We start from the raw sequence: 144,179 nt of genomic DNA, 5'->3' as shown, positions 1-144,179 counted from the left end.
CTTTTATAATCTTGATAGTTTTATGATCTGATAATATGGTTTCTTTTTTTTTTTTTTTTTTTTTTTTTTTTTTTTTTTTTTTTTTTTTTTTTCACGTGGTACCACTGACCGTGTATTTCATGTTTAAAGAGCTATATTCTTGCCCCTGGTTCCTGCCCACATATTCTTGCAGCAAGACTGCTGGCTGGAGTGAGCTAGCACCCCCTCCCAAGCAGGTCTCCAGTGAGACAATTGGGTCACTCCTCGTAAAACTGGGTGAGAGCCAAGGGAGCAAAGGTCACTCCAGGGTCGCGAGTTCCTGCCAACTTCTGAGCAGCTGCTTTGTTAGCTGTGGCAGAAGGGTCAGACTGTGCCATAATTGTTGTTAAAAACAAAACACGACCACCTTTCCCTCTGCCCTGCTGGCTGTTGTTCGTCGAGTTTTATCGACGCATGATAATATGGTTTCTAATCTTCATCCATCTAAACTGGACAGAGCTACTTTTTAGACCCCAGGCATTTGAAGGTGAAAGTCAGGCTTTTTATTGAAAACAGAATGATTAAATAAGTTTCTGCATACTGCAAAAGAAACCTGCTCCCTTACCCGAGGCCTTTCCAGGACACAACCTCTGCAGCCAAAACCCTGGCTGCCAGTCTGATGCACACATCCCCACCACCAGGCAGCTGAGGGATTCTTTCTGAGACGGCTGATAAGCCCAAGAGATAAGACTCAAAGAGAACTGGCATTTGGGGTTCCCTAAAGAACCAGATGGACCAGTGTACTGAAAGACCTACCTTTTGATAAACCTACACCCTAGGCACACAGGAGAAAAAGGAAGATGATATTCAACAGATAAACAGAGGTTATCAGGAATTCCTAGGATGGGACTGCATGAAGTCCTGGGATAATAACTCTTCAGCAAACCGGAATGAGAAGATGGATACTCCAAGAAGGATGTCTCCAGGAGGAAAAAAATAGAATGTAGAATTTACCGACTAGGTTTGATCATATTGAAGGACATTTTAAAGACCTGAATGGAGGGCTCCGGGATGACCTATGGATAGATAAATAAAAAACTGAAAATATAAGATTGAATCAGCTCCTGTAAAATTTGAAAGTTAACCAAGAAAAGAAATTCACAGTAATCCACATGACAGCAGAGAACAATATTTACATGATTGTAAAAAGGTAAACACTATGTATGTCAATGTAATCAAAAACTGTGGGAGATTTTTGTTGGGAGGAGAAAGGTAAGAAAGTAGTGTCAAGGTCTGGTGGTGATAAAAGAGCTCAATTCTCATCTAACAGAGAAAATCAGGTCTAAGTAAAGAAGTTGCAGTATAGCCTGTTTCTTTAAAAAATGGAATTGAAAATCAAAAGAAAAAGCCTAAAATCTTAAAAGTATGTAGTAAAACTTCAGAATGGGCAGTGTTGGAGAAGTTTAACTTATTTTTCATTGTAAACCTTATAGATTTATAGACTTAACATTTCATACATGTTTTGCCTCAAATTACTTCAATAAAAATAAAAGTTAATAAGTCAAAGATGTTTTGCTTTCGAAATAGATGAGTCTGAATACAGAACCAGACTTTTCTTGCCTACCACTTTCTGGTAAACCACACTGAATTTTCCTGCAGGAACAGGAAGCAGCCACATGTCTGCCCTCCCTGACCCCCTTCTCTTATCAGAAAGGACATGTCATGTGTCATCTCTTCTCAAATTCTGTCCTTGTATAGTCAATTGAATTAAGACTTTGGTTTAACTGCTTTACCAACCTGATTTGCCTGCCATATCGTATATGACCAAATCCCTCTGCTCAGATTGGGTGTCTTCTTGAAGCTTGATTATGCCAAAATTATCCTCTGCACCTTCCCCCAGCTTTACATATCAAACTTCCAGCAATAGGTTAAATCCCAATTCTGTGTGGAATCTTTCTTGACCACTTTAGTTGGAAGTGAGCTACATAGACATTATCTGGTTTTTAACTTTTTTTGTTATTCTAATTAGTTATGCATGACAGTAGGATGCACTTATACATTTTGATAGAGCATACATACATGAAGTATAATCTCATTTTTCTGATTATACAAATTATAGGATCACATGGGTCATGCAGAATTATCTTAGATACAAAAAGCATGCATCATTTAGCTGTACAATTTAGAATAAAAGAACATCCAATAACTCACCTCCCAGCTTAAGAATAGAACATTAATGTCCATGACTGTGTATCCCTACCTCTGCCCCACAGGAAACTGCTGTCCTGCTGTCTCTTACTGATACCTTTTTATGAGGTTATTCATTTTGGGTTTTGGGGATATTTTTTGTTTGTTTGTTTTTCTTTATGATTTCATCATAACTAGATACATCCCTAAATAATATCTTAATTGGTTTTACCTTGAATTTTAAATGAATGAAATTCTACTTTATATATTTTCCTCACATTTTCTTTCATTCAAACATTATTTTTAATATTATTGTTTTTTTTTTTTAATTTTTTTATTGTGAGATAGGGTCTTGCTAAGTTGTTAAGGCTGATCTTAAACTTGAAATCCTCCTGCCTCAGCCTTCCAAGTCACTGGGATTACAGGCATGTGCCACTGTATCCGAACATTAATTTTGAGAATTACTTACATCATATCTACAGTTCATTCCTTGTCATCCTCACTGTATAGCATCCAATTGTCTGAATGTACTATGAGTTATTGATAGTTTCTGTTGTGGAATGCCACAATGAGTCCTTGTCAATACTTTTCTATGATGACCAGTGCTACTATAAACTACACAGAGCTCTTCCCTAGAACATTGCCTCTGATGGTGTGTGGTCCTTGGACCAACATCAGTTGTGATCAGGCCTAACCACAGACCTACTGCTTCAGAAACTGTCAGTGGGACCAGAAAGCTGTGTTTCAACAAGCTTTCCAGTGATACTGACACACACTCAAGTTGAAGAACTGCATCTCTGGTGTGATGACCCATTTGTCAGTTTTACATTGTAGTCCTTTTCATATTTATTCTATATGCTTAACTATGTTATTAGACCATATGAATTAAAGTTGCTACATCATCCCAGCCAATCAAAACTTTTATAAAGTAACACTTTATTTCTGATAATGTTTTTAACCTTAAAGCCCATTATGTCCAAAATTAAAACAGTTCTTGCTAACTTTTCTCTGTTACCTATCTAATGTCTAGCTTTCCATCTATTGATTTTTAATCTTTTTCTGTACTTAAGTTTTGGTTGAATGTGGCTCCTGTAAAACAGCATATTACTTTTTTATTTAATTTTTAATTTGTTCTAATTAGTTGTACATGACCATAGGGTGCATTGATGCATTTTGATAAATCATACATAAATGGAGAATAATTTCTCATTTTTCTGATTATACATGTTGTAGGATCACATCGGTCATGCAGTCATGTATGTACTTGAAGTAATATTGCTTTAAAAGTCCAGTCTGATAGACTTGTCATTGAGACCTTAGTTCACCTACATTGAAAACTGGTCCTTTTGAATTCATTTCTACCTTCTTACTTTTATATCCTACTTGCTCCAAGTCTTGTTTTGTTTAGTTTTTCCCATTTTATTTTTCTTTGGGTTGTTCAAGATTTACTTTTTCCTCCTTTCATTTTTTTTCCTCTGCTTGTTTTATAGTTTGAGTATATCCTAGTAATTTTATCATAAGTACTTAAGTTTTAAAAGTATGAATTTAATCAACATTTCTACTCCAAAGAGAAGTTCATGATGTTCTAAAATTAAATGACATTCCTTCAGATGTGTTTTCTTAATCAAGAATTTCATTTTTAATTTGTTTTCGCACTCATAAGTGGAACATTGTTGTTATATTCCATTGTTGACATTTAGATACCAACACACTCTTATTTTTGTTGGTAATTATTTTTCCATGAAATTCAGGTCTTCTGAGGTTCTTTTTTCTTCACATTTGTCATGTAGGAGTTCTTTTAGTAAAGGTCTGGTCGCGGTCAATTCCCTTAGTTTTTTATGGAAGTTCTTTATCTCATCCTATTTTTAAATGGTATTTTACTGTGAGAACAATTCTATGGTGACAGTTATTTTCTCTCTTGTAATTTAAAAATAGTATCCCACTATCCTCCTTTCCATGTTGCTGAGAGATCAACTGTCAAATCCATTGTTCCTTCATAGTAAAACAGCATTTCTCTGTAACACAAATTCATAGACATTGTTCCTTTTTTGCTTTGCCTCTCTAAGTGTCAGAACATGTCTGGGATTTGCTAGGATGCCTGAATATAATAATCAGTCTTTAAATATAGATACCAATTCAATTCCACAATTTTTACATAACTTAAAATCTATTAAATTTTCAATCACTTTCTTTTCAAACATTGTTTCTCCTTCATTCTTCCTATTATCTTTTCTAGCAATCTGATCACATCAGATAATCGCACCTCATCTTCAACATCTCTTGGCCTCCTTTATATTTTCATTCCTTTTCAAGTTCTTCTATTTTCCTAAAACTGTACTTTTCTTTATACTTTTATCTGATAATTCCAATAGGTCTATTTCTATATTTTTTGTTTTGCTGATTCTTATTCATGATGACTTGTTTGCTCATGTTAGTATATGTGGTGAGGGGGGTGAGTGTGTGTTTGTGTAGAGAAAGAAAATACCAATGCCAGATGTTCCATGAAATTTTACACATAGGAATCTGTTTGAGGCCTGCGTTTAAGAAGGATTTGTGTTTGCTTCTGCCAGGCATTTGAGGGCAATATCACTTTAGGGTCTTTTAGAATACTGTCCATATATTTGTAATTATGGCCCCAAGTCCATGTGGTTAGAAATTCTCAGAAGAAATATTTAAGAATATTTTTCCATCTTTATATCTTATTTGTATTTTACTACATCGGTTGGCAGTGTATTTTACTGCAAGCTATTCTGTCCTCTTTGATAACACTTTAAATTGTAACTACAAAATGAAAGGAATAAATCAAAGAAAATCTAAAGGCTGGTTGATGTTGCATTATTTTTAAATGAAACTTTGCTAGGATCTCAGGGAACACAGTTCAGTGTGTTCTGCTTTTAAAGGAAGTTTCAGGGCATTGCCTAGGGCAATGCTAGCAGAATGAATTGATTTTGGAGTGCTTAGGCAGCCTCAAAATCTGAGCAAGGAAAACTGAAAGTTCCAATTCCACATTAAATATTGACATGGCAGTTACGATTTAAAGACTTAGGAACTCAGACCTGGATGTGCTTGCCAAAGTGAATGGGCAAGATGGAGCCATTGGGTTCTGTGTAACAGAGAATGATACAGTTCTAAACTATATTAAGTACAAAACCAAACCAAGTGCAGGACAATGAGTCTAGAATGTTGCCTTCCTTAGAAGGCCTAGGATTTGCATTTGCTCATATAACATATGCTCTCTCTGCAGGAAAAACTCAGAACACTGAAAATATTGGTCCACACTGGGAGCAGGAACTGCGCAATAGGGAAGGGAGGCGATAAAGATTTTTTTCCGTGTGCACCTTTTAGAACCTCTTGAATTTTGAGCCATGAAAATATGTTCTCATAAATAAAAATATTGATGCATATATTAATAGATTTAGACAGATGAAGAATCAGTGATAAAGTAAGTGAATAAGTGAGTGCATTCCCTGACCAAATGCACCACTCTCCGGCTGTTGCCTAGCCTCACCGTTCCTTCATTTCCTGCCTGTAAAATGGGGATAATAGCACCTCCTCACTGGGTGGTGGTGGGAATTAAATGAGTTAAGGCAAGTAATCAGAACAAAGTTTAGCTCATAGTAAGTACTTGAAAAATGTTAGCTATCCTTATTTTTATCATAAACCTTGTGATCTTGGGGGCTCACTTACCTAACTAACATGGGCTTTGTATTCCACTGTATCTGGATTTTAATTCAGATTCTCCCACTTACCCTCTGTGAGATACTGTGCAGGGTTTTGGGACTTTTCATGCCCTCACTTTCTGCATTTACAAAATGTAGAGAAGAATGATACAAGAATAACAACCATAATCAACTCTGCCACCTCTCTGATTTGATATTGACATTAGGTACTCTTAATTCTTTAGGTATACTAATGATACTGTATTTAGTTTTAATGAAACTTTATATCTCATAAATGCATACTAAAATATTTGGGGGTAAAAAATCTCTTAAACATGCTTCAAATTAATAGAGAGAGGATTGGGTAGGGAAATGAATAAGATAGGAGTGGCCCTGAGTGAATGCTTGTCATAACTGAATGACGGGGGCAAGGGGCTCATTACAGTGCTCTTTTGTATATGTTTGCACTTGTCCCTAATAATGTTTTTTTTCAAAGAGACTATGGTTAAGTGAGAAAAAAAAATTGTACAGTATTGCTACTGCTTTATGCAGTAATGACATAGTACCTGACTGCTGGTAGCCTTTTGCAGAGCTGGTGATATAGCTAGTGTAGTAACTTCATTATTTTTATTAGCTTCAGGTAAATGGTAAGGAACAAAAGCTGGTAGACCAGGGAGTAGATTAACCCATACATGTGAGGAAACCATCACTTTTTTTTTACGTTCTCCTGATGAAGATGTCAAGTTTCTGATATTTGGGAAGACACTAACCTCCACAGGTGACTGAAGGCCCAGATGTCCGACACAATAACATTCACACTGTTCAGTCAAAAACCAGACCCTGGAAAATGGCAAAATTATCTCTCTATGCTTCAGTCAGCAGTCATTTTGCCTTCATTTCAAGCTTCAATTCAAAAGTCTCAAACAGGGCAGGTACTATCTTTTATCTCTACAATTGTATCTTTATGACCGAATACCTTATTGTCATCATTTAACTTGAAAGAAAGTGAATTTCAGTGATTAACGTGTGGCCCGTTTTAACTTGGACAGTCATTAATTAGTACTGGAGGAGTGGGAATTTGGAAATGCTGTCTTAAAAAAAGTTTCCTCCTCTACTTATTTTTTACCCTTCCCACCTCTGTCTCCATGGAAATGGGGTCAGAGGCCACAGGGAGCTCACAGGGAGCCAGCAGCTGAGAATGAGAATTCCCACTTAGAGATTTCAGCTGAAAGCCATAAACTCCTTTACAAAGACCAGCTGAGTCTTGGCCTCTTCAGTCTCTGCTTTTTACACTGATGAATAGGTGGTTTTTTTGTTTGTTTGTTTTTCTTTTAGTGTGTACGTGGAGGAAGAAGAGGTACTACTAAGTAAAATTCATTTTTTACAATGGCACTTGATTTTTGTGCAATAAATCAAGCATGGAGACATTCCTTAAGAAGTTACTTTCAATTTAATATTGTTAAATGATAGTGTACAGTGGAATGAAGCAATTATCACTAGTTTGATCTTTTTCCTTTCAAATTTATGACAATACCAGCCATTTGAAGGAAAGCATATGTGAAGTTATCTATTGCATGCAATCAGTTATAATGATTCCATCCAATAGAATGCCACCATAATACAATTCAAAATCACTTGGATAAAAAAGAAAATCTCAAGATATGGGTAGCTGATACCATATCATAAAATGTTTTATGAACTTAAATATAATTTACTATAGGGTCTTTGTTTTTCTTGAACTATTAACACCATTTAAAATTTTTTGCCCTTTAAGTAGTCAGCTTACTTTCTCAGAAAACATTTGAAAATACTTGAGGTGTGACTACTCAAATATGCCAAATTTTTTAAGTTATTCTTATATATTCTACTTTATCATTTTATTCATTAGTATCCAAATACTAACTTAAATCCTGTGAAATAAAAACGTAGGTTTGAAAAAGCCCTAGCAGGTTCTAGTTAAATTTGGAGCTAAAGGACTGAGCTTCAAACTTCAATATTCTTTTTATTTTCTGTTTGCTATGCATTTTCATGGTTCAAAGTTTATAGACTCAGCATTATTCCCAAGTACTTTCACAAAATGTCATCATTACTCTTACATAAAACATTCAGTTATTACTTTTAATTAGCACAAAACTGCTCTGAATTTTCCAAAAAGTAGTTTCAGCAAACATCAGTACCACAGTACCTCTCAGGGGCTTTACCACTCTCTCTTTTCATTTTGTGGTCAGCAGTCTAACGATGTAGCTTTTATTCCTTAGTGTTTTCTTTGTCTTTCAGCCTTTTTCATGTCTGTGCTGAGACCTCTGTCCTGGGTTGAGCCCTTATTCCACTTTCCTCTGCTCTCAGAAGTGAAACAGAACATCGTGTTCCGAAGCTGCCCCGGCACACATGCCTTAGGATGCTGCCAAGTCTGCAGCTGACCAATTGGCCTACTTTAGAGGACTTGCATTTATAAAATTTACAACCCTTTATTTCCACCACCCCATCCTCACTGCTTTCCCCCCGCCAGTATGATAAAGAGTATGCCAAACATACTGATAAATCAAGAGCCCTTTGGTTTTGTTGCAACAAAATGGGCAGCCCTTTCTTTTCCCTTCATTGGCTTTCAGCCTGTCCATTCCCTCCTGAATAAATGGAAAATGTTCGTTGATGTGGTGTACAAAGACATTTGAAATTGGCCGTCTCCATATTAATAACTATTTCCAAAGAAATATACTAACAAAATGATATGCTTTTCAATTTTGGGAGATTTGAATTTTTAAAGTAATTCCCTTCCAAAACTTGATCCAGGCAAACCCTCCTTCTTCCAAATTAGGAAGTCAGTGATGCCCAACTTTTCAGTAAGATCAGGGCAGGCAGGTATCAAGGTGTAGGTATTTTAAAGACTCCTTATTGACATGGGAATCTTCTAGGTTTTTAAGTAGACTCAAGACCAACTAGGAAAGGGTGAGGACTTTGAACAAAGAGAAGCTGTGGGAATTGATTTCTCATGATTTGAATAATTATTCTGACTCCAACCCCATTTCTCAGGAAAAGGATCTCTGCTAAATGCAGATCCAGAATTTTCCAAAACTGATAAAACATTGTACTCTTTATGGAACAGAATATAAAATTAGGTCCAAGAGTAAATATCTATTTAGAATGAGAAAAGAAACCACGGAAATTAAATTTTTTTTAAATATCCAGAAAATAGATTATCCTTTGTATTAGTTAATACTTATCGTTATTTACTACTAAGCTGTTTGACCCACCTATATAACTTTTTTTTTTTTTTTTTTAATGTCATCCTCTTTGGTTCTTCCTCATCTGGCAAAAACTTTGGAATGCCATTCTGCATAAAGAGAACAGAAAAATAACATTGTCCTTCTTCTGGCATAGTAGACAGAAATATGTTTTTTGTTATTGATGGATTTGAAAAGATTCCTTAGCTTCAGAACTTATTGGTCACAGCCAAAACACTTTCTTGCTCCAGAGGTGCTTCATGAGAAAAGTCCCTGGAGACTCCCCTTTGATTTCCCAGGGCAGCATGTCAGCTGGTCCTTCGATTGGTCCAGCGCCCTGTTTGTTGTCCTGGCCAGGGAGGACCTGTCCTCTGCTCAGGGAAGGCCCTGAGCAGAGAGTGGTGCATCATATCATTCCAAATTCCTTCTTGGTGCCAAAGTTAGATTCCAGATTCTTAGGGAAGCCCCATGTGGCACACTGTGTGTCACTGCAGGCGGGCAACTAGAGAAAGTACTGGGAACCCACTGGCCCCACCCACAGGCTCAGGAGAGGATGTAGAGGTTGACCCCCTGGCTAGGATAGTGTTCCCTGCAGCCAGCTACACCCCAAATCCCTGAAAAGGGCATACAGGACCTCAGATAGAGTCTGTGGATATAAATAGGTATGAGAATTGAAGATCTTTAATGTCTTAAAAATCCACCTCCCTGTTCAGTGCTGGTCATTTCGTGGGCATTTATGAAAATGAAAAGGAAATTGAATCCCCTAACCAAAGTGACCTCTACTTAGTATTCTTAATATTTTAATCTCATGTGGCATGGATTTTATCTGCTTGGTTCACCACTATATTTTCAACATTTCAGCAAATGAGAAGTCTCTTCCTTTGAATATTTTTCTGTTCAAGGAGGGCAGCAAAATCAGTTACGAATGCATTTTAAATCCTGGGTTAAAATGGCCTAGTCAACTGGAAGCCCTGGCTGTTACTCACTTCAGATGCCTTCATCTACCCTCGAGATGCTTGTTTTGACGTCATCCAAGCTCCCCCTTCATTGGGGGAGGACTATAAAGCATAGTTCAAGCATCAAGTCATTCTCCTCTTACTTGGAGTACAGGCTCTATTGTGCCGGGAAGGCAAATGTCAAGCCTTTTAGGTTGGGACCCTTCCCGCCAGGGTGCAATGCTTGAATTTTATCAGAGTCTAAAAGCTACTTACCCTCTTTTACAACCTCAGTTTAAGATGTTAGAAGAATCTTGAAAATATACAGTTTACTTATTCAAGGACTCTGAGATGTTCCTTTTGACCTATGGGGAGAAAATAACACAGTGTGTTAGATGTATAAATTATTTGGGGCCACTTCACTTCTTGAACCTGCAAAACACAATGTGGCCATCCATACACACAGAGAGGGACTAGGGCTGCAGGGCACTCCAGATCGTAGATTACTCAATGCTAGAGCTGGGCGCATGCCACAATGTATTCTCTCCTGTTACTTGAGAAGAAATAGACCTGCAACGAGATGAACTGAGTTGCCCAAAGTTCTCATCATGAGTATCTTCAATCAGAAGTTCTGTAAAGGAAGCATATTGAAGTTATTTCTCAAAATGAGTCTTAGTCCATTGGAGCTGCTATAATAAAATGGCAGATTGGGTAATTAATACATAGTAAAGCTTATAAATAACAAATTTATTTCTCACAGTTCTAGAAGTTACAGATTGGGAATTCCAAGATACTAGCAGATTCCATGTCTGGTAAGGGCTATTTCCCGGTTCACAGAGGGCATCTTCTTACTGTGTCCTCACATTAACCCCATTCACAAGAGCTTCATGGTCATGAGATAATCACCTCTCAAAGACCCCACCTCCTTATACCTTATTAAGGGTGAGGATTTTAACATATGAATTTTGGTGGGGACACAAAATGCAGAACATGTGTTCTTATCTCTTATTTTTATTTCTCCATCAGCTCCAATCTCTAGTAGCATAGCTGTAATTAACTATCAGAGTCAGTAACATTTGAAAACCCTATATTTTATGGTAAAACACACTGGGAGGTCTAGAGAATTAGAGAAATTATTATGGATGAACTTGACAAGGGCATTTGAAGAACACTTAGTGAAATAAATTGAGTGCATTTGATCCTCATCTCTAATTGCCTATACAGTACTGCAAACTGCAAAGGTACTATTCTTTTATTAATCTATTAAATAAGAGACACATATTAGGCCATTGCTCTGAGTCAGGTACTTTGTTTAGAGGGGTCTGCATATGGTGATCAATAAAACATGGACACTACCTTCCAGGAGATCATAATTCAGTGGAGAGGACAAATGTATGATATACTTGTTTCTGTAGCTACGTAACCAATGATCACAAATCACTGTAATCATTAGCAGCTAGAAACAGCATTTATTTTTAGTTCATAGTTCCATGAGTCAAAACTCTAGGTAAAGCACAAGTACGCTGTCTGCTCAGGGTCTCACTGTGCTAAAGTAGTGAGGTGTGAGATAGTCTTCATTTTCATCTGAAGCTGGCATTCCATTCCAAGGTCATGTGGCTGGGGCACAATTCAGTTCCTTGAGATTGTAGGACTGAATTTCCTTGTTGGCTGTCAGCCAGGGGTCGCTTTCAGATCCTAGAAGCTGCTTGCATTCCTTGCCTTATGGATTCCTCCATGTCCAAGCAAACAACTAGGTATCTCCTTTGTACCAAATCCTCTCACACTTCCACCCTCCTTTCAAGAACCTCATTGCTTGGAAAAGCTGCCTTCATTAGGCCTGTCTAACCACGGTAATCTCACTATCTTAAAGCCCACAGATTTTGTCCCTTAATTCCATCTGCAGAACCCTCTTTGCCATCTGCTGACTGGGGAGAAACTCATCATAGTTCCAGCGGCGATCACAATCAGTGGGAGGGATCATTGGAGGTCATCTAGAATTCTGCCTACTGCACATAGCAAAATGCTGCCATTTATCAGTGTAGACGATACATTGAAGGTGCCTACAAAGAACTGTGAAAACTCAGAGAAGGGAAAGAAGCAACTCCATCTAGGAGAATAGATATAGTTCAGGTGAGAGAAGCTGTAGGAATGAGCAGGAGTGCAACAGAGGGGGAAAGGGCTGTCTCGTGTACTTTACTGCTAGCTGTTTGTTTTATCTACCAGTATAGCTAAGGTCCTTGAGCACATGGAGCATGCCACCTCTGAGGATTCCCACCTCTAACCCTGATTTACCAAACAGAACCATGGACTCAGTGGTAATGTTTAAGAAAGATTTGGGGCTGATTCAATATCCAACTGATTTCTGATGGTCATGTAACCTTGAACCTCTCACCTTGCTTACTCAGCAGAAGTTTTAAAAAATAAAAAGTGAATTTTGTAAAAAGTTTTGACATACACGCACACTTTGAAAAAAAGCTTTGCAGATCCAGAGGAAATAAGTAATTATTGGTTATTAACCTGACATCTATTAACCTCTCCTGTCATTTTCTTCTGCTCATTTTACAAGCTTTGCCCATTTTGTCTCAGCTCAGTCAACCCTGCTGCTGTTGTTTTAGGGTTCTTCAAAGAAACAAAACCAATAGGAGATTAGATAGATAGATGATAGATAGATAGATAGATAGATAGATAGATAGATAGATAGATAGACAGACAGATAGATGATAAAGATTTATTTTAAGGAATCGATTCATGCAGTTATATGGAAAGGCAAATTCCAAATCTGAAATGCTTGGGAGCTGGAAGCAGTTTCAAAACTCAGGCAAGAGTTGCTGCAGATTTAATTTCCCGAATAACCTCATTTTTTGCCCTCAGGGCTTTCCAACTGATAGGATAAGGCATACCCACATTATCTAAGGTGACCCCTTTTACATACAATCAACTAAGAGTGGATGCTAATCACATTTACAAAATACTTTCATAGCAGCACCTAGATTAGCATTTGATTAAATAGCTGGGTAATGTAGCCTAGCCAAGGTGACATTTAAAACTACCTGTTAAGGATGTGTTAAGCCAGTCTTGGACCTTCTGGAGCAGCCAATTCCCCCAGGTGTTGACCCTTCAGCCAATATCACATAAAGCAGTATTACCCAGCTAAACCCAGTCAACCTGGAATTATGTGAAATAATAAAATGGTTGTGGTTTTAAGCTGCTAAGATTGGGGTAGTTTGTTAGGTAGTCATAGAAAAGAGGAACACAACAGATTAAAAGGAGGAAATAAACAAACAAGCCGGAGTACATCATAAAGCAGAGCAGCTCTGGAAAACAGCAGTAAGATTTTGAGACCCATCTTCTGGAACAAGGCCATAACTGTGACTCAGCTCCCGTGACCCCAGAACTATGCCTTTCCCTTCAAAGTTCTTCAGGCACCCACCAGATATTTATTACCTTACCCCTTCTCAAGAACACCTGGTTTCTATTTGGGGATCAAAGAAATATGACTCTTTCCTCCCTGCAAAGAAATGAAGCACATGACCTTGGCCAAGCTCATCAACAGATACCTAGACATAGTGATTGAGTCAAAGAAGCACACGCGACCTAAACCAGTCCAATCAGGGTTTATGCTGATAACTACTGCAAAGACATTATTTCTGCCTTGCTGGGTGTCAGTGAAAAAGCATGTGGCTCCTTCCAGGAGCTGCTGCCAGCCAGTGGATGACATTCAGGGGAGTCAAATATTAACCCAACAGCACAGAAAGCAGAATGGAGACAGACAGCTGCTCCTTACTACTGTCACTGCCCTGCTGGAGTAAGACTCACCTGCAGCTTACATTCTGTTGACTGTTCAAGTCGATGAACCAGCTAATTTCCTTTCTTACTTAAACCTATTTAAATTGTACTTTTTGTTATTTGGATCTGAAAGCCTCTGTGTGGCTAGGGATGTTCCTAAATAAGAGAAGTTAGGCAAGTAATTCAAAATGTATCTACAAAAAGGAAGTAGATACACAAAGGGAATAGGAGGTGGCAGGATATACCTACTGTCCTCCCAACTCTGGATTCTGCATGTCACCTGTTAGGAAGGGAAAATGATAGAAAGTGGAACTGGAACTAACATTTACTGAGCACTATGTACCAGGCACAGAATTGGGTTCTTTACATACATTATCTCTACAAAAGCTCTTGGAGTTGCTATTCTAGCCCCCATGAATGTGGAAGCCAAAGCTCAGAGAAGACGACTTGACCAAATTGATGCTGGTATTCAGTTCTACCTGACTCCATGCGCATTTCTTCCCCACTCCCTCTGTATCTCAGAAGCACCCTCTCATATCAGTTGTGTTATCATCATGATGGAGAGTAACTCTCAGGGGAGATAAGGAAAAAGGAATAAAAGCAACTCCATGCACATTAGTCCTTGAGGTAAGTACCGGGAGGTGGGAAGGATGAAACCCACCCTCAGTCTTGCTCCATTAGTTGCACAGGTGGTCAAGAATGCACTTCACATAGAATCCCCACATGTTGGAGCAGGGTCCTCTACTCCAATCTCTTTTTACAGTTGATGGAATTAAGGCCACAAAAGTCAAATGACATGCCCTAAGGTCCCACAGCTAGGAGTCAACACTCAAATTGAAACCAGAGTGTGTTTTGGCTCCATTTCATTGGTCCATATCATAGAATGTTAAGTTTGAGATTTAGATTCATCCTAGGTTCATCACCTGGCCCCAACACTTACTAAGTGGGTTAGGCAAATTATTTAATCATTTTGGATCTTGATTTCCTCTCCTATTAAAAAGGGGGAATTAAATTACCTCTCTTGGCTATAAATCACATAGCACAGCCCTGGAACACAGTGAGTGCTAAGTATTAGCCACTGTTGACTGGCTTGCATCTCACTACCTCAATGGTACTAATGTTCTTCCATCCTGGGCCCATCTTGTGTACCTATCAGGACTTGTTTTCCACTCTGATTATTTCCAGTGTGATCTAAATTAAAGTCTTCAGAAATTTGCCTATATCTGCTATAGAAAGGAACTTTTAATTACTAATTACTATATTCTGAAATAATAGATAGGGTAAAAACCCTAATTTTAATTTTAATTTGTCTAACCTTGGGTTTTCCTTTTTACTTCTCCTACTGGTGGAAGTAGGAAGAGGAAGTTTCCCAGTTCTTTTTCAATCTTCACACTGTTGAAATCTGCCACCATAAAAGCATCTTATGAGCTTATTCAGTGGTCACTTACTGATATGTGTGGCTTAACAATGACCTCTGCTCATGAGGATATTTGCAGTTTCACCAAAGGTCAAAGCTGAAATTAAAAGTTCTCTACTATTTAGGTGTTAGTCAACAGTGGGATAGGTTTGTTTTTGCTTGTGTGGGGTCAGGAAGCTGAGGGAAGAAGAAACCCCAGGTTCTACTCTCTAGAGTGGGGGTTAGTTGATCAGGAGGGCAGGTAGGGAAAAAGGAGGTGTTGGCTATTTCCTGAGACAGCCCAACTGGAGTAGAAAATCAGAATTGCCTTCAGAGAAACCAAAGGGTTGGGGTGGAGGACATTTCCACTAAGAACCAAGCCCTTTACTGAGAACAAAAATGCATTATACCCAAGAAGCCAGAATAGGACAGGGTGACCCATGAACAACTTCAGAGTGAGTCAGAACTCTGAGCTCACACACCCTTTTTCACTTGGCTGACTTTGTGCTGTGACAGGGGCAGGTTCAGGGTATCAAGATGGCTGATGCTGTACCACTACAGCACACTCTCACTATCCTTGAGATCAGTACATCTTCCAAAGAGTTGGGAGTAGGGACCGGAGGAGGCAACCACCAATGTCACCAAGAGATGCTGGAACTCTGGAAGAGCATCAGAACTCCAGTCAAGTTAAATCCAGCCCACAGGGAGTTCCTTCTCAGTCTTCTACGGAGATATGAGGAGGAAGGGAAATTCTTAGAAACTGGAAGTCCAGGCAGAACACCTCCTCCACTAGAAAAGAAGACCTAGATTAGGACCAGAGAGGTGAGCAGGGGTCAGGTGAAGCAGGGGCCTGTGATTTCCTGACTAGGGGACCCAGAGGTCTTAGGGCTCATTGCAAGGCTTTTTGCAGCAAGCACTATGTGGTCTTAATAGACACATATCTTCATACATATATGCCTCTGATTTTGCAAATGTGTATGGAAGTTGCAGTGAGAATATGTGATTCGCATCATTCCCAGCTTATGGTTCAGTTCAACAATGAATGGATAGTAAGATTCACTTACTCTCATATGGGAACATGGGAACCTACACACCTCTTTTGACTTCCAAAGGAGATTCTCACTCTTGAAAAGGTTGGATACATTGGGCTACATCAGTGCCTGCATCTCCTCATTGCCACTGCATGTATTTCAAAGACAGTTTTGTGAATACTGCTTTTATTACCAGAAAACATGCTTGTTGTCCTCTGAGAAATAGTGGATAAAATAAATCAAACAAGTATGTTAGGTACTTCCTTTAAAAAAACCCTCAGTGTATTCCACTGAGAAACAACTTTCCCATTCTTCTCTGGGGTGAATTTTTAGCCTCCTCTACCTTGCCTGCCAGTTTCTTCCAATGTGGAGAATTGGGGACAGATTCTTTGGGAGGAAATTGAACTTTGCTTTCTGAATCTTCCCATTCACAAAGAAAATTTAGGTAAAATTGACCTACAGGTAAGATATGTGATAATCCAGGCCCTCGCTAACACACTAAGAAGTGTGGCCCTCAGACAGATAGTTACCAGCAGTTCAAGGTCAAAGGTACACTGCTAACTTTGCTTCATTTTCTTTCCACTGAATAAGTCAACTACCAGACAATATTTAGTTATATTTCTAACATAACTTGTCAATTTTTTTCTTTATATGTTTTGTTTTAAATTTTTTGATTTACAAAAATACACATTAAGCATTTAAAGCAGAAGCATAAGATGACAAAGTGCCCTTATTAGCTCAAAGACAGAAGTGAAGAAATTTTGAAATGTTTAGGAAGATAACTGGTGTACCAACATGTAAAGGCTACTTTAAAATTGTTCAGTTTTCTTTTTCCTTGCAATATTGTAGTAGTCCAACCAAATACTTGGGTGTGAATCATTGATAAAATGATACTACCTCCATTTCAAACTTCTTCCTTCCTCATCATCTCTGTCCTCCTCCTCCTCACCATCAAAGAACCAGCTGCCCTTTGTGTTTGATTGGGAAATCTGTGTTCACAACAGAGGTTAGTTCCTACTTGTAGCAGGCGGATCTTGTTTCCTTACAGTTGAACCATCCACCTCTATGACCTGGGACAACTCACTTCACCTCTCTAACTTCTCTTGAAAAGATGAGGGGTCCTTAGGACCTGGATACTGTAAAGATTATACTCACCTTTTATGTTATTCAAAATCAAATCAGGACACCCCCAAATTTCTGACTTTCCCCAGGATAACTACTTCCTTTCTTTCAAGAAATAATAAATAAGAAATTCTTTCAATACACATATGGATTTTCTGCTTCATCTGGCTTTGCCAATCCAATTCGAAAAGGACAAGGTACATAATATACACTCTGAGCTTTGAAAATCTACAATTTGTCAGTTTCAATTTGGAGAATAGGGCAGAAGTGGAGAAGCTGATTTAAAAAATTGATATAAAATAAGGCTAAATAAGAATAAATTATTCTGAGAGGCTGGGAGAAATAAATAGGACTATTTTAAAAGTTAATGAGTACCACTAGTGGTAGGAACTGTGCATAGTGACTTTCAAAGAATACGGTGTACAAAAGGGGGCAGGAGTAATTTACAGTGGAGAAACTGAAGAACACCGCTTCAGCCAGGTGATCAGTGTCAACATCAGAAGTTATTCATCATGATGAATTCTCAACATACCTGGGTATGAGGTGATAACCTAGCATTTTACCTCTATGGTATTCTCCCCCAAACCCACTATCCCTAGTCTAGTCAGGAGAAGAACATTAGATAACAGTAGAGGAACATCCTCTTATCTCTTACAAAATCAGTTACCAGTGCTCTCAAAACTGTCAAGGTAATCCAAACCAACTAAGTCTGAAAAACTCTTAAGACCAAGTGGAGCCCAAAGGAGACATGACAACTAAAAGCAATGTGGTGTCCTGAACAGAACCATGGTGTAGAGAAAGAAATTAGGTTAACACTAAGGAAATTTGAATAAACTATGTTCTTTGGTTAATGTGTCACTATTGGCTTATTATGACAACTGTATGTCATTAATGTACATTAAAAATGTTAATGGAGAAACTAGGTGAAGGGCTATGGAAACTCTGCACTATCTTTTCAATTTTTATTTAAACTTCAAACTGTTCAAAAATGAAGTCTTTTTTGATCAATGAACAATTATTTAAAATAAGATTATGATGGCCTGCTGCTATTAAAAATTTGTATACAGCATCACCAAGCCCAGATGGGGAAGTATCAAGTAATGGAGAGGGATGCTTTTTCAACTGGGCCCACTGATTCTATTTATCTGAATGTTCCTGGAATTCTTTACAATGAAAAGAGTAGATACTGCGGTATATCTGAATTAACTTACTCTGCCTTCCCACTGCTAACTCCCTTAGCCCATAGCCACCTGGTGCCTTCAGCTTGGAATTTGCAAGGCAAACGTTGTGAATTTCCCCATAGAATGAGTCAAAGTTACTTTATGGTTGTTGAGAGATTGGATCTTTGGCTGCATCACTTATATGCTACAAAATAATGGACAATTTACTAACCTTTCTGAAATCCTATTTTCTCTTTTGTTGAAAGAAAAGAAAATCAACAACAACACCACTTTGAAGGGTTGTGCAGGTAAGAAAATGAATATAAAGTACCCAATTCCGTGCCTGGCACATATAAGTTCTCAGTAAATGACAGTTAATAATAAGCAGGGTTATCAATCCAAATCAAGAGAAGATAATCTCCTTTGGTGGTAAGGAAATATGACTTACAGTTCTTTCCTCCAAATGTCCCTTCCCATTTTAACCACATCAAGCATCTAGGAGGCTGTCTGCCAACAGCAGAGCGGGTCTGTTATCTAAGTGAGTCTTGGTCATTAAGCAAAGTCAGAGTCTTTGTTAATGTTTTCATCATCACTGGCTGAGCAGAGAAAGCCCAAGCCACAGGGTACATCTCTGCCTGCCAATGCTCTGTGTTCTCCAAACAAAAACGCAATAAAAAACACGACAGTTAGTGTCAGACCCCGAGCCCAGGCCTGGGGGCGGGTGGGGAGGGCTCCTTTTTCTCCTTGTTCCGCCGCACCTGTCACGGAGACGGGGAAGGCCAGGCCGGCGCAGTCCCGCTTCCTCCTGCCCCCGCCGCGCTCGGCGGGCGGCTCCAGACCGTCCGCTCCCAGCAACGCGGCGGCGCAGCCCGCTCGGGACTAGAAAGCGCCCATTGAGGGCCTGCAGCTGCCGGTCCCGCTTGCCCAAAAACTAAATAAAGCCTCAACTTCAGTTCCAGTGAAGAAGACACTACTGTGTTCTTCCCGAGCCCCAGTCACGGCTATAAAACATTAAAAGCAAACTGGCGATTGTTAAACACTGCATTTGTTTACACCCCGAATCTTGAATCACAATGGGGCGGCTCGGGCTGCCAAGGCCCGGCCAGGCCCGGCTTTTTCCTGGACACTGGAGTCTGTTCTCTGACCCACCAGACAGAAGAAAAGTTGAGTAAATACCATATCGCTTTGCTTTTGATAGATGTTTGCTCACAGGGACTTCAATGGGAGTTTTCTGGAGGCAGGGTCGAAGGGCACCTACTCGCAGAAGCAAGATGCTCTATCACATTCGTGGGTGTTCTGAAGGCTCGCGGCTTTGCCAAGCGTCCCCCAAAGAGAAAACCCAGGCTGTAGAAAACAAAATATACCCAAACAAATTAAAGGATAACCGAGCTCCTTTTAAAGTACTGCATGGAATAAAAAGTGGTGGTGGGGAATAGATGGAGGATGGCAGCGTGGTTAACTGCTTAAGCTGACTGATGGATGCTTGGAGCATGATCTCACTGTTCTCTGCGCTCGTGAATTTAAAATGCATTTCATTTAAAAATATTACAATAAAAGTTTCTTTGCTCTTCCCCTTTCTCAGCCTATACTATGTAAAATAGTTTTCTTTTAAAAATCTTAGTCTAGTCCCTTTTTAAGTTTTCCAGATTTTTTTTTTCCTTTAAATATCATATTAGGGTTTCATTAGAAAAGTACATGAGCATCATGGTAAATTGAGAAAATTCAGAAAAGAAGTTATTACAAGTTCCACATCTTTCAAGTATGTGTTTATATTTTTATGTTGTTACTTTCAATCTGTATATACACCCATGGAAAAAGAAAAAAAAATTAACATACCTAAATGGAATTTAATTCCGTTCAGTTTCACATACAGTGCCTTTTTTCATTTCTGGTGACCATTCCCCATGCCATTAGATGTTCTTAAAACCGTAATTTGTACTGAGTCTAGAATTGTTCTAGCCTGTTTTTTTCTTTTGTTTTGGTTTTTGGTTTCTTTTTTTTTATAATGCAAGAAAAATCTTAGAGCAGAGTTTTGCTTACATCAGAATACACTTAAAAACTAGAAGTCTTCTTATAGTTAAAATTGCAAAGAAGTTTATTTTGTAATAGAAAGATATGACTTTCTCCAGAATAACTGAAGAATCGCAACAGGATTCAGCATAGTCTTTGGCAAGTACAAATATAATATTAAGATGAGGTTTTCTCACCTTTAGATGCACTTCAAAAGGGAAATGAGAGGAAGAAATGAAAATAGAGCATCTAATGCAGTCTGGATGTGAGGGAGAAGCCAGAAATGGGAGAAAATGAGTCAGTTCACACACACACCCTGGTTTCTGCAGGTCTTCCATCCGTCGCCAAGATCTTTATTTCATAGTTAAGAACTTCAGAATCAAAACTAGTGAGAACCACAAAAATTGAGGGGGAAAATGCACAGAAATGCAGATCTCAGAAATGCAGAGTCAGGCAAAGCGGTGGCAGACAGATCCAAGGACAGCTTTCAGCACAGACTGAACACCTGTTTCACACAGAGCTGTACACTGGCCATGGAAACAGAAAGGAATAAAGAAGACTCAGTCCTTGGTCCCATGGAGCTCACGGTCTAATGGGAAAAGAGGATATAAGCAAGTCATTTGAGTACAACTTTGGAATTATATGTACAGAGGCGTGAATGAAGGGCTGTGAAAGCCCAGCAGAAGAGACAAGGACTCAGAGGAACAAGATTGGAAGACCTTAAGAGCAACCTTGGAGCCAAGATGAGAAGGAACGAGACCTTACAAACAGGAAATAATGAGAAGTTTTGACAGGTTAGCAAAAAAAAGCAACTGTTGTGTCTTTTTTACATGGGCTTGGGAACCATATTATGAGATGTAGACTTGCCCTTTTTTTCTATAATAGAGGCATTCCCAAAAGATTTTACAAAGCACTAACTTTGATATTTTTCTTCATATTCCAAAAAAGAATGGACTCGCCATCCAAAAGAACCATGCTGTGAATTTGTTATATGGATAACATCTCATTTGTCTTTTTTTAAACATGAACTTTATGTATGACCTGTAATTAGTGCAATTGTGAAAACAGGTGTTTTCCAGCTTGTTCCATTCATTAGTTTCAAACCCAAAAGGATCTTGAGTGAGTTTTATATTTATTTGCTAATGCTACTACCTACCACCCCCACACACATTCACTTACTCATACGGTAATTATTACCATTTGGATAGCAAAAGGCAGGTAACAGCACAGGCAAATGGGGCCAGGGTGAATGCAAATTTTAAAGGTTAACATTTTTTAAAAAGCAAACTTAATAATTTTAAAAACTCCCAGTTTTGCAAAGACGACTTAATATTTTTAATTCTCAGACTTTTTTTTTTTTTTTTTTTTTTTTTTTTTTAACCAGTTTGTAGCCTCCCCCAACCTACACAGTGACTATTAAGGTAGGTCAGGACTGTAATTACAACTTTGCAAATAAAGAAACCAAAATGAAGAGGCAAGTTTAGTTGCTTTCCCAGGGTAGGCCCTTAAATTGTCACTTGTTAAAACAGAAATATTTTCTGCAGCAACTGGAGTCTGCATCTTCAGGCAAGAGTTTGGCCCATGGAGTCCTGAGGCTGTTGTTCTTAGGAGGTGGGTCCTGCTCCACCTTCAACTGATGGTATTGAAAATATCTATGAATTTACAATGAGAGGATCATGTGTCACCCAGTCTAGCTGAAGTGGGGGAGGGGTAGGGAGAAGGAGTCTATTCTTATCTTCCAGTATTTTTCCTCTGATCACCAGACCAGAATGATGTGTTTCACTGTGGTTAGAGTAAATAAAGATTCAGGATGACTTTTTTTTTTTTTTTTTTTCCAAACAAAAACAAAAAATTCAGTTGTCCTGAAGAACACTGATAATGTCAAAGGAAACCAGTAATTATTATTTACAAGGTCATCTATGTTTTATTTTTCTTAAATTGAATTTTATCAGAATATTCATGTTTCATGGCTATATTTCAAGTTTGAGGAAACTTAAGCTATAATTCAAGGCTATAATTTAAACAGTATAAGGCCTTTAATAATATTGCATCATTCTGTTTATTGAGATTTTAGGTCAGTTCTATCATTGTTATCTTTCTCTTCATGTGCATGTGCTATACCCTCTGGAAAAAAATTCATTATCTTACAAATGTTTCTATGGTAACTTTGATTCTGGATTATTTTAAGAATAATATTGGTGAAGGTATTATTCTAGTTACTATTGCTGCATAATAATTACCCCAAAACTAGTAGCTTAAACTCAACATTTTATATTGTTCCTAGCCTTATGGGTTGGAAATTCAGGAATAGCTCAAATTAGGCAAGTCTCTCTTGGGACCTCCCATGCAGTGGGAATCAGATGTTGGCTGTGGCTCCCAGTCATGGAAGGTTCCACAGTGCTCTCTCACAGGTCTGGCAATTGAGGTAATTTCCTGGAGTTCAGAGGGGCCATTAAGGAGCATATCCATGCCAGCATGGTGTCTCAGGGTAGTCGGACTTCCTACTTGGTGGATGGTTTCCCCTCCTCAGAATGTCACAAGAAAACCAGGCAGAAGCCTTTTCTCATCAGCCTTTAACCAACACGACTCTTGGTTTGGATGCAGGCATTGAGGTTGGCCCCCTCTTGATGGGAGAGATATCAAAAAAATCGCAGACATATTTGAAAGCTGTCACATGTATGTTTTTGTGCTTTTTTTTCTTTCAAAAACAACAATGTAGTTTATATTCTCTTAAACTAGCAATATGGAGCTTACTGAATTGTGAATTTATCTTATGCTTCTAGAACCTACAGCAGGGAATCTGTGCTATTGCAAGTGCCACAAAACATTTGTTAACCTGAACTCAACGGAAGGCTGAGGAACTGAGAACCCCTGTCATGCATGTGAGAAAGAAGGGACTTTGGGACAGCCAAACTTTTACTTTTGATAAGTTGGAGGTGTTTTAGTCAGCTTCTTCACTACTGCGACTGAAAGACCTGACTAGAACAACTGTAGAGGAGGAAAGTTTTATTGAGGGACTCACAGTTTCAGAGGTCTCAAGCCAGAGACAGCAGGCTCCATTCCCCAGGGCTAGAAGTGAGGTAAAACATCATGGTAGGAGAGTGTGGCAGGGGGAACCAGCTCACCTGATGAGCAGAATGCAGAAAAAGAGAGAGAGAGAGAGAGAGAGAAACCCCGCTTGCCAGTTACAAATATATACCCCAAAGTCATGTCCCCAGTGTTCCCCCTCCTCCAGCCACACCCTATCTTCTTCCAGTTACCACTCAGTTAATCCCATCAGGTACTAATTCACTGATTGGGCTAAGGCTATTATAACCCAATCATTTCTCCTCAAAACCTATATGCATTATCACACGTGATCTTTTGGGGAATACCATATCTAAACCATAACCCAAGGCTTATCTTACTGATAATATCACTCTAAAGAAACATAACAGAAAATCTTGGAGTTTTTGTTACTGTTTTTGTTTGCTTGTGTTTTTCAGTATGAGGGACTGAACCCAGGGACACTTTACCACTGAGTTATATCCTCAGTCCTTTTAATTTTTTATTTTGAGACAGGGTCTTACTAAATTGCTGAGGCCAAACTTGAACTTGGAATTCTGGCATGAACCATTGCCACCTGTCAAAACCTTGTTTTTTGTTTTGTTTTTTAAAGTAAGAGTTTCAGTAATCCTATATAGTTCAGGCCTAGGGAAGTTAAGTGACACAACCAAGTGACAAAGGCAGGGTCTCTGATCATCAATTGCTTCTTGTCCATTCAAAGCATTGTTTTGTCAGTTACTATTTGAAGTCATGACTTCATCAAAAACTAAGGAGACACCATGGGTCAGATGATTTTTAAACATGAGGTGGGGTAAAAGGTGAGACATCTGCCAACCTGTGGATTTCAGTGGGAGTCCTTTGCCTCCCTGACCTTTCTATCCATCCCACCAGCTGGATAAAGGAAAGTACTAGGAAGATCTCACCAGGCGGCCATGGGGCTCTACCTTGCTCTCCTTAGATATAGGTCCAAAATGCTAGCTTCCTCATCCTTTCTTCATGGCTCCCAATAAAATCTTGTAATTTATATGTTTGAGGCAGAGTTGAGTCTGGGAGGCTTCCTGTGACTTACAAAAAGCCTGTGAGGAGTGGAGATGTCACTGCCTGAACCTGAGATCACAGCCCATTGTATCCGGGTGGTGACCACAACACTGAACTAGGACATGAGCATCATCCCAGTCATTTGTGGTCAGGAAGGCAGAATGGCCAGTCACCTACTGTGCATCACTAATATGAATTTTGTTAAGATGTATATTATTTTTAAAGTGACCACCCAGTTGATTAGCACCAGGAAATAAATCACATTTTTATAACTTCCCTTAGAAGAAGAACATTCTTGCATTAGCCTGTCAGGGGTGTATTCAAGACTCTTTCAATTTAGTAAATACAGTGTTTATTGGGAAAAAGAAATGATAGAACTAGGGTCTGAGACTTGTTCTTCAACTCATTTTTGAGGACATTAAATGTGACCTTAATTCAACTCATTGAGATGAGGTTTGCATGACTGGCTGATAGGGAGCATTGGGTTCGTGTTAATTCCCCTTCTTTTGCCCACAGCATTGTAGAGGAAGTGATTCATTTTCACAATGTTCAGTATTTCTCTAAAATACTCTGAACCTTCATTAGCAGGGGAAAAACTCATTAACATTTGGCCTCTTGAACTTACTAAGGCAAAACAAGCTTCTAAGCTCCTTGTATTTATTATAGTCCTCCTCCAGAGAAATAGAACCAATAGAATTCAGTGTGTATGTGTGTGTGTGTGTGTGTGTGTGTGTGCGCACACACACACACACACATGCATACATTTATGTGTAAAGAAATTTATCATAAGAAATTAACTCATATGATTATGGAAGCTGACAAATCCCAAAATATGCAGTCAGCAAGCTGAGGATTCAAAAGGGCCAATGTGTAATTCCAGTCCAAGTCCAAAGGGCTGAGTCCCATGTGTAAAAACTAGGCTGAATGCCAGTCGGCTAGAGACCCAGGAAGAATCAATGTTTGATTTAGAGTCTACAACAGGGGAGAAAAAAAGGATCATTCCAGCTCTAGGCAGTCAAACAAGGACCAATTCCCTTTTATAGTAAGCCAGCCTTTCTGATCTATTTAGTCTTTCAGCTGATTTGATAAAGACAACACACAGAGGAGGGGGTTTGCTTTACTAAGGGGACTTATACAAATGTTAATCTCAATCCAAAAACACCCTCATAAATATACTAAGAATAATGTTTGACCAAATATCTGGGTATCCTGTGGTCTAGTCAAGTTGGCAAATAAAATCAACCATCATATTCCTTTTCCACTGAACACTAATCAAATTTAAATTCCAGATGGATTTTATGTGGTTGTAACAGAAATGACTTTCTGGGTAACTCCATATTTTGGAGGATGCATAATATATCCCATCTTCTTCATGTTTTACTGTGTGCTCAATGCATTTCATGTTAGAACTGTGAATAAATAGGATGCCCCTGGCAATATGATGTACCTTGATAATGGGAAACCAGGGGAAGGAGAATGTTCTAATGATCACGTGTGACCATTCCCATAAGGAATGCTGATGTGAGCTGTCTTTGCTCTGGAAGATGACAGGCTTGCCCTCAGAGGTATTATAGAGTATAGAAGTTAAAACAGAGCTTCACGAGCATTCACAGACTCAATGACATTTTTTTTTAAATTTTTTTATTTTATTGTAAACAAATGGGATACATGTTGTTTCTCTGTTTGTACATGGCGTAAAGGCATACCATTTGTGTAATCATAAATTTACATAGAGTAATGTTGTTTGATTCATTCTGTTATTTTTTCCCTTCCCCCCACCCCTCCCACCCCTCTTTTCCCTCTATACAGTGCTTCCTTCCTCCATATTTGTCCCCCTCCCTAACCCTAACTCTAACCCTAACACTAACCCTTCCCTCCCCCCATTATGTATCATCATCCACTTATTAGCGATATTATTCTTCCTTTGGCTTTTTGAGATTGGCTTATCTCACTTAGCATGATATTCAATGACATTTTGGTACCAGCAATCGGAAGGCAAATCATCTGTATAGTTATGATTTATCTAAAGTTCAGAAACTGAGTATTCTTCACTTTGGTCTAACTCAGAAACCCATAGCCACGTCTCATTGGATGGTAGAAAGTTTGGCTTGCATGGTAGAGAGACTGAGTGTGCAGTGGTTAAGCATGCAGCTGCCAGGGCTCTACCGGGGATCTACACTGGAGCTCAAATGGGGACCCTGGTAGGACAAAATTATAGGATAAAATATGTGATAACAAGAGTGAAGGGAGGATCTTTGGGCTTGTTTTACATAGGATTCATTATATTTTAAGTTATCATACTACAGAGACCAGCTAATCTTATATACATGCTGTGAGGGAGGTTGTTATTATTCCCATGCTATGTTTGGAAGCAGGAGCATAAAAAACTTGTCCAAAGGTCACTTAGGAAGTAAGTGGCAGACCTGCTGACAGAGATTTGAAACAAAGAAGTCTGGCTCCATGTCTAACTAACTGTACCTCTCTCAGTTGACTGAATCCTCTCTCTGTCACTCAAACAAACCCACAGTCTGCCCCAGTGACCCTACAGGGGTGCCATCTTGCACCGCCAAGTACCAGGAGATTGTTGGGCAAAGGTTCCCCTTTCTATTTCAGGTCACACCCTTTAAGTCAAAGGCAGAGAAGTGTGGGGGATGAAGTGAAAGGCCAGCCCTGGTGGATCAGAGGCCTGTCCTCCAGTCCTTTCGCCTGTCCTGAGCTCTTTCATACCTCAGTCCCTCTATCTTCCAACCCTTCAACTCTCCCTTGGAGCTCTGCACTGTAGATTCCACTGGAGATTTGGCATTCTGTTGGACATGTTTATTACCAAAGTAACTTTGATAACAAAAATCTTGATGCTGAATTTTAATGCTGCAGACAGTGAGGCTACCCTTCCCCTCACTTGGTCACTGAGCACATATAAAGAAGGTTCCTTTCTTCTGAGTGTAGGCAATCCAGTAGAAATCCAGTGATGAGCAAAGCACATACAGCCCCTGCCCTCACACAGCTTGTAGTCTGGTGGGGAAAACAAGCATGATTCAAAGAGTTACACATGTATGTGACACTAGATGGTGACAGGTTCTACAGAGGAAGGATGTGCTATGCAATAGTCATAACAAGAAGGAACACAGTCAGGGGCAACAAGGGAGGCTTCCCTGAGGTAGTGTGCCAGCTCAGGTCAGGAGAAGATGGAGCCTGAACCACAGGAAGAGGCCCAGGGGCAGGAAGAAGGACTGTGGGGATTTTGAGGAACTGATAGCAGGCCAGTGTGGCTGCAGAATGGGGTTAGGGTGTGGTACAGGAGGAGGGAAGAGAAGCAAGCAGAGCAAGACTGTGTGAACCAATGTTCAGGATTCTGGCTTATAGTTATAGAGCAGTTCTTTTTCACTGCACATCAGATTCACTTGCAGAGCATTTTAAAATAACGAAATAAGAATCCCACTTCATAACCATTAAATCCAAATATCTGACAGTGAGACCCAGGCATAGGGCTTTTTGTTTGTTTGTGTTTTGGATTTTTTTGTTTGTTTTTTAAGCTGTCAGTTGATTTTACCATGAAGCCATGGGTGAGACTTTTTGGACTCACGAATGGGAGATCACCAAAATATTTAAGAAATTGTGTGTACTATGTGTGTTTTGAGAAGGGATGGATGGTATTGTTAGATTTATGCCTCAAAAAGCATAGTTTCAGAAAGGAGGTGAAATGTGCAAGTTTGGGTAGGGGTAGCAGCAATGGAGATGAAAAGAGATGAATATATCTAAGACATTTCCAGTTGTTTAAATCACTGAGGCTGGTGGGAGGATGAAAGGATGGACTAAATACAGGAAAGAGAGCGAAGGACTATTAGGCTTCTGCTTAGGGTGGATCATTGTGCCACTTGTTGAGACAGGGACAAGGACGAGAGCCAAAGATGTTCAGTGTAGGCATGGGATTTCCATTGTGGCACATGTATTGTGCTTTCATTTCATCATGACTTTACTTCTCTTTTCTCTAAGTCATCAATACATCATTCATCAATCCTTGCTACTGATTATTCATTAAAACAAACCACAACAATAACAACAGCAGCAGCAACAACCAAGAACTATTGAGCTTACTGAGTCTTGGGCTAATTATTGGACTTCTTAAGTATAAGTCATTGCCCTGCTTAATCAGCCCTCAATTGTAAAAGGTGCTTACTGACAAGTAGAGAAACTTTCCATGACCATATTTTCCTAGCAAAACTGTATCTGTTTCATCTTGTCCTTAAAATTATTTATGCTTGTGTATTTAAGATATCTAGTGCCAAGTAACAGAATCCCATTTCAATAAGCTTTAACAAAAAGATTCTTTTATTTTAAGGATATAAAGGTATCAATCCACTATAGTACAAGAATAAATCTGCAGCTAGGGTTCAGGAAAAACCAGCGCCAAGGATTTATGATTTCACCTTTCTCTCTCCTCAGCTCTTCCTTTCTGCATACCTGTTTTGTTCTTCCTTCTCTCTCTTCACCAACCTGCTTATATCACTTTTCCAGTCAATATACAAGAAAACATGAGAACTAAAGTTCCTGAGATTTAAGTCCTCAAGCTCAAACATCCCGACTCTGTCTGTCAGTGCAAAATCCAAGCTTCCATGTAGGGCACTCATTGGCTCAACGGGGCCAGCTGTCCTCCTTGGACCAATCAACTTTGTCTAAGAAGTAGAACCCTAAGAGAAAGGTTATGATCATCCCACATTGATTCATATATCCTGATAAACTGTGGCCAAAATGGATGCTCCCACAGAAGTTCAAGGGGACTGTTTTAGGACTGGGAGTGCAAGTCCTAGAAATACAGGAGTCAGCAAACAGTGCAAGTTTGCCATTACATTTTTCTATGATTAGGATCTTAAATATCCCTGAAAAGTCAATGAGTAGAGGCTTGCTCTCCATGGTGGTTATTTTTTATGCTGCTGTGACTAAGAGACCCAACCAGAACAAACGTGGAAGAGTAAACATTTACTTGGGGGTTCATGGTTTCAGAGATCTCAGTCCATAGACAGCTGGCTCCATTCCTTGGGGCTCAGGTGAGGCAGAACATCATGGTGGAAGAGTGTGGCCCAGGCAAGCAGCTCACGTGATGATCAGACAGCAGAGAATGACTCCACCCACCAGACACAAAATATATACTCCAAAGGCACACTCCGAATGACCCACCTCCTCCAGCCGCACCCTACCTACCTTCTGTTACCGTTCTGTTAATCCTGTCAGGAGATTAATTCACTGATTGGGTTAAGGCTTTCACAACCCAATTATTTCTCCTCTAAACCATCTTGTATTTTCTGATGCATGAGCTTTTGGAGTACACCTCACATATAAACTATAAATGGTGCTATGGACAGGCAGTGAAGCCTTTGGACAGTGGGACCTAGTGGGAAGTCTTTAGGTCATCAGGGTCATGCCCTTGAAGGGGGTTGTGGGACTATGCCCCCTTCTTCTCTTTTGCTTCCCAGCCATGAGGTAAGCTACATTGCTCCACTCCGCACTTCTACCACCTTAGGCCCAAACAATGGGTCCAAGTGATCATGGACTGAAACCTCGAAAACCATGAGCCAAAACACCCCTTTTCCCTTTATAAGTTGATTATTCAAAGTATTTGTTGTGGTGACACAAAGCTAGTAAATTAACCAAGTAAATTAACATATATGAGGCACAAGACCTAAATGAAGATCACTTCAAGAATGCTGATAATTCTACAAAATATTTCATCTCTTTAAACTAGTATTTTGGTTTTATTATTATTATTATTGTTATTATTATAGCATCTAAAGTTTTTGAAATTTCTAAAATTTCATATTAAATAGTGATGAATGCCAATAGATTTGCATTTGTCCATGACTTGGACTGTGAGGTTGGAACTGATTCAACACAGCAATGCACTAATTCTGAAATTATGCTGATTTTAAATATCATTTGCATTTCTGTAGATGGAAAATTATATAACAAACTCTAATTCTTTTGATTCACACTAAGATTCCTCAAAGCCCTAAGAGAAATAGCAGGAGTTGAAATTTCAAATGCATTTTGGAAAATATGTACTTTGTTCTCTTCAAAATTGGGGAGAACATGTTCAACGACAAGTCTTAAAGATGCTGATTTTGGTAGTGCAGTTCTTTGAAGCTCTAAGATAAAATGAGGGCTGTACTTGTGAAGAAAATGATCATAAATAAAGATGTCTTGTAAGCTTTTTAAGGGGTGGGCATTGAGAAAAGATCAAGAAACAATCAGGCCAATGTTGCCCTCTGACTGCTCAGGCATGGCCTTTCTGCAGGAAAGGGAGACTATAGTGCAAGTGCTGATGACCTATGGACTTTCCCTCAAGGCATTCAAACTCCCGTTAGGACCGAACACATATATGGCTAATAACATTTATAAAACAACCTGTTTTTAAGTGCTCAGCACAAAACCTACTTTGGTATAGAGAGAAGTTTGGGGCTGAAAGTCCAAGCAGTGTTGGATGGTCCTGCCAGGGCTGGCCTTGACAAATCTGTGAAGTGGTTACAGTTTGTCTTGGGTGCCTTTGTATACTCTTATCAGCATAGACTGTTTGCTGCCTTTGGGCTTTCTGTATTTCTCTTTAACTTCTCTCTCCATCTGCTAGACGGTACCTGTGATTCATTCCAGTCTTGCTTTCAACTCACATTCAACAAATCCTTCCGACGGTGCTCACTGCAACTTGAAACTAAAACACAGCAGATCTGTGGGGTGGGGATGTGGGTTATGGTCCTGGCTCTGCTCCTCTCACTCAGTGTAACTCAATATAATTCTCTTCAATCTTTTTATCTCATTTTTTAACTTTTCCTCATCTTCAAATCAAATGGGGAAGAATTATGTAGGCTAACTATCTTCCAGGTAGTAAATTGTAGATACATATGTGAACTGCTGACAGATGTGTTTGTGGAAGACAGACAGTCTCTATTACTGCCAGTGCAATTTATAGCAAGAGTCAGCAAACATTTTTCTGTAAAGATTCAGATAGTATAATTTCTCATTTTTCTGCTTGTACATGTTGTGGGATCACATGGGTCATGCAGTCATATATGTACATGAGGTAATAATGACTATTTCACTCTACTATCCTTCCTACCCCCATTCTCCTTACCCTCCCTTCACTCCCCACCAGCTAATCTACAGTAACTCTATTCTTCCCTAGTGCCTGTCCCCTTATTGGGAATTAGCATCCACATATCAGAGAAAACATTTACAATATGTACAATCAGAAAAATGGGAAATTATACTCCATTTATCTGTGATTTATTAAAATGCATAAGTGAACTCTGTCAACAAACAAAAAATTTAAAAATTTTTAAAAAATAAAAAAATAAATGAATAAATAAAAGGCATGCACATGAAAAAAGTCAGATAGAAAATATTACAAGTGTTGGGGTCCATATGGTCTCCATTGCAACTACTGTACTTAATTCTGCCATGGTAGTATCAAATCAGCCATAGACAACTTCAAAAATTATTTTAAAAAGCAGGCAGTGGGCCAGAGTTTGCCTGCAGGACATAGTTTGCAGACTCCTGGATTGGAGTGTGTTGTCTGGAGTCAAGTTGCTTGAACTCAATACTCAGCTCTTCTCCTTATCTGTAACATGGAAAATAGTACTACCCCTACCTTATAGGGCATTTGTGGGGACTGAATAAATTAATATGTGCAAAGCACTCCTCTGTTCATGAGCTTCCTACTTGTGAGCATGGATACCATCAAACCTTCTTACTAGACAAAATCATATCAACTCACCAACCTGCCTCAGACTAATAGTACTAGTTTTCACTTGCATGATACCACTTTGACTGTAAGACAAATGGTCTTGTAGCCTTCTGTAAAGTGGTCTGTTGGGAAGCCAAGAAACTTCTGCACCCCCTTCTAAGAAAAAATGAAGAAGAAAACCTGGCAAAATTACCTTCTATGAGGAAGAAAGAGCACTCAATTATTGGCTTTTAGTATTTTGTAATATTAGGTTCTTGGTGTTACACAGAGATTAGCAACAGAATGATGGGAATATCTGGATACAGTTTTAATGGATTCCAACTCAGCTTTGTGTAAAGAAATGGTGGTAGAGGTGGGAGTGAGGGTGTGCAAACATCTGTGATTGCAGGAATGACTTAGGAAACATATGAGGATCCTCTTTGCCCTTTAAATTCAGTGATTGAACAAAAGAGCAAGAATTGCCAACTCCTGTGCCACAGAACTGTGCACTAGAGTATCTTATAGCATTTCCAGTGTAAATGGGTTTTTCCTTGGATTGCATCATCAGCCCATATTGTTCCTCCGGTTTTTCATGTGGCACAGTGCCTACATTTTGTGAAAGAGTATTAATCTTTTACAAGGGCATTGCTGACAGTTCTGTAATCATTTATCTGAGTCATAAATTGTTTCTTCAATAAGTCAACAGTGCCTGTTCTATTTGGCAAGTATTTGCCACACACTAGTTAGACCATAATGATGCCACGGTGGCCACGGCCAACACAGCAAGACTGGGTCTTAAATAGACTTCAGTTCCTCTCATGGTTATACCATTAGCCAGCTGTGCAGTTTGGAGCATTAATTACCTTTGTAGCAGAGAGTTACTTTGCTTCTCTGGGATGTGGTTTCTTCATCTGAAAAACACCAGATAAAATAGATGCACAAGGCACTTGCCAGTTCTCTAGATAGCTCATGTAGAGTTGAGTTGACCCCAGAGGTCTGAAGTTCTGTGGTAATCTTCTCAAATCTTTGGTCTTTTCAAAGCTTCCTTTTGGTTTGGAAGGGAGGGTGGATAGGTTAATAAGTATACGTAGTTAAGCTGAAATTTGCCTAGAAGAAGCTGATCACAGATTCAGGATTAGGAGCAAATTAGTCCAAAGGGATGCTCATCCAACAAGGGGCAGCTGGTGCTGCCATCTCAGACTGTGAAGAAGACCCAAGTGAAGATTTTGTTCTGTGGCTTACCACCTCTGGGAACTGGTCCAAATCCTACAATCTTCCTCAGTCTGTTTCCTTGACTGTAAAATAAAAATCACAGTCTTTGTTGTGTCTACAACCCAGGGCTTGTGCATCAAATGAAATGATTCTTAAAAAGTCTTCTTTAAGCATTAAAACTCAGAGAAAGCCAACATGAATATGGATTCCTTCTTAAAACAAAATGTACAAGATACGATTTCAAATATTAGTGGTTAAAAAACTGATAACCTAGGAAACATTCTGAATTATTGGTAGTCATTGTTTCAAAAGGTGTTTTGAAATCCATGTTAACACCATGATGTGTTCCCTCAATGAGGACTTGGAGTATTTAAAAGTTCTAAACATTTTTAGAAAAATTGGTACTGTCAGAATACAGCCTCACCTGATCTAAAGTGTTTTCTTTGCACACACAGCATGGCAGGACCCAGAGAAAAGACTATGTGACGGGGAGCTAGATTGGAGAGGCTGATGATAATGTGTTTTCTTTATTCTGCAAGGCTGTCTGAATACTCCTGGCTAGGTTCTGCCAGCAGCCCTGACAGCTCTGGGTCCCCTCCAATGGAGGGAACAAAGACTGGGGTTTCTTTTGAAAAATTCTTTTTGAGCAGTGAGATTGTCCAACACAGTTTCCTTGATAAAGGGTTCATTATCTATCCCTGTGACTTTGCCCTTAATTTTTATGCCAGCAGTGCCAACAAGAGCATATTTAAGCCAATTCTTTTACTCAGACAGCTGTAACAGCACCCTGACAATTTGTGCCAGTGCTCAAGGCTTGGGTGTGGAATATAATCAACCATAGGCTAAATTTCCAATTAGTCGAATCACCAAGAAATGTAACTTATTAGCTTACTTCATTGTATTTACACTTCTTGTCACTTTGATAATGCAAGCTCATTTTCAGATTAAAAAGAGAGAGAGAGAGAGAGAGAGCAGCATGTTTCTTCTGTGGCTCAACTGACACATTCTTTACAGATCTGAAGCGTTGCTTTTGTTGGAGTAAGGTGGCTCATAGCTTTAGAAAAAGTGACCCTTTGGGAAATAAATCAATATAATAATTAGCACACAATGAATCAATCTCAAAGTGACAATCTGTAAATGGCAGAGGAGAAAGTTTTGTGTCATCCAAGTCTAAACAAGGCAACTAAGTTTTAGTCTCTCAGGGGTGGGACTGGATGTGATGTTAATTCAGGAAGGTGAAAGTTAAGTGTTCTGTACGCTGTGTCAACAAGTTTCAGTCACAGTGAGGCAGGCATGTGGAGATCACACAGAGGGAAGCTGGAGAGTAAGAGCAAATCCATTTTTATCAGAAAGTCCAAGGAAGAAAGTGCCTAAGATGAAGGATGTACAGGGGAGATGAACTCCACTGGATTCCCAGGATGCTTCAATAGGGGTTTTTAGCTCCAGGACAAAATAGCCAACAAGACTCTCCACCACTACTTACTCTGAATCTATGCTCATTGAAAACAGTCTTTCAATGAATAATTTATTCTGCTTCTAAGTTTCCTTAATATCAGGAAGTGGGTAATGTGAACATGAAGATTTTCAGGCTGCTTTGTATAGTCATACGGGTTAGGCATTGGATAAGAGTATCTTGTCAAAGGAAACATCAATCACAAGATAAACATTGTAGATTTGAATATTTATTATGAAAATTCTCTGACAGACATTAGAAAATTTTCATTGGTTTTTAATTATTTGTTCTAATTAGTTATACATGACAGTAGAATGCATTTATGCATTTTGATAAGTCATATATAAGTGGAGTATAATTTCTCATTTTTCTGATTGTACATGTTGTAGGATCACATCAGTCTTGCAGTCATATATGTGCATGAGGTAATAATGTCTATTTCACTCTACTATCCTTCATACCTCCATACCTTTTCCTCTCCCTTCACTCCCCTCTACCTAATCTAAAGTAACTCTATTCTTCCCTAGCACCCCCCTCTATTGTGAATTAGCAACTGCCTATCAGATAAAACATTTGGGCTTTGGTTTTTGGGAGTTTGGCCTATTTTGCTTAGTATGATATTTTCCAACTCCATGTTTTTAACAAAAATCAGTATGTCATAATAATTTTCTGATGGAATTAGAATGCCATGAGGAAGGAGATTTTTTTTTTAAAGCTTCCTGAGGCATAATTGGAATAATAAACTGCACAAATTTGAAGTGCACTATTTAGTGAATTTGACATACACATACATTCAGGAATCCATCACCATAATCAAGATAAACAACTTGGTTCTCACTCCCCAAAATTTCTGCATGCCTTTTTAAAAACTTTTTTATTTGTTCTTTTTAGTTACGTATGACAATAGAAAGTATTTTAACATATCAAATATATATGGAGTATAACTTTCCATTTTTGTTGTTTTGCATGATGTGGGATTACACTGGTTGTGTACTCATATATGAACATAGGAAAGTTATATCTCATTCATTCTACTGTCTTTCTTATTCCCATCTCCCCTCCCTTCCTTTCTTCTCCCCTTTGTCTAATCCAATGAACTTCTTTCTCCCCACTCCCACTTATCTGAGTTAGCATCTGGATATCAGAGAGAACATTTGGCTTTTGTTTTGGGGGGATTGGCTTATTTCACTTAGCATGATAGTCTCCAGTACATACCTTTTGGTAATCCATCCACCTCTCCACTTCCACCTCACCCTGGCAGATCAGCAGGGGAGCATTCATCTGCTTCTTGTCACAGATTGCTTTATATTTTCTGGAGTTTTAAATAAATAAAACCAAGCCATATGTATACTTGCTTTTGTTTGCTTGATTTTTGTTTTGGTCTAGCTTTATTCTCTCAGCATTATAAATTTTGAGATTCATCCATGTTGTTCATGTCAAAATTTTGTTCCTTTTTTGGTGTGTTACATTATATAAAACTACCATAATTTGTTTAGTCAATCACCTGTGAATGGACATTTGAGTTGTGAACAGTCTTTGGATATTGCAATGAACTATGAACTATCATTTTCAAATCTTTGTGTGATAATATGCTTTAATTTTTCTTCAGTACATACTTAGGAGTGGACAACTTGACCCCATTGTAGATGCATGTTTAACTTAAATAAAAACCCAGCTGTTGTCTTGACTCTCTTTACAGACCTACTACCAGTGTAACAGAGTTGCATTTGTTCCATATTCTTGTCAACACTTGTTATAGTCAATCTTTATGATTTTAGCCACTCTAATGTGTATGTAGTGGTATCTCATGGTGTTTTCTTTTGTGATACAAGAATTTATTGAGAACCTAGAAAATGCAAAATAACATTCCTTTAAATACACTTGGCCCTTAATTTTTTTAAAAAAATTCTTATTCTGGTAATATATATAATCTAAAACTTACCATTTTAGCCACTGTAATTGTATAATTCAGTGGTGTTATATTTAGAATGTTATGCAACAATCAACACTATTTCCAAAATTGTTCATCACTTCAAATAGAAAATCTGTACCCATTAAGCAATAAGCCATTGTTTCTACTCTTCTTCTACCCTGTAACCTCTATTTTATGCTTATGAATTTGTCTATTCTAGATATTTTGTGTAAATGGAATCGTATATTACCTATTCTTTTATGTTTGGTTTATTTCATTTAGCATATTATTTTTCATTTAGCATAAGTTTCATCTATGTCACAGTATATATCAGAACTCCTGTCTGCTGAATAAGATTCCATTGTGTGTTATACATACATATGTTTATAATATATTTTATAAGTATTATACATGTTACATTTATATGTTTATGTATTCACATGTTGATGAAAACTTGGATTGTTCCAATTCTGGGATTGTTGAGTACTGCTGCTATTGATTTTAATTTGCATTTTTAAAAATGACTAAAGGTGCTTCTGTGCATGAGTTTGTGTGCCATTCATACATCTTCTTTACTGAAGTTGTTCAAATCTTTTGATCGTTTTTTAAAACCATAGGTTTTCTTAGAGTTGTAAAAGTTCCTTATGTAGTCTAAATAAAAATCCATTGTTTGATATATATTTTGCAAGTATTTCTATGAAAATTTGACTTTTTACTCCATAACAGTGTCTTTTGGAGAGCAAAATTTTCTGATTTTTCAAGTCTGATGAAGTCCAATTTACTGATTTCTTCCTTTTATACAGTTCAAGATTTTTGTGTCTAATATTTAAGAAATCTTCTCCAAGCTTATATCTTCTTTTAGAAGTTTTATAATTTTAATTCTTATATTTAGGCTTATGATCCTAAGTTCCTAAGTTATGATCCATTTCAAGTTCCTTTTTTTCTATGGTGAGATATATGGATCAAGGTTCATTTTTCCTTGCATATGGCTTTTCATATACTCCATGCCCAGTGATGGTTCATGATAGTAGCCTTCTTGATCTATCCCCATATCTGGCTCTGACCTAATCAGACACTCAGATGCGTTATCTGAACAGCACTTGCATTCTATTGCTTTTATAATCAGAAACACAAACATTTAGTGTCAAATATCCTTTTACTCTTCAGACCCTTCCCTCTTATTGAGTGCCCACTCTATACCAGGTAATCCATTAGCTGTTGGAGTTAAACTAAAGTAAAAAGTGGTCCTTGTTTTCAAGAAAATAACTACCTCAAAATTTGCTTCTGTTTTATTTTTTATTTACTTAACTACAATTAATTTTTTAAGTCTAACTTCTTAGTAAACATAATTTTGAAAGTGGTATTGAGTAAAATTTAACTGAAACTATCACTCAGGTGTCTCATCACTTCCATCTCAAGCTGGTAGATCTATTTAAAGTCTTATTCCTGAGGTATGAGAACTGAAGAGCTAAAAATTGACAAGGATCCCAAGAGCATATGTTATGATCACAGACTTTTGAAAATAGTGACTGTACTCTGACTTGCTCTCTGCAATGGTTAGGAAGTTCCCTCTCCTAATACTTCAACACCAGTAAGAGCTTGTAGGAGCTCAGAAACAACAGAAAGAGAATTATGGCACAGTTGGCCTTCTGAATTCTTGCTCTGCTAATAAGCATTCCAGTCAATATTTTTTTTTTCATGTTTTGCTATAATATGTGTTTAGGTTGTGTAACTTACCATAGATGAAGGTTTTAAGTGATATATAGTCCAGATTTTTCCTCCAAAGATTTTCAGTTATCAGGCAAGAGAAAAGAAAAAGAAAGATGTTGAACAAAAGACAATAGTGTTTGACCCCAGGGTTACAAGCAGAGGTATCCCACCCATTACCAACTCCATCATTGAGTGCTTACAATGTTTGGTATGGTTAGAGAACAAAACGTGCAAAAGTATAGACCAACATTTGAACAAGTCTGTACTCTTCTTGGGTGATCTTTTTATTTTAAGCCTACTTAATTTTATGATGTATAGTATCATAAAATCACAAACTTGAACATCACACTGGCCCACATTTCAAAAAAATGTTGACTTGATTGCCAGCATTTAATAATTGGAAAATTGCCCATAAGAGTCTAGATTTCCAGCTTCTCTCTGAAAATTGTAAGAGTTGGCAAATCTGGGCTGATTCTAGTATGGCAACCATCAGCTAAGCTCTAATCAGTCATTTGGAAGCCAATCTACAGGGCCAGCTTTCCTGAGGAAACTTTCATACCTGGATTCTCAAGGCAGAAATTCTTTTTTTTTTTAAATTAGAATTGGTTTTTATTTGTTCTAATTAGTTGTACATGACAGTAGAATGCATTTATACATTTTGATAAATCATACATAAATGAAGTGCAATTTCTCACTTTTCTGATTATACATATTGTAGGATCATATCAGTCAAGCAGTCACATATGTCCATAAGGTAATAATGTCTGTTTCACTCTATTATTATTCCTACCACCATGCCCCTTCTCCTCCCTTCACTTCCCTCTACCAAGAATAGAGTTACTTTATATTAGGCAACAATTCTTAAAACCTGGCTTTACATTGTAATCATGTGAGAATATTTAAAAGTTATTAACTTTTGCATTTCACTGCTAGAGATTTGGATGTAATTCATTTGGGATGTAGACTAAGCAGTGGGATTTTTCTAATCTTCCCAGGTAATGGCAATGTGTGACCAAAATTAAGGGCTCCTCTCTAAGATAAAGCTTCTCAGAGTTTAACATGCATATGAATCACCTGGAAATCTTGGTAAAAGGGAGATTGTGAGCCAGTAGGTCTGCTTTAGGGCCTAGGATTCTGCATTTCTAATAGGCTCTTAGATGCTGCCAGTGTAGCTGGTCTATGGACCTCACTCTAAGAAGTTGTCCAATAGAAGTGTCCCACTGGTTTGGGGGAGGGTATTTTCTTAGCTTGCTTTGGTATTGGGGATCCTTAATTTCCTACATCTGATTTCTAAACCACCTTCAATGCTAGTATGCATAATATACAACACCCCACTATCCCTGCTGGAAATTGTACATACTCTGACATTTTGAGCTCCTTGGTGGCAGCACCACCTGACAGCCATCACTTTGGCCATTACTGACTGAAGCGTGGTGTCTGCATGCTTACATGAACATATTATTGTAGTAGGTCCAGGTCCAGTTTTTGCTCCCGGAAGCCCTACAGCAATAGGTCCCAAATCCTTGTATACATCATACGACTTGGGGCTTATTAAAGCACTCGGCTGTAGTTCACTTCAGTATTTCTGATTCAGTGAGGACAGAGAAGCTGAATTTCCATTAAATTCTCAGGAGATGTTCATGGTGCTGGTCCAAAAATCTAGAGGTCCTGGAGAGAAGAAAGAAAAGGAAAACATGCAATGGGCCTCTTGGCTTTGCTATATGGCCTTTTATTTTTTAACTGTAATATCTTGGGATTCTGGAAAAGATTAAAGAAAAGGGTTATTTTAAAGACAAAGTTGAATACTGCTGTTTTGTTGCCTTTAGCTCTTATTTCATGGAAATCAATGGAAAATGAAAATAAAATGCTAACACTAGTGATATGGAAGAAGGTATAAATTTAATACAAATGAAACAAAGACAAATTATTCAGATCCTCTGTATGGAAAAAGAGCCTTAAGCTATGTGCTCAAATATGATAGAAAGAATTAAAGAAAATACAACATATGCTGGAAATAAGTTGCTGACGACTGTTTAAAAGAGGAAGTGTAGTTAGGGATTTTATACTGTAGCAGTGCAGAAGTCTCCTTCCAGGAACTTGGCATGTGCAAAATGGTAAGCTTTTCATTTAGAGTTTCTTCAGAGTTGAGCCTGAAGGAAATACTGTGAATGGTGCAGCAATTTCATCTCAGCTTATTGGACTGGAGAGAAGTAATCCTACCATAAGGTGAGACTCATCATTCCATCTACAAAGCTCAGAATCAATGGGGCCCTTCATTTCACATAGTAGGTGCGAAGAATGTACCTTGATAAATTGCCTATTTACTTTTAAGTAAAGTGAATTTTTAAACATGTTGTGGGTAGCTGCCTGCTTTTGTATCTCCACTTTAAGAGTCATCTTGGAATAATAGAAACACCTGAACCAGAATAGCCTAAAGTGGAACTCACTTTTCCATTAGAATGTGAGTCACCTTTAAAAGTGATTATATTTTCTAAGGATAGGCAATGAATTTCAATGATGTTCTTTCTTCTACTTCCAACGCCCACCTAATTTAAAGTTTGGCAAAAGTCTAAGTGCATGGTTAGAAAGGAAAAAAGTACTATTTTTGCAAGGGACTTTAGGACAAGCCGTGTGTGTGTGTGTGTGTGTGTGAGTGTGTGTATGTGTGTGGTGGTGGTGGTGGTGGTGGTAGAGGTGGCTGCGCGGTGCAGGTCTCTAAACTGCAAACAAAACAAAAACCCAAAACAAAACAAAACAATAACAACCCAAACACTCATTGATCTGGGAAGAACTTTTAAAAAGCAAACTCTTACAGGTTTTAATAGGAACGAGCAGAACACAGAGTGCTGGTATTCCATTTTATTGTCAGTGGAAGGTTTGAACCAATATCAATTTTTTTTTCTTGGGCAACTTGAGTAATGATTATTACTCGAGGAACTGCTTTTTACAACGAACACACTTAAGAAGCAATGCAATTCATTGTGAGCTTCTTCTGCGCGACCAGGCGCAGGGAAGGGTTGCTGGGCTGCCTGAGCGACCTACATTTGCTCAGTTGTCTCCACTACAAGAGATCAGCCAGCGTGCGTCCTCTTGGTAAAACTCTCTTTCCTTCTCAACATTCCGTCTGCCTCCCAGAGGCGTTGGTGCCAGGCTCCTGGAGTCTGAGGCCGGCTGCGGGCACTCGTCCCTCCCGTTCACCCTTTCACCCCTCCTTCACCTCCGGAGTGCCACTCCGGGTGGCGCGGTTTTTCCGCCCACTCGAGAGGCTGTGCGGGCGTAGCCAGGAATCACAGAGCCTCCCCGCTACGGAGAGCTCTGGAATCGGCATCCTCTCCACCTCAGCCACTCTGCTGAGGCGTTGGGGGCTCGAAAGAAACAGGGGTTCTCCAAAGACACTCGACTTAGAAACGCAACCAGCCTCTAGGGAGATCTGAACTTGTCCTAGTCCGGTCCCTGTCCCTCTCCCTCTAGTCCAGGAGACACCTAGCAGCCTGACCAGCACCCGGAACGGAGAGCTAGAGCACTCGGCAGCGGATGCGGTGCGCAGCCTGGCAGCCGAGGGCATCCCCGCAGCTGGGGGCGGAAGATCAGGGAGCCTGGAAGGGTCTGCACCGCCTCTGCTCCACTCCCCCACCGCGAAAATCCAGAGCTGAAACCGGCGCTGTGAGTGGCAGAACGGAGGGCGCGGCGCGGGCAGAGAGGGGCGGGCATGCGGACGCTGATTGGTGCGTGCTCGGGGGCGGGGAGCGCGGGGTGGGTACGGGGGCGGGGCCTGAACCCGGAGCTGGAGAGGCTGGAGCTGTGTGTGCACGGAGAGGAGTAGCGAGCTGCTGGAGCGGAGTTGGAGGGAGCTACGGCCCTGGCGAAGGCGGTGGACTAGCGGGTCGGAGATTTAGCACTAGAATCGGGAACGGCCGGTGGGTCGGGGCTGGATCGGAGGTGCGTCGGAGCCGTGAGCTCAGGAGGCCGCTATAGCACCAGCCCAGCAGAGGAAGGAAGCCGGCCGGCAGGGAGGTAGGCGGCTGAGGCGGCGGGTCCGGGTTTGTGTGCTCGGGAGGGGGAGGTGGTGCGTGCGTGCGCGGCTGCCTCCGCTCTCTTCCTGTCACCAGCAGCCGCTTCTCCTTCTGCAGAGCCCAGCCGGGGGGAAGTGGGCCGGCTGCTGGTTCCACCGCCGTCCGCATCCTCCGGCCGCCAGGCAGCTTTCCCCGGCTCGTGGCCAGCGCCCTGCGTGCTCCCGGCCACCTCCTGGCTCACGTTTCCCTAGCCCACCTCCGAGCCGATTCTGCACGCCGCCGGGCGCGTTCGCCGCGGGAGTTGCCAGTGAGCTCGGGCTTCTCCTTGCTCCCGTTGTCGCACGCTTCCGAGGGTCCCCCCTGTCGCCTTTGCAGCAGTTTCCTGGGGCCTTTCACTGGAGGAGAGCACCTTAACCGCTGCCTTTGCCTTAGCTGAAAGGAGCGCTCCCTTCCCTGCCGGCTCTTCAGCTGTAGCCAGGATCGCTGCCTGCGCCTTTCCCTGGGCAGGCGGCGGTGGTCTCCGGAGCTCGCCCCTCAGCTCCCGCCCTCCGAAGTTTGCCTCCATCCTCTTCCGGGGTGGGGGAAGTGCGCCTCGGGGCGGTTGGTCGCTGGGGCCCTAACTCGGCTTCTAGTGCCGGCCAGGCTTGAGCAGGTTGTTTGAGGCTTATTTAGTGGGGTCTCGGTACAGCCCGGAAATCCAGCTTTTTGTAACGCAGGGCGAGACTGGAGGGACCTGCCCAGCAATATGGAGCCGGCCGCGAGAGCAAGTGAGCGTGCAAGCTGGAGCTAAAACATCGGGGGGAATTGTCTGGAAGCCACAGCTCGAATACTCACTTCCCAAGGGCAGAAACTGCCTGGCAGATCACGAGACAAAGAGAACAGACAAGCTATGGCCAGGCATCCCTGTACAGAAATGTATTTCGATAACCAGAATATGAACATAAAAATGCAAGGGTGTGAGCAGAATGGCTGTTACATGTTGAATGCAGAATGTGTAGGAATTGGATTTGGGGGAATTCTTCAGGGCACTGTTAAATTCCGGAAAGGTCTCAACCCCACGGTTAATTCCCGGCGGAGCAGCAGGGCTGTTGGTGTCCGAGTGTGAGTTTACTCTTTTTTGGGGGGTGGGGGCAGTTCATGACTTTAGGGTGTCCCCCCCCCCCCCCATTTTCCCTCCCCCTGTTCTTTTCCTCTTTGTCAGTGCGAAGTAGGAATAGATAAAGCAGTTCCGGGTTTTGAATGTAGCATGTGATTGTCATTTCAGTGTGATGAGTTTCAAGTTTAGTTGTTAGGCGGGATATTCACAAAGCTTATTGACCTAGGCTTTCTGTGAAATCATGTTTTAATATTTCATTAGCTTGTGTTACGTTTTGGCAGCCTTAAAAATGGTTAGTGTTGGAGTAGGTAGGCAGGGTCATTTCTGACTCGGGTTATCAGTAATGGATCTTCAATGTATAAATCATTAGGAATTTGATTTCCGCACAAGAGAGCCACAAGCCCTTTTATCCTCGAAAAAGGAAAAAGCACCTTTCAAGCTGTAACTTTTTGACAGATGACACTAATCTTGAAATAAACCATTTATAAGCAAGCAGAGTATATTGTTCCTATGTACAAAAGTTGCCAAAACTTTTCAAAATAAGTGTTTTGCTCATCACGAAGAAAATATCCTGAATAATTAGTGTGTGTGTTTGTGTGTGTGTGTGTGTGTGTGTGTGTGTGTGTATGTATGTGTGAGCGCGCGCGTGCGTGCGTGCCTCTAAAGTTTATTGGCTCAGAGTCAAATTTAAATTGGAAAGGACAGCAGAGGAAGCTCCAGGCTTTGTGGTGGGTAATGTCACTGTTGGATTCTTTAGCTTTTATACGCCAGTTGCTGGTAGAGTTAGTAGAGGGGTCATACTACTTTTTACACAGAAACGTATAGATCTTTAGGAGTTGCAGAAAGTTCTATCTATCTGATATTGGCTTTCAAACTGTTACGTCCATTTACTTTTAACTTTCATTTTGATTTGGAACTTGTTCTTAGTTGCATAACAGAACTCTGCAATGTACACTCTATTAATCTGTTTTATCTGTATTGCGTTTTTTTTTTACATCTGCAATGCTATATAGGCAATGTAAAGAGCATTTCACTTTCCATTGATTAAATATATCATTTTCTTTAGCTATTTCTTGAGTTTAATACATTTACAGTATAAAATTGGTTTGAGGAAACTAAAGTGGTGCAATAAGTTATAGAGTTATATATTTCATTTATTGGCGGTAATAATGATAGTATGCATTTATCTTCTGGAAATATTGATTCCACCTAACCTGATTTTTGGAGGGCTTTGAATCCTAAGGGTAAACCTATTCAACTTACTCAAACTTTGTACTGTTAAAAGTGTTGGCCATTCCTTTAGTGAAAATTTTCCATGAATACCATGTAATTTTTAGGTTGGTATGTTGATTTAAAATACCACCCCCCCCACACACCATTTTTTTAACCTCCTAGGTAGTTCAGGGAGTTTTGTAAAAACGCATCCACTTTGAAAGATTGTCCACATGGTCATCTAAAATGGGAACAAATCTAGTTCATCTTTTATCATATTTGCATTTTGTGATTTGCAAGATGTCCTTTGTTGAATAAAGAGATGGTGAGTGAGCAAGTAGAAAATAACAAGCCGAGCTGATGTTTGCATGAGTTCTTACTTTTAATTCTCTAATATTTAATCCAATGCAGAAGAAATGAGAAGTGCTTAAATATCAGTATGTTATATGTTTTAGACATGCTGACCACAGAGCTCTCTCTTGCAGGGCCCAGGGTTTTGCCAGCAAAGACAAGAACATGAAGTATCAAAGTGAAGGCCTGGAAGACTAGCATGTTATTTATCAGTGGAAGGCATTATCAATTTTGCTTTCACTTTATAAAGCATAATATAAATTATATCAAACTTTTCAATTAAAAACCTAGGTTAACTTTCACAAGTATTCATAGTATGAATCCATTATGTCTCTCGTCTCGTCCAACTAATCATCCTAATGTAATTGCTTGTCACAGTTCTGCCAATACTGTTGTTGAAATTACTTGCCTAAAAGAGTGACTATTAAAGACCACTTCATGTATGCTAGACCAAATGAACTGAAAAATAGATTATGTAATTACTTATAAACATCTGTTTTAGCCTATGTATGTTAGGTTTTTGTTTTGTGAAAGTCTAGAGTAGAATGGGTGTAATACAGTTTTTACTTAAAAAAAAAAAAAAGTCTACTATAAGGACATCTTTGGAGACTTTCTTCTGTCAGCATTATTTTCCTTAAAGTAAGTCAAGTAAGTACCCATAGATACCTGTAGTCAGAATCGTTTTCAGGTTAATGATCCAAAGAGTTTGGAAGGAGTTTGGCCAAGTGTGAAGAGCCTCCACCAGTGGGTGTAGTCAGTTGGTAAAGCCCAGGTGCGTGGCTGTTGGCTGTGCCTTGCTCCTTGCCTTCCTCCTAGGATGCCTCAGTGGTCCCCCTCTGGGGCTTAGTCCTAGAAACTGGGGCTCTACCAGAGGACTCAGCTGCCTTCAGTTCCTAGGGGGTTGCATTGCGGGGTTCATTTTTTCTCTTTGAGGATAGCCCAGGGAGCAGCCACCAAACCCTGTTGGAGATAAGTACTTACTCTTTCTAACTTTCACCCCTCCTTATCCCCACCCCCAACACACATATACCCACACACACACTCCCAGCCTCTCCCAGGTCTCCTTGGCCCTGACCTCTACAGCGCCACCCAAAACCTCAGGTAGGGAGAGAACTACTTGGGCAAAGTCCATATGCAGGCTTTATCCACCTATCTGTTTACAGCAGAAAGTTTTATTTTAGCTAACTTCAGGATTTATTTAGAACTGTTTGCAGCGTTTAGAGGCACTGCAAAAGAAAATTCCTGGCTAATGTCTTTTCTGTTTTAAATATGAGTTGTAAAAATGGCAGTAACATTCAATGCTAAGAGTACTAGTAGTACTATTAACTAACAATAGAAATGTTAATACCATTTCTACAATTTACTTTGTAACTTAAAGCACATTATTTAACTCTTCTCAATTATTTTCTCATCTGAAAAATGGGGATGATAAGTGTAACTAGGGTGGTTACAAGGGTTAAATGAGTTATTACATGTAAAACTCTTAAGAACTGGGCCTGGTGCACATAGTAAGTACTGATCTGGTGTTAATTATATTAAGCTTTTATTGTCAAGCACAGAGCTCCTTGCTTTGTATATGTGATTTCCTTTAGTACTCATAAAGACCCTAGGAGGTATAAGTTTGCTTATTTTTTTTTTCTTCCGAACAGGTGATAAAACTGTTCCAAAGAGAGATTTCAGTGACTTTCCCAAGATTATATATTTAGGCACTGACAGGGGCAGCTGCCCCTATTTGCAAATTCTTGCTAAGAATTTTGAGGAATGACTTTTTTTTTTTTTTTTTTTTTTTTTACAAAAAGAGGGACTTAGGTCATCTCTGTTACTCCTCTCTTTCCATGGCCACTTTCTCAGTCATTCTCTACTGTGATGATGCAGAGAACCAGACAGATTGGCCTGCTGGCCTTTTCTGGATGAGGGAATCTGTTTCTTGTGTCCTGTAAGTTGCATTGCTCTTTCTCTCCTGAGGACCATAGAATATATAAGGGCTGTGGTCCTCTGGATTGTGGTTCTTCTCTCCTCTGTTCTTCCTCAGGGGCACCCATCACTGTCACTGCTTTCTGAAGAGCCTCATTTCCCTATTATATCACCTGGGCAGGTGCTGTCTGCTTATAAAGGGCTTGTGGGCAGCACTTAAAACCTACACGGCTTTCTTAACCACATCAACCCATAGTGGGGCAGCAGGCAGCATGTTCTAATTAGTGGGTGATTTTGAAAATGAGTTGAAATATTTAAAGTCTATAACTTTGGGCTTAGACTGAGCCCATCATTTTTGTTCTATTTTAATTGAGATAAAATTCACCCTAAAACCATCATTCTAAATCAAAGGTACCCTACCACTATGTTTGCTAGGATATTTGGGTTTTATCATGATTTCCAAAAATTTGAAAAGTAGAATTTTTAAATAATGATTTAAAAAGACTGTATGACTTGAGATGGGAGATTCTTTCACACTTGGAGCTAGAGCAGTGAGGGGGGAAAATGGAATATAGGGTGGTGTGGTTGACAGCCCAGGAACCCCTGTACCCCCCCTTGCCTCTATGAAAAATCTATTTTGTGTCATCACCCAATGCCAAACTGCTAATTGCATCACAGGATGGAATCACATGACTAGATCATTCCCAATTTATTTAATACGATGTTAGAATATCCTTTAAAACATTTTTGGTTTTTATTGGTGCATTATAATCATAATGGTGGAATGTGTTGTTACATATTTATACATAAATATAACATAATTTGGTCAGTTTCATTCCCCAGCATCTCCCTTTTCCCTCCCCTAAAAATATCCTTTATTCCTGTTTCCCCAACAAACTTTCCAAATCCTGTCTTCCATAAAAGGGTAGTGAAGTAAGTCAACAAAATTAGAATTGCTCATTTGTTTTTTTTTTTTTTTTTTTTTTTTTGTCATAATGCCTTCAGGTTATAGGGTTAAACTGAAAGTCTTGTTTTTCAAGCAGTTGTATGTTAAGCAGTCATAGATTGCTGTTTATCGGGCATCAGGAACAATTTTATCTTGAGAAACAGAATGAGAATTACTCAGTATATTAGCAGAGAAAGAATATATACTTCCCATTAATGGGATTGCAAGCAGTTAAAAGGGTTAAAAGACTAAGCAAAATAATCCCCTTAAAGGAAAATTTGAATTGTTGCATATAGTGTTATACAAGAGTAAGTTAATTTGTTATTTGTTCAGAGGATTCCATTATACCTTTTGTTACAGTAACTTATGCATGCATTAGCTTGGAACTTCTATCATAAAACTGCCTGCATTATTGAAAATAATAAATTGTAGATGATGAATATCCACATATAAAAACCTTTAACTACATGAATTATTAGGTTGGATTCGGCGCAAATAGTTCAGTGAACAGGTGTCTGTAGTCAAAGAGAATGGAAGCATAATTTGGTGAATATGGAAAAGATATATTCTGTCAGCCTGGGTAGTTAGGGCCCCAAATTGATCTCAGGAGGGTTACACAGGTACTGCTAAATGCCTAAGGCTATTATGGCTCCTGCAATCCTGGGGAGAATTTGAGGGTGCAAGACAAGAGAACTTGCCAGTCCTCTGGATGTGACAATCCTCATGACTCTGGATTAATGCTTCACATACCCCATAGGGAGGATCTGAGTTGTTAGAAATTGTGCAATTGGGGCCCAGGAGTGTGGCAGGGGGCAAAGATGCCAAGAAGGCTACTGGTGGCAAAAGCTAAACTCACAGAGTGAAATGGGCAGCCTTCCAGAAGTGGTAGGCCCAGGACTCTTATTTGCTAGTTTATGGACTTTGCAAGCAAGGATGCATTTTAATGAAGTCTCTATGAAGAAAATTTGCATGACAGGGATGCTGCATCTTGGACTTGGAGGAAATGCTGCCGAGTTATAATGACTTCTTTTTGTGTAGGTGCGTGAGAGCCAAACACTATCAACAAGGCTGCTCTCTGGAAAGTAAAGGCAGATGTTCAAGGTTACTTTGAGAGACCAGCTTGGGCAGGCAAAGAATCACTGGCACCACTGACATATCTGGACTGCCCTTGATTATCCAAAGCAAATTGAGTTCAGGCAGTGGGTTTTGGGGGGGTTAAAAGTGGGGGCTGTAGACCAGACTACCTGAATCTTTATTTAGTTTCCATTTCTCAGTTGCTGATTGTAATCATGGTCAATGTTGTGCACTTAAGTTTCTTCATATATAAAGTGAGACAATTGGTAGTGCCTACCTTATATGGTTATCATGAGGATCAAATGGGTTGATACACACATAGCTCCCAATAAAAATTAGATGATGATGTTGGTGATGACAATGACAATCATTAAAATGGACATGGCAGTCAGGAGAAAGTGTACAGTGTGCAGTCAGGTAAAGGTGTCTACTGCCTCCTCCCAGCTCAGGACTCTGAACCTTACCACCAAGTAATCAAGTCCCTGCCCCCCAAAATGGCTCATCTATTCTCAGTCATCTTTTACAACGTTGCCCTCAAACCACTTAGCTGACACTGGATCATGGCGGAGTTGATCTTCCTGGTTATGATTGTAGACTCTCTGAAGACAGGAGTCATAGAAGAACCGGGGCTCCTTTATCATGCTGGGACTCAGAGGCTTCTTTCCCCCTTATGCAGAAAGTGAGATTCTTCTGACAAGTGGCAAGGAGGAGAGCACATAGAAACCTCTAGGCCTGTGGTACTCAGAGCCAGGAGGGCTTCCTTGGAGTTTAGCCTCTTTACGGTCATTAGGTTCCTCAGGGTTCTTTTGCCCTTTGCACAGATTTACCCTCAGGCATACCCAAGCACAGTTTTCAGGTCTGTAAAACCTTGAAAAGACATGGAACTTTTTCTTACTGAAGTGTCCCGTGTCCCCCAGCAAGGAACATGCATAACTACAGAGTGCTGGGACTGGGACTTGGTTGACAGTTGTGGGGTGTCGGGGGATTGCTAGGCTTCCTGTTCTGTATGAATCCCACCGAACTGGTCCCCTGGGTGACTGAAATTGAGGAAGTGCTAGGCAGCAGCTGGCATAAAGATCTATCCAGCTTACTGGTTTAATTTTTTTTTTTTTTTTTTTTTCTTTTCCTCCAAAAAGACATACGTTGCCAGGAAAAGCTAACAAAAATTTCAAGGCAGATTTGGAGGAATTAAATTATTCTTAGGCCTATTGCCTGGTTTCTAAGCATTTAGGGATATGTAAATTTTCACGTTCTTTAGCGTTCTGTGTCTCTTTTGTTCATAGTACATTAGTACTAAAAATGAGATTTGCTAGTTCTACATTTTTGTGTGAATTTATGCAATAAGTATTTAATTTGATTCTGGATGTTTTGAAAAGAGAGGTTTTCTTCAAATGGATAATATAGCTTGTTTTTCTCATATGCTCCACTGGTTGCATTAATTTTTTTCTCTGTTGACTAAAATACAAAATAGAGTACTATTCCAAATTAATATTCTTGCTCCACAAAGACTTACAGTGTTTGTTTTTGCTTCCTTAAACATGTGACTCTCCTAAGATTGTTATTGTATTACAACTAAGAGGCTTTAACCATGTAATGTTGACCACTTTATACTTCTGAATGCAGCATAACAATCTGTGATTAGATTTTGCTTCTTAAGATACCTACGCTGGGGTGCATCTATAATATTGAACTTCTCAAGTGTTTCACTCTTCAACAAGTATAAAAGCTCTCTTTGCTTTCACACCCTGAAATTGTGTGGGTATTGTTTTATTGCTTTATTGTGCAGCCAGCTTGTCAGAGGCCTTTAGGTTTCTTTTGCTCTTTATAATAAAGATAACTGAGGAGTGGAGTGTGATGTGTGTGTGTGTGTGCAAGCTGTCCTATCAGCCATCTAATCTGACTTTATAATTCTCTAACTTATAGTCTTTGCCTTTTTAATTGTTCTGCCATCCCTACGCCTTAAAGCAAAAAGTAAAAGAAAAATACTTCCATTACCCATTTCTCTGTCCATGAAGCCATCTTTCCAGAGTCCTTTGCAGCAACTATTGCTACTACTTCTGATTTCTTAACTCCTTAAAATCTAATCACTGTCTTTACTGCTGACCTAGGATCTGCTTTCTAAAAAGTCTATGATGATTCCATGATAAGCACAGCCGCCAATTATCCAGCCTTGGCTCATTGTCCCATGTGGGTGCTTTTGCAGGACTTTGTTGTAGGGGAATCACCTGTTCCTACCTGATCCTTGTCCTTTGTTTCTGGGACATTGCATTGTCTCTAAACCTTGACTTTTTTTCCTCAGAGTTATTGAACCCCAATATTTTGTCCTCAGATCATTTTTTAACTTTTAATTTTTAAAATTATTGATTGATTGGTTTAATTTTTGGTAAGTGCCAATTCATTTATTGGTCTTGCCTTGTTTACAGCTGATTACCAAATCTCTAGTCCCTTCTCCTGAGTCACAGCCCAAGCTTTCAGCAAGCCACTGGCACACCTGCAGGTGGATGCCCATATTCCCATAAGTCCATTGAGTCTCCTGGCTTCCTTCTGCTTAATATTAGTGCAAAATTCTCAGTAATGCAGAATCAGGCACCCTTTCTCCTCTTTTTCTTGCTCCCCATTTAAGCATTGTCACTCCTGCACATTCTTACCCCATGGTGTTTCTTACTTCACACCTCCCTTTTCACACCTTCTGCTGCTTCCTTGGTTGATGCCTTGGTGGCTGCTTTCTCAGATTGCTGCAACACACCTTTCGCAGTTTGCCTCACCTCTGTTTTCTCTCCATGCCATTTCCTCCTACGCACTGTGGTTAGTTAGGGATTCCTCAAATGCAGCCTGATCCCATTGGTCCCTTTTCCCATGCCCCCTCAGTGCTTCCTGTTCCACAGTGGTGTTACTGAATTACTCACAAACTCAACACAGGCATGCATGCATGATGTCAGATGGTTCAATAATATGCCTTTCTAACCCTGTTCCACTGTTCCTTCTCTGACTTTGTATGGACCAGACCGTCTGTTCTAACTCTGCCTGTTATATAACATTTACTTAATTGCTTCTGTACCCAGGATCATGCCACACATTCCATTCTGTCTTTAGAATCCTGCAATTAGATGTGGTCTCTCCCTCACCTGAACCCTGCAGCGTTTAGTGTCTGCCTCTCTTTTGGCATTTACCTAGTGTTTTGGTTCCTTGGGTACCAGTCTTATCTCTGATACATTGCCACCCGCCAACACTCCTCCTGCTCCTGCCCAGTGTTCTTAGAAGGCAAGGCTCTTACTAATCTTCCTTACGTGTACTGTGTCAGGCAGCAGCACCCTGGCCTGTGTAGGTCTGCCAGCTCTATTAAGTACTTGTTGAATGGAAATAGAAATTCAAATGCACACAGATGGCAAAGTGTGATGTTCATTCATAACTCTTGTTTTTCCTTCGCTAGGTGAAGCTAAGTGTGGAGTGCGACAGTGAAATCAGACGACAGATGGACAGTGTGACAGGAGCAGCAGAGAGGATTGGGCCTCGCTGTGAGAGTCAGCCTGGAGTCAATGTGTTGACAAGTTGCTGAAAAGGAAGCAGGCAGGACTGTGGCACACAGAGGAAGCGGAGCCCTGTCTTCAGTCACACCATTGATGGAGGACAGATGGACAGCCGAATGGCCAGTCAGCTCTCCTAGTAAACCTTTGGAGAGTAGTCCTTTGTCCTCTGCTGGACACCTATTAGGATTTTTAACACACTCTCTGAATTCATTTTCCATTAAAACGTAAAATTAGACGACAGTGCACAGCCGGACTCATCTGTTGCATGGTAACAGATCAGCAAACATGAGTGCGGAGGGGTACCAGTACAGAGCGCTGTATGACTATAAGAAAGAGAGGGAAGAAGACATTGACTTGCACCTGGGTGATATTTTGACTGTGAATAAAGGATCTTTAGTAGCGCATGGATTCAGTGATGGACAGGAAGCCCGGCCTGAAGACATTGGGTGGTTAAATGGCTATAATGAAACCACCGGGGAGAGGGGAGACTTCCCGGGAACTTATGTTGAATATATTGGAAGGAAAAAAATCTCACCTCCTACTCCAAAACCCCGGCCACCTCGACCCCTTCCTGTTGCACCAGGTTCTTCAAAAACTGAAGCAGACAATGAGCAACAAGGTGAGCATCAGTGGGTACTTGTTTAATGTCCTCTACCTTCTCCTCCTTTTTTTTTTTTTTTTTTGCAAAGTCTTAGGTTTGGACTGGGCTGCTATGCTCTGGACAGAAGTAGTCATCTGGTAACTTTATCTGAATTGATATATGGAAGAAGCTTGGTGAGCCATGACATGGCTAGAAGTTTGTATCTGTGGGCTTAGGAATTGTTATAAAAATAGGGAGATGGTGTCTGAGACCTGTTCAGTGAGTATCTGTAAGCACTATTTTAAAGTTTCCATTGAATTAAATACTTACTGTATTCTTACTCTTGTAATTGGTATTATGCATCTAAATAATCACTTTGGGAAAATAGACAGTAAGTCTAATATAAGTATGTTTAACATTAAATGATTTGCATGAAAGAAAATAAGTTGTAAAATGACCACAGAACTCAGTAGAGAAAGACCATTGTTTTCCTAACCCCATATCTGCCTCTCAGTTCCCTGAGAACACTGTGTCTTAGGATAAACCCCAGGTCCTTGGAGTTAGCATAAAATAAAAGGGTTTTTCTTTGCTTGTTCACAACATCACTTGTAGCATTAATACCTAGAGTTCACTTGGCCCTGATGAGGGGAAAACAAAATTCACTGGGTACTTTTCTTAAAGGGAAAATCTCCTTGATTCAAAACCCTCTTACTATTTACTGGAGATGGTCCACACTTGAGTTTGGTGTACAGCTGCTAGTTTAGGATTTTCTTCTGCTCAGTTTCTCATTGAGATAAGCCTTATGCTCAGCTTTTCTGTTATCAGGTTTGTCAAATACTATTTTCTCACTAGTAAACCTCAAGCATTTTTCTTTTTTTTTTTTTTTTAATCTCTGAGACTAAGAAAGTCATGGGAAGGTGCCTGTAAAATAGGCAAAATGGACTTGCTTGGTTATGTATTGAGTAGACCTGATTGTAGCATCTCTGGAGATTTCTGGAAGCAGTTCTGATACTATTTATGTATTATGCTTTCTTTAATGTTGGCTTATTCTTACACAAATGAATGAGATAACAAGAATAAAGATGCAGAATGCAAGTAGAAGAGCTGCCTTTTAGCATTGGGTAATAGGATTGTGTGAAAGACAAAGAATTTTTTTCCCTCTCCCACTAGACCCAAAAGGGATATTTGTTTTATAAATGTTATACTATACTTTATAATATTACTCAAATAATATTTTTACCATAAAGTTAAAAAAGCATAAGTTAAATTTTCTTTGCAGAAAACCTTGATCTGTGCTTATATGTGTAATTTTGTCAACCATTGCGTTTCTTGCAGTTCCATTTAGCAGAGTGAAGATAAATACATAATAGGATTTCTCCACCAAATTACATGTTTTTAATTTGGCTTTTTATTTTTGTAAGTTAGAAACACTTCTTTAAGTAGGCTCATTCCCAAGGAAAAAATGATTTAATTTGTCTCAAAATACAAAGGGTTGCAGCATCATAAACACATCTCAGTTGAATCAGGAAAAATGATTTAAAAGGTGGAGTAAGGGTATCTTGTCAAGATTAGTGACAAAAAGATTTTGTAAAAATAGTTTCTAAACAAAATTGCATTTGATGACTGCCATTAGGTTTAAGTTTATTTAGATATAATATTCAGAAAAGCAAGTCTTTTTATAAGAAAAATGATTTTCTCTTTTTAGGAGCTAAACTATTTTATAATGCTTGCTTCTTTATGTGGTAACAATTGAGATTTTTAACAGCTTTGTCATTTTTCTTTTTAATACATGGAAAGATAGAGTAAAATGAAAAATTTTAGTAGAATTCAAGAAAGAGTTCCATGATAATGCGCATGAAAGTATTAGAGCCTGAATATAAATGAGAAATTAGGAATAACTGAAAGGTTGAAAAGGCAGTGTAGGTGGGTTATGTGGAGCGTATTATACTAAACGTTCGATTTTCTAGAAATGTTAGTCTCGTATTCTCATCTAAATGTGATTCCTGTGAAGTGAGAATTCAATAGCTCCCATGAGTTGCATGTTAAATTGATATAGATAGGAGTTGTAAGGACAAATTCTGTGTGTTGGAACCTGCGAGGCTCTGGTTTCTTTTGCCTAAGTGCATATTTATTTGAAAAGCTTTTGTAGTGAAAAATTGCGTGATGGCAAGAAGGGAGAATTCTTTTCTTACAGTGTTTGAATTCTTTAGTTGTTTTTTTTTTTTTTCTAACTCTCTCTACCTGACTTAGCCTGTTTTTCATGTTTGACTGTGTTTATTTCATTTAGCTTGCTCCCTTTCCCACTTAGGTCTAAGAACCACATAAAATTCTCATTTAGACCACTGGCACAGTCTTTATCAGACCCTGAGGTAAGATTGAGGGTCTCAGACCGGTCTGTAGCTAATAATCAATTGTCTCTTGTATGTTGCCACACCTTCTCTCTCCCATCCTCTCTCTCTCTCTCTCTCTCTCTCTCTCTATTTTCCTCTTTTTTGGAGATTGGGTTTCAGAATGTTGGTCTCAAATTCCTGAGTTCAAGTGATCCTCCTGCCTCAGCCCCCTAGTAGCTACTATGGGCATGCATACCACCATGCCTGGCTATATTCTGGTTTTTTTTCTTTTTAAGTTGTCATTAGACTCTGGTCAGAAGTAGACTCAGGATCTACGGGTTTAGTTTAGTGGTAGAGCACTTGCCTAGCTTGCACAGGCCCCAGGTTCAATCCCTGGTACTACACACACCCACACACAAACACACACACAACTCTGAGAGGTTCCTCCTATACAATGTTATCCACTTTTCTATTTTCCTTGTATGTATATTCCTAGAAATAAAGCTGTAAAGTCTGACTCTTTTTGGTGAAAGGGGAGGAAAGAAAGTTAAAAAAAAGAAGAAAGAAAGAAAATTCAACATCTGATAAACAGCTCCTCTCAGGAAAATGTATTTTCTGTCCATACATTTTGCATACTGTTATTTAAGAAGACCTGGCCTATACATTGAACAAGTTTACTTACTGTATTATTTTGGGTTTGGGGACTTCAGTTCATTCAGTAAACATGAACCGAGTTCCTATTTTGCGTTAGAAAGCAATGATAAAAGATGAAACCAAGACATCTGTACTCTCTAGTCTCTCTCCCACCTCATGGCTAGGCTTTGTCACCTGTCATGGTGCTTAACCCAGGCATCCAGGTGGCTGTCCCACTCTCACCTCTTTGTTTAGTTCTTTCTTATAGGAACTGGCTGCACCCACCCTCTGCTTCTGCAAAGTGTTTAATGGCTAACCTACTGTGTAATTTTCTGCATTTGTTGTTTATTGTCTCTCTCTTTGTGATGGGCGTGCAAGGTGTGTGTTAGTGTCCTAAGGAGAGGCATGCTGTCAAAGGTGGTCCTCTGGCTCTGCCCCAGCTGTTTGGATTCTGGCATTACATTCCCCTACATTCAGCCCTTCAGGAACTGGGGTCTTGTGCTTCCTCTTGTACACAGTGGAAGGAATCAGGTGGAAGTGAGAATTAGGGAAGGGGGAATGAAACTGTGTTCCTCTCATGTGTCTGATGGAACTGTTTCTCAGGACAACCATTCTAACACATACTTTGAAATCCTTTCATTAAAGTCATGCTATTGTAGTCTCTGTAGGCTAGTGAATTTCTGTGATCATGTTAGTTTGTGTAGAGTGTGGACATCTGCTAACTGGAGAGGTCACCTGTGAGCTGGAGTTCATAACTGCACCATCCATGACCCCCACACCCCTTCCCCAGCTCCCACAGCAGACTCTGGACAGTGAGTCCCAGCTGGTTTCACATATAAAGCAAAAAAGCATGCTCTTGGCGTGGCCTATTTTAAATTTTGATCAAAATCCTTCTAAACAAACAAACAAACAAAAAAAAAAAAAAAGAAAGAAAGAAAGAAAGAAAGAAAGAAAGAAAATAGCCTGCAGTTGGTGTTTGTTTTCATGGTTTCCTAAGGCATGTTACTCTTACATTTTCCACACTCTGCATTTGAGTGTCCTCCATGATTATCACTCCTTGTCTAGAAAGCCAGGCTGTAATAGATCACATAAATTGATTACACTGTAGAGAGGTCACAGAAAATAGTGACCTGATCCCAAATGACACACATTGGCTGGGTCCTGTGGCCATAACATATGGCTCTCTCCTTGAGACAACGAAAATAGTGTCCAGGCAAGTGATTTGCCTTGCTGCATGAATCCTTGCTTGCACAAATTCTATTTTCAGAGTATGTCTTCCTCTAACTCTCTCCACTTTCCCTCCTCATTAAGTAAGGCTTCACAGTGAAGTTGGAGGACTATCTTGTTAAACATGTAACTTTTGGTGCTGTCTGTCCATTCTGTTCTTATGAGAAAGTGGGGCTAGTTACAGGATCTTTGCACACAGGGACCTTGAGCCCCATCTCTTAACTTATGACCAACCAGAAAACCCTGTGAGTACTTTATAGTTTTCACCTAGGTGTGAAAATTTGTTTTTGCCATCTCTATTCTAGTAGGAAATGAAATACATTTCTGAAAGATACTATCAAAATACTTGATTAAAAGAGTGGGTCTGGAAAAAGCAAATGTAATCATTATTTTTGATAGAATCAGATGACCCTAATCACTTTGGTTGTGATCAGAGAATGTATTGCTCATTTGTTAACTTTGACTTATAACACAGATCGCCCTTGCATGACCATCAGTATTTATATTCTTGTTACTGAGTTTTTCATTCGTTAGAAGTCATTGTTTTTGCTGGTAATGTGTACAAGGAGGGAAGGTTACCTCAATTAATCATTTGTCTATCCACAGTTATTTAAAAAGAAAATTGACAACAAGAGTAAGAACTCCCAACTTGCCTGTCTTTTAGAGAGAGGGCTCTGTCCCTGAAATGACTTAACCATGTTAAGAATTTACAGTCAGAACCTTAGGGGCCTATGAGTCAGGCAGGTCTGCCCTGGGTATTCCCAGGGAAGAGAGGAAGGCTTGCCCCCTCCCTCTGCAGGATGTTATTCAAAAGGAAGGCCTGTTTCTCTCTTCCCTGGAGCGGTGGTGACAGTTGGGCCCAGCCTGATGTTATTTGAGGAGAAACTTTCTGCCAGGTTACTGTGACCTATGTCCTTTAGATTCACAGGTGGATGTAGACAAATCACATTTTCATACCTAAGTAAGATCCAGTACCTCCCTTCTCCATGATTCGCTTTTCATGGTTTTCAGTTATCTGAGGTTGACTGAGGTCTGTAAACATCACTGAACAATTAGATATTTTGAGAGAGAGATAACACATTCACATAACTTTTATTATAGTATATTGTTAAAATTTTCTATCCTTTTTATTGTTGTTAATCTCTTACTGTGCCTAATTTATAAGTTAAACCTTAATCAGGAATGTATGTTTAAGCAGAAAATAGTAAATATAGGGTTTGGAATTATGTGGGATTTCAGGCATCTACTGAGGCTATTAGAATGTATCAGAAGATGCTTTGGTTATAGCTTGTCTTTAGACACTTATGTGTTTTGGTTTTTTCCAAAGTAAGTAAAAAACTCTGTGTTCATATCTTTATATTCTGAATGAAGCCCTCAGTCCTCAAACAATTTAGGTGAAGGACCCTGTTTTGTTTACTAGTAACTGAGTTGACATTGCTGTTCTAATAAAGCTCCCTTTGTCATAAAAGCATCCGATAGGCTAAAAAAGTTTTTAAGCTTAGTTGTCAGTACCTTCTTAGATAAATTTGATGTCAATTATTTTTGATTTCTAGGTGTGTCAAATAGGAGGGATTCTGATATATAACCATTTCTTCAAGAAGTCTTAAATTTTTGAAAATAAACATTAGAATCTGAAATTCAACAAGAAATGGTGCCATGCATCTGCTAAGTGGCATCCAAATGGGAAAATTTTTTTTTAATTTGACCAAAAAATCAGAATTGTTATTGTTTCAATTTTTCTTTTTTTCCCTGAGGTCTTCCAACTTATTTTTAAACTTTACTTTTTGTTTACTAAAAACAGCAGTCAGCCTACAAGCCGTAGTTTGCACATTTGATTTTTTTCCACATTTCTTATTGGTACATTGTAATTGTACGTAACAGTGGGATTTGTTGTTACATATTAGTAGATGCACATAAGAAAGGGGAAGAATTTTGTGCCTATGACAAATAATAATGCATAATACATTATGCCACATACACATCCATATTTTTATTAGTAAAAAGAAAAAACAAATGTTAGCAGTACAACTGGCTATTGTTTATATGGTTTTCTTTGTTCTTAACAAATTTTCATGAGCAAGAATGTAAAATTAGTCAAATGACTGAAATGGGAGAAAATAACTAGAAATAAGCATAATTGCATGGTGGATAATATATTGCGAGGTCTTGATTGAGTTTATAGCATTTAATATTGAAGCAGTTTTTAGACTCTCAATAAGACTAATCAAAGTAGAGTACAAATTTAACTAGAAACTGGTTTTGTTTCAAGTACTTGGGTAAAATTTCCCTCAAATTTCAAGTTAGTTATTTAACAATATAGTCAGAATGCTTTATAAATGTATTATTTCTACTTAAAATTTATGTAAAAGGCCATGATGATACTGTTTCTACTATGGAAGTAGAAATATTGCTAAAATATAATGTTGGGACTAAAAATAAAACATACATAGTAGAATGAAACAGACATTATTACCTTATGTACCTATATAACTATATGACCAGTGGGATTCTACATCATGTACGTCCAAAAGAATGAGAAATTATACTGCATCTATGTATGGTGTATCATAGTGCATTCTATGGTCATGTATAACTAATTAGAACAAATTTTAAAAATATACATTGTGATACAATGCATAACATTGTATACATTGTTAAAATATAACTTTGCCATTGAAAACAACAAGCAGCAGATCTTTCTGTTTAATTATGTATGCATAACTTTTTCCCAGTGGCTTTATGCCATCCCAAGTTTGGCTGTCATTTTTAGGAATACCTTCTCTAGATTATTTCTTGCTTGGAGGCATTTGCAGTGTGTTCGTATTCATCCATTTAACTATTCTCAGTTGGTAGCATGTATTATGTAATACCTGTAGATTAATCTGTCCTGTCAGTTTGATGCATGTTGAAGGTCTGACTGTGAATTTATTACAGTATTTGTCAGACTTTTTAATTTGTTGATCAAATTTGATATCCAAGATAGAAAAGAATATAAGCATAAATGAAATGTAAATTTTTGTGATATATTTTTAGAGTCATAAATTCCACTCTGCTTTTGTATCCTATATATCCATTACGGTTCTAATCCCAGTGTTCTGTAATTGTCAAATAAAAAGCCAGATACTGCCTTCTGATTTTTGTCTGTCCCTTCCCTTTCCCACTCACAGGGATTGTGAGAGAAGTAACACACAGAAAAGTATAAGTTTTCACTAGTAGTATTTCCCCAGTAATGAAACCCTGAAGTTCTCTATAGTGGGAGAAAGGAATATAGTGAGATTCGTGAGAATGTAGTGAGAGGAATGAGTTAGGATGGTTGGAAAGATGTGTCATATGACCGCATTGCAATATCTGATTGGAGGCTGGTCTGGGATTATTTGAGAATATTGCTACTAATGATGTTGTAACCAACGGGTACCAAGTTTTTTCAAATCAACATCATGTATGATTTTAAGGTATGTTTCACCAATATGAATATTTATGCACTACCCCTCTTGAAGGGCACTCAGCAAATACTGACATCATCATCTGTTTGAGACTTCCAGTTCCAATTCACATGTAGCAGTACAAGAGTGAATTAAAAGATATTCATGGGATGCCTGTTTGTACTGCATCTGTGCAGTAGAAGTAAATTCACTGACATGATATATACTCAGACATTCCTAGGGATGTGTTTGGTGGGTTTTTTGTTTGTTTGTTTGTTTGTTTGTTTTTAAATTTTCCAAGGTCAGTAGAGGGCAATGATTATTAGCATTTGTTTATTCAGAGTATCAAGCTTTGTTTATTCAGACTTCTTCAAATTCATCTAAGAGGTAGCATATTAACATAGGCATTAGCAAAACTGTGTGATAAAGCCAGTGTGACTGTCTTGGGTTGTCATTGTGATTTTCGAAACTTCCCCCTGAATGGGAAAACCCACATAATGCTCTCAGACTCACCACATGGAACCAGTACCACAGCAAGAAAAAGGAGGTATCTTGCTCCTGGTGTTTGGTAAATGCAGTTTTCAAAATTACTTAAGGGTGTTAATAAGACACTAATTTTGTAATACTAATTATTGTAATAATAAGATGTAAATTATTTAACTATTGTGAATCTACACTGAATGTGACTGGTTTTATTTTTACCCTATATATATTTTTTGTTTTGTTTGTTTTCTTTTTCTGTCTCTCTCCTATCTCCACCCCCCACTTTGCCTGGAGTTGAACCAAGGGTCTCATATATGCCAGTCAAGTGCTCAACTACTCAGCTACACCCCCAGCCCCAAAATAATTCTTAATATTAAAGCACATTTCCTCTTTATCAGAAAGTAGTCATTTCTCACTACTGTGTCCCAACTATAGAAAACATTATTAAATATTTTATCATTATTAATTTTTAATTTTAAAGTTTTTTACAACACTACTAACATGTGTTACCATGCTTTCTTATTTATCAAAAATAAACTTTTTTCATCTTTGAAGTAAAAGTATTTAAAGAGGTTAGAGTGCTATGACTTTATTGCTAAAATAATACTGGATATCTACTGAGTACCAAGAAATGAGATATGATTTTGTCAGAACCTATTTCCATTATTGTCCCATACTTCCCTATAAATCTGTTTTCATGCTGAAAATGTCTTTCTTTTTTAAGTTGAACATTAAAATTTAGCACTTAACTGTTTGCCCTGCTAGGCATTTTATAGACTTTTAAAAAATTTGATCCTCCCAATCACCCAACAAAAAATGGCATTTTATTGACCATTCTGAGATTAAGAAACTGAAGCTTAGGTTATCATGTGAGTACTTAAAAAGAAAAGGGACAAACCATATACAGGGTTCAATAATACTCCAAGAAGGGCAGGCAGTCACAGAAGTGTGGATCTTGCTAAGCAGTTCTTGTGAAGTTATCCATAACTAAATTCTGCTTTTGGGGTGGTCTTCAAATATGTCTGTCTTATCTGTTAAGTTTTGTTAGATTTTTATTCATACAGCTACAAAAAAATTATCTTCACTTTACATATGATTTACAATATTTGTTTATATTGGGTAAATATATTGAAGGGTTGAATTATAAAGAGACTGATACAGAAGGCCGAGAAATGAAGACAAAGGTTTGGGTATGTGTATGTATATGTAGTTTTTCCCAGGACAAAGTTTATCTTGATCAGATAGCTAAAAAGTTATATAGCATTATAAATAGATTTACCTTCCATTTATATTATGTTTGAGGACGTTAATGTCAGATGGTTTCCCGTGTTTCAAGTTTTCTTATTTCTGTCTTGTATTCTTTTTATTAAAACGAAACACATGTTGGTTATTACCTGCTTAAAAGCCAAAACCCTGAGTATATCCAGCATAAGGAATTGTGTGTTTTGGCATGTGGATAACGCCTGCTTGAAATCTATAAGATATCTCAAGTTGATTCAAATGAATTGAAGTCTTGTACCTGAATTATGTCAAGTTTAGCAGTAAATGCCATTTTAAAAGACTCAGTAAATTACTAAATTCCTTTGAATGTCAAGCCTTATTTCACAGGAAAGCCGGCCACTGCCAAGTTTATAACATAAACATTGTGTTTCTGTTACCTGGCTTCTGAGGACAGAAGAATGAATGAGGGCACGTGAAGGACACAGGTAGACTTTCTTTCTAGGTGTTTGAAAGAACAATGTGATATTTCACAGTGTTTCTCAAAGGCAGTGTCACCACCAGCATGGATGTTTTTATTTTGCTTATTTTTTTATTTTTTTCAATTTACAAGAAAAATATATAAGAGTTTCCTGAATTTAAAAAGCCCTGACTGGTAGTCCTTTTAGAAAGCCTCTTCTTACTGCAGTTTCTATGAAGCTGGGGAAACACCTATAAAAACTGTAAATATGGGAAGTGGTATCTACTGTAAATAACTCAGGTTTAAAAACACAATAGAAGTATTGACCACATAAAAAGAGCGAGGCAGATCCATGCCCTCCCTAATTCTCTGCCCCTAATTCAGAAAGGGCTTAGGCAGCTATCCCTGGGACATTTTCTCTCCTTTTCTCCCCAACACTCCTTTTTTATACAGAGGGAGGTTACAACTTAGAAAATAGGCAGGCAGAGCTGGGAGGCTGGAATAGGAGCTATAATTGGGGCAGCCTGAGAATCCAACTCCACAGAAGAGAAGTGTGCCGGTGGCGTAGAATTAGAAAGACCTGTGTTAACTGAGGCCTGAGTATTCTAAGTACTTGTTCATTCAGAGCCTCAGAAAGGCAGGCAGTGGAGGCATAAGATTTTTCTTTCAGGCTAGCAAAACTACGTCAAAATGAAAACCACTTTGGGAATTGCCAAGAAACTGTTCATTTCAACCTACTTACTGACTTTAGGTCTGAAATTGGCACCCAAGTGGATAGAAAGGGTAGGCTCGGAGCAAACACCAAGTCTGGGAGATTTCTCCTTGTTTAGTGATAAATAAACAGGAAAAACCTAACAGAGCCTACTGAAAACCATTGCTCCACACAGGAAAGGGGAGGTCAGATCAAAGATCCAAAGCAGAGGAAGCCTCCAAAAATGATTATTTCAGAAAGATGTGACTCTCATGAAAGGGGCAGAAAGCAGTCAGATGATCAGGAGCTAAAAAGGCAGTAGGATGGAATGAAATGGAAGTCAGATAATTAAAAAAACGATAAAAGAAACTAAAAGTATAATAGCTTATTAAAATTCACATCAGAGTCATTTACTGACATTTATTGACACAGTTAAAAACAAATGTATTATGAGGGCTAAGAGAAGTTAAATGTCTTAATAATCAAAACAAAGATTTAAAATGAGGGGGACAATGTATAGAGAGAAGATCTAGCATGAGAATTTTAAGTGCTGGTAAACAGGAACTCATACCAAGTGAAACAAGAACATAGTTAAGCTTTCATGCATATGTGCAGATTTGAAAGTGATCTCCACATTTTTCATGTGAAATCAATGAGGGACCACCTCTGGATTCATTTGGCCACTTTTTAAAGTAACTTGCCAAAATATCTGGTAAAATATTTGCTATCAAGGAACAAAAGTATTTTCCTTCTCGTTTGTAACAGTAAATACCAACAGATGGTAGACTGACTTCAGTAGTTTTAAGGGTAAGAGATGGTGACTTAAGGGTGTAATGAGCTACCTCCTTGTATTTTATGTGGAAATACAATTGAAAGACATTCTGTAATAAGCAAGTACTCAGAAACTATGTATTAAACCTCATGTTACATGGGAGGACTTAAAAGTTGCCTTTTCATTCCTAACTTTTATACTTAGAACTCATAGGTTACAAATAATTTATCTGGATTAACTGAAAGGGTAATTACCAGAAGTGTAAAACCATAATGTACATATTTTCCAGATTCCTAAAAATAAAACACATATTATAAGATAGACAATAAAGAATAAAAATTACTGATGGAGAAAATGCTGTGAATGAAAATGAAAAGAAATATATACATATACATATATGTGTACTCCTACATATAAATATGAAACTGGATTTATACCTATATTTGAATTTTTCAGTATATTTTGTGTCAGGTGCTCTGCTAACCTTGTACTATGTTGTTGTTTTTCATTAAACACCTCTATGACATTGATCTCATTGTACCTGATGTAAAGATAAAGTTTAGTTATATGATGGCCTGAGGTCACAGCTTTTGTTGGAGTTGGGATTTGACCCCAATGGTCCATTTGTTGACCCAGTGACTTAAGAAGCTGTGCCGTACTGCCACAGGGCTTGCAGGTGGGGATGTCACACTGCACAGCACTGCTTACTTCTGTCAGCTTAGGAGGGCATCCTGGAGCTAAGGCAGGTGGCCTGCTGGCTCTTCAGTGACCTCTGATGTGGTCTGTTAGGACACAGTGAGTTAAACAAGTAAATTTTCCTCCTTCCAGAAAAGAGACTCCAGAAAAACTAGAAGCAGACATGAGAGTTATTCTTCCTTATAGCAAAAGAACATCAGAACAACAGAGTGGGAAGAGGTGATTCATTTTAAAGGACAGTTTATTTCTTCTGCATGTTGGAACTTGTGGGTCTTAAATGGTTAAAATATTAACCCTCACTTGGGAAATGTTTCTCAATTTTATATTTAACATTAGAGGTTTATGTAATGTTGCAACATTTATATATACATTATACTTATATATAGCACTTATATATAAATTTGTGTTCACATATAAATTATATAGTTATTATAAAAATGTATATGAAATGTTTTCTATAGCTATGTATCAGATAGTATTTCAGACAATGTAGGAAAGGTATTGCCGGGTTAATTATGCAAATGCACCTTTATAATTGAGTTTACTGTTTCAGAGGATTTTTGTTAGATTGAAAGCCCGCTTTAACTTGCTACTTTACTAGACCTCATTGTTTGGTGTTTCATGCAGTTACTTTGTGACTGTCACTTGTGGTCTTATATCTTTCCCTTAAGAGAAACTTGAGACACCTGGGCAGCTTTTAGACTTAAAGGAAATTTAAATATATTATAGGAGCATAAAATTCAGTTGAGTAGCTGAAGCTCCCGTTCTTGTCAGACCACATCTTTCTAGCTCTTCTGTGATCTAAATCATCTAACTTTGATCCTCATTAAGGAAACGTTTCATAAGGTATAAGAATGTTTGCTCTTGTTTTCTTTGCCAGATCCAGAGTTGTAGCACATCTGAGACCTCTTTGCCTATTACAGTTTAATCAAATAAGTGAGCTGTCATCAACCTTTTTTATTCCCTTGACTACTTTTGGTGAATTCTAAAATTATTCCCAAACTTAGCTAAATGTTAATATTTGAGTAATTTATATATATATATATATATATATTTTTTTTTTTTTTTCCCTAAGGGGGAAAAATAACATTCCCTCCTTCCTTTTGTCCTTCTTCCTTCCTTCCCTCCCTCCTTTCCTTACTCTTTCCTTTGTTTTAGTACCTGTGAGACTAGTTGCCTTTCACATACCCTAAAAGAAAAGGGTGGGATCAGTTTCACAATGATCTTTTTCCAAAACACAAAACTACTGTCCCTCCCTACCTCTCAGGCAACCCTGCTCCTTCTATTTTCTAGTACTCATTTGATATCTAGCAGAGGACTTTGCTTAGATAATGATAAGAGTCACTTGATTCAGTGAGTCCCTAAGGGACCATCTTTTAACAGAATCCAGTGCTATGTTTAGTTCACATTTTGAAAAATCAAGAAATCATAAATCCTATCTTCTAGCAAATGTAGTTATCTTCAGATTTTGTTATCTGACATTTAATATGTGTATATGTGTGTACATATATATGTGTATGTGTGTATATATATATTTTTTTCTTTTTCTTTTTTTTTTTTCCCTGTACTGGGGCTTGAACCCAGTACAGTGATTTACCACTGAGCCACATCCCCAAGCCTTCTTATATTTTATGTAGAGACAGTGTCTCGCTAAGTTGCTCAGGGTCTTCCTATGTTGCTGAGGCTGGCTTTGAACTGTGATCCTCCTGCCTCAGCCTCCCCAGTCACTGAGATTATAGGTGTGCACCACCAGGCCCAGCTTAATGTATATTTTTGTAAGAGAAGGAAATGGGAAGAGTGGTTAATAGTTACAGTAATTACAGGCTTTTAATATGAGGGCAAAAAAATCTTTTGTTTGTAAGCACTGAAAAGAGGAGAGTTAATTTTTATTACTTTCATCAAAGGCAGAGCAAGTTCTGATGAATTTTGTTCCCTTATTCTGGACATTTTATTTAATTATTTTTTTATGGGCATGCAGTTGAACAATTACATGAATTTTTAGTTTGCTGAAAAGGTGGTAATTGTAGGGTTTGTTGTTTGTTTGTCTTACATTTTTGTTTTTAATTCATTACATATAAATTCTACCTTTTCTTTTTCTTAAATACCTGTGAGGAAATGTTTTACCCCTGAGATGTAAGTTTGAAACTTCTTCAGCATGACTTCCTATTCATACCTTTGCAGGCATTCATCCAGTGTGTGCTGTGTGCCGGGCACCAGGCTGTGTGCTCTGCCTCTTCCCACTAGGTCCCATTTCCATGGAGGCTTAGAAGAAGAAACTGACTCAGGGTCAGACCCTGGTAGCTGGAGCTGAGTTGCTGTGCAGCAGACTTCCTTCTGGATGTGTGCTTTTCAATGCCTACTGCAGCACCCTTGCAGTGTGAGGCTGGAGGGAAGGAACCTCTAGGGGTATTAACCAAGTATTAACCTACAAACTGTGGACTTTTAAACACAGACTCACATCTCTGTAATCTTTGCCTATAATTCCCTTATTCTCAAACTAATTTCAAAAGTCTCACAGATATGATCATAACATGCTCAATTTGTCAATATCTTGTTTCTGTCAAAATTGTGTATTCAAAGCACCTATCACTTACATTGAGGCAGTTTGTATACTCATTTGTACAAAATGAATCAATTCCTTTCAAGGTTTCCTTGCAATACAGAGGGAAGCATATGAATAGAGAAGTTAAAAAAAAAAAAAAGACCCCATTTTATTTAGTATTTAGCACAATACTATTAGTACATTATTAGTTTTGGAAACTAATAATATAAATTCAAATTCCTTTATATAGCAAGCCCAATAGAGAAGAATGGTTGTGTTTTATTTGATTAGTGAGGAAAGTACTGAATCTTTGCTAGAGAAAAAACAGCCCCAACTTTGAGTACTTGGGGCCAGGCCCTGGGTCATGGTGCGGTTTTTTTCATGTGGCCTGAAGTTTGAGTCTTGCTCAGAACACAATGGTCTGGCTTTGGTTCACATTGTGGTCATAATACATGAAGGTGGATCCTGAAGTAATAAAGATGGATTTTATGATTTTATTTAAAGCACTGCTTCCAGGAGGCAAGGGGCAAGGAGAAAGAGAAATTCCATAGGTAAGTGGAATTCCATAGGTAAGCTTTCCCAGGCTGGACCTGGAGACAGAGTCAAGTACTGTGGTATGGTGGAACCCCATCTCTTAGGAGTTAGGGTGTCCCCTAAGGGATGATTGGGGAAAACTTCACTCCTGTGTCGTGGAAGGTGTGCTAGGTTGAAGGGACAGCTCAAGGCCTGTCCATGGGCTGAGTGGTCACCAAGAACCTCTTGTCAAACTCCTTCCTGAGCTCACCATCTTTCAGACTTGGCCCTTCATAATCTGGCAAGTTGGAGTGTGTCTGTCCAGGGAAAGCCCCTGTTTTGGGTATAGTCAAGTTTGCCAGAAAAGATGGACCTAAGTGGGAATAAAATTTGCTGACCCCTGCCTCAAAGGTTAACAGTTTCGTTTATGTTTTTCATGACTCATTGTAAATTACAGTGCTCTACACATAGAGAAAGAAGCCGTCCCTTCCCACCCTCCCCCAGACACCACATAATGGAAAAAGTAAGAATTTTCTGCATAAGCAAGGCTTTTCTCTCTCTCTGTTTTTAAACAAAAAGCCAGTCTCTGATGGGACTTTTTTCCTGCCAGAATTCCCACTGGTCTACTGTCGCAATTTTTACAAAAGGCCACGATGAAAGAGGAAGGCCCATTTTAAACCTTTGCTTCTTGTTATGTGAAATGTGTGTTTCTGTTCTTGGTGTTGGAAGAATTATTATATTTTTGGATCTCTCTGATAGGCATGTAAAATGTACTAGACTCTCCAACGCACAATTTCGATTAAGAAAAGATTTGTTCTGCTGCTGTGATTAGATGCATAAAACTCTGAAAGGTTTTGATGTTCTGTTTCCTGTTTAAAAAAAAAAAAAAAATTGTGGTCTCCTGTGAATTCCCTCTAGATGAGAGGATTTTCCTTAGAGAGAAGTTAGCTCTGGGAAGAACCATCTATGGAGGTCATAACCTAGAAAATTCTTCAAGGGGAGTTGCAATGAATTAAAAGAGGTGTGGAAGCTGAAAGTTCTATTCATTTGGGGCTGTGGCTGAATGAGCCATTTCTCTGTGGAGCCTGGGCCCTCCTGTAATTGGGGACAATGTGTCTGCAGAATTTGGATTTCAGTTCATAATGTAGGTGAGTGGGAGCCTGGAACCCACTAGGAATTTGTACTAATAATCATACCTTTCTTTCTTCCCTAAAATGTTTATCCTGTTGTATCCTTTCTTTTTCTTTAGAGATAGTTCAATTTGCCCCCTCTCCAAAATACCATCACCAGCAAAAACCGTAAAAGCCACTATAACCTCAAGACTTGCCTGCAGCATAGAGCAGGTATTCAGGTAATTTTGGTGACTCACGGAGTTACCTTCGGGATCCAGATTCTGAACAGTCTGCCTTTGCACAGTCAAATAGATAAGAGTGACACAGGACTGCTTAATTGAAACCACCTAAAATGGTGCCTTAAGCTTCATGGACAATTGAGTAACTTCAGTTTCCTCTCTTTACTCTTGTTTACTTCCTGCTCCTCTAGAATCAAGCATTAGGTATTCTAGTCTCTTACAATGAGAAGATTAAACAGCTGGAGTTTAAATTAAAGCATTAATTTGGAGTGTTCTGTGACTGCATTAATTATGTTCTCTACTGAGATTAAATTCTTACCAATTTGACAGATGCATATAAGCAATAATATGTGCTTATCCAGGGTAAACCAAAATTCTGTTAACCACCGATCCTTAGTGTTTTTTTATTTACTGTATACATTAAAATCTTTAGAAATTGACATAATTTAACTTGAACTTCTCCCAACAGATAGAAGCAAAAAGAATCTGAAGCATGAAACAGTTGTAAGAGGTATATTTGTCTGGAGACCAGGACTGAGTGATGGAAAATTCTGTTTTTCAGTGGAATTTAGCAGAAAGCATGTTTTGGAAAGTCTCTTACCTAAATGAATCATAGTTAAGGACCTTGAGATTTATTTAGTTTAATTAAAAATATTAAGCTCACTCAATGGTCTTTGAAAAAAAATTTTCTAACTGCATATTCTATGTCAAGTAATAAGTTAAATTTCTGTGGGCACAAAGAAGAGTTTTAGCTATAACCATGATCATAACTCATACTGAATGTATTACTGCTACTGTTTATTGAGTAGTTAACTGGTCACATTCATTGTGAGTTTAAACTTTTCTTTGTTTTCCAATAATAGTTATAAGGTAATGTATTTTTTAAGCAATGCACTTGTTTGAGCGTCTCAAATTCAATGTGACAATTAGTGGGACTGGAGGTAAGAAATAATAGCTTTTACTGAACACCATCTAAAACTGTAATATTCCATTGCATGACACATCCATGGATTTCCATGGATTTTATAGACAATCTCTAAGAAATTCAGGGTAGTTGGCAGCTTTATCAGCCTGCATCCCTTTGCACACGGAATCATTTCTCTGTTATTGTGGGGCAAAACAGAGGGGTGAAGTGACTCACAGTTAATTGATAGATGAAATCAGGGATCCAAGTCTCTCTGGTTAGGTTGATTCTGAGACTCAGCTACTGTCTTCAAAAGGAAGAAACACATTTCAGTAGCAGAAAAGAAGACAACACACATAAGTGATGGATCTTATTAGGTCTCTCATTTTCTAATCAAAAGCTTCTTGGTTGTAGGAAAAAAAAATGGAACTATTTTAGCACATCAGTGAATCCTATGTTCTTTGTAGTTTTTTTACTGCAATGTAAATGCAGTGATGGCGCCTCTTGAAAAATTTGGATAAATTGCTTTTTTTAAAACTTTTTTTTTTTTAAGTTTTGTGGATTTGCGAAGTGTGGGTTCTTGTAGGCATGTCCGAGGTACGTAGGATAGAGTTTGTTACTGATGTTATAGGATCACCAACACGTTCAGCACCCTTTTCATTTCCTCGGTTATGTGGAGCATTTGTGAATGGCCCAAGCATCTCAGAGATGCCTTTGGCCAACCATTAGTCCTAATTGCTGTGACTAATTTGCTGTATGACCTAAAGATGGTAATATACTTAACCTTGGTTTTCTCATCTGTAAAATAGAATTGATGGCACTCTGCCAAGCTGAGGGTTTCAGGGAGGCATCACGGTCACAACCAAGCCCCTAGTACATTCTAATTAGAGTATTAGAAACCCAGTATTTGATGGTGACATTTAAAAATGGAAAAGCACATTGGGCACACACTCAAAAATTGTTTCTTAGACTTTAAGTGATGTGTTTAGACCTAAAAAAATGAAAGGAATTGAAATTGTTTAGCCACAGGAAGTGAAGACCAAGGGCCAGTTTAAACAGCTGAGAATTATACAAACCAGTGTTTTATAGAGAATTGTGATGAACTCTTCTTTCCCTTCTTTGAGGCTTTTCAAAGAAGAAGTGAAGTTAAATTACAGCAGAATTACATGAGTTAGACAGTCATGGTGATTACACTGGCCAGTTCTTTCTAAGACGCACACAAGGGTGTGCTCTTCAGTTTCAGTGAGGGAGCAATGCATTTGCCAAGCTGCTGTATATGTGTTGCCCCATGCAGAACGCCTGCTGGAATAATGTCTTGTCTTGAAATACAATTTCCATTTGCATTTTTAAGTCTTGTCCTTTGGAAGATATTTCTGGTAGACCCCTGTCTTCTTTTTTGCATTATATTTCTTCATTATTTGTGCCATTTGATGTGCCATTCTAGGGTCATTAGTATGCTGATGTTTTATATACTTAATATATACTTTAATAAGCCATATTAAAGTTTTGTCATAATAATGACAAAACTATGTGCAGACTCCCTCTGCCACTGTCTTTTGTGGTGTCCCTTTGGTGTGTTTCTTCCTTTGGGGAGATTTTTAGGATAACTTGTCCCCTTACAGACCCAGTATTGCAAGCAGCATGATAAATTACAAATATTTTGCTTTTCTGATTACTAAACAATTATAAAATAGCTCATTAGTAAAAGAAAAAAAATGTTGAGATTTGAGAGGAGGAAAGAAACTTAGTCTTTCTGGATCTGATTCTTTTGCCTAGTCTTAGCAATAAAGATTGCCACCTATTGGTAAAAAGAAAGAACTAAAACTAACAGATATTTGATTATATTATAGGATGTGTGTGTGTGTGTGTGTGTGTGTGTGTGTGTGTGTGTGATCAAAGGAGAATTCTTATGATGATGCTCTTGACTAACGTATTTGAAAATCCATGATTTGATTAGGAACCTATGCCTGTGGTCTATATTTATCATAACCAGTCTTTTTAAGTCCTAATAGGTATTTAAGGAAAGGAGTTGTGTGCTCTTGTGGTCTCTTTAATAAGCATAATTTTGAGACTGTCAATTCCATTTTAATGGAATGCAAAATGTAGTTTTAATTGGAAAAATTTTGGAAGCTTGATTGATTTGAAAACATTTTGATGATTGAATTTGAAAACATTTTTCTAATTCTGTGATTAGTTCCTTCAACTTTTGAAATCCAGTATTTTTGGCCTGGCCCAAATGGGACAGGCTTGGTGACGTTGGCCTTTGGTGCCTCTTGGTTGCAGATCATGGGAACTATACAAAGACTACCACCTTAAGTGATGTCATCTGCCCAGAGGTGCATTTGATAAAAAACAAAAGTTTTTTTGTCAAAATTTCTCATGTGATTCTAAACTGGGAAAATGTTCTTTTTACTAGCTTTCCCCCTATTATTGGATTGATATATAATTCACTTATTAAGATGATTTGAATTTAAATATAAAACACTAGTATAGCAACTTTTTATTTTAAATAATATATCATTTTAAATCCATTTATCACCATCATCCCCAATATGTGCACTGGCAACTCTTGAGAAAAGTTGAAATTTACATTAGCGTTTCATCTGTGGCGTGTGTGTGTGTGTGTGTGTGTGTGTGTGTGTGTGTGTTGGTAGATAATCCTAACAAACTGAGGAATAAAGTCACCATTTTTCTGATATGGTGTCCTTATTTTTTCCTTATGTGTGTGTTCATATTTGAAATTTTATACTTTTTTTGTGTTAGCTACTACCCAAATAATCATTTGATACCCTCTTTTGGCTTTACATGTTCAGTTAATTCATTTGGCAAAATTTATTTGCCCTCTACTTGGAACTGAGTAGTATAAAGCTAAAGAAAGAGTTGGTACAAGGGAAACTGGGAGCCCCATATGTTATTTGCTTCAGTTTTTACATAGTACACCTATATGTGTGTGAAAAAATATAAACTGTTACAAAGCAACATATTGGTGAATTTAAATGAGTAGAGCATAATAAAAGCAAAAGCTAGGCAGAAGAGTGGTTGGAGTGAGGCCATAATAAATCAAGAGATACATTTTGAAGGAAGTGAAACATTTATACTTTCCAGAAGATTCTTATGAATGTCAGTTTAGGCTTATCCCTGGTATTGTAGCATAATTTGAAAAGATGAGATAAAGATGAAAAGGCAGCTTTGTGAGTATTGTCAAGAAATTTAAGACATGCGCATTTTATGTAGGAAAGTTGAAATGCATTGTTACAACCAGGCTGTGTAATTTCCTTCTGCAAAGACCTGCCCATTTACCAGTAATGATACCTTCTTTCTCTTCTATTTTTGTCCCTTCCTTTAGGAAAAGGAATATATGCTTACTCATTATTTAAAATTCAAAGTCATTTTCCTGTTCCAGTTGCTTTTGTTCCTACCATTAAAGAAAAATTGAATTGAGCACATGTGAAATTTTTATCTCTTTTATTTCTGCTTTTCCCAACTATCCAACTTTTACCACTTTTTAAAAATTTCTACTTTATCATTCATCAAATCTGTATTGTGGCATCTCGCCTTGGTATTTCTATATTATATTTCTATAAAAGCATACCAGTCTTTTAAAATACTCCCAAATTATCTACCCTGGAAGTAAGTGGTTCTGTCACAAAAATCCAGTCCTTAAACACATATTATTGAAGCATTTAATTCCACTTTTATTTTATTTTATTGTACTGGGCTGTTGGACTTCACAACTATAAACTTCCCCCCACCCCCAACTACCACCAAATAGCATAGTGTAAGCCAACAAGCCATTCTAAGAGTTTTTTTTGCCCCGTATCTTCTACTGTGCCACTTTGGAAATGATTTAACTTCTCATAAAGCTGCATTTTAATAGGTGTTTATAGGTGTTGCTTACTAAGTGTTTCAAGTACTCTGAATGGAAACTGATGGGGGAAGAAGTTAACACAGCTATTTTCTCAGGCAAGCAACCATATGAACATTCCCACATAAAAGACAGTTGATAGGCAATTTGTTGAGTGACTGAAAAACTGGACTAACACCTGTCTCCTATCCTCAACCTTCAGAAGTTACCTAGAGAATGGGGACAATTTCCTCGGTGCCCCTGCTCACAGTTACTTGTGTGTTTACACTGTGCCAAGTGCTGGGCTGGGTGCTGGGGTCACAAAATGAAGAGGACCTCCCCATGCCCTGAGCAAAGCTCAAACCCCAGCAGAGGGAAGCCCAGAGCCTGGGCTGAGCCAGCCACCCAGATGGGAGTACCGTCCCCTGGGAACTGGGCAGAGACACCTGACTCCTAGGGAGATGTGTCTTCCTTTGCCCTCCTCTTGCCTCTCCTGCATGGTTGCACTTCTCTGGGGTCTAGGGAGCTGGGGTTTCACTGTCCCCTCCTCAGATAGTTAGGGCAAAAGGAGGGCAGGTGTCTCGCAGAAGATCTGGATCTTGGTGACAGACCCCAACATGAAAAGGCAATGGAGACCCATGTGTTGCTCCCTGGCACAGCCACGCATCCTGCGTTGCCTTCCACCTCTTAATCCCCCCAGCTTTGTCAGCTGTCTTGCCTCTGACATCAGATATGAAGGGTGCAGGGGTAAGATTAGATTACTCCCTTTGGCCTTGACCTGCTTAGATGTAGAATAGAAACACTCACTATGGTTCGATTTCCACATTCATTTACCAAAATTTACATTTCATTTACTCATGACATCATTGAAATACACCCATTTGCAATCATCAGCAATGTACTCAGAGTTGCACAAATGAAGTGGACTTTGGTATTCTCATCTGGAGACCTAGCTACCATTTATGACATTTCTGAGGGAAAATGTGTTCCGAGTTTTATATTGCTAACTTACAAATGAGCTTTGGAAACACAATCCATATGTAAGTTGGAGGCTTCTGATGTTAATAATCTTCCACACTAGGGCAGCCCTAGCTCTCTGAGCATGCTTCAGTACTAAAAGCAGCATTGCCTGAGGATTTTGAATTGGCTTTCTTGAAGTTCTTGAGATTTAGTATAAGATTTCAAAACCTGCTTTCCAACACCTCTGAGCTAAAGGAAATGTACTTCATATCATTTAAAAGTTCCTTTTAAAATAAGACTGTATTTACCTTTTATGCCTATGCTAAAATTAATCTGATGCTCCACACTTGCTGCCTTAACTTCTCCAAGGGACAAGGGAAGTGAGGGAAATGATTAATTTCCAAATACAGCAATCAACTCTGAGGTATTAAAGTGTTACTTTCATAATTAGTGGAGGACAGTGAGTTCCACTTCCTGATAAGGAATCCTACTTGAACTATCCTGGGATGGATTGATTGATTTTGCCAAGGAGATTCTATAAGGTAGATGATACAGTGATTGACTGTCATTGTCTTTGTTATTATGGAAGTGAGAATGCCTGGATTTTGGAGTTGTTTTTAATATAGTAATTTAATAATGCATAGTGGCATTGTGCTTTTGGTAAAACCTTTGCAGCCCATCTCTGGTAGCTTTGTCACGCATGAGATGACCATTTACTGACGCAGGAAGTGTATAAAAGCATGCCAAAGTCAGTCTCTAAGTGGGGGTGAAACAGCAGTTCCTGTCGCCTGAATCAGCCAGCCACTGGCTCCTGAAGGTAGACCCGGCCGCAGAGGGCAGGAAGCTTTTCCGTGAACTAGAACTACAACTCCTTTCTTTGAAGTTTTCCAGTCTTGTCATTCCTTTCCATTCTTCAGACTTTGCATGTTTTAAAATAGTCTTTAGAAACCCACAGAGGAAAAGCACACCATTGACTGCGTTCTGAGAGGGGAGAAAGGAACAAACTATTGTCACCTGCAGAAGTTCACAGATCTGGAGCTCACCCTGGTCAGGGTTGGGGGAGCTCCTGGTTGTGTGTGTGGGAGGAGTGGATTGAACTTGAGACACTCTGGTTGGATCATGAGTTTGGACTTGGAAAGCACTTCCTCAAGTTCACTAGCAGGAGGGTGGCAGAATTCACTGCTTGGTGTCTGTAGTCCTCATGGCTGCCAAGTGTTTGGGCAATCCTCCCATCTCTCTATTGAACTAAGGAGCTGAGGCTGGTCAGAAGCACAAAGGGATGAGAGAGTTTGGCCCCTTGGTCCCTTTTCTGCTGTTTAAACTAAGGGCCACATTCTAGACCCCTGGGCCACTTATCCTGCACCTGAGGATCAGCAGAATTACAGGCCCAATTTCAGGCAGACTTGAGCTTGCATGAGATGAGGGCAAGTGCCTACATGTGTCTTTCATTATTCCATTGCTGTAGGAGATGCCGTTTAAGTTGGCAGATGTACTTATTGAAAGCAAAGCTTGTCACTGGTGAGATTACTGATTGCACCAAAAAAAAAAAAAGAAAAAAAGGATCAGATGCCAAGGAGAGGGAGGGAGATTGTAGCATTTTAAAAGTGTGGTGAAGCCATCAAGTTAACAAGAAAAAGTAGAATAAAATGTGGTTTCAATTTGTTGTACTGGGCTCAAGATGATTATATTTCAATAGTAAACTGCAGGGGTGTGTGTGCGTGCGTGTGTGCGTGCATGTGCACACTTGCTCTCCAAATTTCAGAATCCTAGAAATTATTTAGAATTTCTAATTTGTTTCAGTCCCCAGTTCCAGACTCCAATAGTAGATTAGTAATTTTCAAGGGACTGACTGATAAAGTAGAACAAGGAGTTGTAATTTTAGGCCAGAGGTTCCCAACCTTATTTTGGAGAGATGAGATACTTTTATTTCCCTAAAGCCTTGGGGCCCAGCATGTAGGGAAAAATCCGACCCATCCTACCTTTTTAGCAGTTTTGCTAGGTGAAACCCCACTGCCATCCTGTGGTGACTAGCTATACAGCACAGTGCTTATGAAATATACGTTGTTCTGCCTTTTCTCCCACAGCTTATATATAACCTCTCTGCTTTTATTCAGATACTTCCTGCCATAGTATTTATTTTTTCTTTTTGGAAGTGCTGGGGATGGAACCCAGGTTCTTGCATATTCTATGAAAATAGCACTGACTCTGTTCCTAGCCCTGCAACAGTATTATACAGAAAAAATTGACTATGTCCAGCTTGAGAAATTCTTTTTTTTCTTTTTGGTGCTAGAGATTGAACCCAGGAGTTCTTTACCACTGAGCTACATCCCTAGCCCTTTTTATTTTTTTACTTTGAGACCATTTGAGACAGGATCTTGCTAGATTGCTGAGGCCAGATGGCCTCCAACTTGTGATCCTCTAGCCTGAGCCTACTGAACCCCTGGGATTATAGACATGCACCACCACTCCTGACTTTGACTGAAGAAATTGATGGTGAATGTGAATTCTTCTACCTTTTTCCTTCTTCCTAAAAATACTAATTATCATGTGTATTGCTCTTTTTCTTCTCCTTACATTTGTCATAATATGCCTGCTTTTTCCCTGAGCAAACCTTTTGTTACTTGGCTAAAGAATTAATGTTTGGTGGTGTTTCTGCTTGTCAGTTTTACTTTAAAGCAAGTTACCCTTCTATCTTTGTATTTATACTTTGAGCTGTGGTTTAACAATTTCCCAGTATGTTTCATGGCACTTATTCTGCATTTCAGACAAAGATTTATGTGTCCCATAGGGTCTAAGTTGGACTTGCAGAATGAGCCAACTAGCAAATGGAACTATTCTGTCTTGTGAAAGGTTCCAACCTTTTAAAACTAGAGTCTGAGAAATAAAAAAAACAAATATTCTTGGGAAGAAACCGGGTTTGTGAGTACTTGGCTAGAAATTTTAGGAAAGGAAAGAACATTTCCTCTGGCCTCAGGAGCACATTCAATGTGAAATATTACTGTTTTTAAAAGAGCCAAGCTTAAATTTATCTTTGGGTTATTTATTTGACTTGAAAATAAATGGATCTAGTCCTTATTAAAAATGTTCAGAATCCTATTTTAAATAAAATGGTATTTTAGTAAGTCGGGCAAGATGCTGCCAGCATGAGCTATTAATTGAAAGCAGCTGGGACTTATAGAGGTGTTTGCAAATATCTCCTGCAAGTTGGGGGATTGGTGAAATCTGGTACAAGTTAGTTCCAGCTGCACCCATTTGCCTCATTAGAGTTCTTTATGGTAAATGAGATATGTGCTTCCTACAAACTTTGGTGTAGTCATATTCCCTCAGCACTTGACTAAGCAGGTGGAAAGTTTATTCATTCAGAAGAATGAAAACAACCAACCATGAGCCCATCTCTATCCACTCCAAGAAAGAGCTATTCAGTACCTTCTTTATATTTTCCCATGGATATCATTTTGGTTTTTGCATTTTAATAATCTTTCCAGCATTGTGAGTGATGTTTAAATGTTGGCCTTTTGGTCATCAATGTGACCGGTAAATGTGAATCTTCACACTCAAATTAGATATAAATCAGTTGACCATTCAGGGTAGCAAACTTCTGATGGCCCTCTGGGAATTCCCTATTCATCTGCTGCAATCACCATATCTAAAGCTGGACCAGTCCTTAGAAATGAATGATTCTGCATCTGTAACCTAAATATCATCTGTTTAGGTACTTTATTATCTTATACAGTTAGTTCCCATCTCTTGTCCTCTCCTAGTGGATAGTGTGTCTATCCACTAGAGTAGAAAATCGAAAGTTTACTGAAAATAATTTTAAGTCATGGGATTGTAGATTTGAAAAGCACCATAGGGATCATCTACTCTTATTTCTCATCCCCTCAAAACCAAAAAATTTAAAAAAGATGCATGATGCTATGGGACATTGGAATCTCTTCCCAAAGGAGACATCTTCTCAAGTCATTTTCATCTTAGACCCTTGTCCAAAAGGGTTTCCCCCCTTTTCCAGTGTTGGGGATTGAACCCCAGGGCCTCCAGCTTGCCACCATTAAGCTACACCCTCAACCCCTGAGAAGGGGTGTTTTTACAAAGACTTTATTTTAGTGAAGGCTCCAATAAAAGAAAGAGACCCTGTGTTGGGATTCTAAGGACAGGGTTGTGTTATGTATCCTGAATGTTGGTTTAATATTTAAATCATTCTTAATCTTGGAGCCGGTGTAAATGGACCGGTAAGTGTTTTGGTCAGTAAGCAGTTGTAACTTACTTTTTCCAATGTTAATGTGATTCAAGGGAAGACGCCCTTGGAAGTACTTTGCTGAGTTTTATATCCATAATCATATTTAAGTCTTAAACTTTTTATATAATACAGAGGAGTAGATTGCATCAATAGTCCCCCCCCCCCCTTTCTTTCTTCAATGAGGCAAACAAAGCAGTATCTTAAATTAAATCAGGGCTTCCTGAGGTTCTGGAATCTTATTCCTAATTTTTCCACTGGGTAACCTCCAAATCCTTCTCTTGCCTTTGTCCCTGGTTGACACCAGTCAGGTTATGGGTGGACAAGATGCTGCTCCGAGGCAGCTGGGGTGGGAGGCTTCAAGGGGATTAAATCTGGAATGACCTAGAACATGTTTAGTCATTGGGTTGCTCCAGAGCATTTTAGAGCTTAATTTCTGAGACTTCTAAATGGGTGATGAAATTCTGCAGCATCTGATTTTCTAAAATTACCAAAAGAGGATAAAAGAGGATCGTTTCAGTCCCTGATTTACAAGGGACTCTTTTTTTTTTTTTTTTTTTTTCAGTTCTGTCAAAAATGTTATCAGATAAAGATTTTTCATGCCATGGATATGGAAAAATAACCCATTCTAACTGATGAAGGGAAGTTTGTGTGTATAGGAGCAATGATGAATTCTGGGCTTTTCCAGGGTCTTAGGAGGTATTCCTTCTTAATAAAGCTGTACATAAATGGTGTCATGCCTGGGTCAATCTCCAGTGCAGCCTCCTGCTTCAGCGATGGGGTAAACAAATGTCACTTGTTTCCTGCTTCTTCATGACCCGATAGATTAGGCATCAATTAGGTCTCAGTCTCATGACTTTCTTAGTATTCTTTTACCAAGCCAGTCTAACTCAGCCTCACTATGCTGCTTCTAAAGGGAGGAAATCAAAGGGTAAAAGTGAAAGATACTGTCTGTCAGTGTGAAACGCCAGCCTCCTATACAACCGTGGAATCCTGTTGTCATTGATGGTTATTGTAGGGGAGAGATGATAACATGCAGAGTCATAATGTTCTTATGCCATTTTGATGATTATTCTTTGTGAAATTCCCAAGATGGGGTGATTATTTGGGACTTCCATCTGGAAGACATTGCATTTTAAAATGCTAGTAACACCTTCACAGACCGCAGAGGCCTGGGCTTTGCAGGTGGAGTAGCCAAGTACCTTTGTGGTGTGGTTTTATTATTTCTCTGAAAGCACCTCAGGAGTGGGACCAATGATTCATAGCAGTGGACCCACAGAAGTCTTTAAAACCAAATATCTGTAGATGCAAAATAGCACAGAGTTCAAAGCAACTTTGATTTCCCCAACTAGATGTTTTTCTATTCTTTAATGAAAACAACTGACCACCCCTCTGTTTTTCTCTTTAAGTAGCTTTTGTTTTTCTTTTGGTTTACACACACACATTTGGTAATCATTTAAATGCTAAGTACATTAAGGTATCCTTGCTCCACTTCTTTTTCATTGTGGCATGAAGTTGATGATCTTTGAAATCCCAGCTGTGATCATGGTGAGGCGTCCTGAGCCTGGTGTCAGCTGTGCCAGGTTGACTGGAGCGTTTTCATGGTCCTAACTGGACTCATTCCAATGATCCACTCATTTAAAAAGTTCTGAAGAGCCACATATGTGGGCATTTGTTTTCAGGGAAGTTTGCAACTGAAATTCTACAATTAGAAGAATTTGGCTTGAGGCTGTAAAATGTGAAGCTTCACTGGTCCTTTACATTCCTTTTTCTTTTTTTTCCCCCTATCAGTGTCATTAAGTTTATCAGACCCTCAGAGAGGCTGGCTTTGGGATAAGGAAAGATCAGAGAGACTGTAAGGCACTGGGCAGTCTCATAGACTGGAGAGGATGCTCAGCAGGAGAGGAGGGAGATAATGAAAGAAGAATGATATTGCCAAGTTGGGGGAAAGGATCAGAAAGGACGATGCAGATGCTATTGACAAGCCTAGTGTTCTTCAACTTTGCTGAGCCTGGCCCGGCTGAATGTTGGTGTATTCACCTGCCAGTGGTAGCTTGGTGACCCAGCAAGCGCAGGTGGGCTATGGGTAGTACATTAGCACTTGTCCTACAGTACAGAACATCTTCCTCAGGTAGGGCCACTCCAGTGAGAGGGTAGGTATGCTGTATGGGGGCCTCCTTAGCCATGGTTGTTTTCAGTTCCACAGGGACTCAGGATGCTGTGTGGTTCAGTCTGAGGTGGGAATTATGGACTCAGCTGGGCTCAGCTCACCACACATCCTATGGGGCTTTTCTTTTGTGTGTTTTTTTCCCCTTTAGCATTTTGAATTATAGAAGCAAATAAATGGATTCATAACTCATAAGGAAAGATGGACAGGTGCACACTAGGAGCTGCTGCTTCCTTAGAAGGTGCCAAGAAATTCCCTATACCCACAAATCTCATGCCCCCTATGTAGCAGGAAGCCGGCCGGAATGCAGGAATAACCATGGTAATACATAGGGCTGGTGTTCCTGATCTCATGTGGGTCATTTCACCCCTTTGGCATAATCTAGTCATGACAGCCAGATGGGATGGTTATGCCTAGAATGTATTATATTCTGCAAAATTATGTTCTCCTTCCTTTGTTAAACAATTTTCAGAGAGAACCTTAATTCACATTTTCATTCACTGTATATAGCATTTTTTAACCCAGAAATCTCATTTCCACAGGAGATTCCATGTCTATAATATGGATTCCCTGTTCTCTCTTAGTTGTCTTTTCAAACATTTACTGCATATGGCATCTGTTACCCAGGGACTGACATTTCCAAAGGAGATTCCCTTGTGGATAATATAATTCCCTGTTCTTGTTGCCTTTCCTGAATAATAATTTTTGATTTGGTGCCTTTTAGCCATTTTTCATGTTATCATGTGGTCTGAGTTGGAAACTGTTTACCACTTCCAGCTTCTGCCACCTAGAAAAAATAAAAAAATAAAAAAACACCTTACTGTTGTTCTGAGAGTTCAATTCTGGGGTCCAACCTAGAACCTATAACTTGGATATTTAATTTTCTGTATTAAATCTCTTTCTTGTTTAAAATAATGTCAATTCTATTTCTTGCAATATACTCCCTTTTTACAACTAAAAGTAAAATTTTATATTTAAAATAGAAAAAAAAAAAAAAAAAACAAACCAAAAACCTTACATTCAGAGAAGAATAATGGCAACTTGCTTATTTAAAGGAAACTCTCTCTGGATCCAAACTGGGAGTACATACTTGAGCTGTAGAACATGTCTGATCAACAGGGAGCAACTCATTGTTGCTTAGATGTGTCTAGTAGGAGATGGGTCGAAGCTTCACAGGCTGTCTGCTTGATCCCAGATTCCAACCTACACTGTTGGAAAAAATAGTTAAAAAAGTGAACACATTCATTAACTTGCATTTTTTTAAAATTCATTCTATCCTTTCTATCTTTTTTGTTTTTAATCTGCATGTTCTACAAAGAGAATGTGCTAGAGACTGGATTTGAGGATGCTGTGCTACAAAAACATACTCTGTTGGACCATCCTATCAAGAAAGAAGATGGCTCCCTAAGGGGCCTGCGTCTGCTTCATATGCTGGGTAGACATTTCTACCTCTATTCTTTTTATTGTAACTTCTGCTCATTTGTCTTGTAGGCAATATCGGACATGTTAATGATCCCTAATTTTATAAATGAAATTATTCCAGCTCATATTGTCCAGATGTGAACCTAAGCAGACCTTGAGATTTTTGACTTAATAACTAAACAATGCCAGCCTTCCCCTGGTAATTAAACCTTCTGTCATCTGCAGTCAGCAGACAGTCTCAAACAGGAGGCACACAGACATACTTCATGCTCATTTTAAGGAGAGCCAGAAGCAGATGGAGACCCATCAGATGCACCAGTTATTAATCACGTCATTTCTGAAGAGCCCACTTTATAGGCCTGCCTAACATGCTGACTCCAAATGGACACTGAGACAAACACTGTGAGACCCTATTCTCAGCATTTGAGCAGGTTCTTAACGTGTGATGAACACTGCAGAGGCCTTAGCTCCTGGTCAGTCAACTCAGGCTCAGTGCCTTCATGGGAGGGGTCAAGCTGTTCTTACTCAACGTGCAAACAGGGCAAGAGCACAGAACTCTATATGGCTCCTCTCTTGCATGTGTTTATACTTTTGGTTTCAAAGCGTACACATTCTCCAGATAACCAAACCACACTGAGGAAAAACAGAAGACCTCAAAAGCTGTGCACTCAGTGTGAGGTTCACCAGCCACACATGAACGCCACCAGAGCCCTTGGAACATGGCTGCTCTGAATTGAGATATTCCATGAGCGTGAAATAAAACAGAAGCGAAATCTGCAAAATTTCTAGTTAAAGCTTTTTATTGATTATATGTTGAAATGATTGTATTTTGCATATATATGATGCTAAACAAAAGTTTAAAAGGCTAAATTTTGCTTTTTTTTTTCTTAACTTTGTAATGTGGCAGCAGGAAAATGTAAAATTACATATGGGGTTTATATTTGAACCCCTCGGAAAGTCATCCTTCCTCTGAATTCCTGGTCTAAACTCTACTTGATGACTGTGGTATGCATTTTGTTTGATTTCTCTTCATACCTATCTGTGTTTTCTCTTCTGCATGAATGGCCAGCTGGCAGAAGGTAGGACTATGGTTGGTCTCACATTGTGATTTTCAAGTGGGAGGTTCTGTTCTCATTTGGTGGCCATAAATCAGATATGCTAAATATCCTATAGAATATCTTAGTAAAATACTTTGCATAGAGAAATAGGCCAGTAAAAAAAAGTGACTGTTCTTGAGCTCTACTTCTTGGGTCTGTTCCTTGCTAGAAAATTCTTTTTAACTTCATTTCTGGCTCTTGACAGTCTCTTTCCAAAGTATGTAATTAGTACATTAGGATCCCTTGGAAGGGGGCTGCCTTTATGTCCTCTAAACTCAAAGACCTCTTGTCAGTTAAATCCTGGCTCTGACTGGCAAAGCTGTGTGAGCCTGGACAAGTGACTTAACTTTTCTAAGTCTCACTTTTTCCTTCTTTAAAATGGGAATAATGACCATCTTCATGGTGTTGTGAAAGATTGTATTATTTTGGGGATCGTGTCAGGAAAGCAACTCAGCACAAGCCTGGTTCATGTAAAGTGCATCAAAATGTTAGTCATGATTATTGACATTTTGGTAGCAAGAGTCTCAAGGGCAGTCTTTAGTAAATTGTTTCTGATCTTATATATATAATTGGGGATTATTTTCCACTACTACATTTTCCCCTTCTGTTTATTGTTTATTTTAAAAATTGGTGCTTTGTAGATACACATAAAAGTGGAATTTATTGTGATATATTCACACATGTACATAGCAACATTTTTGAGAATGTATTATTGTTCAAAGAATAAAATAACTGAATGACAAGTTTTTCAGAGGGAAATGAATAAACTTACCAAGATCTAGGTTTTGGAGCAGTTTCCTCTGAGTGCCATGACTTCTAAGTAACCCCTTTGGTGTTCTGTCACTGATGTTTCTACTCACTGGCTCAAGATCACAAGAAAATTTTCCTCCCCACTTCCCATCTCCTAGAGCCCAGCAGTGCTATGCATACAAGGTCAAAAATCTAAAAGCACCAAAAGGTTTTTGCATTGAGAAGTGATTTAATTCAGAAAGTCGGAAGAGGGAGAACAGGGGAGAGCTCTTAACATGAAGGGTAAAGAGAAAGATCCCTAGGTGCATATAAACAAGGTTGTAATCTCTGCTCTGTCAAACACTGGTCAAATGACCTTTGGGTAGTTACCTCATCTTTCAGTCTTTCCCAGGCAAAAAGTTATATCGATGTGCTGTCCTGACTGGAGGAAGAACCCTAAGTGTCTAGTGTTGTGTCCAGGTCAGTGACTGTCCCCGCCATCCTTCACCTGGCCAGCTTCCTGTTGCTCTGTCTCATGATCTTCCCTTCTTGCAAAATCAGCATGCATAGAAACCCATTAAATCATATTCTCTGATTTGTAGCATTCACGACTGAAATATACTTAAGAACGTAGGGTTGGTTGTTTTCCATTAGGTCCACCTAAAGAGGTTAGAAGAATTTTTCAGTGCTTTTGAATTTACTAAATTATAGGTGAGTATAGCCCCATGACATATAAATAAATGCCAATGTTGTCCTACTTTTTTGAACTTTATTTATTCCCCTCACCCCATCATATTTGAAATCATGTGTGCTTGATGTCCACTCCAGTTATCCTCTGATTTTTGGCCGGAGTTGCAATGGCATGGTGACTAGGAAGAATATAGTTATTTTTAAAGTAATTCATGATAACATATAAAATTAATAATTTTGTATTGGCCATGTGCTTTCCTTGACTTCCTCTCCAAATCAGAATTAAGAAATAGAGGCTATTTTAGAACATCTAGCTAACCCTTGACCACTTCACCAATCTGCATGAGGCCCAGAGATACCTATTGAATATTTTGCCCCAAGTTACCCAACCTGTTGTTAGCAGAGCAATCTACAACACATTCCTTACCCATTGTCTAATTGTTTTCTACTACTGCAGAGTGGCTTTTTGATTGTTTTTTCATAGACACAGTGACAAGTAAGGTATTTTATCATACTTACTGTTTTTTAAACAGAAGTCCTAGAAAGGATGCGGTTGTGCTATAAGTCCCTTCCTGATTTCTCTATAGGTTACACTATATGGCCCCAAACAGTAATTCATGAAGGAAAACGAATGAGTCGTCAGAAGGCTGATGCAAAAAATGACCAACAGGGGGAAACCTAATACAGCCTTTTGGATTAATTCTTTAATCCCCCTTTAAAAAAAAAAAATTACCCAAGCTCCTACTGGAGCCAACAAAAAAACATCTGTTGTTTTATTTATAGCCACAATTTCTAAGAAACATATTCTATAGCAGATGAAAAAGTAGTTGACAGCTCATAATTCATGAGGCTACTGAGGCCTGATCTGATAGAACAAAATGTACAAAACTCCCTCCTATGGTTCAGGGCCTATCACTTCCTTTTCAACTGAAGAGAGAAGTGACCCAGCAGAGAAGTGGAGCATAGGTTGTGACTGTCGTTAAGAAAGAGGCAGCTCTGAGCTGATAATGCAGAAAGGAAGACCCGCAGGGATAACGATTGCATTTACCTCCGGGCCTTCCACGGCCTGAGTCACAGGCACTTTTTCATTAACAACATTGCAGGTATTTCCATTATAGAAAACCAACACGTTCTCACCATTCCCACTTTCAGCCAGGAAGTTTCAGCAGCGTTCTGTCTTCAGGTTGTTACCCGCGTACTTCTATCAAGAATCTGAAGTGTTGATTAGAATCACTGATTTTACAGTTCCCTGAGTCCAGCTTGATCTTTCCCTTACTCCTTTTCTTTCACCAGTTAGCTCTAGTTCATATCAACATAAGCACTTCACCCTATTAACTTTCAAGCAATTATTAGAATGCCCGCTTCTGAAATATCACCTGTTTGTCAGCTCATTTCTGACAATCTTTTGTGTGACATAGTCAGATATGATCAGTGTATATTTTATATTTTGCTTCAGTTCTGTCTGTAGCTCCTTCTGTGTGTCACAGTTAAGAAAAAAATAGATTGATCTGGCACAAATTACTTTTGATAGCATAGAACTGTTTGTCATCCTGAGCTTTTTTGAGAATTTAATCATAAGGTCCAAATAGGCCCTTTTAAAATTCTTAAAACCATAACCAGAATAAATCCATTAATTTCCTTAGCTGAGGTGAATAGCCTCTTGTTCTTCCACTGATGATCATGGTATCTTGTGAGATATGAGAATTTATTAGCCCACCAGAATTAATCACCTCTGTTTGAGGTGATAAAGCATATTGCCTCATTTCTTTAAAACTGTAACCCTTCACACAATTGTTAAAGGTTGTGTTTACTTTTATATTGAAATTATTGGACCCTTTATTACATGTAAATAGCTTAGTCCTATATTGGTGATTTTTAGAAACTTTTGTAATTAGAAAAAGCTGACTAAATGCTCTCATGTATTACTTCTGCATTAGCTAGGGGAATTTTCTGTTCAGTATTTCCAGGCCCCTTGTCTTTCTCCTTGTTTTCTTATTCTCTCTAGTTCCACTCCCATTTCATCTTTTCTTTTTTCTCCCCTCAATCTGGGACACTTTAACTTCCTTCACATACTTATTAAGCATACCTTATTAATATTTCATTTTTGAAACCACAAAGTATATATTCTTAAAAAGTATTTGCAGGGTCTTTCCCTACTGGATGATTAACCTGAAGAGTCTGTTGTACCTTGCTGGAAGTGATAAGTTGGCTGGTTATTTTTAGATGAATAAAACCCATTACATTCTTGGGGAAGAATGTGCTTAGTTTAGCCTTATGAGAAAATATTTAGTAAATGCTGTCCTGAAAATATTTAGCCTGGCTGAGTGGGTTGGCAAGAGTCCCATCCTGATAAAGCAGAGGTGATAGCGAGAAGTTAGCCGGACAGTCCAAGCTCAAGTTGAACAAATGCCTGTCTTGTCGCCATGACTCGTAACTGTCATCAAATGCTTTTCCACTGGCATCCTGAAAAGATTTTTTTCAACTTCTTTTCTTGGCTTTTAAACTCCAGAGTGTTTTCATGCGGTATGTCTGTCTCAGGAGGTAGACTAGATTCTTGGAGTGATTAATGTTGGCCTAGAGGTCAATTTGTTTCTTACAGTCTGACCTTTATCAGTTACCACTAGCATGACTTAGGCAAATTGTTTAACTTTTCTCAATCTCTGTTTCCTCATCTGTAAAAAGGGGGCAGTTAAAACTCACAAAGTAATACAGATTAAATGAAATAAAGCATTGAGCATAGTTTCCAATGCAAAGAGTTCAATATGTGGGAACCATCAGGAGGAGAAGGAGTAACTTGTAAGTTCTCTCTACCTCCTTCCCAAACCACACTCCAAATTTAAGGAGCCCAGTCCTTGACTGCAACATACTATGGGACCTTGGGCTAGTTGTGGCTCACACCATCCTTCCCCACACCGTGGTACCCAGATGCACAGAACTCTTCTCTCAGTTGATACCTACCTAGGTGGGATAATTCACTGTGACAGCTGGACCCTCCACTCATTCAGCATCATCTGCTCAACACAAATTTAGATGTTTGATCACTGGGGTCCAGTGCAAGGCAAGCCTGTGAAGCCCGAGGCATGCAGGCAGATGTTATCAGTATGAAGGTAAATCACTGAGCTTATGTCTCCCACAGTGATTTTCTCTGTGTGACTGGTGGGCTCATCCTCAATGATGGTCTGAGAACCATCAGCATGGGATTACTGGGAGCTTGTTGGAAATGTAGGATCCCACAGCCAACCCCCGGTCTTCTGAATCAGGTTTATTACATACTTGAAAGCTTCAGAAGCATGATCCAGAACATCTGCCCTTGGGAATATCTGACATGCAGGGAGGGTTTTACTAAATACAATTTGTATTTGATAATGACTTTCTGGATAAGGTTTCCCCCCATCTTTGGGTATACTTACTGATGCATTAGTTCAGGTTACCCTAGCATAGACTAGGTGGCTGCAAGAGCAGAAACATATTACTCACATTTCTGCAGGCTGCATCTGAGGTCAGGGTGTGAGCGTGGTCGGGTTTTGGTGAGGCCTTTCTCTGTGTCCTGTAGATGGTTACCTTCTTGCTGAGTCCTCACATGGAAAGAGTGGGGAGCAAGCTCTCTGATGTCTGTTCTTAAAAGGGCACTAGTCCCATCACCAGGGCTCCCCCACCACCCCAGCTCTGTTATCTCCCAAAGGCTCTGTCTTGAAATAGCATCATTTGGGTGGCAGGGCTTTGTGTTGGAGACACAATTCAGCCCATAGAAACTGACTTCTGTGCCTTACTTTGAAATGCATTTAAAAAGAGAGATCGATCGATATCTATCAAGTTTATGACAAAATATTAATTGTGGAATCAAGGTGGAGGACGTATGTACATTCGTTGAACAGTTCTTTCGACTTTTCAGTACGTTTAAAAATGTGAGAGGAAAAAAAAAAAAAAAAACCCAGCTCTCTCTGTAGTTACTTAGAATGGAATCTGGTGGTTCTTTGGCCTCTGATTTTTATCCAAGCTGTCTTAAAACTGCCTGTTCTGTTTGGCTGGATCAGTTTGCCTCATTGGCAGTTCTTCTCTCCTCGAGCCGTCTCCTTGGTCAGCCAATGCCTGCTGACCACACTGTTGGCGAGGTTCCAGCCTGGACCCAACACCTCTGTCTGGGCTCCAGCAAGCTCTTTCTGTCCAGTTCTTCTCCCCATCAGGGGATCCTGCAATTGCTTTTGACATTAGGCTTCTCTGGTTACATTTTAAGACCCTGCTTTATTATGTTTAAGCATTTATAACATTATATTTTATAAGTTTGACTCTGAAATTTATGGTTAAATATGTGTGGGAAAGAAGTGAGCGTCTCTGCAGGTTCGCCCTCAACTAGAGATTGTGTGGTTCTCCTGGAGTGCACCATCTCCTTCTGCTACCCACAGGGATTCCCACTGCTTTGCTGTTTATAGCGTCGATTATCCACATGTAACGAGTTTGTGATGAAGGAGGATGGTTGACTTTATGACTTGGGGAAGGGAATATGGAAACTGATATTATCAACTTGAACCCATTAGGAAGTACTATGGTTGTTCCTGTACAGTATGGGATGAGCAGTGTATATCTCTGGTATATCACACCTTTGTTGTAATGACCCTTTAAATTAGAGAGGTTGGCAGGAAATTTTGGGAAATGTGTCATAGGTTTCTTTCCTTGACTGTGACTCGTCTATTGGAAAACAAGCCATGCTGAACTCATGCTGTGGGCTTTGTGACATTGGCCAAATGTCACAAATTTAATTTCTCCCATTTTAGTGTCCTTGCCTGCAAATCGAGGATAATAAAGGCTCTATCTTTGATCTGTAATGAAAAATAAAACCATGTCTGTAAAATAGTGTGGGGATGTGACTCCTAATTGATTTAATATTCATTTATTCACTCAACAAACAGCAAGTGCCACTGTGTATATGGTGTGTGGTCTTCTTTTCTTTCTGTCCTTTCTGAGGCAACAGACGAAAAGAGCAACTTCTCTTCTAAATCATCAGCCTCTGAAATCATTCAAATTCAACTATTTTTCTGGGTAGGGGGAGGGGAGGGGAGTCCCTTTCTTCCCCATTTACCTCCCACCCAGCATTTTAATTTGCTAAACACTGTAAGTTGTCATCTTTAAATCAGACTCCAATTAGGTGATAAGAATCATAGTTAATTAGGCTGCCTGTCAAAGATTAAGTGTAATCTTGCATTTCCTGATCTCTTTACTCCAAGTCTTCAGCTGAGGCCATCAGAAGGGAAGCTGTAATGTCTGCTTATGCTTAATAAGATCCTTGCCTGCCATTTGTTTCTGATGCCAATCTGTTGTCTAGAAATAAAACCAAATGGGCAGAGAGTCTCACATCCCTGTCATTTGTTTTTAAGCTGTGGAGCAGAAGAGATAAGTGGCAGAAGATAAACTTAGAGATATTAAAGACTATTTACTTTCAGGTATCTAAAAAGATTTGCAGACTTCAAGTTTAAATCTGTTGGCAGCTCCTTTAATTTCCTCCTACTGTTATCTCTGAAAATAATGCCGTTATGGTTGAAGATTTATTTTCACATCTGCTTTTTTTACTCCCATTTTCAGTTGCCCATACTTTTTTCTCTCTCCTCCTCCAAAAAAGTCCTTGTTTTTGGCCAAGTTTAATATAATTTATTACATAATCATTCTAATTTCATTTTCCCTCCTCATTCAGAAAACTGAAGTCTAATAACTCAAAGAGGTTAGTGTCACAGTGCTTATTGGGGAAAAGTATTATAAATCAAAAATGATATTTGAGTTGACTTCTGAAAAAACATTGAGTATTACTTATAGAACAAAGGCAAAATGTTAATGTCTACTCTATCAATTCTGCTTCTAATTTGTCACCTTTAAAAAGTATCTAGAAGATTCTTGCTGTTTTAATTATAATCATTTTTGTCTTAAAATTTGCCATTGTGATTAAGTATTTAAAAAACTCGTTAACAATATTAATCAAGATTACATGAATAATTCTATTAATAATGATTATGGTATTTGCACATTGGATGCTATACCTTCTCTCTCTCTCTCTCTCTCTCTCTATATATATATATATACACACACATATGATTATATATAAATATATATATTTCACATAATCTTATTTTCTCATGTAAGTTCCATTTTATAGATGAAAAAACTGGGATCCAAGCTAATTAATTTGCCCACTATATTAAGAGCTAAAACCAGGATTAAAATGCAGACCTCTGACTTCAAGCCTGTGTACTTTTTATCACAAGCAATTATCAGATGGGTACCCAAAATAAGGATCCATAGTTGGAGTTTTGCTTTGTTTTTGATTTTTAGCATCAAAGTACACAGCCAGTGTTTAAGGTGGTGTTGCCCATAGAACTTAAGAAGTTTAAAATTCAGGGCATTAACTAACATAGGTATAAACTATAAATGTATAGGTTTATTTAGGAAAAGAATTGGCATTTAACTCTTGCCCATCAGAATGTACTTTCATTTGAAGTCAGGAAACAGATTATTTCAGACAGAAACAAAGTTTTGATTCAGTGGCAAGTAGACAGACTAACATCTTGAAGTAATATTGATCCACGTTTGCCTGTATAATTTCTGTGTATTTTGTGCTGCATTTTTGGAGGAAAGTGGCGATTTTTCACACACTTCCAAGCCACTTCCATCAGGAATGAAATACTTGGCTAGGACTGTCTGTGGAGTCCCAGGTTTCAGCTTAAACTTTCCACTTGGCCCTGCCAGGCACTAACTTTAAAATATCTCTTTTTAATGGAGATCACCTCCAAAGGTGCAGCTGTGTGCTGGTTTCATCTTGCACTTCACAGTAGTGTTGGCACTGCTTAGTGTAAAGAATGCCCCTCTCCCACACACTGCTGGTGCCCAAGGACTGTTGAGGCCTGTCCGTGGTAGTGGTTTGGGAAGGCTTAAGTTTGAAAGGAAGACTTTCTTCTGTTGCATGTGGTTGGCTGTCACCAGAACGGTGGGGGTGAGTGATGGCATCGGTGGAAGATGCAGCTCTGATGTGTCACCAAAGTGCTTTCTACAGCCTGGAAGACCTGGGTCTTCCGTCGACTGATTCCTCCTTTCTTTTGAAATAGTGTGTGTCTTGGATTCACCACTTTTAGACCTTTCAGCTCTTCTTTTGTTGTTTCTTTCTCTTACCCAATACTGATTTCTTTTTGATTGAAAAAAAAAAAAAATGTGACTCAGTGAAGTGGAAAAAAGGGTTTGGATTGTAGTAGTAGTATCTACAAATTCCACCAGATTCTTAAGAGTGGGCCTGGTTCTCCAAACTAGACTGTGTGCTATAACTGCCTTCAAAACCAAAATGCAGCCAGGCATGGTAGCACATGCCTAGAATCCCAGCTGCTCATGAGTCAGGAGGATCTCTGGTTCAAAGCCAGCCTCAGCAAAAGGGAGGCACTAAGCAACTCAGTGAGACCCTGTCTCTAAATAAAAATAGGGTTGAGGATGTGGCTCAGTGACTGAATGCCCCTGAGTTCAATTCCTGGTACCGCCCCAATAAACAAACAAAAATGCAGTCCTCGTTCAGGTATAAAAATCATAAAATCATGCTGGAAGATGCAATCCAATATGTAAACTTCGGAAGGATCATACTCTGTTAATTTGTGTTTTACTGGATAATTCCACCCTATATGTTTTATATTTAAAAACATTTTATTCCAATTATGTTTTGGTTTATCAAATTGTATGATCTGATGCTTTATCATGAACTTGTCAAAGAACAACTTACCCAGCTTGGTAATTCCTAAAATTGCCATTTCCCATTGAAATCTCTTAAAGTAATATGTATGAAAAAATATTGACCTTGTGTATGTAATGGAATGAAAGGAATAGTTGATTTTAGGATTGTTGTAAAAATTATTTTATTTTAGAATATGTTTTAGAGTTTTAATGGTAATTAATTCTGAAACATGGGGTTGGTGATATGAACTTGAAAACCTCTTGGGAAGGGCTGGCTTCCATATTCCCTATGTCTAAATATTTCAGAGGGGAAGTGGACTGAATCACAGACATTGTACTAGGGAATAGGAAATCCTTGAATTGTGGGGTTTTTTTTTTATCGTCTCTTGTAAATTTTACCTTTTCAAACTCCCATTTTAAAGTCTTGATCAGCTGTAGTAATTCATGCCTGTGAGCAATAAAGCTGTTTCAATATTAAAAATCCAATTAATGCATTACAATAGGAGCACTTACACTTCCTTTCATATGTGTGTGAATTTTTTTCTTTTGTTATTAGATAATCTGATGGCAGTTTGAAATACTCCCAGTGTCCTCAGTTACCTGGTAGCTGTCACAGTGATTTTCGAAACTTCATGTAATTCCCATAAAAGTGAAACAAATGATATTGTGTAGCTCAGGATAAGTGCAGGTAAACTAAATGTCATTGACAAAAAAGGATGGGAAGGATAAAGGAAAGGAAGCTTTTGCTTTTTAAAATGTCTTCAGTTTAAGTGAAGAGAGAGCGGGTGGAAACCTGTAGGTAGCATTTGCCAACTCAGCACTAGAACAACTGCCGGGTGCACATTTCAATCACAATGAAATGAAATCTTTAATTATCATTTAATTTAACTTTCATATTTGCCTACAGAAATGATCTTGCTGATAAGATTCTGGAAGGAGATAAACCTTTCTTAAGCAATTCCATTTTCAGTGCCAGCATAGAAACTTTTTTCCATTAAAAAAAGGCTTGTGTTATTTATGAGAGAAAGGAAAGCAAGCCGGCCTCTTAGTTGCATGAATGTTGTGTGGGTATGTGTGTTGTATATTCACTATTTCATCTTCAGTTTTCTGAATTTGGGGGCGTGCTCAAACCTGTTGGTTTGAGAACTAAGTGTGTACTAAGTAGCATTTCTCTGTGCCATTTCCCTACTTTTACATTTCCCTTCTGTTACATATGCTGATAGGATAGTGTTTGTTTTGTTCAGTATAAAAAAGGTATTTGTGGGAAAGGATCATTTTGTGAGCTAAAAAGTCACTTAGGCCAGCAGAAATGGTCTATAATTTATCAGAGGGTATGCACTTTCCTATTATAGTGTTTTTTAATTTTACAGTGCTTTTAACTAAAAAGACTGAAACTTTAAAGACATTTGTATTTTGAGTGCTTTTCAGATACATTCACATTTTAACATTTAGAAACTTGGAGATGCTACTGATTGATTTTTTTTTCCCCCCAGGGGAATCATCTACATGAATTTTCTTAGTAAAATAGTAAGTCCTAAAACATTGCTCCATACAGCTTCTAGCCACATTCCTGGACATTCTGATTCTGGGGATATAGTGTGGTCCCTGGGAATCTGCATTCCAGAATGTTCTCCAGGCAATAATCAGTGTTAGGCAGGTGCCAGACACAGGAGAGCTGAGGTTCCCCACCCATTTCTACATGGCAACTGCCTGGAAAGTTAATGGCATTATCTGTTCTGCCTTTATGTTGTCCAAAAGTGTTACAGTGATGTTGCAGTCGATTAAAGTCACCCAGGAAACTGTCGAACTTTTCAGGGCCTCGAGTCCAAGTATTGATTAACCCTCTGTCAGGATGCCCATCTCAGGGATGGCTTCATTTTGGTGGGTCTTTGTAGCACAAAGTGACTCAGAAATCTTTCATCTGCCTTTGATGAAATTTTCCTTTATACAGGATACTACACTATGCCCTCTGATATTGTAGTCACTAGCTGAATATTGCTCTTTCAATCAAAATCAATTAAAATTAAGAATTCAGTTCCTGAATTTTGTAATGGCTACATTTTTATTTATACATTTTTATAGTTCATACATAAATGGAGCATAATCTCTTATTTTTCTGATTATACATATTGTAGGATCACATCAGTCATGCATTCGTATGTGGCTACATTTTAAGTGCTTAGTAGTCACTGTGACTAGTAGTTGGTTTATTGAGAGCACAGCCATAGAGATATTTCCATCATCACAGAAAAGTTTTATCAGGCAGCACTACTATAGGATTTTCCTCCTGTCATAATTGAGCTCTTCTCCTTTTATCCTGGGTCATTGCAATGGTTGATAGAGATAGATACAAAATCGTACCTGTCTATTACAGAACATACTACAATCTTCTTAAACCAATAGGTCTTAAACCAGTGTTTAGGATTTGCAACATAATTCACTTAAATCATTCTTAGTTCTCCGAGGTCAAAATTTAGTAACACAACTGTATTTTTTGTATCATTAATCTGTCATTAACTCTTAATTAACATTAACTGTTAGTAGTTGAAATATGGGCTTAATTAAAAATCTGCTTAACCTGGTATATGATTTATAATAAAGAATTATACCTCTTAAATGTCACTGAAACAAAATTGCAACTATTTTTTAAATTTTTTTATTCTAATTTGTTGTACATGACTTAATCTTTCTTAGATTATATGAACTATTCCTAGGTCAGAGTGCAAAAGATAGACTTTATGTGTCTAAAGTTATTTACAGATGGCTAATAAGTAGGTTGCACATATAGATATTTTCTTAAAGATTATCTCCCATATTTTGTAGTTTGAGAAATTTCAGGTGAATATATATAGCTCCCTCTTCTGGCATATTTGAGAAAAACTATTTTTACTTTAAGCTTTTTTTTTATTTTGGAGTAATAATACAACTATTAGTATAATATAAAAAGTTGTTTGTGAATGTTATTCAATCAGTTTTTTTGTGTCGTTACAATTGGTAATACATTACAATAAAACGTGGAGAAACAGCTTATCAAGGCTTCACAGTTCTTAAACTACTAACTGCCCAAAATATGTGTAAGCAAATAAAGACTCTGACAACAATAACACAGGGACTTAATTTGATGTCAGGTGGACAGTGATCATTTGTATTGGCTTGCAGCCACGCCTTGCATTTGTGGGGTTTGGGACAGGAGTATAAAAAGAGGCCCAAGTACCCTGAGTCTAAATATTTTAGTTAGACATCATGTTAACAGTCAACAGAAGCTCATCTGTTTTCCCACCTGGGTCAGGAGTGTTTCCTAATAACCAGGAGACCAGTTTGAATTCACCTTTCTTTTATGTTTTTTAGTTGTAGATGGACACAATACTTTTATTTTTTTAATTTATTTTTATGTGGTGCTGAGGATCAAACCCAGTGCCTCACATGTGCTAGGCACATGCTCTTCAACTGAGCCACAACCCCAGCCCCTGAATTCACATTTCTTGGGCTCCTCAGGGTACTGCTCCAGAGCTGGAGCTGGGTTCATCCCTGGCTTATCCTGCTTATCCAAACTCCAGTCCAGCCTTAGACCCCTACCAAGACTCAACCCACCTCTGAATTCTGGGGTGCACCTGAATGTGGAAGGTTCAGGAATCCTGGGGAGAATGGCCCTAGGTGAGAGGTTTTAAGAGGTCATGTGGCTGGGAATCATAGGCTTCTCAGCTGGTACCCTGAATATATCCTAGGAGAGAACAAGTGGGCATTTCCCCTGTCCCTGAAAGTGTATAGCCTTGCATAAGGGTCTCTCTTACTTGGGCCTAAGTTTGCTACTGTCAGATATAATTAAATTATATTTAAAATATTCTTTGTTGTGGTCTAATGTGTTTGACTCCCCTAAATTAAATATAATGGTGGGATTTTGTTTGTTTGCAGCTTTGACCCTTCCGGATCTGGCAGAACAATTTGCCCCTCCTGACATTGCCCCTCCTCTACTTATCAAGCTCGTGGAAGCCATTGAAAAGAAAGGTAACCAGACTGCTAGAGGGAGTCAGTTCACTTGTTGAGACCTTTATTTCATGGATGTTATCATTTATATGCATTTCTGGGACATTTATTAAATAAATTTCTTACTACCTGCTACATATAGATACTTTGCTATTTAGATACATATAGATATTTTGCTAAATAGCCCAGCTATTTAGGTCTCTGTACTGTGGAAATAATCTTGGCCTGTGTGTTCTAATTCTGGGTTAACATGTAGTTTACTGTATGGAAACTATTATGTTCTCCATAATTTAATAAACATGATTAACTTGCTTCTTAGTGGCCAGCTGGTTTTGCCAAAATTATTGACATGCTAGATAAGATTAATAGTAGGAGTTGACTTCCAAGAATGTTTAGTACACATCTAGAATAGATACTGCATGGAAATTGGAATGCCGCTCTGGCAGCAGGCTCACAGGTTCTCCAGAGAGCTGTGTTTGGCATACACAGTCTGTTTTGTGTCCTAGGTCTGGAATGTTCGACTCTATACAGAACACAAAGCTCCAGCAACCCCGCAGAATTACGACAGCTTCTTGATTGTGGTGAGTGTCACAGGGCCGCACATGCCAATGGGAGATATAGGTCTCCTCTTGCTGCCTTCCGGTAATGCACACACGTACATAAAACTGCATTGAATCCATGCCACATTCCAAGTTTGAAGAGAACTAAAATCATGCACTGTTCCCTCCACCCTATTGCGTTAACAGTACAAACCAGTATGAACCTTTGATGTTTGTCTCCTGAGTTGGGGTTTATGTGCACGCTTGCCTGCAGCGTGTTGGCCATCATCACAGCCATGGGCCCTGGGATTCTGCAAGAATTACAGAGAAGAGAAATGAGCTTTGGATTTCTCTGGCTCTGCACATCTACCATCTTTCCTTGAACTTTCTGTTGGCCACATTAAACCCATCTGGATCAGCTAAATGATGTTTATATTAGGGTGTTTCTTCTGACATCCTCTTCCTTTCATTCCCCTTACTTCTTTTCCTTTTCCCTCCCATCTGACTGGCTGGCTTGCTATTTTTCCTTTCTTGCTTGATCATTTTTTCATGCCATACATACATCAAGTAACAGTATATTAATTGTTTTATTCAGTCACGTACTGGCAAATCAACTCTCTGGAAAGAAGTCCTGGTTTGTAGCATCTGCCCATTTCTGTGGCATAACTATCCCCACTGTGGTTGATTTCAAGCTAACCAACGTGATGTCACTGAATGTGGAGTTGGGGAGACTTGAGGACAGTTGGCGCCTATGAGCCAGGACAAGCCAGCGCCAGCACACTATTGGGCAAGTGACACCAATTCAGCCAAGTGGTGGCTTTATATTTGCTTACCCCTTCCTTTGCCATACAGGAGAAAAACTGTAATTACTTGCTTGTCGTTTATCTCATGTCAACTTCTAGAATCTCTCAAATTCTTCATTTCCTCATGGTATAATAATAATAATTATTATTATTATTATTATTATTTTATTTATTTATTTTTTTTTAGAAAAACTCTTTTCAATCTCACATTTTTCAACTGAATTTGAATGCTTGAACCAAAAATTGAAACTTGGTCCTAAATGAAGCTCCTTCAGAAGTACAATTGTATCAGACTGCCTGTGTGATATTTCATAAATGAGAATTTGAAATTCAAGGCAGCTTCAGAATGAGCTGACTTAGGAAAATTCTTAGAAAAGATGTTCTTGGAAAAAAGAATGAGACTAGTTCCTTTTTTTAAAAAAGTATTTTTTTAGTTGTCAATGGACCTTTATTTTATTTATTTATATTTGGTGCTGAGAATCGAACCCAGTGCCTCACACATGCTAGGCAAGCACTCTACCACTGAGCTACAACCTCAGCTGCAGACTACTTCTTTATCAATAAATATTTTCACTTGAAATGTATTACACAAATGTTGACCTTTTTTTTTTTGAAAAAAAATTTTGTTTGAAATGTATCTCCCCTTTGTACCTGGAAATCAACCTTGTGAATACAGTGCAATTCCTCTTTGCTGTTGTATCCCCTATACTTCCCACAGAGTAGGTCATTACAAGTTGTTTGGCAGAAAACTCAAGGTGAAAAGACTTGTTTTTCTGTATTTCCAGCAACATCACTAGTGTATTAAGGAAACACTGAATTTTGTCCTCAACCAATTGACATAGAGATACATTTTCTGGTCAGAAAATTGGTCAAATTGAATATGTTAAAAGTCACAGGAAATGTTTAGACCTCAGAAACAGATGAAATGGAAGTTACTTAAGAAGTGGTGGTTAGGTTTTTTAATGTGACCAATACAAAATGATGCACATTAGCTTAAAAAACATTCACACCATCCTGAGATGGTGTAAGCAACCAAGATTCACGTCAACAATGTATTTTGACAGGTAGTTTTCCTTTCCCCTTTGAAATCAAGACATACATATGAAAAACTGGCTTCATTTAGATGCTGGGCTATAAAAAATGAATTTCGCCAACATTATTCAGATTTGGAAGTGGATTTGCTAATTCTCTTTCCAGCTCAGATTGTTCAATACATAAAAATACCATAATATTCTGGAGAAGCTCCAAGAGTAATCTGAAGAAAAAAAAAAAAAAAAAACCAAAGCTTTAAATCAGCCTTGTGAATTTCTAGCATCTGAAAAGAACAGATGTGGGGGAAGCAGCCTACTGTTATTAACACTTACTAAGTTACTGTATTTCATGTACACACTAGTGTTATAAGCATTAGTTACTTTAACTTCTAGAAAAGGAAGCTAACCCTCAGGTAGGTAAATTCCCTAAGATTGCACAGTGGCTGAGTGGAGAAACTGTCTTGTATCCTAACTGTTCTGGCTTCAAAAGCCCTGTTCTGTTCTTTTTTTTTTTTTCCTTTCCCCACTATTTTGCCCTAAAATGAATTGTTTCTTCCCTTCTCTTCTCGTTTGAGTTTTAATGGTATGAACTTTCTCCTGACACTTTTTGATTCCTCTTCATGGGAATCAGGCTCTTAAGCCCAGCACTATTGGCATGTTAAGGTGGCTAATTCTTTGTCAGAAGAGTGGAGGACACTATCAGGTGCGTTACAGAATGTTTGGCCACAGCCCTGGTCTCCACCCACTAAGTGCCAGCCTCCCCCAGTCTTGACCTTCAAGAATGTCTAGACATTGCCAGATGTCTCCCACCCCACCCCCACCTGCAGTGGGAACCACTAACCTAGATAGAGATCAGGTGGGGAGGGTGGCATTTTTCCAGTGGAAGGGCAGGGGGAGGTGTTGGTAAAGATTCTATGACTCTTCAAAAGTCATCATAGGACAACTGCAGTAGCTTTTGGAAGAGACCATTGGGATGATTTTAATGCAGAAAAGGAGTCTCATAGCCTAGAAATCAAAAGCTCCAAGAAACTTTAGAAGTTAATGTTACAAATAATAACGATGATGATGATGATAATACAACAAACTGCGTCATCAATTCTAGTGGAATTTGACATGGGGAGAGTTAGCCAAAGACCTGTGTGAGGCAATTTCTTTCCAACACTATAATGGCTCCTTGGGATACACATCATGTGTCACAGAAAAGGGCTTTGGAATTAACATCACTCTGAGGACTATATAGTTCAGCCCACAAACACCACAGTTCTATGTACTAGACGCTGTGGACTTTGAAAGAGCAGGTGAGAGCTACAGCCACTGCAGCACCCTGTGTCTGGTAGGGGAGACACATCACCACACATCACTACTATACTGTTTGCCAGGCGTCTTGATGAAAGCATGGCTCATCAGCACTATGGGGGCACAGAGGGGAGCCTTGCCTACAGAGCGACATGTAGAATATTTAGTCTTGATGTTTATAGACCATTGCCAAAGGGCTTTACACATTTTTCAGGAGGGTGAAATATACTGGGGACTAGAAGCTCACCAAGCAGTTGGTGACTGTGGAGAGTTCTTGTTTTGATACACATACAGTTTTATTGGAAAGTATTTAATTACACTAGTATTTGCACACTTTCAATGTTGGTTCTGTAGGCGAATACCTACTTTAACCCTTCCCTCACTTGGTAGAGATGTCAGGTGTCTCTGGTTAGCTCTTTGTAGGACATTTAAGGAAGATAACAATTTGCCTCTTCACATTTTCCCCGCATCTGGTGCTGGGTACTGAACCCAAGGCCTTACACATACTAGGCAAGCACTCTGTACCAAGCCACACCTCCAGCCTTTGCCGCTTTCCCTTTTTCTCAAACTGACCTAGCTGTATTTTATACCAGGTTCACTTTTCTTAGAAGTTTATAGTGCTGTGTGGTTATCTTTCCTAACATTTACTTAGTGGGATAAGTTTGGATTATGGTAATGACGTGTCCAAGGAGTCTTCATAGCCTTGGTCTCAGTTTAGGGGGATTTATAATATCATACTTAGCTCAGGGGTCCCCAGGACACTGCCTTCTATTCACTAACACTCTTGCACCTCGATAATTGAATACTTTCTCATTCTCTCAGGCCACTGCCCATCCAGTCATCAGTTAACATTATTTTTTGATAATGTCTTGCTGATTTCTAACTGCAGTAGAATTCAGACCCCAGCCCTTTGCTTCAGATTACCAAAATAAATGCCTTTACTTCCAGAAGTGCTCCTCTCCAGTGTACTCCTGGCTCTATAGTTAAGGAAGCTATATAAAAATGTAGTGTTTTGGCCATTGGCCCTTTCTTCTCTGTTGAGCACCTGAGGTCGAGTTACTCTCCAGTAGTGGCCAAATGCCTGTCCTCGTTTTTAGATGTCCGTGCATTCCTGTTCCCTGCAGGCCTGCTCTCTGCTGGGCATAGTGCCTTTTTCTGTCTCAAGGACTCAGAGCACCATACACAGTGAGTGCTCAGACAGTATTTTTTTATTAGCATCACTCCTTTATTGAATTGCATGACCTCTTTTCCAGCTGGCAGATATGCTCATCTTTAGACTTTTTCAGAGATGGTCTGATGCCCACAGGTTAGATTAGTAATAGTCAGCATTAGGGGGAACATTCTGAAACTGTTCAAATTATATTTATGGATTTTCTTGATTGACTGCTAAAACTCTGTAGTATCTTACTATTTAATCTATCACTCCGGTAGGTTAAAGTTATATTAATTCTGAAATGCAGTATGTATCAGTTCAAGTCTGAGGAAATCTGGGAATATGCATTACTTATTTTACTATTGTGATTTTAGGAAACATTTCCTTGTGACTAACCCTCCCTAGGTAGGACCTTCTCAATCAGGCAGACCCACCCTCCAGGGGGTGTTTGGGAATGTTGTGGGGTTATATCAGTTTGCTAGGGCTGCCATAGCAAAAGGCCACAAACTAGGTGGCTTAAACCACAGAAATGCGGTTCACACAGTTCTGGAAGCTGAGATCCAGAAGGATGGTGTGGGCAGGCTCACTTTCCTCTGAGGGCTCTTTCCTTGGCTCTCAGATGACTGTCTTCTCACCGTGTTCTCACATAGTCCTTTCTCTATGCATACATCCCTATTCTGTGTGTCTTAATCTCCTCTTCTTATTAAAAGATACCAGTTAGATTGGACTAGGACCCACTCCAGTGGCTTCATTGTAACAAAATCACCTAGCTCTTAAAGGACCTATCCCTAAATATTATCACCTTCCAAGTTCTTAGGGTTTGGGTTTCAACATATGAATTTGGGAGGAACATAATTCACCCATAACAGTGACATTATTATTTTTTTTTTTTTTCATTGCCCCAAAGTCTGGGAATATATTGGCATCATGGCAAGGAACCAAGAATGCTAAATACTTACAACATGTGAAGCAGACCTACATAAAGAAAAATTGTTCCACCCCAAATTTAGGAGCAAGGCCTCTGAGAAACACTGCTAGTAAATATTCCATGTCTTATATTTGCCCTAATTTTGCCTCCTTTCCTGTGTTGCACTTAAGTCCCACATTTGGAAAATTGGCCCAACTGGTAGATATATGTCTAAAATATTTCTTAAAATGGTTCTTTCCTAGATGCTGCCTCCTTGGACTTGGAAATGATCGATGTGCAAGTTTTAGCAGACGCTTTCAAACGCTATCTCCTGGACTTACCAAATCCTGTCATTCCAGTAGCTGTTTACAGTGAAATGATTTCTTTAGCCCAAGGTTTGTTTTCTCTTCTGAAAACCTCATTCAACATATATTGGGATCTGGAAATGCTGTAAACTCTCTGAAATGCTGCATATAAGGAGATGATATTTAGGAAATATCAGTAATAAGCTTCCTCTCCCTCTCACTACCACCAAGAATTCCCTTCCTCATCAGGGCATCCAACAGAAGACCCAGAATTTCATTTGCTTAGAAGATTGTCCACATGTTGAATTGGCTTTCTTAACCTTTGGTCAGTATTAACAAAGATCACTCTATCTGTGAAGGACATGGTGTTCCAAATACCAGTGTGAGATTCAAGGACAAGGACTCAGTGATGGGGGATGTTCTTGCCATCTTTGCCAAGTGCCCATAACAATTTTTATTGAAGAATGAGGGCTCAGTTTGAGAACTAAGTCTCTGTTCACTGCTTTGGGGACAGGAAATTGTGGTCCATAACCTTCAAAGTCAAACCTGTGATACTTATCTGATGTTCCTCGGAATTAACCAATCACTTAAAGCCACTCCATAGAGGGCAGGTTTCAACCATCACACCCTGAATGTCTTGTGGTTTTTTACACAAGAGTTTCTTGCATTTCTATTTGACTTGAGTTTTTTTCTTTTTCACAATTCATTTTCTAATAAGAAGAACAAATGTCCCATGCACTTCTCCTGAAGCCTTTGTAAGTGACTTCTTCTGTAACTAGAGGAAAGAACAGGAATGGTCTTGGTATGCATTCACTGATACCTAGAAACAGTCTTTTTTTCTTTCTCTTTTCTAACTTGCAGAAGTACAAAGCTCCGAAGACTACATCCAGCTGTTAAAGAAGCTTATTAGGTCGCCTAACATACCTCATCAGTATTGGCTTACGCTTCAGTATTTGCTAAAACATTTCTTCAAGCTCTCTCAAACCTCCAGCAAAAATCTCTTGAATGCAAGAGTGCTCTCCGAAATTTTCAGCCCTATGCTTTTTAGATTCCCAGCAGCCAGGTAAGTGAAAAAGAGAGTCATGAACTTGGGGGTGAGAAGGGTAGTCCTAAAGTGATCCATCATTAACTGCATTCTAAAGAGACTGCTTCATAAACATGAGCAGATTTCTACCACAAATATCACTTGAATGTGTATCAATGAAAATGAGTTTGTTTTTAGGCATAAGGTTTCTAACAAAATTCTCTTTCTTGCAGCTCTGATAATACTGAACACCTCATAAAAGTTATAGAAATTTTAATCTCCACTGAATGGAATGAACGACAGCCAGCACCAGGTAAGGCTTTGTGACATTCAACATTCTCTCATTGTGTGTGTGTGTTTTTAAGCCTTAAAAGTGGTGGCTTTAGACTTCCTCTGAAGTTACAAGTTTCTGGTAGAATTACAATTCACAGTAATATTTTACTTTGTGATTCACAGAAAAAAAAAAATTACAGAATGGTAGTGTGTCTGACAAACACCCAGATTTCAATATTTGCAGATTATAAGTTGTCTTAGTTTTAGATGAGAGTTGGGTGAGTTCCCTAGATCCACCAGCTTCTCGGCTTCTAGTTGTTGAATAAATTCATGGAGTTCATTTTAGTTGTTGACATTTTGTTTTTCTTTCTAATACTCATAAAGTAGGGATTCATAATTACTATATAATTTTAAAGTATTTTGGAATGTAATTTTTGGAAGTGAGTATGCTGAGAAATGTCTGTCAAAATAAACATTTTCAATAGCTCAAGCAGCGTGAAAGCCCAGTGTTCACTGCAGCAAGTTAGAGCAAGCTAGGCACTTCTTTGAAAGCAGGCTGTTGTTCGATTAGCCATTTAACAAAGCAGGAAATGTAGGCTATGTAATTTAAAGTGATTTTTTTTTTTCAACTGTGGAAAATCCAAAATAAACCTCACCTTGCTGTACAATAATGGAGTCTTGTCATTTAGAATAGTGATAAAGGACCTATAGGTGAAGTGAAGTTTCAGGACCAGTAGAAAGTATAGCCTGTAGTCTTGATTTATAAATAGAATTTAAATGAAGCACCATGAGTTTATTATTCATGATAGGTAATTCATGCAGATTACTATGGTTGTCTTTGTATGCACAGGCCTGGGGACCCAGGTACCAGTGTCATGCAATAGAGTTAAGTTGTGCTTTTCTATCAAATATTACAGAGCCAGGATTGATTATTCACATCTGGATGGGAGAACACAAAAGAGATAATGGCCTGGGCTTAAAACCCATCAGTAGGGATTGGACATGGGGAGGGATAGATAACCACTCAAAATGTAGATGTTGGGAAGGATTTCTGTTGTGGACAGGTCCAAAAAATGGTAACAAAAGTGAGAGAGGCATCAGGTCTAGTAGATAAGGCAAGCATAGTATGTTCCAATGCTCTAAATCACAGCAAGCAGAACGTTTAACTTGCCCGGAATTGTAGGAAAACTGCCTCCAAGAAGACTGTCAACAGGTGCCTTGGGCTTCATTCCAGTGGGTGACCCAAAGGTTTTGTCTCATATGACTACTCGGTCATTTGTAGTCTTGAGCTCTGTGTTGGCATTCAGAGGCTGCCTTCAGGCTTAGTAGGAAAGAATAGGAGTGGGGCATGGAACATGGCACTTGAGCCATTATTCACTACCCACCCCTGGATGAATCACATAGGCTAGGAAGGAAGAGGACCAGCAAGAATAGGCAGGCTGCAGAGCCAAAGAGCTGAGCAAGAACCTTTTACTCCTTCCTGACCAGTGTTGAAGTATATATTAGAGAGGGAAAACAGGGCTCTGCTTACTGTGAAGGGCTAGGGGTTGTCCTGATCTTCTTAGTGACCTTCTGCCACTCCCATCAGGGGGACATGTGGAATATCAAAGCCAGACACCTACAAATGAATTTGTCACATGGAATCTTTGAGAACTTCTACTATACACAGTATAGTGGAATCAGTGGTGGAGTTTGATTAGTCTGGCTGGTGTGAACTGGTTAAGTGTCTTTTATCAGTCTTAGTCTAATTCTACCAAAGTAAAAGTTTATTAGCAACCATTTTCATAATGCACCTTTAAAGCTGCTTGATGTGTCAAAGGACCCTACGTCCCTCTACTTAAAAACTGGTGTGCCAGTTTCAAAGAGGATTAGTTCCACCAGCTCCGCTAAAGAAAGGCAAAGCCTTGAACATTTGCTGGATCATCCCAGTATTCATGCATCCTCTTCAAAAAAAATGAAATCTAAGTTATTTTTAAAGCCTAGTCTAAGCCATTTTCCCCTTTGTGTGATATCTCTTAGCTACTCTGAAAGTTGTCTGGGCCTCTCAGAATTAAATGGATGCTTCAGTGTCTCTCATTTGTGAATACCTAGCACTCCCCACCTGCCAAGGAAAACCACCCTCACCCTGAATACCTTTGTATTCAGGAATGACTCCAGCACAAATGACTGACAAGGCATCCTGAGGTAAAGAAATGATTTGTTAGGCCTGTGACATCTTACCAGAGTCCTTCATCATTACCCCAGCATGTGCTAGTACCAGAGGGTTTTGGAATGGTCCTAAATCAATCATTTGTAATAACTTTGTTACTGTGCATAGACTTGAGTACCTGAATGCTATTTAAAGGGGACAAAAAGTGTCTATTATGAGCCAAATAAATGTAACTTCTAGTTTTTATCAGGTAGAACTTGAAATGATAAAGCCGATGATGTTTAAGGCATTGTATCAATTTAAATATGATTCATATGCACATTGTATCTAATTAAATACTGAACTTTAGAGATATAACTGGTGACTTTTTAGGGTAATTAAGTAGGTAGAAAAAGCTCATGGAAGACATGTGACTTGAATTGGATCTTGAAAGATAGGTACAATTTGATTAAGGGAAGGAGAAATAGATCTGAAGGTTTAAGTAAATTGCAAAGTACAAAAATAATGGCTTTATATCTTACAAAAGCAGTAAATATAGTCATGGACCACATGAGGATGTTTTGATCAATATTGGTCACATATGTGGTGGTGGCTTTATCAACTAACCTGGGTATGTAGTGGACTATATGATCTAGGTTTGTGTAAGCACACTCTATGATGTTTGTACAACCATGAAATTCCCTAATGATACATTTCTCAGGAGGTGTCCCTGACTTTACGATACATAACTGTATTTTAAGTGACAGTATCATAAAAAACATTATTTAGGAGTTGAAAGCATTGTCCAACTCTGGCATTTAGAACATGAGGTTACTGAAGCCTACAGAGAGTGAGAGGAGTCAACTCCCCCACCCCTCCAACCTGTCCCCTGCTGCTTGGGTTTTCAGAATCCTCAAGCACAATGGGGCTGCTTTCAGTGTCCAGAAAGTCCTCTGAGGTTTCCAGCAGACGATAAGCTAAAAATATATGAAGTGTGTTCCTACAGGTCCACTTATGGCAAAAAGACAGAAGGCAGTGTTGGTAGCTTTTGGGGTGAGGCTTTATCACTGTGTCAGATGTGCAGTGGAAAGAAACCAGGACTTCTCAGTTGGGCAGATCTGGATTTGAAGCTCACTTCTTTGCTGCTTCCCTGCTTCCCCAAGTCACTCAGCTTTTCCAGACTGTTTTCCAGACTGCAGAATGGGGATAAGACCTCTTGCATCAGGTTGTTATGAGGATTAAATGAGCTGACAAATACTGAGACTTTACTGTGTCAACTCTAACTTTTAAGACCCTGCCAAGAAATATCAATAGAGAGAAGGAGTGGGGAGGGGAAGGAGAGGTACTGGGGTCTGAATTAGAATAAGATATATTCCATGCTTGTATAATTATATCAAAATGAATTCTGTCATGTATAACTAAAAAGAACCAGTTAAAAAAAGAAAAGAAAAGAAAAAAGACCCTCCCAAAGCTAGGCTCATCCTGTAGCTCTAATTCTTCAAACCACTTTTTTTTTTTTGGTTGTCTAAATACTGTCTCGCTGTTCTCCCCATTGACAGAGAGAGGGCTTTAATGCAAATCGGAAGGAGATACTCTGGGTAATTGTAGCCACGTTGGATGCATTGCTTGGAGCGAGGAAGATGCCTTTGTATGATGCCTTGTCCTATGTGTGGCTTGCTGGGTGAAGTGGCCACGATTTCAGTGCCACTCCCCCTGTCACCTTGCCCAGGTGCCTTTGCACAGTGCACAAAATGTACAATTGTACATAGTGTTCCCAAACTTTGCCTTGCCCAGGTAGGCCCTTGCCCTCCTTTTCCTGAAGTTTAAGTCGGCACATTCAATAGGTTTATACCCTAAGTCCCTTTTCCTCTTATACTTAATCCTTATATAGTTTTTCTAACCTATTCAACTACATTTCCACAGGGCAAGGACAAAGGGTTTTTTTTTTTTTTTTTTTTTTTCTTTTTTCTTTTTTGATCTAATTCTAGATCTGGGCTAGAATCATCTACATATATTAAATTTTATTATTTGATAAACTTTCAGACACCAATTCATTTGATGTACGCAGCAACACTGTGAAGGAAGGATTCTTTTATAGAGAGACACTAAGGTTTGCAAAGGTGATACACACTGAGGAAGTTTTCAGAGCTTTGTGGATAATTTACTGTTTTCCTTTTATTAACAGAAAAGTCTTAATGCCTGTAATCCCAGCACCCCAGGATGCTGAGGCAGGAGGATCTCAAGTTCAAAGACAGCCTCAGCAACTTAGCTAGGCCCCAAGCAACTTGTTGAGACCCTGTCTCTAAATAAAAGATACAGAAAAAGACTAGGGATGTGACTCAGTGGTTAAGTGTTCCTGAGTTGAAATCCTGGCACACCCCCCCTACCTGCCCCTGCAAAGTCTTAGATATATTTAAAGCTGAATAGCAAGTTTTCTGGAATCATTATGTGTTATAACTACCCTACTTAGGTAGCTAACGTAGATTTCTATAGAGCAACCAAAGTACAAACAGTTTCATTTAATGCAGGGTACCTTTGAATGCCACCCATTATAAGTATATTTACATATTTCAGATTTCATGGATATATTCAGAAATATTAATGTAGCATAATTGAAGTCTAATATTGCACCCTCAAGCCTAGAGTAGAAAATAAATGACTCTTTCTCCCCCCTGCCCTTCTACACCTGTCAAAGTTAATTTTTAACCACCAACACATTGCAAAACATTCATCCTGAAGAGCCTGATTCATAAATCTTGTTTTAAATGCTCTGGGCTTGGTTTTCAACCAAGACTAAAGCAAGCACTAAGGTAGAGGGAAATGACTTTCAAAAAAGAGTTGTACTTTTCTCTGATTTATTTTTTTTATTGGGTTTAAAATGTGGTCTGACATTAGAGGGTTGTTTCTAAGGTGAGAAATGAAACCTTGAAAAAAAAAAAAGTGCACGCATTGAGATGGGTAAGAATAAACAGAGGCAAGCCCTTCCAAGTTTTATCAAAAAGTAGTTCTACTTGTGCTCTGAGAAAGAGATGTGAGCACGCCCCTCACATCTTACATCACATGTTGAGCAGCATGCTCAGTTTTTTGTTTCCACAGTACAGCCTTTTCTTAAGGAACAGGACTAGAGGGGAAATTGCAGGGGAAGAGTTTTTATTCTGCTAGGCAATGGACCTGCATCTTCAGAAACCTTGTAGAATGTGTCTGATTTTATGCATATGTAAACCTGAGTTTACTTATAAACATAAATGGACATTTTCTTAGTGCAGGGTCATTAAGAGCACAGGATGTAAAAGTACTGCATTTGCATCATCCTGAAAGGCCCTTCTGTCTAAGTTGTTTTAAGTTAAAAATTATGAAGGGAAGCATTCATTTTACTCTTAAGTGAATTTTGGTTCATTTTTTCCCCCCGTTTTGTTTTTTTGACTGCCCCTTTTTTAATGGTCTTTTGTTCATTAATAATGACCCACAAAAACCTTTAAGATGCTTTCCAGGTTGAAAGCCGTTTGTGGCATTTGCTACTTGATGGCGACTTGCACATCTGAGAGACAGTGCCCAGTCTACAACTTCAACACATATTTTAATGATCAAGTGACACTTTCCTGACAAGTTGGAATCTACTGAAAACTAAAATCATGACCTATTTTTGATACTGAAATGATTTTTACAAAACAAAACACTGAGGAAAGGGAAGGGCATACACACTGTTTTAAAAAATCCAGAACTAAAAGTTAGTTTTTAATTACACATGCTAAGATTTCCAACATGGATGGGTCTTTGAGGTCCCAGATAAATGCTTTGGTTAAAACACAAATTCTCCTAAGAGCTTAGCAACCACATGAAACTTATTTCCAAAGTATTTTGACAGCTGTGCCTTTGTTAGTGAATCATATGGATTAAATGACAGTTGTACAATTATACTTGTTTATATGACATTTTGGAGATGGTGTGAGAAGCACAAAATATACAGGAAGCTGTTTTCTCCCAAGCAGAAGTTACTCTGTTGTGCCAGCAGAGGGCTCCCTCTTTAAGCTAATAAAGAGCATGGGTCTTACAGATAACTTTTCAAAGACCGAAATTCAATGGGAAAAGATTCAACTCACACTTTCAGTAATGTAGAACTTCTTAGTTGATGATTATACACATTTTGATATATTTGTTTAAAACCAAGTTTTCAAATCTATTCCAAGACTTTCTGTAACGAGAAGTTACACTGCTTTCCAGTGGATGATATTCTCCTAAAATAGAAAATATACTGTTGGACTTACAATTTAGGAGGTTTTGTCATGATATGTCATTTGAATCCAGACAGGTATGCTTAAAAAACTGAGGGGCTGATTTTTTTAGCTTCAGGAGGGCTATTTTTTAAAGTAGGGCAAGATTGTGCAGCTCAGGATACAAGGATATTCTCTGAACTAACCCTTTATCCCTGACAACTGGCAGATTCACTTATAGACTTTTCTATTGGGAAAGTTTTTCAATAGTCTTATTGCTTGTTCCAAAAAGAACATTGTAAAGTCATTTCCATTGTGGGTTAGCAGCACTTGCTAGGTATTTTGAGTGAGTCTCTTGGTTCCTGCTGGTGGCCTGTGTGGACTTGATGTCAGCACCCGCATGTCTTTTATCTCTCTATAGGACCCTTGGATCATCTTCCCATACAGAGTATGAGGGTATTATTGACAGAACCCATATTTAAGTAAGCTGAAAATAGAAAACAGGAAAAGTCAGAGTTTCGTTATAGGTGTGAGGATTTTTTTTGCATGCAGCTTAAAACAAATTAACTTCAGTTTCACTTGTCAACCTTTACTTTCTCTAGTAGAGGGAAGCAAGGAACTGGGGCTTGGGCAAAGAGAAAAGTTTAGGACCAAACATTAGAAGTCTGGGTTATTTTTTCTGTAGCATGCAAGGAATTATTTGAAGTGATATCTAAATTACTCTCTGATTTTGAAGCCTGATGATTCTGTGATTTTTGCATTATGTTACAGTTTTCAGGATAACATTAAAACCATCTATGTGGATGCAACAGGAAATTTCTGTAAGAAGAAAATATTCTTTAAAGAGTAGCCAACAATACTGTCTGGTTCATTGCAACTTCACCAAATATAGAACAAAAATCCACTAGAAAGGTGTGTCCTTTTCTGTCCTTCTTTCTTCGTCCCACGTAGAAACCTAATGCAGACACACCTTTTCATTATTAGAAAATCATACGGCCGTTTAAAAATAAGAGGAAGCTGATCTCATAAAAATAGCCACAGTGTTTTTTTTTTTTGTTTGTTTGTTTGGGCTTTTCCTCTTTTTAATGCCTCGTGGTCGTGAAGTATGGTAGCCTGTGAAGTTCGAAGTCCTCTTCCTGAGGATCCCCTCCCATCACTGTGAGCAATTGTGTGGTGCGCTCCCAGCCCGATTTTGCCCTAGAAGGGCGTTCCTGTTACACCTGCGGGGCAGTTTGTGCAAGTGTGGGGGAGGAGGTGGACACGAGCAAGGCTCTGTTCTGGGCTGTGGTGAGAGGTTCAGGCCTTTACAAGCGAGGCTTTGATTCTATTTTTTGCTGAACTAGCTCAGCCACTTCCTGTGTTTGGCTGTGCATAGTGCCTTGCTTCACTGTCGGCTACTTGAGCCCCGGGAGCCAGTCAGCCAGCCAGCGCGCTCCGCAGCAGCCTCTTAGACTATTTTCAGCCCCCTTACAATGGTCTTCTCATTTCCTCGGCAAAAATGAGCAAGTTGGTCTTGCATTGGCCACTTGTCAGCCCATGACAACTTTGACTTTGACTTGGGCTCCCCTCCCCCTCCTGAAATCCCTAGCTCAGCAAATATTTGAACCTGCCCAAGTTAATCATGAAGCTGCGATCTTTATCTGAGAGAGACGTGTGAGCGCCTGGGCTCTTTCCCTCCCCTGTACAGTAGCGCGATCCAGTTGGCTTCTCAATGGGGAGCAGGCGGTGAGCGCTGCGGGGAAGCGCTGCTGGGGCCGGACTCGCAGGGCCGGGCGGGCGGGGCGTGGGGCGGAGGGACCGGCGCAGCAGCGCAGCCCAGCCAGGCGGTGTGAACAGAGGGTCCCGCGGCGCCCCCACCTCTGCGCGCTCCCGCGGTGCCGGCTCGAGCGCTGCCGCCCGGAGCAAGCCGGGGGAGGGGGGAGACACCCCGGCTTGGCCCACTTGGTGGAAGAACAGCTTTTTGGATTTTTTTTTTTTCATTGTCGGATACAGGCATTTCAAAGGGCAACCGTTGAAATGCATAACCTGCAAAGTAAGTTGCCTTTCATTTGTGCACTTCTCTGCACTGTGGCTTTGTATCTGCGAATTGTTCCTAATTTGTCTCAGGGTGGGTGTGCGTGCTTGGAGAGTGGCTGTTCGTGCAAAGCGCTGCCTGAGGAAGGCAGATGGAAAATTAGGGGATACACTACCTCCAGTCCTGCAGGGGGAAATGTACGAGGGAAAGATGGGGTTTAGGTTGGAAGTTCAGAAGGAGGTAATTACAAGGTGCCCAGCTGGAAGTTGGTGCCAGCCTCGGGCGTGCAGAGACTGTGGAAAATCACCTGTCTCCCTTCCCTGCTCTTGGAGTCAGTTTGCCACCTGGTATCTAGCTACCGGACAGGCTTGCACCAAATGCATGAGGGGGCCCTCTGGGCTGACTTACATGACCACGCTGCTCAGAGGACTTCTCTCCTTACTTTTAGGGGAGGGTCAACATTTTTATTAAACTACAGTTCCTCTCCCCGCCAATCCTACCCAAGGACATTGGCCACCACAACCATTTTTGTAATTATTTTGGCCATTTTTACTTGAATTTTAGTTTACCTAAATGCTTAGACAAATAGTGAAATGCTGAGTGGGAAAAGGTAGGAGGGAACAGGGTGAGCCTGCCTTCTCCAATAATATGAATTAGAGAGAGGATGCAAGTGAAGTGCCCAGAGAATGCAGTGCCTTGGTTTGCTTTTTAATATATTCTATATTCCAAATTTGATAGAAAATCTGAACCTAAATTTTAAGGGCTTCTGTGTTCTTTAAATTGTCACAGAATTTTGTGACATACATATGTACATAAATCACAAAGCCCCACTATAGTCTTTTAAATGAGCCACATTTACATTGTGGGGAGGTGTCCCTCACACACACATATTGTAAATGTCAAAAGTGATTGGGTCACAGTGGGGATGTCCATTAGGCTCCAGTGAGGGTGACAGAATTATATGCAGAATAATTTTTGAAAAATTATAATTATTAGATTTGTAGGAAAACTGATTTATTTATATTAAATACTGCTAAGAAGGAATATTTAAGTGAGGCATTTGATCTAGAAGGAGGAAAAAAAAAAAGAAAAGAAAGATTACATCACCCTCCCCTTCAGGCAGCTTTCACTGAAGATGGGTTCATAAGTGAATACTTTGGAAAGATCACTCTACTTCAACTCTGCATTCTGACACATGGCTTCTTTTTGGAAGAAGCATCCTCTCCCAGTTTTGTTAGATAGTAACATTAAAATTATCATTAATAAATGATTTTGACATTTATGTTATATCTGCAAACAATAGGCATCTTCATTTCTAGAGTAAACGGTAGAATTTTCATTGTTCTATAAAGTCATTTAACTTTGGAATGTTTGATAGAGGAAGAAATTTTGTCTATACATTTGCTTTTAATTGCCCTTTCTAACATGGTAGATTGATGACAGTGTTTAAGTTCTGAGCTTTCTGTGAATTATGGAGGACTCAAAAAAGCTAGTCTTGATCTTCTCTGCTTTTAATATATATATGGGTGATATTTAAGAATGCTAAAAGAATAGCTTAAGGTTACCATTTTGATGCCTTTGTAAGATATTTACACGAAGGAATGACCAGGCTATCTATAAACACAGATGTACAGGGGGGAAAAAGAGCTAGGAGCTGCAGCGTATCAGCTGTTGTCAACCTGCCAACAGCGGAGCGTACCATGCTGCAAAGAGTAATAAAAAAGGAATTAGAAAACTCACTGCTGGAGGAGAACAGTCAAATTAAACACCTTTGGAAAGGCTGAGCATATGTACACGGCAGTTCTGTTCCGTGTCGGTCCTTGGCGGGGCTGGGACTGTGTGAAGGCTGGCATAGAGGAGAACTGATGAAGCAGGAGTGGTCTGGTGACATTTTTCTGACTTGATTGGCTGGGGTGTGTGATGTAATAGGTTACAGTGCAGCCCCTTATAGGTTTTAAAATGAATTCCAAGACACCATTACAAAGAAAGCCGGACTCTTTTCTTATAACTGAGCTCAGCCAAGGAAACTCTCGCACAAATGTACAACACTGTTTGGAATATGGAAGACCTGGATTTAGAATATGCCAAGACAGATATAAACTGTGGCACAGACTTGATGTTTTATATAGAAATGGATCCACCAGGTAATACTGCAGTATTAATGGAGAGAGTCAGTTAAATTTGTGGCTTTTTCATTTTTTGGAAGCCGCCGTAACAGATCCGCTTTAGATTGCTATTTTTATTTATTTGTTCCATTGATAAAAATTAGTTTGATTATAATTTTAAAATTAAACAGACTGTTTGCCTGCCTGTGGAAGGAAGCAGTTCAGGCTGTGTGGGGTAAATGCTAATTCTTACTTGAATGGATCTGAATTAGATTCTACTTTTTTACTGGTGTCTTTTGTTAATTGTGATCCTTTGCTAGTTGGAGCATATGGTTCCTTTAATTAAAAGGATGCATCCTTTGTGTTGCTTTTCTCTGTTGACAGTGGATGAGAACAGTGTGGTACTTTGCAGTGGTAACACTTGGTACTTTAGAAAGCACGTAAAATGTGGCAGTGATTACAACTCAGTTCTCAATGAAACTGTTGAGAAACTATTCTAAGTCAGATGCAGAGACTGCTTTTTCTCTTTCTTATTAAGATAACTATATGAAAAAAGGCGACTTTTCATTATTTAGTCCTGGTCTTTGTAAAATATTCTTGATAAACATCTGAAATCATTTTTATATAAAATAATACCAGTGCTTTAAAACTTCTGCCTTTAAATTTAGCTAAAAATCCTACATTTATTTTGTTTCCTAAATTGTTTTCTTCCAATGTGAGTGCCCCCCAATTAAGAAACACTGCAGTCTTTTATTTGTCACCAATTCATATATGAATACTGATTTGACATTGAGGAAGGGGGATAGGATTTTTAACCAGAACTGGCATATACAGTACAATTTATCCAGCAAAATATTAACATGAATACTAAGGAGATTTAGGTCACAGATGAGTTCTTAAAGTGGCTTTTGGCAGAATAGTGCCTGAAATACTAAAATTAAAGAACCAATTCCTCCTCTTAAAACACACTGCTATAGATGAGCTTTTTTTATTACTGCAATAGCATTTGTGGAGGACAGAGACCAAATTTGTCTTTTATAATTAAATAAGAGAAAATTAAAGCCAAGTCATGTTACTCCTGCTGCTCATGTTCATAGTTTCTTACTTTAGATGGATTTGACTAAGCATATAACTTTAATATAGCTAAAATACAGGAGTAGAAAATTTCATGACTCTGGATTGACTCTGAAATTGATTCACATGGCCAGCCCAATTTATTTGGTTCATCTCTAAAATTCTCTCTGTGCCTGTCAGTCTCTCTCTTCTCCTTTTCAGTTTCATTTCTTTTTGAGCCACACTCTGTAAGATTCTCCTTTATCTTTCCTCGTGTATGGAATTGTGACTTACTGATGTCTATTTCCAATTTCTTTTTTCTTTGTTGTAATGGAAATGTTTATCTGAAAAAAAAAAAAAATCAGGTCTAATTTTAAATGTTCAGTTGGAATCGCAAACCAAACAACTTTTCCTTTCTCTTTCACTTGCAGCACTGCCTCCTAAACCGCCCAAACCCACCACTGCAGCCAACAACGGTATGAACAACAATATTTCCTTACAGGATGCTGAATGGTACTGGGGAGAGATCTCGAGGTAAGGCCCCAGAACTCTCCATTTTCAGTAGATACAGAGTTTTAGATGAAGAGAAAGAAAAGCACCAGCTTGCTAAGTTCCATTTTTAGGATATCCTCCAACATAAGCACGAAGCATAGTTGGTTCTTTTCCAAAGACGACCAAAAAAGTCACTGGGTGCTAGAGCACTGTGGGTGTTTGATGCCACAGGAAGTTAATAACCGGGAAGTTTCATTATTGACTGAGATGTCAGGGAAGCACCAAGGTGACATGGCACTGCCTCAAGGCAAAATGTAGAGGTATTCTATGTTGAGCAGAACTGTAATCATTAATATTATTATCTTAAACACAGTAACACAAAATGTCTTTTTTTTTTTTTCCAATTAGCTTTTTTTGGGGAATAGCGAGCAGTGGGAGGAGGGCTTTTAGGAATCATTTCTGTGCTGGTGGTCAGAGACATTGGTTAAAAAAATAAGTGGAAACTTCGTAGTATAGATATACCAATATGAAAGAGAATACTTTTTTGTTTTTGTTTTGTTTTGTTTTTGTGGTACTGGGCATCAAATCCAGGGCCTTGCAAATGCTGATAGACAAATGCTCTATCACTGAGTTATCACCCCCAGCCTCATGCACCTTTTTTAAATGACATTGGAACTAACATACCCTTATAAATAAATACAGAATTTGTAAACTCTAAAAACATAACATCTACATGTAAATCAATGGGGTAGGAATATGGAAATTGTCTGCACTTGCTGCCCAATTTTGCTGTGAACCTAAATTTGCTCTAAAAAAAACCAGTATATTAGGGCTGAACACTTGCCTAGCATGCATAAGGCCCTGGGTTCAATTCCTAGTGCCACCAAGAAAAGAAAAAAAAAAGCCTATTAGGAAAGAATGTAAACTGTGATCACTGAATTCTCAAGGTAAGCATTGTCCTGTGTTCTGTTCATTTCAGGGAAGAAGTGAATGAAAAACTTCGAGATACAGCAGATGGAACCTTTCTGGTACGAGATGCCTCTACTAAAATGCACGGCGATTATACTCTTACACTAAGGTGAGTCTCAGAATGCAGTTGGGGCCTTTGTGACATGAAAACATATTTCTTTATTAAGAAATTTTAATATGGTCATTTTTCTTTTGTATTTATAGGAAAGGAGGAAATAACAAATTAATCAAAATATTTCACCGAGATGGAAAATATGGCTTCTCTGACCCATTAACCTTCAATTCTGTGGTTGAATTAATAAACCACTACCGGAATGAATCTCTAGCTCAGTACAATCCCAAACTGGATGTGAAATTACTTTATCCAGTGTCCAAATACCAACAGGTAATCAAAACTGAATTCATATCATCATAATGTGGAGACAAGATACTTTCAAATTTATAGAAAATTTTAAAGCACATGAATTACATGGAATCAGGTTTGAAAAACTTTACACCATGATCACAAAATTGCTAAATTGAATAGCAAGACTAACAAAATTGGCAACATGTGGGGGGAGGATCTTTAAACAGTGGTAATTTGATTAAATACCTTATTAACTAATTTTATTTTTTTCCCCTCTAATCCCCCATTGTTTTAGGATCAAGTTGTCAAAGAAGATAATATTGAAGCTGTTGGGAAAAAATTACATGAATATAACACTCAATTTCAAGAAAAAAGTCGGGAATATGATAGATTATATGAAGAATATACTCGTACTTCCCAGGTGAGTTTTCTGTGAAATCTGGACAGTTTAAAAAAAAAAAAAAAAAAAAAAACCCAAGGCTGTGACTGGGGAATGAAGTGGGAGGGAGGTCATTTATTTGTGAGTCATTGTTGATTATTCCAACATAGTACTTCCAATCCTATTAAATGAAACCTCTGGTTATCAGAATAATAAAATTAAGATCACATGATAACTGAAGGGGTTACTATGAGTTTTAAATTGATTGGACTTAATTCCAGACTGGAGAATTCTGTTTCATTTGGTAGTTTCACAGACTTCTTAGTCTCTGAAATGGAGATTTCACATTCATATGCCCTGTGGCCAAAAGAGGGGCGATATTTCCCTGTAGTGTTTTTCTAGAGATTGGAGCCTTTCTGGGCCCTGGAGCAACTGGGACTGCCAGAGAGAAAAGGCAACCTGGATACTCTGAACTGAAATGGCTTAAAAAGATGGAAGCTATAATTATTTTCCCTCGAATGAGAGAATTCTCCAAAGGAAATTTGTGTCTCTGTGAAACTCTATTAAGAGGGTTTTTTAAATTCACAACCTACCCCGCTAACAGTACCGTTGGCCCTACGTATCCATGGGTCCTGAATCTGTCAGAACACGTGCAGGCTTTTTCTTTTTCTTGTCACTATTCTGAAAACAATACCATACAATATTTATATAACATGTATTGTATCAGATATGTGTGATGTAGAGATGATTCAGCTTTCATAGGGGGAGGTATACAAGTTCTTTGGGAATACATTTTATATAAGGGACATGAGTATCCATAGACCTTGGCAGCTGAGAGAGGTCCTGGAACCAACCCCCCAAGATACTCCTGGACAACTATACTTCCAAGCTAGATGGTTATACAGGTCAAATATGCTGCTACTATATTGCAGTAGGAGGTCGTTCCATGAAATATATGACATTGTCTTCTTAAATTTTTGTTTCAGGAAATCCAAATGAAAAGAACAGCTATTGAAGCATTTAATGAAACCATAAAAATATTTGAAGAACAGTGCCAAACCCAGGAGCGGTACAGCAAAGAATACATAGAGAAGTTTAAACGTGAAGGCAATGAAAAAGAAATACAGAGGTGGGTGAACTGTGAGCCTTTCCCATCATTCTCACTCTAGAAATAACCCAGATCTTTTAAAACTGGTTAAACTGATGATCTCACTTTCTGTGCTTTGGATAATTTTAAATGACAGGAAGACATTCTTTACCAGAAGAGAACTTCCAAGAGGCAGTCATGAAACTTTTCATAAACTCGGGGGAACTTACATGATGGACCCAAGGAATTACAGATAGCATTTCTCTTGCTTTATAGGATCATGCATAATTATGATAAGCTAAAGTCTCGAATCAGTGAAATTATTGACAGTAGAAGGAGGTTGGAGGAAGACTTGAAGAAGCAGGCAGCTGAGTATCGTGAGATTGACAAGCGTATGAACAGCATCAAGCCAGACCTCATTCAACTGAGAAAGACCAGGGACCAGTACTTGATGTGAGTTTGAAACGGGACCCTGGAAGGAAATGCTTGTTGATTGACGAGGGAAGGATGAATTACTAATGCATTTTCTTTTTGAAACTATTTTCAGGTGGTTGACTCAAAAAGGTGTCCGGCAAAAGAAGCTGAACGAGTGGCTGGGCAACGAGAACACCGAAGAGTAAGTAGCTACTCAGATGAGCGATGGCAAAGGATCGTCCCTCCTTTTAGGAGGTGCATGACGGATTTCGTTTACAAAATAAGTGAGGAGTTTTACCGAGTTTGGAACAGCTCGTAGGAGAAAATTATAAACTCCATGTCATAATCCAGAAATTTAAAAAGGGAAGTTTAGCTAAGGAGGGCCTGGATTTGTTTTTACTCTTAGTTGTGTAAAATGACCCTGTGTCTGTATTGATGTCCCTGAACATGTGAAAAAAAATCCCAAAATATTTTTTGGAACATTCAGAGGAGAAAAACCAATTATGTTTAGTATATTTTGAAGGTTAAGTGTATGTTTGACTTGAATTATTCGAAAACTGGCCATCTTCCTAGTTAATCGATTTCCTGATCTAAACTGGATAAACAAGATAGTTTCATAGCTTTTCCTCTGCCCAGGTACCTCAGTGTGGTTGCTAACTTAGACACAGATAGTATTCATTGCTAGCTCTGTCCTGTGAGGTGGCATTGGAGGCTACAGGTTGAGAAGAAAACTCAGGTCAGAGAGTCAGGGTTGACCTAGCCGCATGATGGCTGTTCTGACTTGTTTGGTTGGAGTTGGACAGAACAAGGTAAAGTGATAAGGGCCCTTCAGGGAACAGTGAAGCATGCTGGGAGTTCCTGTACTCCTCATTCAGAAACCTTCTCTCTCATCTGCTTAGCCAATATTCTCTGGTGGAAGACGATGAGGATTTGCCCCACCATGATGAGAAGACGTGGAATGTCGGAAGCAGCAACCGAAACAAAGCTGAAAACTTATTGCGAGGGAAGAGAGATGGTACTTTTCTTGTCCGGGAAAGCAGTAAGCAGGGCTGCTATGCCTGCTCTGTAGTGTACGTATCTCTGGCAAACTATTTTTTATGTTTTGTTTATTCATTAAGGGTAAGGATTTGAAAAAGTTCTAGCCTTGAATCTTATAGTACAGTAATGTAGAAGAGGAAATAAAGTAGACATAATATCAAAATCTAACCAGAAGTATCTGTGAAGAAGTTCTGATAGCCAGGTGTGGTGATACACACTTGTAATCCCAGCAACTCAGGAGGCTGAGGCAGGAGGATCACAAGTTTGAGACCAGTCTTAGCAAATTAGTGAGACCCTGTTTCAAACCGGTTTTAAAAAGGGGGCAGGGGTATAGTTCATGATAAAATGCCCCTGGCTTCAATCCCTAATTACCCCCCCACTCCAAATAAAAAAGGTGTAATAGAAAGAAACCTTCTCTTTATTTCAAAGATTGGGGTTTGGGTTCTAATTTGGCAACATGAATCAGGCGACGTCTTCAAGTCTTTTCTATCTTTTAAATGAAAGTAGCAGGGCCTGCCCCATGGGTTTTTGTTTTTGTTTTTGCTTTGCCTCCTAAAGCTAATATAGTTACAACGCCTCCTGTAGACAAAATATCCCTTCAGGAACAGGTCAGAGCCACAAGGGGAGGGACCCTTCACTGTCTGGCTTTGAGACCTAGTTCTGTCACGCAGCCTCCCCCCACTTATTTACTATTTTGTGGAGTCCTTTGAAGAGTGAGTTTGGATCACTGGCATCACCATTTGTCTCACCCTGTCAGAGAAGGAAATGTGGGGAAAAGTGCTAACGAACCTGTCCCCCAAGACTGACCTGTCTAGCTGCAGAACTATTGTTCCCCAGGAATGAAACAGTGAGAACTCTGAGTAGGACCAGAGAATAGAAGAGAGAGTAGACGCAGAGGTGAAGCGCTGTGCGGAGGTGAGCTGGGGAGGGCTGAGAGAAGAAATCCCTTTCACAGTGTGACAGGACGGGGAGACTGCCACTGTCCCGGGGCGGCACTTGCTGTCGCCTGTTGGGAGCAGCTCTTGTGCCTGCCAGGCATGTCAAGGGCCTCGCTCGCTCGGCATCAGCCTGTTACAGACATGTTACTCTCGTCCTCCTGTTAAACTGTTTTAAAAGATTAAAATGCAGTGGCTTCAGTGGAGCTGGCCCAAGAGCATGGCCCTGCTCAGGTCACTCAGCCAGTAAATAAGTGGCAGCACCTGAAACTCCAGGCACTGGGGACTGTTTCCCCCGCCCGCGTCAGGAGCTCTTTCACGATGGTGACTTTATCAAAGATGTGAATTGTCCTGGGCAAACCTGAAAGGCAGTTGTGTTCTCTCCTTTCCAGGGTGGATGGTGAAGTCAAGCATTGTGTCATCAACAAGACGGCGACTGGCTACGGCTTTGCGGAGCCCTATAACCTGTACAGCTCCCTGAAGGAACTGGTGCTACATTACCAACACACCTCCCTCGTGCAGCACAACGACTCCCTCAACGTCACACTAGCATACCCGGTATATGCACAGCAGAGGCGATGAAGCGCTACCCTCGATCCTGTTCCTGACGTTCAGCCACACTGAGGCCTCTGGAAAGCAAAGGGCTCCTCTCCAGCCTGACCTGTGAATTGAGCTGCAGAAAGGAAGTTGTCTGTCTTCAGATGGGACTAGAGCTTTCTTGGACAAAAAAGAAGTAGGGGAACACTCACAGCCTAGAGCTGCAGGATGATCAGATGTTTCTAACCCAGACTGCTTATCCTTTTCTCTCTTTCTCTCTCTTTTTTTTTCTTTTGGTTTAATTTAAAGCCACAAACACAACACAAAGAGAAAAAGAAATGCAAAAATCTCTGCGCGCAGGGACAAAGAGGCCTTTAACCATGGTGCTTGTTAATGCTTTCTGAAGCTTTACCAGCTACAAGTTGGGACTTTGGAGACCAGAAGGTAAATAGGGCTGAAGAGCCCGCGCCCGAGAGTGCTGGGTCCAGCCTGGTTTAGCCTGGGTGTCGCTATGTACAGTGGGCCCAGACGCATCGCACTGTGGATTATTTCATTTCCTAACAACTGAACGATATGTAGCAGAAAGGCACTTTGCTCATGAGGGGCACTTTGGGAGAACATCAGTTCGTGTGTGTTCAAGGGGAAATCTGTTGTAGCAAAGTGCCATAAAGTGTTTTGTTTAAACTTGTCAAGACAAAAAAAACAACCCACCAACAGAAAAATGGAGCATGGAAAACAGGACTTACAATGACATTCAGTATATCAAATATGTACATACTATTGGATGACTAACTATCAAATAGATGGATTTGTATCAAAACCAAATAGCTTCTTTTTTTGTTTTGCTGAAGGCTAAATGCACAGCGCTATGCAATTCTTAATTTTCATTAAGTTGTTATCAGTTTTAAAATATACCTTCAGAATAAGCTTCCCCCATCCCCGTTTTTGTTGCTTGAAAATACTGTCTGATTTTTGTTAATATTCATTTTGTTATTCTTATCCTTTTTTAAAAGAAATGTACAGAATGCCAGTTTTAAAAAAAAAAAATGGCTTCAGAATTAAAACTATGAAATAATTTTACAGTTTTTCTTGTACAGAGTACTTGGCTGTTAGCCCAAGGTTAAAAAGTTCATAACAGATTTTTTTGGACTAAATGTTTTGTTGGGCAGTGCCTGATAAGCTTCAAAGCTGCTTTATTCAATAAAAAAAAAAAAAAGAAAAAGATGTATGAATATGACAAAGTATCGCCGAGTCCAACAATGTTGTTATAAGACTTAAAATACGGTACCTGGCAATGTCTGTTTCATAGTGAATTGTGAACTTCTTGAATCTGGGGTGGGGGGTTGTAGCCAAGGGCTATAATGGGCTGGGTGGCGGGAGGGGTGGTATGCACTTTCTCACGATTTCAGAGAAGTGGTGAATAACTGCGAAGTGAAGTTGCTTCTACTTCAGCCTTTTCCCACTTTGACTTGCTCGTCGTTCTCAGTGATAATTCTACACCTACTTTAACTCTAACCCAGTGCAGCTGGTCAGGTATTTCAGTTCTGATGGAGGAAGTGCCGAGAGTTGGTTTTGGGTTTACAGGAACAGTGCTCTCCACCCCCCTTGGTTTAGCACACCGATTTCAAGGTATAATCTGTGCATTTAGAAAATGTCTTTTTTTTCTCTTAACATGAGTCATGGCCAACAAATGTTCATTTTAGAAAAAGCATGATCTGAGAAAATCATTTCAGTTGGATACTTGTTATTTTCTTAGCTTTCCATTCAATTTAGAACATGAAGCAAGTGGACACAGGCATCCGGTTGCTGCTCTGGGCTGGGTGGAACTCAGACAAGTCATGGTCATTGCAGGAATCCAGATGACAGTCCTTGTATTCATCCCAATAATTGTGTGTTGTACTTGAGGGTGGGGAAAGGAAGAGTTTGGTGGTGTCATCTTTCCAATTTAGGGTGAGAGTGAGAGTCTCCCTCCCTGATTTACATATGCAAAAACTGTTATGTTCCACAGGAATTGTACCCATGGTGGAAGGAGTGAAGGCTGATGATCATGGTCACTATCCTGTTGGATTAAAATGGAATCTTATAGTTTCAGTTTCCCTTTCTCAATATTAGATTCACCCACAGCTTTATTTCTATTTCCTTCAAATACTAAGGTGAGGGTGTTTTGTCTTAATGTTCCTTAAAAAAATCTTTTGGAAGAATCAGTCTAGCAGCTGAGTTAATCCTCTGTAGAATGTATTATTTTTCTTCTCTACACAAAGCTACTCATTACTTGAGAGCAAAAGTCTGTGTTCAGTCAGACTGCTGCCCTCAGACTTGACTCTTCTGATCTGACCATCTCCCTCTTATTGCCAGACAATTTATGACTCCCTGGTTTTAGTCTGTCCTTGCTTTAAAACTTCCAGTGGTAAAATCCTGCCGCATCACATAGAAGTTTGTTAGTTACAAGTAGTTCATAAACTAGATTTGTGGGTTTTTTTTTTTTTTTTTTTTTCCTTTTGGTAGCACATCATGTATGCTATTAAACACAAATAACTTTCACTTAATTACTAAAACACATCTGAGGTCAGATGTTTCATTAAAAGCTATAGTGTTTTGATTCAACACTCTGCAAAATGACATGCTGTTTAGACGGTTGCCTCGTTGTGTCTCACAAGCAGAAGTGCAATAGATTCTTCATTGAACAGAAGGCAGGATTCGGTGTTCTGTGTGGCAGCAAGTTACGTCAGAACTCTTCTGCCAAATGCCTTTTGGATCATAAGGTAGCATACACACCAGATTTGTCCTCGTGGATGTTTGACCGTCAGTGCTCTGTGGGTTCAGTTTTCTGGCTCATGAGTATGAAGGGAGACAGCAGAGCACTCCTCTGTGATTTTATCCATGCATCCATTTTTCACACCCACAGAGAAGCATCCTAAAGTCAAAGCCAGAAACTAGGCTGCAGAGAGGCTGTGATAAGGCTGTAGAAGTGGGGGCATTGGGACCTCTTATTCCATACAAGAGCGATCATAACCATATGAAAAGGCAAAAGGCATGTGTTGGCAACATTTGACAATGTCACAGCCCTGGGTATGTGTATATATGTATATGTGCATGGACTGTTTCCAGTACTCCTTTCAGCCAAGGCAGATCCACAGTCTTTGAGTTCAAGTACATAACAAGCAAATGTCTAGTGTGGTTCTTGTATATGTGTATGGGTTATTTGTTTTCTTTGAGGTTGCTTTGTTTTGTCCTATGAAAGGTGGAAATTGTTGGCAAGTGAAGTGAGAAGTTCATGATTCTTTGACTCTTTTGCTTTTAGAAGTTACTCCTTTTGGGGAACAGGTCTAGATGGCTTATCTTGGAAATCCTTTTTTTCAGTATGTCAAGTCAAAGTGTGTTTATGTGAGCTGTCACTGTGGGAAACCAATTGCTTTGTCATATAGCTGGTTATGAACTAGTAACATGTTTGGGAAGTCCTACTGATGTTCCTTTTTGGGAGAAAAGTTCTGCTGGTTTTAACAACTGCTTTTGCTGTGCATGGTATCCAAGTCAGTTGGAAGGCAGACTCTGCTATCTGTTTGAATTTAGGGTCATTTAAGGAAGGGGCAGTTTAAAGCACAATGCCTCACATGGGACAAAGTTCCAAAATGCCAAATTCTTATTTTTTAAATATCTAGGTATACAAAATATTAGTATAAAGGGTGAAGGGGGGCAATGGAATTGGGTTAATTGAAAAGACTATCCAACTTAACATTAAACTTGTCACCATGAGATAGCATTAGCTGCCCAGGATGCTGCTATTTAAAAGAAAAAAAAAAAAAAAAAAAAAAAGCAAAACAAAAACAAAAAAAATCTCATTTATACGTGTGTATTTTTTAAAGCTACAATCTGTTCAATGTTTTTACAAATCTGTTTATATGACATTGTTAAAATAAAGTTGGTCTTTTGACGAGAGGGAGGACGTCATGGTCAGTTGTAATTTTGCCTTTACAAGGCACCTAGGGTGGGTGGGTGGGGGGAGTGTGCCTCCTTGACATTTTGTTCAAGTTATAGATTCAGTGGAGCTATGTCTTGTTTTAAGTTGCTTTAATGCATTGTATTAGGTCTTCAAACAGAATAAAGGTTGTTTTGAAACTTAAGTTTGGGTTTGAAATTTCAGTTGTCACCTAAGAAATTTCTCTAGCAGCTCTCTGACTCTTGATTTGTAAATGTTTTAGTTTCCATTGACTCCTAACTATCCCTTTTATTCCATCATTACATTATCTCATTTTTATAAAGTGAGGAAACTGAGCGACCACAAGAATGTTCTCAATGTTATTTCTTCAATTTCACTATTTTTTTTTGAACTAGGGATTGAACCCAGGAACACTTTACCCCTGAGCCACATCCCCAGCCTTTTTTGTATTATATTTAGAGGCAGGGTCTCCCTGAATTGCTTAGGACCTAGCTAAGTCCCTGAGGCTGGCAACTCATGATCCTCCTGCCTCAGTCTCCTGAGCTGCTGGGGTTACAGGCATGCACCACTGCACTGGGCAATTTTATTGGATTCCTAATGAGGAAAAAAAAATACTCGTGTCATTTCAGAGTAGGTTCTTGTTACCAAAAAAAAAAAAAAAAATGCCCTGTTCCTCCACCATTCATCCCCAGTCCTCAACAGTCATCCTATGCTAACTGAATTTTGACAGTCCCTGGTTTTGTCTCTTGTATAGGCTACCTAGTTTGGACACAGTGCGAGGACAGTGCTATAAACTAGCTAAGCTACGCTCTAAATTCAGGTTTTACACTATCACCTGGTCAAAATACAGCTCCTACTGTGAAACAACTTTTGCTTTGGTTTTTACTGCTGACAGAACTTATGACCACGCTACCTTGTTCATATATGGCATTCTCTCAACACATAGGCACAGTGAGGATCCTCAATGTGTGGAAGGCATGATCTAGAAACAGGAGTGGGGACACACAAATAATTACTGTTGTGGCAACGATGAGTAGTGTTGGTTTAGACATGGCAGTAGCCGAGACTCTTCTTGCCTTCCCCTGGTCTGTGTGGTAGCAGATATTTTGCCCTCTGGCTTCTAGGAAGCGAGTCTCCTCCATGGTGGCAGATCCTGCTGGACAGACCCTCTTTCCAGCTTGAGCAATCCCCTGGGCTTTAGGTCTCAAATGAGGATCTGGCGATGTTGCCTCCTCCTGTCTTTGCACACCCAAGCAGTGGTCCCAGCTCTATGCAGTTGCTAAAGCTCTGCTTTCCCTTACCATCCCCATTTTGGTTTCCAAACCCTTCCATCGTCTGAGTAGTTCTCTTTATTCAATGTTCTCTGTAAGAACTAGAGTATAATCATGCATCACTTAATGACAGGAGAAATGTGATGTTGTCTTTGGGACAACATCGTGGAGCTACATGCATAGCCTACTACCCCCCTAGGCTACAGGGTGCATGTCTGTGATACAGCACACTGCTCCGTGGGCCATGATGAACAAAAGAACACAAAAGTCAATCAAGCCAGCAAAGCAGTCAAGCGGCACAGTGAACATGAGGTACAGAGGCTATTGCTGGTATAACACTGCATCCTGTTGCACACCAAACTTTTTTTTTATAAACATGAGTAACTTTTAACCATAAAAAGATTATAAGGTTATGTATAGTAACTACATGAAGTAGCAGTTATTATTAGCATCAAGTACTACATATTACACATAATTGCATTGCTATATTTTTATACAACTGGCAGCACAGTAGGTTTATGCCAGTATCTAGTGACTAATGTGCTGTTCTTGATGTCACTAGGCAGTAGGAAGTTTTCAACTCCATTATAATCCTATGGACCCACCATCAGCCATGTGAGCCATACTTGATTGAAACAGTATCAATCAGCAATTTCTCTTCTGACTTCTGATTGATATACTAAGTAACTATTATCTATTAAAATTCTCCAATCCCTTATCTGTTTCAGTCTTTCCACAATTTCACAAGTTAGAAGACATTATCCTCATTTTACAGATGAGAAAACTGAAGCCTAGGTGTAAAGTGACATAAGATCATGCAGCATGTCAGAGCATAGAGCATAGTACTTGGGGCATTTTACTCAAGCCAAACTCTTCACCCTGGCGCCAGAATATAACAGGCCTCCATTGGAGAGCACACTCCAGAGTTCAATGAAAAGTTCACTGGTAACTCTTCCTGCTGGGGAGCTAGCCATGTAACTCTCAATTGGTAGATAGTACATAGGTGGACATGAGGAATAGCAGGAATTAGGATGGCTTCAGACCACTGTTCCCAAAGTGCAGTCCCCAGACTAAAAGCTCTCACATTAGCACCACTTGGTAACTCCTTCAAATACAAATTCACAGCTCTGACCCACACCTAGTAACAGAGAGGTCAGCAACCCCGTTCAATAAGCCCTCCTGTTGATCTTGATGCATACTAAAATTTGAAGATCACTGCTTTAGATCATCTGATTATTGAACTAGTACTTCTAGCATTTTAATTAAAAAGCATTTAATGAGTGTACATTATATCACAAAGTAACATCACTCATAGTACACATTCTACATAGGACATTGATTTATAATTTAGGACCCCAGCCTGGCCTTATTTGTCTCTGACCAGCTGTGGGAACTTGGCCAACTCTTGTCACATATTCAGGCCTCCAGTGCCTTATCTGTGAAATCAAAGTCTGGGCCTAGACAGTCTTGAGACTCATCCAGAGCATATGCTGTGATTGGTTGTCGTGGATAAAACCACTCCATCCCCAATCCCCCAGTGCTTGGCTTACACTTTGGCCACTGTTCTAAACCATAACTAGATGGTCTGGTAACTGCAGCCCACTCTGCAGCTGACAAAACACGGGCCCTCTGCGTTGTCAGTGAGATGGCCAGGTGAAAGCCATAGCAGAAGTGGGGTCAAGTTGTCCTGCTGACATCTTAAAAGCTACATACACATCAGGTGAATGGAAACTGGCAGCCAAGTTCTGGACGGTGTGGAGGGACTGTATTTGGAAATGACCCTTTCACCGTCTGTCTAGAGCACGAGGCACTAAGAGAATGTGGCTGACCAAATTCTCTGGGGCATAGCAGGTGGTGGGTAAATATAGTCCGCTGAGACCTGAGACGGTATCAGCCCATTAAAAAAACCTTTTTGTCTGAACTTGTTCCTTAAAAAGTCTATCTAGAAATGAGAATCCTGTTATGATATCTTAAGTGTAAATAGATATAATTGATTATTCACTATCCAAATTTCAGATTATCTTCTCAAATACAGCACTTTGTAATCTCCAGCTTGGTACTGATGTCATAAATCAGCTCAACGAAAAACTGCCGAGATGCTTTTGGAAGGAAGGAAAAAAGAGGGATAAATGAGTAACCACCAACATGCTTATCTGCATTTTGCTTTTGCAAAGAAAATGTAGAAATTCCTGTCTCTCTGCAGCACTTGGTCACAGCCGTCGAAAGAATGACCTCAGGCTTAGTTTGTCGTTAAATAAAACATTCTAAAGCTTTACCTGGCTGGGCACATGTAAAGGTTAGACCTCTAATATGAGAACAGGACACTCACTCTTCCACTACTGCTTATTGCATTAAGGACAAAGTTGCAAGATAACTCCATCCATCACCAGGACGGCTCATTAGAATTATGGTTTTGACTGGAAAATATACCACCCACTCTATGACTAACCCACTGGAACCAACTTATTTATAGAACTTTCATTTCAGAGCTAAAATGATTTATAGTCCAAGCATTCACTAACCAAAAACTATGCACAACTTTATTATAATGGGGAAAAAATGTGCTGGTCACTTTATTTCATATATATTGTCATCTAAAGAGGCCCTGTGCCACATGGTTTAGAGTGTTTAATAGTTGCTGACAGCAGTGATCTATTGTTTTGGACCCATGAGAGTAGGGTGTTCAATGTTCGCTTATTGATTTGGTCAAGAAAACTTTATTGAGCACCTACTGTAAGACACTGTACTTCCCTCTGGAGGTCTAATGATAAAGAATCTAAATGGCTGTCTTCAAAGATATCAGTCTCCCAGTGAAGAAAAACCCAAACAACTGCCATCTATGGTTATAGGGACATAATAGATAGGACCGAGCAGCAAGTCTCAAGAGGCCAGAGGGAAAGGGAGAGGTGAAGCTTCAACGAGATGACATTTCAGATGTCACGTTGCCCAGGCTAGATCATTCCCCTCTTGCATACCATCACCTTTCAGGTGATGTGTTCAAGGTACTATCTCCATTACCAGATCTCTTCTCAGAGTGAATGTCCCCATCTGTGGTTCCTATGCTACAGGTGGTGCAGACAGTTGACATCATACCCCTCAGCTCCAACAGGCCACTATCCTCCCTATACAGGGACAGATGCCAGGGCTTTACTTGGCTCCTGGCCTTGGCACATTGATGTCTTCTGCACACAGTTGTACCTATACCTTTTATTCTGATTGAGAATTCTCAACCCTGGCTGTACATTAGAATCAGTTTAATAAGAAACCTGACCTACTAAATGGAGGTAAGGTTTAAATAAGATATGATATAGAAGGCACCTGGAACATGACTCGTACCTAGTAAATGGAAGCCAATAAACACAGTTGTGGCAGGATTTGCCAACTAATAAAATCAGATTCCCCAAAACTGTATCTACCACTTCTGATTCACTGTAATCATTAGCGTAGGGCTAGATATATGGTAGATCAATGAAAATTAATTTAAAATTATATAAAAATATTTATAATTACTTATACCTTTATCTACTTCCAGAATATATAATATTACTTTCATTAGATGTTAGATATGCAACATTGGATTTAACACACTGAAAAAAAAAAATCACTGGTTTATGCATGGTTGGCTGTTCTATTAATTATTCTAAAATTGTAATTAATTTATTAAACGTAAGTGTTTAATAGGGTCAAAATAAAATATGTAAAATAAGTAGTTAAGGTAGAGGGGAAGGGAAGAGTTATCAAAAGTAAAAACATATCTATGGAAATTTCCAATAATTGAAGGAAAATGGACCTTCCTATCAGCCAGATTAAAAAAAAAAAAAGAATAGAAAGAGCCACACAGCTGTTTTCTAGTCCTAATGCTCACTAGGAAGAACTTCATAGTTCATTGTAAGATAAACATTTCCCTCTCCCCAACACTGAGAGGGGGTGTCTGTCAAAGGCATCTTTGTAAGTGATCGTCCCCTTGAGAAATTTTCTTGATTAAAACTCTTCCTAGACATATTCCCTCCACAGTGCATTCTTATGCAACTGTGGCAGAAACTGAATACTGTTCTGGAAAGGACGTTCAGTGGCTTGCCTCTAAAACCCTGCTCAGGGATACCTTGTCCATTTCCTAGCACCCTCTGGGCTTCACTCCCCTCAACGCACCCAGGAAAGTCACTCTGCAAGTTCTTCAGAAGGAAAGGCCAACAAAATCAGGAACCACTGCTCATGTGCTCAACTGTCACAGGCCAGAAACTCAGTGGCAAATCTCATGCCACCTAATGTTAGTTTTGGCACGTAAAAGTTCATGCAGCTTTTCAAGAAGTCCTGTGACATCTCAGGCAGTGCCAAGTCTCAAAGCCATGGTGGGCTGGACTCTGCACACTCTTGTCCAGAAAGCCTGGTCTCGTGCCTGGCTTTTATGTTGTGGGAATACAGCATTACATCTTGTTCACCACTCCCCACGGGATATACTTGTTTTACTTTATTTCTACCATAGTTTGTTTTTAGTTTTGTTTTGTTTTTCCAATGCCGGGGACTCAACCCAGGACCTCATAAATGCTGGGCAAGTGCTCAACCACTGAGCTACACTCCCAAGTCACCCCACCCCTTTTTAACTTCATCTCTCAAAGATAGATTTCAATGATACATTTTAGCAGCATCTACAAAAGTCTGAGTTTTCTGGCCTTATTCCTAAAGGGAGGGGTTATTAGTATGTAGAAGTTCTGAGGAATTCCTTCAAGAATTTATGAGCATAGGATAGGGTGCAAGAATGTTTTCACCAGTCTATGATTAAAGGCATTTGGAGGAAGTGACCCTGGGAAGCGCTTGGTTGTAAATTACTTTTTTTCTTGAACATTTTTTAATTTGTTCTTTTTAGAGATATATGACAATAGACTATATTTTGACATATTATACACACATGGAGTATAATTCTAATTAGGATCCCATTCTAATGGTTATACATGATATAGAGCTTCGCTGGTGGTGCATTCATAAATGAACATAGGAAGGTTATGTTCAATTCTTTCTATTTCCTATCCCTTTCTTCCTCCCTTCCCTTCATTCCCCTTTATCTAATCTACTGAACTTCTATTCTTCTCCTCCCAACTTGTTGTGTGTTAGCACTTATATATCAGAGAGAACGTTTGGTCTGTGGTTTTTCAGGATTGACTTATTTCACTTGGCATGATAGTCTCTAGTTCCATCCATTTACAGGCAAAAGTCATAAACTCTTTCCTTTTTATGGCTGAGTAATATTCTACTGTGTAGATATACCACATTTTCTTTATCCATTCATCTGTTGAAGGGCACTTAGATTGTTTCCATAGCTTAGCTATCATGAACTGAGCTGCTATTCATGTGGCTGAGTCACTATGGTATGCCAATTTTAAGACCTTTGGGATAAACCAAGGAGCAGGATAACTGGGTCAAGTGGTTCCATTCCAAGTTTTCTTATAAATCTCCATACTGCTTTCCTGAGTGGTTGCAGCAGTTGCAGCCCCACCAGCAATGTACAAGTGTACCTTTCCACCCACATCCTCGGCAACATTTATTGTTACTGTATTATTGATACTTGCCATTCTGACAGGAGGTTGTAAATTAACAGAACTGCCCAGCCCATCTCTACTCCTCACCCAATTTAAAGAAACTGAGGCTTGAGGTAAGAGTGGGCCAGCAGGCATGTGCTGGATAATTTTCAACTATCAACTCTTCCACACATCACTCAATGCAGAGTTGGGAAGAAATGCACAGTCACACACCAATATACAGTCCTGTCCCCACACAGACACAATGAATGAAAACCAGCCTCAAGAATATTGATAATAAAATGTAGTAAAACAATTAGGAAGTGATAAGTTGAGTATTTGATAAGTTTATAAAGTTTATAATTTTTTGATTTTTAGATACCCATAATTATAATTTGTGATTTTATGTTTATATCATTTACTTTTTAATAACAGTATTACAACTAGCTTGTAAAATAACTCAACTATGTAGCAATTGGCTCATGAGTTGATCCCAGTCAGTTCCAGCCCACTAATGGCAGTTGGAAGTGGTCAGATATTAAATTGAAGGAAACTTTGGGGATGTATCAGCTGTTATGCGCTGACTGACTGCAGCCCTCACATACAGCTTGGACTTGGCAGGACCAGGGCTGAGAAGCACAAGTAGCCACATACTCGGCTGCTAACAAATTCATTTAGGAGTGGGAAACTAAATGTACTGAAGCAATGAAAGCAGTGACTGTGCTTTTCAGAAGAGCTGCTTTATCCCATCGCAGGAAAAAAAAATAGTCCCCAGTCTAAAAAAAAAATCAAATTTTAGATAGTTAAAATTTTAATATTCTTGTGATTACAACCTTTATATATTAAAAAAAAAAACTACACTTAACTCTTCACCTCAACTCCATATCAGTGATTAAAAGATCTGAACAGAGACCTACTTAATCCCAGTACTAAGTCACATAGGCTTCCAAATGCAGGCATTTTACAGCTGATCACCAGGCCCATGAAAGTTCTAGTAACTAGAATGGAGGGGAACGTGTCTACAAGATGAGAGCAGAAAATTGTAAAACAAACTGACTCCAGGAAATTGGGGAAAGAGGTTCATTATGAAATTTGAGAGAAATTTGTATTTATGAAAATTTATTTCTATGTGTTTAAGCCTAATTGCTATGAAATGGAATACACTATCAGTAAATTTTAAATTAGAATGTTGTCAGTAAAAAGCAAATTAGGTGCTACAGAAATTTAAACTAATAAGAACAATTCAAAATACCCTCTCAGAATACAGAGAAAGAGAGAGAAGATCCAAGATGGCTGAAGAGATGCACCCAGCACTCACTTCCTCCCCCGACAAAGAAGAGCCAAAGTAGTAGGCATATGACTGCTTTTTTGAGGCAAGTGACCACAGCTGAACATTGCAGAACATGGGAAATCAGCTAAAGAGAAATTAGGACCTTGTAAACTTCAGAGACCTGTCACAATAATATAGAAAAAAAATATTTTGCCAACTGCCATCCCAGCCACATAGCCAGGGGAGGGGGAGTCTCCCCTTTGCAGGGTGAAAGAAGTCCCAACAAACTATCAATGCTGATGCTAGAAATCCTAGCTACTGTAAAAAGTTTCACAATACTGACAGGTTTGCAATGCACTTAGATTAGTAACCTGAAATCATCACAGTAGCCTTGCTTTAGAAAAGATCTCACATCATCTTCTAGTGAATACCCATGGCGCTGTAGCCAGGACCCATTTGAGAACTAAACTAGTGTCTGAGCTTGGTGGGGAAAAAAACCTCTTCATACTCCATTCCTGGGACTCCACAGACATTCTGCTACAATGACTTGGGGAAAGCTGCCTTGTGAACTCACCTTAGACCTAAAACTGCTGTGTGCCTGTGTTGTAGGGGATAGGTTTTATGAGACAGAGGGGACCAGAGGGCAGTGCCTTCAAGAACTAGGAGATTAGGGTGTTTGCTCTCTCAGACCCAGGGTGTGGTCAGTCACCCATGGACTCATAACAGTGTAAGGACTGAAGGTAGTTTCCCATGAAGTTCCCCACCCCACACACACACCTGTGCAGTACTCAGGTCCTTGTTGCAGAACAGGGCAAGGAGGGGACACTGCAGTCCCTGCTGCTGACCTGCCCACAGTGACATGCTAAGTAATCCTTGAGCAGTTGAGTTCCCAACCCCAGGCACACAGAGCTAGCAGAAGGGAGGGGAGATGATCACAACTTTGCCCAACTCTGGTCAAGGTGTTCTGCTCCTGGGTGGGAACTACCACTATATTGGCAAGAGGAACTCCTGCTGTCACCCCACCTATGTGGTTCCCACTGACACCCTACACCTTATCTGATCAACCATGCACTGCTGCCTGGATGCCTTATAAGTGCCACAGAAAGGTTCCTGCCGCCACCTCTCCCTGTGCAGCCTGTGGGCCTGCACCACTGACTGGTTGAAAGAGAAGTGCTTCAGGTCCCCCATCACTGCTGGGGCTGCCAGTGCAAGAGGCCCTTAACAGTAGCAGAGCTACCATCCATCTTGTTGGAAAAAACCCTCATTGCCTGATGGGGGCCACCACTACCCATTGTAGGGGTAGCCACGCAATGAGCCCCACAGTATCACTATTGTCTGCTTGGCACCTGATTGAATGGCTGGAGTGTCTTCATTCTTTTGTGGCCTGCAGACACAGTGGTGTTCTGACTTGACCACAGTATGCACTATGTCCAAAGTCATTAATCGCAGCCAAAGAAGCTACAGAAAGACTATACCACAGTACCCAACTGGAAGTAAAGTCAGCATTTCATAATAAATCAATACCCCATGACACATTTTCAGTAGAAACCTGCTAAGAAGCCCACCCCATAAAAGTGATAAAGATACAAGATCCACCAGATGCACCAATTTCATTGTAGGATCACAAGATACATGAAAAACATGGTACTATGATTACTCCAAAAAGAACATAACTTTTTAACAATAGAGGCCAATGAAATCAATATGGATGAATGCCTGGTAAAGAATTTAAAAGAATGATTATTAAAAAGCTCCATGAGATCCAAGAGAATAGAAAGTTGAATGAAAGCAAGAGGACAATGCAGAATATGATTGGTAAATTCAGAAAAGAGAAATTTTGAAAAAAAATCAAACATAAATCTTAGAAATGAAATGCTCACAAAGTCAAATAGAAATACAATTGATATCTGCAACAGACTAGATCAGGGAAAAGAAGTAATCTAAACTTGAAGACAGGTCTTTTAAAATATTTCAGTGAAAAAGGAAGAAAAAAGAAAAACATCATGAGAATATTCAAGACTTTTGGGATCCATCAAACAAACATCCACATTTTCAGAATACCTAAAGATGAGGAGAAAAACGTTAATGACATAGAAAACCTTTTCAGTGAAATAACAGCAGAAAACTTCCCTCATTTTGGAATGATATGAACATTCATGTGCAGGAAACATATAGAACCCAAATAGAAATGACCAGAAAGGATCTTTACCATGGCATTGTATAGTTAAGCTCTCAAAAGCACAAGACAAAGAAAAATTCTAAAATCTTCAAGAGAAAAGCACCAAGTGAGGAAGGAATGGAATGATATATCCTAAGTCCTGAGACAAAAACAACTGCCAACCAAGAATACTAAACCTAGAAAGGGAGGCTATTCTTAAGAAATGGGGAAATAAATTTCTTCCAAGACAAGTGGAAACAGAATTCATGACCACCAGACCAGTCTCACAAAAGATGTTTAAGGGAGTACTATACATGGAAGTGAACCATAACCACTATCATAAAAGCATGTGAAAGTATAAATTCCACTAGCAGAGTAGATTCACAAAAGAAATAGACCACTATCAGTACAATAAATCAAACCACAAAGATGAACAAGAGGGGAAGAACAAAGAATATTCAAAACAGCTAGAAGAAAATCAAAATGACAGTATTATAACCTAACTGACTAATAACTTTTTATATAAAAGGACTAGATTCTCCAATTGAAAGATACAGAATGGATAGATGGACAAAAAAAAAATACAATATGTTTCATACAAGAAACTCACAAAGACTAAACATGAAAGGATGTAAATGGGAATTCCAAGCAAATGAGAATTTGGAGTGAGCAGTAGTAGCTATACTTATATCTGACAAAATGACATTAATACAAAAACTGTAAAAAGACACAAAGAAGGTCACTATCTAATGATCAAAGGATCAACTAAAGAAGAAGATATAATGATTGTGAAGATACATGAACCTAAATGTTGGAGAACCCAATTTTATAAAACAAACACTATTAAACTGAAAGGGAGACATCGGCCTCAAGATGATAATAATGTGGAGCTTCAACACCTACTTTCAATAGACAGATGATACAGAAAAAAAGGAAAAAAAATCACAAAGAAAGAGTTAAACTATAATACAGACCAAGTGAATTTAGATATTCACAGACTATTTTATCCAGCAGCTGCAGAATACATGTTCTTTTCATTAGCACATGGAACTTTCTCAAGAATAGATATATATTAGGCCACAAAACCTATCATATTAACTTCAAAATAATTGAAATCATATCCTGTATCTTTTCTGATCACATTAGAATAAAATTAGAAGTCAACAATGAGAAAATGCAGAAATTATATAATTATACCGAGACTGAACAAAACACTTTTGAGTAAGCAGTGGGTCAAAGAAATTAAATGGGAAAAATTTTAAAACTTCTCAAAACAAGTTAAATATAAACATAATATACCAAAACTTATGGGATGCAGTACTAAAAGGAAATTCAAAGTATTAAGTACCCACATCAAAAGAAATAAAAAAGATTTCAAATAAGTAACCTAATGATGCATCTCAAGGATTTAGAAAAGAACAAATCCAATTCTAAATTAGCAGAAGAAAAAAAAACAGAACAGAAATAGATGAACTAGAGACTAAAAGAAAAAAAATGAAGAGTTGGTTTTTTGAAAAGATAAAAAAAATTAAACTTTAATTTGGCTAACCAAGAAAAAGAGAGAATCCAAATAAATAACCAGAAACATTACAGCCAGTACTACAGAATTATAAAGGATCATTAGGGATTACTATGAAATTTCAGATTCTAAGAAACTGGAAAAACCTAGAAGAAATGGATAAATTTCTATGTACATAATCTATTCAAAATGAGCCCTGAGGCTGTAAGATAATGGAATAGACCAAAAAATAAATAATGAAATTGATCACTAATAAAGTCTCCCAACAAAGAAAAGCTCAGGACTGCATGATTTCCCTGTTGAATCTTACTGACATTTAAAGACCTAATGATGATGAAAAGGAAGGAACTGTTCCAAACTCATTCTCCAAGATCAGCATTACCCTGTTACCTAAAAGAACAGAAAAAGAAAATTATAGACCAACATTTCTGATAAACATAGGAGCAAAAATTCTTAACAAAATACCAGCAAATGGATTTCAACAATTCATTGAAAGAAATCATTCACCATGACCAAGTTGGTTTTATCCTAAGGATGCAAGGAGGGTTCAACATACACCAATTGATAAACATAATATCTCACATCCATGGTATGAAGGGTACAAAATTTTTTGATCATCTCAATAGATACAGAAAAAGCATTTGATAAAATCCAACTTCCCTGCATGATGAAAGTTTTGAACACATAATGTATGGAAGAATTGTACTTCAACATACTAAAGACTGTATGTGACAAACTCACAACCAACATCATACTGAGTGGGAAAAGACTGAAAACATTTTCTCTAAGATGAAGAACAAGACAAGGGTGTCCATCTCACAGTTCAAAGTCTTAACCAAAGCAATTAGGCTAGGGAAGGAAATAAAGGAATTTAAATAGTAAAGGAGGAAGTCAAATTATCCCTGTTCAAAAATGATCTGATTCTAGAGAAAAACCTAAAGATCACCAAAAGACTATTAGAGCTGATAAATGAATTCCATAAAGTAACAGGATTCAAAAATAAACATACATGCTTAGGAACAGACTTCTTAACAAGACTCCCAAAGTACAAGAAATGAAAGCCAAAAAATCAATAAATGGGATGGATTCAAACTAAGAAGCTTTTTCTCAACAAAGGATACAATCAATAATGTGAAATAAGCCTACAGAGTGGGAGAAAATATTTCCACATGTACTTCAGAGAGAGCACTAATCTCCAGAATTTATAAAGAACTTAAAAAACATTACACCAAAAATACAAAGAACCCAGTCAATAAATGGGCTAAGGAAATGAGCAGACACTTCACTGAAGAAGATATACAAGTGATCAACAAATATATGAAGAAATGTTCAACGCCTCTAGTAATTAAAGAAATGCAAATCAAAACAACCTAAGATTTCATCTCACTCCAATTAGAATGGCTGTTATCAAGAATATAAGCAATTATAGGTGTTGGTAAGTATGTGGGGGAAAAGGCACAACCATACATTGCTGGTGGAATTGTAAATTGGTGCAGCCACTCTGGAAAGCAGCATGGAGATTCCTTAGAAAACTTGGAATTGGACCCACCATTTGACCCAGCTATCCCACTCCTCGGCCTATACCCAAAGGACTTAAAATTAGCATACTACAGTAACACAGCCACATCAATGTTTATAGCAGTTCAATTTATAATAGCTAAACTGTGGAACCAACCTAGATGCCCTTCAACAGATGAATGGATAAAGAAACTGTGGTAAATACACAATGAAATATTCCTCAGCCATAGAGAAGAATAAAATTATGGCATTTGCAGGTAAATGGATGGAACTGGAGACAATCATGCCAAGTGAAATAACCCAATCCCCCAAAAACCAAAGGCCAAATGTTTTCTCTGATAAGTGGGTGCCGATACATAATGAAGCAAAGGCAGGGTAAGGGAAGAATGGAGGAACCTTGGATTGTGTAGAGGGAAATGAGGGGAGGGGAGGGGAGGGGAAGGGGCAGGGGAAGGGGAAGGAAAGATGGTGGAACGAGACAAACTTCATTACCCTGTATACACGTATGAATACACAAATGGTGACTCTACATTGTGTACAACCAAAGAAATGAAAAGTTATACCCCATTTGTGAATAATGAATCAAAATTCATTCTGTAAAAATAAAAAAATAAACATACAAAAAACAGTAGCTTTTCTACATACCAGTAGCAAATTTGTTGAGAAATTATTAAAGAAATTCAATTCACAATACCGACAGAAAAATAAAATACCAAGGAATAAACTTAACCAAGGAAGTAAAAGATTTGTACAATAAAATTATAAGACACTTATAGAGAAACTGAAAAAGATATAAAAAGATGGAAAGATCTCCCATTGTTAAAATGTCCATATGGGCTGGGCTTGTAGCTCAGTGCTAGAGTGCTTGCCTAGCACATGTGAGGCACTGGGTTTGATCCTTGGCACCACATATAAATTAATTAATTAATTAATTAAAGGCATTGTGTTCATCTACAACTAAAAACCTTTTTTAAAATGTTCATATTATACAAAATTATCTACAAATTCAATGCAACCTTCATCAAAATATCAATGATATTTTTCACAGAACTAGAAAAAAAAAAAAAAACCCTATATATGGAAGCACAAAAGATCCTAAATAGGCAAAGAAATCTTGAGCAAAACTACCAAAACTGGAGGCATCACCATACCTGACTTCAAGATATACTATAGAGTCATAGTAACCAAAATGGCAGAGTATTTGCATAAAAGCAGACACACAGACCAATGGACCAGAGATTCCAGAAATAAATCCATGTATGTAGAGCCAAATGATTTTCAACAAAGGCACCAAAAACATACTTTGGATGAAGGACAGTCTCTTCAATAATTGGTGTTGGGAAAATTGGATTTCCCTATGTAGGGGATTGAAGCTTGACCCACACCTCATTCTACAAAAATCAGCTCAAAATGGATCAACGACTTTAATGTAAGACCTGAAACTCTGAAACCACCAGAAGAAAACAGGGGGAAAACACTTTAAGAAACTGGTACAGGCAATTATTTTCTGGATAGGACCCCAAAACATAGTAAATGAAAGCAAAAATCAACCAAAAACTAAAAAGCAGCTGAGCCAAAAAGGAAACAATCAACAGTGTTTAGAGACAACCTCCAAAAGGTAGAAAATATTGGCCAACTATTCTTCTGACAGAGGGTTAATATCCAGAATAGGTAAGGAACTCAAACAACAAAAAAGTAATCCAATTTAAAAAAATGGGCAAATTATCTAAATAGATACTTCTCGATACTTCTCAAAGGAAGAAATATGAAGACCAACAAATACATGAAAAATGCCAAGTATCATTAGCCATCAGGGAAATCCACATCAGAACTATGATGAAATACCTCATCCTACTTAGAATGGCTATTATTAAAAAATGGGCTGGAGGTGTAGTTCAGTGATAGAGAATTTACCTAGCACGGTGAGGCCCTGGGTTTAATCCCAAAGCACACAAAAAGAAAAAACTGCTGGCAAGGATACGGAGCAAAAGAAATTCTTATATGCTATTGGTAGAAATGTAAATTAGTACAGCCATTGTGGAGAACAGTATGAAGGTTCCTCAAAAAGCTAAAAATAGATCTATCATATGATTCATCTCTCCCATTTCTGGGTATATATCCAAAGGAAATGAAATCAGCATACCAGAGAGATGCCTACATGCCCATGTTTACTGTAGTACTATTCACAATAACCATGATAGGGAATCAGGCCTTAGGTAATGAAAATGTGGTATATATACACACAATGGAGTATCATTCAGCCATAAAGAACGGAAGCCTGTCATCTGAAGCAAAATGGATAGATATAGAGGATGGTATGTTAAGAAGTCAGAAACAAAGACAAATACTGCATGTTCTCTCTCTCACATTTTGAAAGCTAAAATAAGTTGACCTAAAAGTAAAATAATGACTTCTAGATTTCGGGAAGGATGTGCAGGGGGAGGGTGGAAAAAGGGAGATTGGACTTGATCAGCACATGCTATTTGAATATATGGAAATGTCACATTGAACTCCATTAATATGCACAATTAATACATACTAATGATAACTTTATAAAGAACAGAGAAAAAGAAAAAAGAGGATTATACTAAATGAAAAGTTAGAAGACCTAGACAATAGGTTGAGGAGAGATATTACATGTATACTAGAAATTCGAGGAACAAACAGAGCAGGCAGAGAAGCACTAAGGAAATAACTAGTAGAAAATTTCCTCTAGGTGAGCCTATATGTATCGAGAGCACCTAAAAACAAAACTGGATTATGCTAAGTGAAATAAGCTAATCCCAAGCAATGAAAGGCTGAATGTTTTCTCTGATATGTGGATGCTAATTTACATGGGGGGGGTGCTAGGGAAGAATAGAGGTACTTCGGATTAGACAGAGAGGAGTGAAGGGAAGGGATGAGAAGTGTGGGCAAGAAGGATAGTAAAATGAATTGGACATTTCTACCATATGTGCATATATGATTACACCACTAGTGTAAATCTACATCATGTACAACCAGAAGAATGAGAAGTTATACTCCATTTATGTATGATATGTCAAAATGCATTCTACTGTCATGTATAACTAATTCAAATTTTAAAAAGAGCACCCCAAGCAATATAAAATAATAAGTAGGCCTCCAGGGCTGGGGGTGTAACTTAGTAGAGCATGCTTAGCATTCATGAGGCCCTGGGTACAATCCCCAGCACTATGTGGGTGTCAGGGGGTAGTGGCAAGAGTAAGAACCTGGTTACTTTCCTAGGTCTCAAAAATATAGACTTTATAAGTAGCCAAACGAGAACAACAGAATACTAATAAACCTCAAAAATTGTTTGAAAATCATGTCTTCATAGCACTTACGACAGAAAAAGGATTATACCAGCCATTTTAGACAACAGATAATTTTCACATTTGCAGACAAGACAAATTTAAGAATATAATGCCTGGAAGTGACCACTATTTACCTTTTCTGAAAATTACTCAAAAAAAATCCTATGGCAAAATGAAATCAGAAGAAAGAGCATAAGTAGGGGGAAGTAGCAATAAAAATGAAAAACCAGTGGAGAACAGTGACAAGAGAGTTAATATCCAATGAGCTGATGTTAACATATTTATGGAAAAATAATGAAAATGAAAAAATAATAATTGGGTGAGAATATACATGTATATAACACAAAGATAAATTCAAATTTAAAAGTTCAAATGGTAATCCTGAGAGTTATGGGAGAGACTGGATAATTGAACAAGTGCGTAAATGTATATGAGCAAAGTGGCTTATAGATGCATTCTTTTTAATATTGGAATTAATCTAAACAATTTATTGAATAAGGGTATAATAGAAATCAGAAAGATATCATCAGCAATAAAGAAGTTATACTTCCTAATCCTATTCATCGGTGTGTAAAGGTATTCATATTTATGTATTCATAATTTTTATATACTTTTAATCAAATACAACATAATTTTATTAAACATGAATGTATGCATCCATACCTTATACAGAGATTTTTTTTTTTTTTTTTTTTTTTTTTTTTTGTGGTGCTGGGGATTGAACCCAAGGCCTTGTGCTTGCAAGGCAAGCACTCTACCAACTGAGTTATACCCTGAGTCCAGAGATATTTTTATAAAATCATTTTCCATAAAATTTTAAAAGTCTCCTTGGTTATTTTTAGTTAATAAGATTACATTATTTTTTCCTTTTTCTTATCTGTATTTTTCCTCAGTCAGCATGGAATGCCTAGGGAATTCTGGAGAGTTAAAAGCTGAAATCTAAAGGAGCACAGGAGTGGTAACTTTTAAGTGGGAATGTCAGAAAAGCTTGTATGCGATACCATGAAGAAAGGAGGGGAGAGGTTTTAAAAGGTACCCAGGTGGAAGCAGGGAGAAGGCGGGGGAGGGTGGGCCTCTGCTCCTGTGAGCCTCAGAGAGCCTGGGTACCTAGGTGCAGAACCACTATCTGGATAACAGTAGGGGAACCTTCAAGAGGTCAGAAGCACATTCAGAAGACAGTTTCTACATTCCTTCTTGACATTTCATTTTTGTCCTACCTCAATGTTCCCACTCATCCACTTCCTTTGTTGATGATCAAGACAGCGTAATATTCACAGACCTTCCCAAAAGACACAGTCCCATGCTCTCAAGTTCTCC

General features: G+C 38.9%; 1 protein-coding gene across 4 annotated transcripts; it reads left to right on the top strand.

Annotated features, from left to right (window-relative positions):
• Positions 1 to 42,330: 42,330 nt before the first annotated feature.
• On the top strand, positions 42,331 to 123,584 carry PIK3R1 (phosphoinositide-3-kinase regulatory subunit 1). Of its 4 annotated transcripts, XM_079145633.1 has the most exons (17): positions 42,331 to 42,560; positions 49,117 to 49,179; positions 52,583 to 53,298; positions 97,252 to 97,344; positions 97,830 to 97,904; positions 103,316 to 103,447; positions 104,219 to 104,420; positions 104,615 to 104,694; positions 116,597 to 116,699; positions 117,637 to 117,735; positions 117,831 to 118,011; positions 118,268 to 118,393; positions 119,338 to 119,480; positions 119,715 to 119,891; positions 119,986 to 120,054; positions 120,752 to 120,922; positions 122,218 to 123,584. In XM_079145633.1, exons 3-17 carry the CDS (start codon positions 52,965 to 52,967, stop codon positions 122,405 to 122,407), a joined length of 2,175 nt encoding a protein of 724 aa, XP_079001759.1. In that variant the 5' UTR covers positions 42,331 to 42,560; positions 49,117 to 49,179; positions 52,583 to 52,964; the 3' UTR covers positions 122,408 to 123,584. The 4 variants fall into 4 exon arrangements, with proteins under 4 accessions (XP_079001759.1, XP_079001758.1, XP_079001761.1 ...); XM_079145632.1 differs by lacking the exon at positions 49,117 to 49,179; XM_079145635.1 differs by lacking the exons at positions 42,331 to 42,560; positions 49,117 to 49,179; positions 52,583 to 53,298; ... (3 more) ...; positions 104,219 to 104,420; positions 104,615 to 104,694 and adding an exon at positions 112,788 to 113,025.
• The last annotated feature ends 20,595 nt before the right edge of the window (positions 123,585 to 144,179 follow it).

This window comes from Sciurus vulgaris (assembly GCF_902686455.1).
Source record: "Sciurus vulgaris genome assembly, chromosome: 6".
Lineage (NCBI taxonomy): Eukaryota > Metazoa > Chordata > Mammalia > Rodentia > Sciuridae > Sciurus > Sciurus vulgaris.
The sequence above is the reverse complement of the archived record's forward strand: the minus strand, read 5'-3'. Positions and strand labels throughout refer to the sequence as shown.

What these genes read in the sequence shown, in the direction of transcription:
- PIK3R1 (XM_079145632.1), top strand. Translation starts at nt 52,965, where the DNA reads ATGAGTGCGGAGGGGTACCAGTACAGAGCGCTGTATGACTATAAGAAA. An exon ending in ACGACAGCTTCTTGATTGTG is followed by an intron (nt 97,905 to 103,315) that starts GTGAGTGTCACA and finishes GTTCTTTCCTAG; the next exon opens with ATGCTGCCTCCTTGGACTTG. An exon ending in ACCAGGGACCAGTACTTGAT is followed by an intron (nt 119,892 to 119,985) that starts GTGAGTTTGAAA and finishes AACTATTTTCAG; the next exon opens with GTGGTTGACTCAAAAAGGTG.